We start from the raw sequence: 123,714 nt of genomic DNA on the forward strand, positions 1-123,714 counted from the left end.
TTCCGAAGGCCTCGTGACCAAAGTGACTTGTTAATTTTGCTTATTCACAAGGTTTGAATCAGGGAGAGGAAACGAAACAAAAAATGCAATGCAAACAGGACACCAGGGCAGCCTTTTGCCCGCAGGTGGGACATTCCTCCTCCCCACCTGGGACCTTTCCTCTTGTGTCCCTCCCAGGACTCTTTAGTTATGGGGAGGGAAGGAGTTGCAAGGCAGGGGGGTCTCCTGGAGGGGCTCCAAGTGTGTCAGCCAACCCGGGGGACAAGGGTGTCTGTCCCACCCCCTGGGATCCCTTTGCATTCTGCACTCACCTGCTCCTCTGCAGGGGAAAAGAAGCTGCAGGTGGGACCCAGATGCAAAACCTCCCAGGCTGCTTTCCCAAGGGTGGGGGGAGAGAAGGAAGTGACTGCATTCAATCGGCCTGGGCTCTTCACAGGCCTCTCTAGGACTCAGCACACTCGCTCTCTTTAACCCTTAGATGGAGGCAACACTTCGGAGGTCGTCTCTCTCCTCCCTCCTGTCCCCGAGGCAGTATTGTCCCTGTCAAAGCAAGCAGTACCGCTTCTCCCACTTGTGTGCACGTGAGCAAATAAGAAGAGCCCTGAGGCCGGATCAGAACAAGGGTCCGCCTAGTCCAGCGCTCTCTTCACACAGCGAATGACCAGCTGTGTATCAGGATGAATACAGCAATGCAGAAGGCAGCAGTTGGAAAAGATGAAATAGAGTAACGCTAACCAGCACACAACTGCTAGAATATTAAATGATTTCCAAAGAACTGGGGTGAACAAACATTTTATATAGCTTATTTATTGTACCGTGTCATATACCAAACATACATTGTTTCATAATAATCAACCCTAACTAAACAAGTTGTTAACAGTAACCGAGCACAAATGCAACCATTCAGTTATTACTCAGTTTTTGTAAACCACGGGTATCGGAACGTGGTTTTGGCAGAATATTTGGAGCTTATTATATTATGTTCACCTAGTATTGTGTGACGGGTGAATTTGCTTGAGTTGACACAATTGGAAGCTACCATTCCGGCCCGTTTTGTGCAATGTGGACTATGGCCAAGAACGGGTACTGGAATGTGGTTGTGGTGGAAGTTTTTGAGTTTTTTATATCTGTCCCACCTAGCTTGGAGGACAGCAACAAGAGAGAGGGCCTTTTTCTGTGGTGGCCCCCAATTGTGGAACAAGCTACCTGACAAGTTACGCCTGACCCCAAAATTGTCATTTTTTTCGGCGCCAGGTCAAGATTTTTCTCCCATGTATTTTGTTGTTGTTGTTTATTCGTTCAGTTGTTTCCGGTCTCTTCGTGACTTCATGGACCAGCCCACGCCAGAGCTTTCTGTTGGCTGTTGCCACCCCTAGCTTCCCCAAATTTCCCTAGCATCAGCCTCTTCTCCAGAGTATCCTGTCTTAATTAGCCTGCGTTTGTTTTTCTATGTTTTCATGGTTTTAAATTGTATGTTTTTGTTATTTAAAATTTTTGTATATTGTTTGTAAGTGTTTTTTTCTGATGTAAACTGCCCAGAGAGCTTCGGCTATGGGGTGGTATACAAATGTAATATTAATAATTACCTCTGCAGAGGCCACCAGTGAGGGAGGAAGCAGCAGCCAGGCACCTCTCCACCGTGCCTGGGTCCAGCTCCAGCTGAGAGCCCCCTCCCTCCTGCTGCCAACTGTCTCTGCAGAGGCCACCAGTGAGGGAGGAAGCAGCAGCCAGGCACCTCTCCATCATGCCTGGGTCCAGCTCCAGCTGAGAGCCCCCTCCCTCCTGCTGTCAACTGTAACTGCAGAGGCCACCAGTGAGGGAGGAAGCAGCAGCCAGGCACCTCTCCACCGTGCCTGGGTCCAGCTCCAGCTGAGAGCCCCCTCCCTCCTGCTACCAACTGTCTTTGCGGAGGCCACCAGTGAGGGAGGAAGCAGCAGCCAGGCACCTCTCCACCGTGCCTGGGTCCAGCTCCAGCTGAGAGCCCCCTCCCTCCTGCTGTCAACTGTCTCTGCAGAGGCCACCAGTGAGGGAGGAAGCAGCAGCCAGGCACCTCTCCACCGTGCCTGGGTCCAGCTCCAGCTGAGAGCCCCCTCCCTCCTGCTGTCAACTGTAACTGCTGAACTTTCCAACTAAGATTGTAGTGCCTGAATTTGCTTTCCTTTCCCCCCTCCTCCTCCTCCCTCCCAATCCCCTTTCCTTTTGTGTCATGTCTTTTAGATTGTAAGCCTGTGGGCAGGGACTGTCAAGAAATACTTTTGTAAGCCACCGTGAGAGCCTTTTTTGGCTGAATGGCGGCATAAAAATCCTTAAATAAATACATAAATAAATAAAATAAATAATAATAATAATAATAATAATAATAATAATAATAATGTGTGTCTGGTGGGTTTGGTTGAGTTGGTTCACTTGCAAGCTACCGTTCCGACTCAGAAGGGTTGAAAAAACTGTGCTCAGTGCGCACACCTTAAACGACATTGAAGAATGCACACGGGGAGAAGCCCTATAGATGCTTAGAATGAAAATTTACTCAGAGGGTGGAAAGTGATGCTCATGTTTACATTTTCATCAGCAAGCAAGGGGCGCTACTCAAAAACCCCTAGGAAGTGGAAGAAGCAACAGTTAAGCCTTAAGTATTGTTTAGCAGCCTTTCAAATGTTGTTGGTGCCAAAAGCATTTATTTCTATTTCAAACATTGCCCATAGAAAATTCACACAAGCATGGAGTGCTCAAAACGTGGAAGAAAAGTCCCAACAGCATGGAACTTTCCCTGGAGCCTGAGTAGTCCTGGCTTTAGCAAATTGCGTGAGGTCCTGGTTCCTCCCTATTTGTCCCTGGTTAGGCCTCATCTAGAAAATTGCATCCGGTTCTGGGCTCCACAACTCAAGACAAGCTGGAGCATGTTCAGAGGAGGGCAACCAGGATGATCAGGGGCCTGGAAACAAAGCCCTATGAAGAGAGACTGAAAGAACTGGGCATGTTTAGCCTGGAGAAGAGAAGATTGAGGAGACACGATAGCACTATCTTGTATTGAAAAGGGAATTTCAGCAGGTGTCATGGTGAAATTCCCTCTTCATCACAGCAGTCAAAGCTGCCCTCTTTTAAATCTGGTCACTCTAGTATAGCTCCTGCAGCTTTAACTGTGGTGATGAAGAGGGAATTTCACCAGGTGCTGCATGCATACCAGTGACACCTGCTGAAATTCCCTTTTCTATGCAACTGTTAAAGATACAGGAGCCCGGTCCTCCTTTTCATAGGGTCACCCTAGGAAAAGCCCCCTGTGGAAAAGCCCCCCCCCCCAGGTCCGCATCTCTGCCAGGAGCCCCCAAAGGAGCCTCTGCGGCTCTCTAGAGTTGCCTCCATCTAAGGGTTAAAGAGGAGGAGAGGGGGCTGGGTCCTAGAGAGGCCCTTGAAGAGCAAAGGCTGGATGAGGCCCCACACTTCCGCCTCCCCCCTCCCCTATGGCAAAGGAGGCTGGGATTCTCCCCCTGCCCGTGCGCATTTTGTGTGCAATTTCAGCCTCTCTTCCCCTGCAGAGAAGCAGGTGAGGGCAAAATGCAAGGTGGTCCCGGGGGAGGGGAGGGGAGGGAAAGGAAAGGAAAGAGCCCCCCAGGGCAGGAGCAGAGAAGGGAGGGAGCCAAGGGCAGGGGGGCAGATATGGGGCAGGAGGTGGGTGGGAAGAGAGAGGGGGAGCCACCCTGCGCACGCCCCAGATGACTGACCCACTTGGGGTCCCTTCCAGGAGATGCACATCTTGCACATCCTTCCCTACCCATAATCCTGGAAAGGGAGGCTGGAGAAAGGGGTGTTGGTGGACGGGACTGGGAGGGGACAGAATGCTGTCCTGTGGCCCTTCTGAAGGACACCTGATACTACATCCATGTGCCAGGGGCGCATGGCCAGTCCGATGGAGCATGCATCAAGCAGATAGGCTTAAGGTGCTAATGTGAACCAACATGATCAGTTTGGTTGCTCCCCCTCTTTCCTGTGGGGCTGCCTGTCACTGCCAAATGCTTTCCCATGGCCCTTCTGAAGGAAATGGACCGGCCATACGCAAAGAGGGGGACCTGTTCCCATGGAGCATGCATCACACTGGGACCCCTGGGATGGGAGGGGGCAGCACCTGCGTTACCTGTGAGCAGTTTGGGGGTCTCCCCGTCTCTCCGTTATCCAAATTTGGCATGTCAGTGGTCATTCGGTGTCCTTTTCCGTATGTCTCAAGCCTTCGAAAACAACCTGGGGTGCTTTTATAAGGACATTGTAAAACAAATAACAGTGTTTGCCCATAGGGATTCTATGAGTGCCCATAGAAGCCAAAAACTAGGGGTTGGGGGGAGACTGCCCACCCAATTTGTCGTTCACTAATACGGAAGGAAATGTCTACCTAAGAACTAAAAAGAAAAAAGAGAAAAGGCCAATTAGAAGGCAAGAAAGTTTAGGGGAGTCATTGAATCAGAAACAGCTTGAACCTTAAGAAAAGGACAGACCTTCGATTCAGCTCTCTTTCTGTCATTCTGGTTTTGCAGAGCTCCAAGCTGGGATAGCCTGTTTTTGCTGGTTTTGGAGCGTTTGGGCACAGTTTGCATGTTTGCCTTCTTTTTGAGAGAAAAAGGAAATTCCTGTTATTCTGCCATCGCTTCTGAACTCCTTTAGGGACGAGATGCTTATTGAATCATAGAATCATAGAATAGCAGAGTTGGAAGGGGCCTACAAGGTCATCTTGTCCAACCCCCAGCTCAATGCAGGAATCCACCCTAAAGCATCCCTGACAGATGGTTTTCCAGCTGCCTCTTGAAGGCCTCTAGTGTGGGAGAGCCCACCACCTCCCTACATAACAGATTCCATTGTTGTACTGCTCTATTATTACTATTATTATTATTATTTTATTTATTTATATAGCACCATCAATGTACATGGTGCTGTACAGAGTAAAACAATAAAATAGCAAAACCCTGCCACATAGGCTTACATTCTAACAGTCTAACACTCTAACAGTCACAAAGTTTTTCCTGATGTTTAACTGGAATCTGGCTTCCTTTAACTTGAGCCCGTTATTCTGTGTCCTGCACTCTGCGAGGATTGAGAAGAGATCCTGGCCCTCCTCTGTGTGACAACCTTTTAAGTATTTGAAGAGTGCTATCATGTCTCCCCTCCATCTTCTCTTCTCCAGGCTAAACATGCCCAGTTCTTTCAGTCTCTCTTCATAGGGCATTTTTTCCAGACCCTTGATCATCCTGGTTGCCCTCCTCTGAACACGCTCCAGCTTGTCTGCGTCCTTCTTGAATTGTGGAGCCCAGAACTGGACGCAATACTCTAGATGAGGCCTAACCAGGGCCGAATAGAGAGGAACCAGGACCTCACATGATTTGGAAGCGATACTTCTATTAATGCAGCATAGAACTAGTTTGGGCAGTTGGAAGTTTAACTAAATAGCAATTTAATTGCTGCTAGTTGGGCCGTGTAATCTTTTCACATTCTTTTCTATCAGGCCTTAGCAGGATTTAAACTGTAGTGTATTTTGCACAGTGGACACATGTATGTCTTTGTAAACATTGCATGTTTCACATTTCACTTTTACACGTGATGTCCTTTTGCATTTCTTTATAAAACATTAATCTCTTAAGGCTTTCTATGTGGCATGTTTCATTTGTTTAACAAATGGATGGGATTGCACTCACCCTGAAGGAGCAGGTTCGTAGCTTGGGGGTTCTTTTAGATCCATCATTGTCACTTGAGGTTCAGGTGATCTCGGTGGCATGGAGTGCCTTCTACAAACTCCGGTTGGTGGCCCAGCTACGCCCCTATCTGGACAGGGATAACCTGGCTTCAGTTGTCCATGCTCTGGAAACCTCCAAGTTAGATTACTGCAATGCGCTCTATGTAGGGCTGCCTTTGAAGACAGTTGGGAAGCTGCAGCTCGTGCAAAATGTAGCGGCCAGATTGATTTCGGGAACCAGAAGGTTTGACCATATAACCCCTGCTCTAGTCCACTTGCACTGGCTGCCTGTATGTTTCCGAACCCAATTCAAGGTGCTAGTTTTGACCTATAAAGCCTTACATGGCTTGGGACCACAATACCTGACGGAACGCCTCTCCCGACGTGAATATACCCAGTCACTACGTTCAACATCTAAGGTCCTCCTCCGGGTGCCTACTTTGAGAGAGGCTCAGAGTGTGGCAACAAGGGATAGGGCCTTTTCGGTGGTGGCCCCCAGACTATGGAATGATCTCCCCAACGAGGCTAGCCTGGCGCCAACGCTGCTAGGTTAAGACTTTCCTCTTTGCCCAGGCATATAGCAGCACATCTTAATTACCCACATGTTTAGTTTTTAATGGCTTTTAATGCTTTATGTGTGTATGTTCTGTGTTTTAGAATTTTAAATTTTGTATACTCGTTTTTATCTTAATTTTTTAGAATTTCTGTAAACCGCCGAGAGAGCCCTGGCTATGGGGGTGGTATATAAGTATAATAAATAAATAAAATAATAAATAAATAACAAGTTGAAAACGTGTTCACTGATATCTTGCTTAGGTTTTAAACTTTCACACATTTTCATCTTTTAATAGTCTGGTTACACTTCCTCAAAATCAGAACCTCATTTTCAATCAGGAGCCTGGTTCTTGTGCAACTGGGATTGTAGACCCCCATTGGAGACAGGTGCTGGGTATTAAGTTGGCCACTGCTGTATCTAATCCATGCAGCTCCTCCATTTTAATTCCTACAGGACAGTCCTTGCCTGAAGACAGAAGTTGGCAGCAGACGAAGGAGACCTTTAGAGTCCTGGTGGGAGCAGAGATGGAGAAGAGAGTCAAGATGGAAGAGCAAAATTTTGCTGGCCCTGAAGTAGGAAATGTCTCCTGCAACATCAAGGAAGAGAGCAGTGCAGAGCCCTGGGAAAGAAGAGTGCAGGAGAACCAGCCTGGGAGCAACACTTGCTCAGACGTGGAGCTCCAGCGGTACAGGGGATTCTGCTATCAGGAGGCTGAAGGACCCCGAGAGGTTTTCAGCCGACTCCACCACCTTTGCCGCCAGTGGCTGAAGCCAGAAAGGAACACGAAAGCTCAGATGCTGGATCTGGTAGTCCTGAAGCAGTTCCTGGCTGTCCTGCCCCCAGAGATAGAGAGTTGGGTCAGAGAATGTGGAGCAGAGACCAGTTCCCAGGCAGTGGCCCTGGCAGAAGGCTTCCTCCTGAGCCAAGTGGAGGACAAAGAGCAGGTGAGAGCATTTCATCCTGAGAACTAACAGGGACTGGATGGTTTAAAATGGGAGTTAGAACAAATTCCTGGAGGAGAAGCATATGAATGGCTACTAGCCTAGATGGCTGTATCCTACCTCCAGTATCAGAACCAGTATGTCTATGTACACCAGTTTCTGGGGAACATGGGCAGAGGGATGCTGTTGTAATCATGTCCTGCTTGTGAGTTTGTGGGCAACAGCTGATGGGCCACTGTGGGGAGAGAATGCTGGATGTCTCTTCTTAGGTCTTATGATCACAGGAGAAATGAATGGGTTTGGGAATCCTTCTTCAACCCGTGGCAGAGTCCTCCCAACAGGACAGGAGTAGCATTTGTGGACACCAAACTGCTGCATTTACAGCGAAAGATGCTGGATATCAGGGAATGTCTGGGAGGTTCTGCCTTTCCTCCTGGGTGGTTTTCTGTGGGTGTTGAACTCTTAGCCCCAGAGAACACATCCTTATGTGCTCCCCTGATAAAGACACAGCTGAGTATGTGCTCCATGGTTTGGACTGTAGATCACCTTTAGAAGGAGCCCTGAAATGCAAAACAATTTGGAAACGCTGCCCTTGGCCTTGACCTGACCCATTTCTTTCCTTCCTTAATCCCTCTTCACTCTCTGGGATCCTACCTTCTACTCCAGGTGCAATGGATGTTGGCCAAAGCACCCACAGATTTCCCTGAGGCAGAGAAGGCTCCACTGGGCATCACACAGAGGCCGTTGGACAGGTGGATCTTGCAGGAGGGTGAAGGAGGACCCTCCTCACTGGGTAAGGATTAGTGGACGTCTCTCCCCATGGTCTCCCTCCCTCAATTACGCCTGAGGTGCATGAGCTGCTTTCATGTTCTCCTTGAGCCTGATTTTACAGTTGGAGAGAGACTCTTTTTCTCTAGAGACTCAAAAAAGAAATGTTGTTTAGTAATGTGGGCAAACATCGATTGCAGTAAAGCAATAGAAATGGAAATGCTTAAGAACGTTAACTTACCTCCCCTTCTTCTTTGCCTTCTTCACAGGGGATGGACAAACCCGCAGAGAAAGTGATCTGAACCTGGGGGATCCTTCTAGGCCTCCTTCGCTTGGTGGTGGAGTAGAAACGGTTTCTGCGCAGCCTGGGCAGGTAGGGGAGTCCTGGGGGCCTCTGTCCCCTACACATCTCTTTGGTCCTGGAAGAACCTGCCCCTTTAGCCTTTGCTCCGCTCCAAGATGGTGGCTAGGAAGGCCTTGGATGTCACTCATGAAGCTCTGGCATTCAGAAGGAGGACCTCACCATCCTTGTCTTCTTGGATTGCAACATTATGAGTAAGGAGAACCTCAATTCTTCTGCTTGCAGCATCCGGTGGCCTTTGAGGAGGTGGCCGTGCATTTCTCGGAGGAGGAGTGGGCTCTGCTGGATCCAGGCCAAAGGACTCTGTACACGGAAGTCATGGAGGAGAATCGTGGGATCCTGGCCTCTCTGGGTAAGGAATGGGATTCCTCTGAGTAAGGCTCCTTCTTTGCCTTCTTGACAGATCCTGGAAGGTGGAATTTTAGCTCTTCTTTCTTTGTGACAGAACATAATACAGATGTCATTGAGGACAGCAGTGCCTGGTCCTTGTTCCTGGGATACTCTAGTCCAGATTAAGCAAAGAGTGTTCAAAGTTTATTGTACTAGCCAAAGGCCATGACAAATACATCAAAAGAAAACATTTATACATATATAGATTAATATAAATATTTCAAACAGTAGAAAATTATACAGATAACTTAGAATTTGCCATGACTAAAACTCAGCTTTCACTCCGCAGTCTGAATCTCCAGGGCAGTTTATGGCAATTTTGTCTAGTTCTCTCTGCCTAATCTTTTTTGCTGCCAGAGCAAACAAAGCCATTTTACGTGTCACATGACTGCTGGTATCACTCAGAAGAAAAAGAACCGTTTCTGCAAGGGCTTTCCAATATCCATGTGTTAATAAGGGCTTCAGGAATCTCTGTCTTGGATCCACGTACAGAGGGCAAATTAACAGGTAGTGAACAATGTCTTCCTCTTGATGTCAGCCGCAGATGCAGAGTCTGCATTCAAATGGCACCCTGGGATAGCGTCCATCCAGAACTGCAGTTGGCATCATTTGGAATCTCAGTTCAATAAAAACATTTCTTAGGGAAAGAAGCCTCAGTTTGGACCCATAGCTGGCTCTGAAGTGTTCCGTTTTCAAGAGAGGGAACCACCGGGAGAATTTAGAGTTTTTAATTAGTTGCAGATCCCTCCTGAATCTATCCAAAATAGCCAATCCCTTGGTTGCTTCTTGTCTATATCGAGGACAGGCTTTAGCTCAGGAAAGTAATAGCTATGCAGGAGCTTTTGGAGTATGGCCATCTGCGACACCACCATCTCACACACAAGGCTTTGACGCACACACCTCTCTCAGGCTAAGCACCACCACTTAAATACCTGAGGAAGGGGTAAAAAGAAAACTATATTTATTTCTTTATTGCATTTCTATACCGCCCAATAGTCGAAGCTCTCTTATAGCCTTTCCCTTATAGCAGAGGGAAAAGGTAAGGAGTTTTGGAAAAGGCTTTTCTGTGAATATAGCAGGCTGAAGGTTTAACGCAATGTGTTCATTTATCTACTAAAAGAGCACGAGACACAGCCAAGCTGACACGTGGTTTCATGGTAGCAAAATAAAGAAAATGTTTATTGTAGTTTACAGTTCTTACTTTCTTCAAATTCTATTCAACTCTTGCCTATTCTTAAGAATACTGGTAGAAACAAATCTAATAATAACAATCTTTAGTCCTTATGATCTTATTTTCACTCACTCCTCACACATCTACCCTCCAAACACCATCCGAACCCCTCAGACCACTCAGCTCCCCCATATATAGACTCCTCCCCCTTTCCACAGCATCACTAGCCACACCCACTCAGTCCAACATTCCGCACTCTCTAGACATACTCATCTCCAGACATACCTAAGGGAATAGAAATGTGGGTAATGCTACACCATCCAATAACCATTTTTGTTCATTCCCAGGTCACACATTGCTGGAAGACGTTCATTTGGCAAGGTGGCAATTCGTTTAAAATATTTCAACTGAGCACACACTACTCTTGCCCTAAATGGATGGCCATCCAGATTCTATACGCAGGCACCAAAAATTGTTCTGCACAATCTCCAGGGCGTTAATGATGGGGTTGTCTCAGCTAATCAGAGATCTTCCAGGGCAGCCAAACAGGAATCTTTCAATGTCCCCCATTTTTTTCCTTTTTGTGGGAATAGTTTGTGTTTTCACCCTCAGAACTTAAGTTTTCAGGTTCTTCCATTCCTCTTGAACTCTGTTTTCCTTCCTAATTTCTACCAATGGGATCTGCCTCAACCTTCCTCTGAAGTTGGCTTTCTTAAGGTCCAATGTCCATGAGAATGAAGCATCGTTTTCAGAGCCCTCACTGCCATGGATTCAAATATGATTTGGTCCCTTTCTCCCAAAGCTTCTGCTGTTCTTCTGTATTGGTTATGATTTAGTTCAGGACAGCAGATCCGCCTGTTGTTTATTTCATCTACCTGACAATTAGACTAGCAGAAGACGCCAGGATAGCTGGAATTCTCCATTACTAACATGAGTTGCCTATGTGAACGTTGCATCATCTCTTCCAGGAAAGCATCATCCATCTCTTCTGACTGGCTGGGTGGTCTGGACAATACTGCCACACGCATAACAGTCTTGTTTCTCACTCCACCTTTACCTAATTGTTTTCGACCCGGCTTTCTTTCTCAGAATCATGGGTTTCCCTACAGCTCTATTATACCTTCCTTTCATATAACAATTCTCACCTTCCCCTTTCAATGGCTCTATTCCTATCATCCCTTTTCTGCTCCTCTTCCACCTCCTGTGCTTCTCTTTGCTGTTGCAGTTCCACCGTACATTTGGGTTTCAAGTTCATCCAGGTTTTTCCCATGATCCGTGGGTTGGTATATGGACATCAGAGGCCACAGGTCTTATCCTTACCTGGTTTCCCTGCTCTCTTTACGTAGAAATTACAGGGCTCTACATCCAACTGTCTTTCCTTCTCCTTTGTCCCTTGTGTTCTCATCCTCAATTCGTGGCTCCATAGAAAATCCTGGACTTTGGATATTCCCTCCTCAGAAGTCATAGAATCATAGAATTGTGGAGTTGGAAGGGATCACAAGGATCATCTAGTCTGACCCTCTGCAAGGTGCAGGAAAACCCATTAAACCATCCATGAGAGGAAGCTGTCCATCCTCTTCTTAAAAATCCCCAGAGATGGAAAACCCAAAACTTCTGAAGTCAATTACAAACCCTCTCGATCAGGTTTGTAAAGCTCAACCATGAAACCAAACATTTTCTGTGATGTGATGATGCTTTGTCAATTCTGTTGTCATGAACAGATAAGTAACCTCCACAAGGCAGGAGGATCACATGGGATGACTAGGCCCTGGAGGCTAATGAATCCAGAGGGTTTCCTGCGCTTGCTGGGGGAGTTTCCTGCAGTGTCCTTTTCGGGCCTTGGGCTCTCGATATGATTGCTCCAAAATACACTTCCACATATTCAGAAGCTTTGCCACCTTCACATTTTTCTTAGGAGCTGAAGGTAATGAAACAATCTGACAAAATGGCAGATATTAAGTGCCTTTTGGATGTATAGTATTTGATGTTGTTCATTTATTGTTTGAGCTACTTTGTAAGAGTTATGACATATTATCAATGAAAATGTTGTACGTCACTCTGGTTCTCAATTCTATTGAACTGTTGGGGATATTTAATGTGTTTGGAAGGATTTGTCTCTCCTACCAAATTTTTTTTTTTTATCCTGTTAATCCAATCAGCAAACCATTTCGTTTGTTCCCTTATTTCTTCTATTATTATTATTATTATTATTATTATTATTATTATTATTATTATTATTTCAGGTGAGTGCAGGCAGAGCAAGAAAAATGGCATAGACCAGAGAATGAAAACTGAAACTGAAGAGAAGTGGGGAACCAAATCCATTACTTTTGAAGGATCAGACGTCCATGAAACTCCAGTACTAGAAGTACCAAGTAAAGGGATCATTCACAATAGGGAGACACAGAGGAAAAGCTCCCAGGTTATAAAGACTCAGAAGACATGTCTTAGCAAATATCAAAGGTTTCAATGCTTAGAGTGTGAAAAACAATTCAGTTGCAACTCACAACTTAAGTTGCATACAAGAATTCACACAGGGGAGAAGCCCTATAAATGTTTTGAATGTGGAAAGAGCTTTGCTCAGAGCACGAACCTTAAGCAGCATCAAAGAATTCACACAGGGGAGAAACCCTATGAATGCCGAGAATGTGGAAAGACCTTTGCTCACAGACCGCACCTTACACGACATCAAAGCATTCACACTGGGGAACTGCCATATAAATGCTTCGAGTGTGGAAAGAGCTTTCCTTACAGAACAGACCTTATAAAACATCAAAGAATTCATACCGGGGAGAAGCCCTATGAATGCTTAGAGTGCGGGAAGAGCTTCAGTCAGAGCGGCCACCTTAATCAACATCAAAGAAAACATACAGGGGAGAAGCCCTATGAATGCTTAGAGTGCGGAAAAGGCTTTGCTCACAGGGTAGACCTAAATCGACATCAAAGCACTCACACAGGAGAGAAGCCCTATGAATGCCTAGAGTGCGGAAAGGGCTTTATTAGGAGTGCAGAACTAAAGCAACATCAGAGAATTCACACAGGTGAAAAGCCCTATAAATGCTTAGAGTGCGGAAGGGGCTTTGCTCACAGGGTAGGCCTAAATCGACATCAAAGCACTCACACAGGTGAGAAGCCCTATGAATGCCTAGAGTGCGGAAAGTGCTTTGTTGGGAATGCAGAACTAAAGCAACATCAAAGAATTCACACTGGGGAGAAGCCATATAAATGCTTAGAGTGCGGAAAGGACTTTGCTCACAGGGTAGGCCTAATTCAACATCGAAGAATTCACACAGGGGAGAAGCCCTATGAATGCCTAGAGTGCAGAAAGGGCTTTGTTAACAGTTCAAAACTAAAGCAACATCAAAGAATTCACACAGGGGAGAAGCCCTATGAATGCTTAGAGTGTGGAAAGAGCTTTGCTTGCGGGGCACACCTTAAGCAACATCAAAGCATTCACACAGGGGAGAAGCCCTATGAATGCTTAGAGTGTGGAAAGAGATTTGCTCGCAGTGCACACCTTAAGCGACATCAAAGAATTCACATGAAGGAGAAGCCAGCTCCGCTCCTTGGCCTACTGGGGAGCTCTGTCAGTGAAATAGGCTGGATGTCACATAGAGCGCAAATAGCATAAGACTCCAAGTGAAGATGACCGAGCATGCCCTAGAGCACATGATCGTTCCTATTGTGTGGCAGTGCAGGCAGCAAAGAAGGCTTATTTTGCTGCATAGGTTGTGAGTTTGAGTAGCCGTCCAGTGGAGCTCTTCAGGGCTGTTCATGGGGTGTTTTCACCCTCCCCAGCCAATGGGGCCCTGGCCCTGTCGAGGACCTGCTGTGACCTTTTTGCATCGACTTTGAAGACAAAATTGCTTGTCTCCATAGCAAGCTTGACACTGTTGATTGATTGCAATTATATCCCACCTTTTTTCCTCCAAGGAATCCTCTGCATTTCTATCATCGTAACAGCAACAACCCTGTGAGGTGAGTTGGGCTGAGAATATGTGACCAGCCCAAAGTGAGCTTCCATGGCCAAGTGGGGAGAAGAACCTGGATCTCCTGACTCCCAGCCACTAAATCACACTGTTGTTATTCAGCTCCAGTTGCGGTGTCTGATGTGCCCAGTTTTGTGGGATCAGGTCCAGTTATTAAGGCCTGATGCCTGCAGCAATGGGGCCAACCCCTTGCCCTCTCAATCCCTGTCCCTGCTGGCTGAGAGGACCTGAGGAAAGAAGAGACCCATCCTCCAGGAGAGAAGGGGGTGCCTGCTGCTTCTGCCACCCCCACTAGCAACTCTGCCTTGGACTTCTGCCTGCTGGACTGCTGCTCCACACAGGACCAGCCCCGTTACATCTTGAGCCAGCCATTGGGAAGGGGAGATATAAGATGGCTGACTGAGCCGGACGGTCCGCCGTGAAGGGCAAGGGCCCTACCCTCTTCTCAGGCAACCTCTGTGTGTGTGTATGTGTGTGAATGAATGTGTTATGTGTATGAGCTATCGTAGGCTGAGAGCTTAGCATAGCTGGATGGCTGTGATCCAACTATCCCTCGGGTGAGAGCTGAGGGGTTGGGGGCAACAGGCTAGCAGGAGAGAGTGGCCATAGCCTGGGTGGCAACCTTGGGTGACTGTGTAGAACTCTGCTTGAGGAAGGTGGAATATTATTCATAAAAAAAATTATATCCTGCCCTATATCAATAAGATCTCAGGGTGGCGTACAGATAAAAGCATACAGTATAAAACAGTAAATATACACAGCTAAAAAGTTAAACCATAATATTAGGCCTGTTTTCATTTGAATTTCCACTTCCTTACTGGCTTATCATCCCTGCCTGACTTTACTGGCTTTGTGTGTGTATCTTGTATTTTGTTGTTGTGAGCATGGTCTTAATTGTGTTATTATAGGTAAGCATTAGAAATTTTGCTTCTTTTAAAATCTATTTTAAAATGTTTTATTCTGTTTTTATTTTATTTTATCTTGAATACCACTCCGAAATTTTCAATGGGGAGCATTATGTAAATATTTTAAGTAAATGAATAAAATAAAAATGGCAGAGCATACTGTGTAAGGGAAAGGGGGCGGCAATACGAGGGCAGGGCAGAGTGCCTTTAGAGGCAGATATTTAACACCCATCTTACCTTCCGGTCACCCTGCCACCCCGGGGATCATGGAGAATGGACCCGGCCACCCACAGACACCCTCCTTGCTCCTATGCAATGCCAGGTTGGTTAAAAATAACTCAAATATTATTTATCACCTCCTAGATGAGGAGACCGACATGGCATGCTTCACAGAGACCTGGCTGGGAGATGACAGTGGCCCGATATGGGCCCAGCCACCACCACCCAGCTGGGTACTGTGTTAGCGAGCAGGTGAGGGAAAAGGCAGGGGTGGGTGGAGTAGTTGTGGTCTACAAAAACAATCTCAAACTGACCAGAATTCCTGTCCAGGAATTGGATCACATGGAGTGTGTGTACTTGAGTCTGAAGACAGGGATACACTGGGGATTCTGTTAGTGTATCGGCTACCCTGCTGCCTATCAGACTCCCTGGCCGAGCTCACAGGACTGGTCTCAGAGTTGGTGTTGGAGTCACCCAGGCTTTTGGCCCTGGGCAACTTCAACATCCCATTCAAGACTGGTTTGTCAGGTGCTGCTCAGTTCATGGCATCCATGACAAACACGATCCTATCCCAACTGGTCTCTGGAGCCACATTCAGAAGGTCACACCCGCAATGCTGTTTTCAGTTCTGAACAGATGGATCTGTGGGCGGAGGTGATAAATACCTCTGCATTGTCACGGACAGACCAATTTCTAGTCAGGGTAAGTATCATGGCTATCATTCGCCCCTGCAGGGATGGTGGACCTATTAAGATGGCCCTCCCTCGAAGGCTGATGGATCTTCTTGGATTCCAGATAGCTTTAGAGAGTTCTATGGTGGTATTGTTGACAATCCTGTTGAAGCCCTGGTCAATAGATGGAATCAAGACCTAACTAGGGCTATCGACATGATCGCCCCCAAGTGTCTTCTCCGACCCCCTTCTAACCGGGCACCTTGGTATCCTGAAGATCTCAGGGCGTTGAAAAAGGAAGGACAATGACTGGAGAGCCAATGGCTAATAATAATAATAATAATAATAATAATAATAATAATAATAATAATTTTATTACCCACCTCTCCCTTTGACCTGTAAACCAAGCCCACATGCCAAGTGGGCGGATTGTTACAACCCACTTCAAAGAGCGGCCCCCACCTTTTCCAAAACATTCTGAAGTTCCCAGGGAACCAGTCGCTTCAAGGCTGAAGGAAAGGAGTGAACCAGCTACTCCCATGCGAACTGCTTACAGAGATAAGCTTGCAAAGAACATCAGACATTCTCAAACCATTTCCTAATAAATCTAACCACTAGGTACAAGGCCTATGCCTGACACCCTCAAATCACACACAGAAAGCTACAGCCGTCCCCCCCCACTACAAACATGCACACACATCCATTCATAGTCAAACAACCAGGTATCCCATTTAGACATCAATACACTCACTGCCAGCACACGCACGCGCACACACACACACACTCGGGATCACCCACTCCAAAACACACACACGCATGCACACATCCATTCAGTCAAACACCCCATGCACCCATACAATCTACCTCTCTCACACACATTAGTCTTACCTTCTACTTGCTGCTGCTGCTTCCTCATTCTCCTGCTGCTGCTTCTTCCTCCTCCTTCTCTGGGAATGACTATTGCGCCAGCTTAGGAGAAGGCAAGATCAGTGCTAGGGTGGGGACACATTCCCAGAAGTGTGGGAACGCTTCCTCTAGCCCCTCCCACTTGGCGCTCCAGGGCTTATTCTGGGCTGGGGCCATTGCGCCAGCCCAGAACAACCCCTGGATGGCACTGGGAAGGGCTGGGGACGCGTTCCCAGAAGAGCAGGAATGCGTGCTCCAGCCCCTCCCACTTGGCCCGCCCACACTTTCATCTGGGACTCTCCTTGGTCGCAGCTCTGATGACCACGGAGACCCCTGGATGGAAGGCTAGAGGGCCTTAAACCATTTGTTTTTACTGCGTTTTGCCCGGACAAAACACGGAAAATGGGGATTTCCCCCCGGACCCGGATTGGGCCTCCTGTTTCTGGACATGTCCAGGCAAAACCAGACATATGGTCACCCTAAGCAACGTCCAACCATTCACTCAGGTGAGAAGCCCTGTAAGCACTCAGAGTGTGGAAAGCAACTCTCGGTTTCACATTTTCATCAGCAAACAAGGCACTACTCAAAAAGCCACAAGGAGTGGAGGAAGCCACAGTTAGGCCTTCTGGATAGTTTAGTAGCCATTCAAATTACCTCGGTTCCAAAGCAGATTTCTATTTCTAACAGCCAATTTGGATCACGAAACAGCCTCTACAATATTGCCAGAAAGGACAGGTTGATCACCTGTAAGTGTGGTACCTCGAGTGGTCATTGGTGCATTTACATGTCTGGGCGGAGCCTCACATTTGGAAACTTTCTATATCTGCAGCAAACAAATTTGGCAGGAACCCCTCCCCCACCCTCTCCACATACCTCTGGCTGTTCCCCCTATTCCCTCAGTTGGGAATGCTTTTAGGATGTTTTAATAATATATACTATGTTTTTAATCAGCATTTTATGTATTTTATATTTACTGTTGTTCCCCACATCGATCCAAATGGAGAGGCATGTAAGAAATAGAATCATAGAATAGCAGAGTTGGAAGGGGCCTACAAGGCCATTGAGTCCAACCCCCTGCTCAATGCAGGAATCCACCCTAAAACATATCTGACTGATGGTTGTCCAGCTGCCTCGTGAATGCCTCTAGTGTGGGAGAGCCCACAACTTCCTTAGGTAACTGATTCCACTGTCGTACTGCTCTAACAGTCAGGAAGTTTTTCCTGATGTCCAGCCGGAATCTGGCTTCCTGTAACTTGAGCCCGTTATTCCGTGTCCTGCACTCTGGGAGGATCAAGTAGAGATCCTGTCCCTCCTCTGTGTGATGACCTTTTAAGTGTTTGAAGAGTGCTATCATGTCTCCCCTCAATCTTCTCTTCTCATGCCCAGTTCTTTCAATCTCTCTTCATAGGGTTTTGTTTCCAGACCCCTGATCATCCTGGTTGCCCTCCTCTGAACAAATAAATTTATTATTATTATTATTATTATTATTATTATTATTATTATTATTATTTCTCTGAGACCACCGTTGTGAAGCGAGACTGAGGGAAAGTGGAAAGCTTGGTGCAGAGTGGGACGGTGGGTGGGTTGTGTGAATCACAGGTGACCGCTCAAAGAACCAGTTACAGGTAAGCAACCTGTCCTCGTCCTTTGAGGTCTCTGTGCATCCCACGTATGGGCAAGTAGCAAGCTGATTTGCCGGTGGTGGGTCAGTGTTCATTGAAGGAGTGAGGACAACAATGTCCTGCCAAAGGACAACAATGTCCTTCCTTTTTCGGACATCCAGTTTATAGTGTCTAACAAAGGCTGATGGTTGCAATCATCTTGCTACTTTGCAGACGTCTTGCAACGGAATGCCCCTATTATTACTATTATTTATTTATTTATATAGCACCATCAATGTACATGGTGCTGTACAGAGTAAAACAGTAAATAGTAAATAGCCCCTGTTGAAAGCAATTGATTGTGCCACACCTCTGACAAAATGGGCTAGTATTGGGCCCGAAGGCTCTAAGTTCGAAAGCTGATACAGTTGTTCTTACAACCCACGTCGCCAGACGCTGAGACGATACAGGTTGACCTTTCCTCTGCCCTCCAAATAGTTGTCTGAAGGATTCAGTTCTGTTTTTATTGAATGTCCATGCCCTTCGCACATCCAAGGAAGGCATTGCTCTTTCTATTGGGGGGTGGGGAGAGGGAGGGAAAGGAGGCCGGGAGGATAATCTCTGGGTTTATATGGAAGGCTGATACAGTCACCCCCCCAGGTGACTGACTCAGAGAGCTCTGGCTATTGGGCGGTATAAAAATGTAATAAATAAATAAATAAATAAAACCTTCGGTTGTATGCCCTCCTCTGAACACGCTCCAGCTTGTCTGCGTCCTTCTTGAATTGTGGAGCCCAGAACTAGACGTAATACTCTAGATGAGGCCTAACCAGGGCCGAATAGAGAGGAACCAGGACCTCATGCGATTTGGAAGCTATACTTCTATTAATGCAGCCCAAAATAGCATTTGCCGTTCTTGCAGACATATCGCACTGTTGGCTCCTATTCAGCTTGTGATCTACAACAATTCCAAGATCCTTCTCGTTTGCAGTATTGCTGAGCCAAGTATCCCCCATCTTGTAACTGTGCATTTGGTTTCTATTTCCTAGATTTAGAACTTGGCATTTATCCCTATTAAATTTCATTCTGTTGTTTTCAGCCCAGCACTCCAGCCTATCAAGATCACTTTGAAGTTTGTTTCTGTCTTCCAGGGCATCTCTCTCTCTCCCCCTTCCAAGATTCCAGGCTGTTTTTCAAAGGCTACAATCCTCTCTACACACCGACCTAGGAGTAAGACCATTGCACTCAGAGGAGCTGACTCCTGAGAAGACACTGATTCTTCCCAGAGGAGCCTTTGCCGCTCTTTTGATCTCTTGGGTTGACTCAGTGGCTGACTTCCCACGACAGGCTAATCAAAGGGGCCTGGAAGGGGGGGTGGTAATAGGAACAGACTGGGAACCAATCATTGATTAGCGTGTCATCTGAACTCAGCCAATTTAAGGGTTAAAGAGAGCGAGTGTGATGGGTCCTAGAGAGGCTTGTGAAGAGCCTAGGCTGTTTGAATGCACTCGCTTCCGCCTTCCCCCCACCCTTGGGAAAGCAGCCTGGGAGGTTTGAATGGTGTTTGCAACCTCAGCCTCTCTTCCCTTGCAGAGGAGCCGGTGAGTGCAACATGCAAGGGGGTCCCAGGGGGGAGGGGAGGGGTGGAAAGAGCAAAATGCAGGTGATTGCAACATGCAAAGGGGTCCCAGGGGGGAGGGGAGGGGTGGAAAGAGCAAAATGCAGGTGATTGCAACATGCAAGGGGGTCCCAGGGGAGAGGGGAGGGGTGGAAAGAGCAAAATGCAGGTGATTGCAAAATGCAAAGGGGGTCCCAGGGGGGAGGGGAGGGGTGGAAAGAGCAAAATACAGGTGATTGCAAAATGCAAGGGGGTCCCAGGGGGGAGGGGAGGGGTGGAAAGAGCAAAATGCAGGTGATTGCAAAATGCAAAGGGGATCCCAGGGGGGAGGGGAGGGGTGGAAAGAGTCCCCCCAGGGCAGGAGCAGAGAAGGGGGGAGCTAAGTGCAGGAGGGCAGGTTTGGGGCAGGGGGTGGGTAGGAAGAGAGAGCACCTCACTGCCCCCCAGGTGATTGATTCACTTGGGGTCCCTCCAGGAGACCCCCGCCTTGCTTTGGCGGGGACGGGGACGGGGAGGGACAGAATGCTGTCCTGTGGCCCTTCTGAAGGACGCCTGATACTACATCCCTGTGCGAGGGGCGCATGGCCAGTCCGATGGAGCATGCATCAAGCAGATAGGCTTAGGGTGCTAGTGTGAACCCCCATGAGCAGTTTGGTTGCTCCCCCTCTTTCCTGTGGGGCTGCCTGCCTCTGCCCAATGCTTTCCCATGGCCATTCTGAAGGAAATGCATTGGCCGTGCGCAAGGAGGGGACCGTTCCCATGGAGCATGCATCACACTGGGACTCCTGGGATGGGAGGGGGCAGCACCTGCGTTACCCATGAGCAGTTTGGGGGGGGTGTCTCCCCGTCTCTCCGTTATCCAAAACTGGCATTTCAATGGTCATTCGGTGTCCTTTTCGGTATGTCTCAAGCCTTCGAAATCAACTTGGGGTGTTTTTATAAGGACACATTAAAACAAATGACTTGCCCGTAGGGAAAATATACTTGCCCACAGGGATACCATGAGTGGCCGTAGAAGCCAAAAACTACGGGGGGGGGGGGGGGAGGAAGAGACTGCCCACCCAATATGTCGTTCACTAATACGGAACCACATGTCTACCAGAGAACTAAAAAGAAAGAAAAAGGCCAATTAGAAGGCAAGGAAGTTTAGGGGAGTTGTTGAATCAGAAAGAGCTTGAACCATAAGGGAAGGACGATCCTTCGATTCAGCCCTCTTTTTGTCATTCTGGTTTGCAGACCTCCAAGCTGGGCTAGCATGTTTTTGCTAGTTTTGGAGTCTTTGGGGCACAGTTTGAATGTTTGCCTTCTTTTTGAGAGAAAAAGGAAATTCCTAGTTTGACCATGTCTCTTCTTCTGCCATCGCTTCTGAACTAACTTTGGGGACGAGATGCTTAGGCCTTGAGCTGCTTGATTCAGGTTTCTCCAGTGATTTTATTTTACTCACTATTGGAGCTCACACTTCACTAGCCTTTTCCATTTTAACACACCCTCCCTACTTTCTACCTGGATTCATTATTCCTAACTAGACTTTGCCAAGTTCTACACCTTGGATTCTAAGAGGCGTCTCTTCCAACTTTCCTCTGGGTCTGCAACATCATGTTCTTCAGATCTTGGCCTGGGATTGGGAAACAGACCTTCCTTTTAATTCCACGCCATCCCTGCTCTCTTTCCTTCCTGTAAAGGTTTAATTATACTTTTTACATTGCATTGAATGAGTTTGGATTGGGGGACATTTAAGTTGAGCTACATAACAATTCAAATGCTGCTAGTTGTCCGACTACGCTTTTCACATTGTTTTCTGTCACGCCTCAGCAGGAGTTAAACTGTAGTGTATTTTGCACACACATGTATTTCTTTGTAATCATTGCATGTTTCACATTTCATTGTTACATGTGATGTCCTTCTGCATTTACTTTCTTTATAAACCATTCATTTCTATGTGGCATGTTTCATTTGTTTAACAAGTTGAAAACGTGTTCACTGATATCTTTCTTAGGTTTTAAAATAAACTTTCACACATTTTGATATTCAGCTCTGGTTACGCTTTCTCTCCCATTAGGGCAGAATCAGAACCTCATTTTCATTCAGGAGCCTGGTTCCTGTGGGTTGTAGAGACCCATTGGAGACAAGTCCTGGGTATTAAGCTGGCCACAGCTGTATCTAATTCATGCAGCTCCTCCATTTTAATTCCTACAGGACAGTCCTTGCCTGAAGAGAGAAATTGGCAGCCAAGGAAGGAGACCTTTTGAGTCCTGGTGGGAGCAGAGATGGAGAAGAGGGTGAAGATGGAAAATCAAAACTTTGCTGGCCCTGAGGCAGAAAACATCCAAGAAGGGAGCAGTGCAGAGCCCTGGGAAGGAAGAGTGCAGGAGGACCAGCCTGGGAGCAGCACCTGCTCAGACGTAGAGTGCCAGAGCTTCAGGGGGTTCCGCTACCAGGAGGCTGAAGGGCCCTGAAAGGTTTGCAGCCGATTCCACCACCTTTGCTGCCAGTGGCTGAAGCCAGAAAGGAACACAAAAGCTGAGATGGTGGACCTGGTGGTCCTGGAGAAGTTCCTGGCTGTCCTGCCCCTGGAGATGGAGAGCTGGGTCAGAGAATGCGGAGTGCAGACCACTTCCCAGGCAGTAGCCCTGGCAGAAGGCTTCCTCCTGAGCCAGGCAGGGGACAAAGAGCAGGTGAGCACCTTAATACTTAACTCAACTTGTTTTGCTTGTCCTCTAAGAAAGGGATGCCCTGATTACTAGACTTCTCCCCCCTAATGTGTAGAACAGGCCCTCCTCTGAGGATAATTAAACAAAAAGTGTGTAGTTAAAATGTAAAATTCCCTACCACAAGATGCAGTGATGGCCTCCCATTTGGACGGTTTAAAATGGGGGTTAGACAAATTCCTGAAGGAAAAGTCTATGAATGGCTACAAGTCCTGATGGCTATATCCTACCTCCAGTATCAGAACCAGGATGACTTTGTACACCAGTTTCTGGGGAACATGGGCAGGAGGGTGCACATCTTTATGTGCTCCCCTGAGAAAGACAGAGCCGGGTATGTGCTCCGTGGTTTGGACTATAGATCATTTCTAGAAGGTGCCGTGAAATGCAAACATATTGGGAAACGCTGCCCTTGGCCTTGACCTGACCCATTTCTTTCCTTCCCTAATCCCTCTTCTCTCTCTGGGATCCTCCCTCCTGCTCCAGGTGCAAGACATGTTTGCCAAAGCGCCCACAGATTTCCCTGAGGCAGAGAAGGCTCCACTGGGCACCATACGAAGGCCGTTGGACAGGTGGATCTTGCAGGAGGGTGACGGAGGACCCTCTTCACTGGGTAAGGATTAGTGGGACATATTTCCCCATGGTCTCCCTCCCTCAATTCCACCTGAGGTGCATGGGCTGCTTTCATGTTCTCCTTGAGCCTGATTTTACAGGTGGAGAGAGACTCTTTTTCTCTAGATACTCAAAAAAGGAAATGTTGTTTAGTAACGTGGACAAACATTGATTGCAGTAAAACAATAGAAATGGAAAGGCTTAAAAATGTTAACTTACCTCCCCTCCTTCTTTGCTTTCCTCACAGGGAGTGGAAAAACCTGCAGAGAAAGTGAACTTATAATGGGGGATTCTTCTAGGGCTCCTTCGCTTTGTGGTGGAGTGGAAGCGGTTACTTCGCAGCCTGGGCAGGTAGGGGAGTCTTGGGGTCCTCTGTCCCCTGAACATCTCTTTGGTCCTGCAAGAACCTGCCCCTTTAGCCTTTGCTCCTCTCCAAGATGGCGGCTAGGAAGGTCTTGAATGTCACTCATGAAGCTCTGGCATTCAGAAGGAGGACCTCACCATCCTTGTCTTCAGGGATTGCAACGTTATGTGTAAGGACAACCTCAATTCTTCTGCTGCTTTTAGGGTCAGGTGACCTTTGAAGAGGTGGCCGTGCATTTCTCGGAGGAGGAGTGGGCTCTGCTGGATCCCAGCCAGAGGGTTCTGCACAAGGAAGTCATGGAGGAGAATCATGGAATTCTGGCGTCTCTGGGTAAGGAATGGGATTCCTCTGAGTAAGGCTCCCTCTTTGCCTTCTGTGTCAGTGCATTATACGGATGTCATTGAGGACAACAATGCCTGGGCCTTGTTCCTGGGATACTCTAGTCCAGATTAAGCAAAGCTTGTTCAAAATTTATAGTACTAGCCAAAGGCCATGACAAATACATCAAAAGAAAATATTTATACATATATACAGTAATATAAATATTTCGAACCGTAGAAAATTATACAGATAACTTAGAATTTGCCATAACTAAAACTCAACTTCCACTCCACAGTCTGAATCTCTATGGCAGTTTCTGGCAATTTTGTCTAGTTCTCTCTGCCTAATCTTTTTTGCTGCCAGAGCAAACAAAGCTACTTTATGTGTCACATAACTGTTGGTATCACTCAGATGAAAAAGAACCATTTCTGCAAGGGCTTTCCAATATTCATGTGTTAACAAGGGCTACAGGAATCTCTCTCTTGGGTTCCCGTACAGAGGGCAAATCAACAGGTAGTGAACAATCTCCTCCACTTGATGTCGGCCGCAGATGCAGAGTCTGCATTCAAATGGCACCTTGGGATAGCGTCCATCCAGAACTGCAGTTGGCATCACTTGGAATCTCAGTTCAATAAAAGCATTTCTTAGGGAAAGAGGCCTCAGTGTGGACACATAGCTGGCTCTGAAGTATTCCACTTTCAAGAGAGGGATCCACCAGGAGAATTTAGAGTTTTTAATTAGTTGCAGATCCCTCCTGAATCTATCCAAAATAGCCAATCCCTTGGTTGCTTCTGAGAACTACAAGTTCACTCGCAGCTTTTAAAGCTCAGCTAAAAACTTTTCTCTTTCCTAAGGCTTTTAAAACTTGATTTTGTTCTGACTTTTATATTGTTAGTTTTACTCTACCCTGTGCCTGTTTGGTGCATTCTCTTCCCCTCCTTATTGTTTTATTATGATTTTATTGGATTGTAAGCCTATGCGGCAGGGTCTTGCTATTTTATTGTTTTACTCTGTACAGCACCATGTACATTGATGGCGCTATATAAATAAATAATAATAATAATAATAATAATATCCATATCAAGAATGGGCATCAGCTCAGGAAAGTAATAAATATGTAGGAGCTTTTCGAGTATGGCCAAACAATAGGAGTTTTTGTTCATTCCAGGTCACACATAGCAGGAAGACGTTCATTTGGCAAATTGGCAATTTGTTTTAAATAATTCAACTGGGCACACTCTACTCTTGTCCTAATGGATGGCCATCCAGATTCTGTACGCAAAGAAGGTGGGAGAGAAAGCAGTTTTCGGAGAAAATTGTTCTGCACAATCTCCAGGGCGTTCATGATGGGGTTGTCAGCTAATCAGAGATCTCCCAGGGCAGCAAAACCCCATTTTTTGCTTTTCCAGGGAATAGTTTTTGCTTTTGCTCTCAGAACTTAAGTTTTCGGGATCTCCCATCCCTCTTGTTTTCCTTCCTAATTTCTAGCGATGGGATCTGACTCAACCTTCCTCTGAGCTTTCTTAAGGTCCAATGTCCATGCCAGTGAAGCTTCATTTTCAGAGCTTCCACTGCCATGGATTCAAAGATGATATGGTCTCTTTCTCCCAAAGTTTCTACCAATCATCCTTATTGTTTATGATTAACTCCAGGACAGCAGATCTGCCTGTTGTTTCTTTGACCTACCTGAGAGTTAGACTAGCAGAAGAGGCTGGGATAGCTGGAATTCTCCATTACTACCACGACTTGCCTATGTGAACATTGTATCGTCTCTTCCAGGAAAGCACCATCCATGTCTTCTGACAGCCTGGGTGGTCTGGACAATACTGCCACACCCATAACAGTCTTGTTTCTCACTCCATCTTTCCCTGCTTGATTTCGACAGGGCGTCCATTCTCAGAATTTCCCTACAGGTCTATACCTTCCCGACATATAACAATACTCACCTTCCCCTTTCAATGGCTATATTCCTATCGTGAGTCTTATCCCTTATCTGTTCCTCTTCCACCTCCTGTGCTTCTCTTTGCTGTTGCAGTTCCACTGTATATTCGGATTTCAAGTTCATCTTGTTTTTCCCCATGATCAGTGGTTTCGTAGATGGACATTGGAGGCCACAGGTATTATCCTTACCCAGTTTCCCTGCTCTCTTTATGTAGATATTACAGGGCTCTACATCCAACTGTCTTTCCTTCTCCTTTGACCCTTGTGTTCTCATCCCCAATACGTGGCTCCATAGGTAATCCTGGACTTGATATCCCTTCTGCAGAAATCATAGGACCATAGAATTGTGGAGTTGGAAAGGATCACATCAAGTCTGACCCTCTGCAATGTGGAAGGAAACCCATTAAACCCTCCATGAGAGGAAACTGTCCAGACGCTTCTTAAAAACCTGCAGAGATAGAGAACCCACAACCTGGCCACCAATCCGGATGGCTTCAAAAGGGGTTGAATGAATTCCTGGAGGCAAAGGCTATCCATGGCTACTAGCCCTGATTGTCGTGTGCTATCTCCAGTATTTGAGGCAATAAGCCTGTGTGCACCAGTTGCTGGGGAACATGGGTGGGAGGGTGCTGTTGCACTGTATCCTGCTTGTTCATCCCTGGCCAATGGCTGCTTGGCCACTGTGTAAACAGAGTTCTGGAGTAGATGGAACCTTGGCCTGATCCAGTATGGCACTTCTCATGTTCTTATGTTCTAACCTCTGAAGTAAATTTCAAGCCCTCTTGATCAGGTTTGTGAAACTCAATCATGAAAGCAAACATTTTCTGTGGTGTGATGATGCTTTGTCAATTCTGTTGTCATGAAGGGATAAGTACCAGATCACGTCCTGTAACCTCAAAAAGGGAGGCGGATCACATGGGATGACCAGGCCCTGGAGGCTAATGAATGCAGAGGGTTCCCTGCGCTTGCTGGGGGAGTTTCCCACAGTGTCCTTTTTGGGCCTTGGGCTCGTGATATGATTACTCCAAAATACATTTCCACAAATTGAAAAGCTTTTCCACCTTCAGATTTTTCTTAGGAGCTGAAAGCAATGAAACAATTGGTTTGACTGCCAAATTACACCTGGAGGAAAACACTCTGAAGACCTGACAAAACACTGATAATAGTCCATTGATGGACTTATTCTGTGGCAGTGATGGCTGCCAACCCATCTTACTTGGCTGCCATAATTGCATCTGCATAATGTTGAAGACACTACAGATGGTCTTAATGGTCTCCATGGAGGAGAGGAGATTAAGGCATATTCAGAAGACAGCTCTGGACAGCTTGCTTTCCATTTTAAGATAAAACTAGACATTGAAAATAATCATTAGGGTTGAATTCCCACTTTCCACTTCAATGATGAGCTAGGACAAAATGGCAGATTTTAAGTGTATTTTGTTTTTACAGTTTTTTGTTGTTCATTTATTGTTTGAGTTACTTTGTAAGAGTTATGACATATGTCACTCTAGTTCTCAATCCTATTGAACATCAGTGGATATTTAATGTGTTTGGAAGGATCTGCCGCTCCTACCAAAAATTTTTTTATCCCGTTAATCTAATCAGCAAACCATTTTGTTTGTTCCCTGATTTCAGGAAGATGTTTTGCTTTTTTATTCTTTCAGGTGAGTGCAGGCAGAGCAAGAAAAATGGCATCGACCAGAGAAGGAAAACGGAAACTGAAGAGAAGTGGGGAATCAAATCCATTTCTTTTGAAGGGTCAGACGTCCGTGAAACTCCAATACTAGAAGCACCAAGTAAAAGGAACATTCACAATAGAGAGACACAGAGGAAAAGCTCACAGTTTATAAAGTCCCAGAAGATATGGCTTAGCAAATATCAAAGGTTTCAATGCTTAGAGTGTGAAAAACAATTCAGTTGCAACTCAAAACTTAAGTTGCATCAAAGAATTCACACTGGGGAGAAGCCCTATAAATGCTTAGAGTGTGGAAAGCGCTTTCGTCACATGGCACACCTTAAGCAGCATCAAAGAATTCACACTGGGGCGAAGCCCTATAAATGCTTAGAATGTGGAAAGAGCTTTGCTCAGAGCACGAACTTTAAGCAGCATCAAATAATTCACACTGGGGAGAAGCCCTATAAATGCTTAGGGTGCGGAAAGAGCTTCAGTCAGAGCACAAGCCTTAAGCTACACCAAAGAATTCACACTGGGGAGAAGCCCTATAAATGCTTAGAGTGTGGAAAGAGCTTTTCTCAGAGCAAACACCTTAAGAAACATCAAAGAATTCACACTGGGGAGAAACCCTATAAATGCTTAGAGTGTGGAAAGAGCTTTGCTGAAAGCACACAATTTAAGCATCATCAAAGAATTCACACTGGGTGGAAGCCCTATAAATGCTTAGAGTGCGGAAAGAGCTTTGCTCACAGCACACACTTGAAAGAGTATCAAAGAATTCACACTGGGGAGAAGCCGTATGAATGTTTAGAATGCGGAAAGAGCTTTGCTCGCAGCACACACTTGAAACAGCATCAAATAATTCATACTGGGAAGAAGCCCTATGTATGCTTAGAGTGTGGAAAGAGCTTTGCTCAGAATAAATACCTTAAGGAACATCAAAGAATTCACACTGGGGAGAAGCCTTATAAATGCTTAGAGTGCAAAAAGAGCTTTGCTTGCAGCACAAGCCTTAAGTATCATCAAAGAGTTCACACTGGGGAGAACCCCTATAAATTCTCAGAGGGCTGAAAGAGCTTCTGTCAGAGCAGCCACCTCAATCAACATCAAAAAAATCATATAGGGGAGAAGCCCTATAAATGCTTAGAGTGCGGAAAAGTCTTAGCTCACAGGGTAGACCTTAATCAACATCAAAGCAGTCACACTGGGGAGAAGCCCTATAAATGCCTAGAATGTTGAAAGGGCTTCAGTCAGAGCAGTCATCTTCAGACACATCAAACAAATCACACAGAAGAGAAGCCCTATGAATGCTTAGAGTGTGGAAAGGGCTTTGCTCAGAGCACACAGCTTCAGCAACATCAAAGAATGCACACAAAGAAGAACCCATAAAAGTGCTCACTGTTTGGCACACAATTCAACCTTGAGGTTGCACCTTGCCTCACATCAAATGATCCATTCAGATCAGAAATGCTTTGAACGGGTTTGGGTTTTTTTTGTGGAAAACACTTTTGCTGGAACACACACTGTAACTTGTATCCAAGAATTGCCACAGGAGACAAGGCCTTCCCTGGTGAGATTTGAACTCACTGCATTTCTTTCCTCATGTAGGGGTGGGGACCCATTCAGGTGGTCCGCCCCACTAGACTGATGGGATGCAATGGATTTCTGATTGCTCTTGGGGATTTTCCAGGGGATGACCCATCCGAGGCTCTAGCCTTACTGTGGAACCGTGAGATGCAGAGGGCCAAAGATGTGATTGCCCCTGAGGGCCAGCTCCAGCCCTGAAGAGCCAGCTCCACTTCTTGGCATACTGTGGAGCTGCAGTCAGTGAAATAGGCTGGATGTCGGTTAGAGCGCAAATGGTGTAAGACTGCAAGCGAAGCTGACCAAGCATGCCCTAGAGCCCATGATCCTGCCTACTGCATGGCAGTGTGGAAAGAGTTCTTTTTTTGCTGCCTCCTTTGTGTCTTTTTCTTTTTTGGTGTTGAGTTTTCTTTGGAATTAATCTTTTTATTGTTTCCAAACACCAATAATTAAAAGACACTACAGAGCAAACTATAATGCATATAGGCACACACACACAAAACCCAAACAATGCAAAACGAAAACACCCCACAAATATAAAACATTCTTCCAATATGCTGGAAAACTGCTGCATTTTGTGCTAGACTCGCTACATAAAGAAAACAGCTCCTTGTCATTTAAAAACCACCCCATTAGTTGGGACATGAGGGCTTATTCAAAAGCCATAAGCTTGATAACAGCTAAAGCCATATTGAGCCGCTACAAGGCAACAAACTAGAGTGAGAAGTGGCTACGACAATTCCAAAATAACTCTCTACACTTCATGTTTATGTATATTTCATTAGACCACTGACAAAGACCTTGCATGGTCGAAACGTGTTTGGGTTTTTTTTTTTATTGCTTTTTGGTTCTTCATTGTCTCTTTTGATGTTTTATGTAATACCATAGAGTTTTTATAGATACTTGAACTATACAGAGTAGCTATCTTGCTCAGTATATTAAAAGTTTTTTAAATACTTCAGTCACCTCCATATTACATGTGACTATTGACAGTGATACGGTCACCAATATATCCACACCTTTCTCCCATGCTGTGGACGTCATATATCTTGACTTCAGCAAAGCTTTTGACAAAGTGCCCCATGATATTCTGATTAACAAACTAACTAAAAGTGGGCTAGATGGAAAAACTATTAGGTGGATTCACAGTTAGCTACAGAATCAGACTCAAAGAGTACTTATCAATGGAACCTTCTCAAACTGGGGAGAGGCAACGAGTGGGGTACTGCAGGGCTCAGTCCTGGGTCCAGTGCTCTTCAACATTTTTATTAATGATTTGGATGAGGAGTTGCAGGGAACACTTACCAGATTTGCAGATGACACAAAATTGGGTGGGATAGCTAATACCCTGGAAGACAGAAACAAACTTCAAAGTGATTTTGATAGACTGGAGTGCTGGGCTGAAAATAACAGAATGAAATTTAATAGGGATAAATGCCAAGTTCTACATTTAGGAAATAGAAACCAGATGCACAGTTACAAGATGGGGGATACTTGGCTCAGCAATACTACAAATGAGAAGGATCTTGGAATTGTTGTAGATCGCAAGCTGAATATGAGGCAACAGTGTGATATGGCTACAAGAAAGGCAAATGCTATAATAGAAGTATAGCTTCCAAAACACGTGAGGTACTGGTTCCTCTCTATTCGGCCCTGGTTAGGCCTCATCTAGAGTATTGCACCCAGTTCTGGGCTCCACAATTCAAGAAGGACTCAGACAAGCTGGAGCGTGTTCAGAGGAGGGCAACCAGGATGATCAGGGGTCTGGAAACAAAGCCCTATGAAGAGAGACTGAAAGAACTGGGCCTGTTTAGCGTGGAGAAGAGAATATTGAGGGGAGACATGAGAGCACTCTTCAAATACTTAAAAGGTTGTCACACAGAGGAGGGCCAGGATCTCTTCTCAATCTTCCCAGAGTGCAGGACACGGAATAACGGGCTCAAGTTAAAGGAAGCCAGATTCCGGCTGGACATCAGGAAAAACTTCCTGACTGTTAGAGCAGTATGACAATGGAATCAGTTGCCTGGTGAGGTTGTGGGCTCTCCCACACTAGAGGCCTTCAAGAGGCAGCTGGGCAATCATCTGTCAGGGATGCTTTAGGGTGGATTCCTGCATTGAGCAGGGAGTTGGACTTGATAGCCTTGTAGGCCCCTTCCAATTCTGCTATTCTATGATTCTAAGATCTCATCGTCTTTACTGCAAGGGATCAGGATAAGTTTTCTTACTTATTTGTGGAAAAAGTTATCACCCGCACATGGTCAGCCCCCAAGCGGGAAGGACAATGACTAGAGTGCTGATGGTGGAAAACAATAATAATAAAAATATTTACTTATTACCCGCCTCTCCTCTGGATCGAGGCATGGAACAACACTAAATAAAATATAATACATAAAATTAGTTAAAAGAGCATATAAAAGAATACAACATTAAAATAACAATGACAGCATCTTAACATTCTTAGGTTTAAAATTCATCTGTGTAGACTTATAGCCAACAAGACACTTCATAGAAAAAATCTTCGTTCCTATGGGGTGGCAAGATGTGCAGCAAAGAAAGATTTCTGCGAATTCACATCCAGCAGAACCGTTCAGGGTGGTGAGGGTGTCTAACTATGACACCTCCCCACTTGAACCCTGTTTTAAAGCCTTCAGTAGTTCACTCTGACGCCTTTAACGAACATTTGATTGATAAAATCTTTTGGAAAAGAGCCAACTTAGGTTCCGTTGTTATAGCTGAAGCTGACAATGGAAAGTCCAGCAACTCCGCGAGTAAGATTACACTGGATCAGTTTCAGTTGGTGAGTACTGAGGATGTGGACAAGCTGCTTGGATGAATGAGGAGGATGACTTCCCCTCTCAATCCCTGCCCTTCGTGGCTGGTTTATTTATTTATTTATTACATTTTTATACCACCCAAAAGCCGGAGCTCTCTGGGCGGTTCACAAAAATGAAAACCATAACAAAACAACCAACAGGTTAAAAGCACAAATACAAAATACAGTCTAAAAAGCACAACCAGGATAAAAACACGCAGCAAAATGTATATAAGATTAAAATACAGAGTCAGAACGGTTAAATTTAAATTTAAGTTAAAATTAAGTGTTAAAATACTGAGAGAATAAAAAGGTCTTCAACTGGCGACGAAAGGAGTACAGTGTAGGCGCCAGGCGGACCTCTCTGGGGAACTCATTCCACAGCCAGGGTGCCACAGCGGAGAAAGCCCTCCTCCTAGTAGCCACCTGCCTCACTTCCTTTGGCAGGGGCTCACGGAGAAGAGCCCCTGTAGATGATCTTAAGGTCCGGGCAGGTACATATGGGAGGAGGCGTTCCTTCAAATAACCTGGCCCCAAACCGCTTAGGGCTTTGAATGCCACAGACTTGACCTTGGGGGAGCTAGGGGTGGCGACAGCCGACAGAAAGCTCTGGCGTGGGCTGGTCCATGAAGTCACGAAGAGTCGGAAAAAACAACAACCATTTGACTGTAATAGGGCCTGCAATCCCAAAGTGTTAACATAAACATAATTAGAAACACAAAACAGGATCATTGACAAAGAAGGGGGAAGTTGTTAAGAGGGGGCGCTTTCAGCAGTTGTGGAGCAAGTTGTCAGTTACGCACAAGTTGAAGATGGTTTGTGAGTCTCCAAGGTGCCACATGACAAAAGAACACAAAAGTACAAGGGGTGCCTCTGCTTTTTAGAATCATAGAATCATAGAGTCTGGGCTTGTTAAGCCTGGAGAAGAGAAGATTGAGGGGAGACATGAGAGCACTCTTCAAATACTTAAAAGGTTGTCACACAGAGGAGGGCCAGGATCTCTTCTCGATCCTCCCAGAGTGCAGGACACGAAGTAACCGGCTCAAGTTGAAGCTAGACATCAGGAAAAACTTCCTGGCTGTTAGAGCAGTACGACAATGGAACCAGTTACCTAGGGAGGTTGTGGGCTCTCCCAAACTAGAGGCCTTCAAGAGGCAGCTGGACAACCATCTGTCAGGGATGCTTTAGGATGGATTCCTGCACTGAGCAGGGGGTTGGACTTGATGGCCTTATGGACCCCTTCCAACTCTACTATTCTATGATTGTATGCAACTACACTGTATTCTTTCAGACGCCAGCTGAAGACGTCTGAAGACGTTTTTATTCTCCCAGTCTTTTAACAGTCTATACATTTAATTTTAAATTTGCTGATTTATTTATTTATTTACTACATTTATATTCCGCCCCATAGCCGAAGCTCTCTGGGCGTTTTACAAAAGTTAAATTTGTTTTTATTAATTTGTATTTCTGCACTGCTGCTGATTTTATCCTGGTTGTGCTTTTACATTGTATTTTACACTATGGTTTTATACTGCTTGTTTTATACTTTGAGTGGTCTTGATTTTTGTGAACCGCCCAGAGAGCTTCGGCTATTGGGCAGTATAAAAATGCAATAAATAAATTTTGCAAAGCGCACCCTCTGCAAACCATAGAGATAGGAATGAAACGCACGCAACCTTTCTTCCCCGCTCCCTTTGAACCCCAGGCAAGGTATTTGCACAGCAGCAGGAGCTGCTCTAAGAGCCTCGTGTGGTGCAGAGTGGTAAGCGGCAGTTACTGCAGCCGAAACTCCCCACGGCCTGAGTTCGATCCCAGCAGAAGCTGGTTCTCAGGCAGTCGGCTCAGGTCGACTCAGCCTTCCATCCTTCTGAGGTCGGTAAAAGGAGTACCCAGCAGGCAACCGCGACTGAGGCAGGCAATGGTAAACCATCCCGCTACAAAGTCTGACAAGAAAACAACAGTGAAAGCAGGCGTCCCTCTAGGAGTCAGCAATGACTCAAGTGCTTGCCTGAGAGAGGAGCTGCTCTATCAGCCATAGCTCTATAGTGCCCCACTCCCCATCCCTTGGCATTGGGCGCTCAACAAGGAGGCGCTCAGGAGCCGGAAGTATCGACGCAGTTCCGTAGAGTTCTGAGAATTGCAACTTTGCAGACAAGGCAGGTGGGAAAAGGTCGGAGGTGGGAGGGGGATTCTGCCACTCAGCCACGCAATGGTTAATGAACTGGGGTTGGTGGGTTTTTTAAGGAAGGGGGGTTGATTTATTTTTAAAGGGAAAAGGTAGATAGTACTGAGCCCAGCCCATGCCATCTTCCAGGAAGGCAAGACCACATGGCTTGCAGCACGGCAGGACAGACCAAGAGAGAAACACTGGCGTGGGGTGGGGGGTAGCGGGAGGTTGGGGTTTACCTTTTTTTTGGGGGGGGGGAGGTTTGGGAGAAGAGAAGGAAAAGCCTCCCCAGCTCCTCCTCCCCTGGGAAAAGTAGGTAGGAGGCTGGAAGCTGGTGGCTCCGGTTTCAGTGGGGCTGTGCGTCCATTCTGGGTTTGGGTCAGAAACAGCCAGAACTCTCAAGCACCTCTCTAAGGCGCCGAACCTATTTTGGGTTTCCGACTGAATCTCCGAAAGGATTCACGGCCCCGTCGGAATCGGAGTCACCAGCCTCCACCCCTCCCTCTGTGCACATAGTGGCCACCCAGCTGGATATTGTGCAACCGCACCCTCCCGCCCATGTTCCCCAGCAACTGGTGCACGTAGGCTCACTGCCTCGGATACTGGAAGTAACACCCAACCATCAGGGCTAGTAGCCACTGATAGCCTCCTCTTCCTCCAGGAAGTCATCCAACCCGCTTTGAAAACCATCCCAGGTAGGACGACCCATCGCTGACCAAAACGAACAGCCTATAACCCCGTTTGGCATTTGGGGAGGGTGGGGGTCGCTCCTGGCACTGTGCCCCCCTCCCCACCCCCATGCAGCATGCTGGAACGGTTAATGCATGAGCTGGGTCCGTTTTCAGCTCGCACGTCTGGCTTTCATAGCATCCCCTGTCCTTCGTTAGCAAGAACACGGCACTTTTTCCTCTAAATTTGCAGTGCCGATATTGTAGGGCTGAGGCAGATCTGGGTTTTCTGAAGGCAGCACACTGCCTGTGGGATCACGGGTCCGACCCCCCCCCCCCCCTGCCATTGCTTAACACATTCCTCTCTTATCACGTTCCTTTGTTCCTTTCTTATCACGCAGGAACAAACGTCTTGTTTACCCCTAGCAAACGTCTTGTTTACCTCTGGCCTCACACAGGAGCAAGGTGATAAAGAAAATGGCTCCACATAAGAGATGGGGGGAGAGAAAAGGGGAGAAAAGATCTATATAACTACACTACATATACAATAAATCAGATTCTGCCCTCATACATCGGCGTACGAGTCTCCTTAGAATCATAGAATCATAGAATAGCAGAGTTGGAAGGGGCCTACAAGGCCATCGAGTCCAACCCCCTGCTCAGTGCAAGAATCCACCCTAAAGCATCCCCGACAGATGCTTGTCCAGCTGCCTCTTGAAGGCCTCTAGTGTGGGAGAGCCCACAACCTCCCTAGGTAACTGATTCCATTGTTGTACTGCTCTAACAGTCAGGAAGTTTTTCCTGATGTCCAGCTGGAATCTGGCTTCCTTTAACTTGAGCCCGTTATTCCGTGTCCTGCACTCTGGGAGGATCATACTGCTTTTATACAAATCTACGGTGAGAACACACCTGGAATGTTGTGTACCATTTTGGCCACCGCACTTCAAAAATAAAATAAAATTGGAGAGCTGCTAAAAGTGCAGCTGAAATGATCAAGGGGCTGGAGCGTCTCCCCTAAGAGGGAAGGGATTGTTTCACTTGGAAGAAAGTGAAACAATGGGTTTCCCTCTCTCATAATACTAGAACCCAAAGGGGTCATTATCCCATGAAGCTGTATTGGTGAGAGATCCAGGACAAATAAAAGGAAGGACTTCTTCACATAGTGCATAGTTAAATTATGGAACTCACTGCCACAAGATGTAGTGATGGCCTCCCATTTGGATGGCTTTAAAAGGGGCTTGGATAAATTCCTGGAGGCGAAGGCTATCCATGGCTACTAGCCCTGATGGTTGTGTTCTGTCTACAGTATTTGAGGCAGTAAGCCTGTGTGCACCAGTTGCTGGGGAACATGGGTTGGTGGGAGGGTGCTGTTGCACTTGTGTGCTTCTTTTCATTGTTTTATTTATTACTGCATTTGTATCCCACCTTTTTTCCTCCAAAGAACCCAAAGCGGCATGCATAATTCTCTTCCTCCTCTCCAATTTAGCCTTAGAACAGCAACCCTGTGAGGCAGGCTGGGCTGAGAGTCTGTGACTGGCCCCAAGTCACCCAGTGGGTTTCCATGGCCGAGTGGGGACTAGAACCCAGATCTCCCGACTCCCATTCTGACACTTTAGCCACCACACCACACCGGCTGTCTTATAGGTTCCTGGTCAACAGCTGGTTGGCCATGGTGTGAACAGAGTGCTGGACTAGGTGGTCTGATCCAGCATGGCTCTTCTTTCTCTATTCTGTATTTTTTTTCTAGTGCTATCAAATGCCGGCTGTTGCAACTCTGGGTGTGTTTGTGTGAGTTTTTATGGGCGTGGACCAAGATACCTGCATTCACAGTAAAGGGGAGGCAAGAGAACAGACTAGAAGAAATTAGGGAGAGGGTTGGAGAGATATTTTGAGCCTAGACATTATGTGATTTTGAGCTTGAGCACCTCAGGCCAAATGGAACTTGAAGAAAAATCACAGGGGAAAGTGAATGAAATATATTTATGCAATCCATTTTATCATTCCTGAAAAACTGAGGCAGTTTATAATAGTGAAAGCCATGAAAGCCAAATATGACAACTAAGGGAGCAATCCTATGTTCCCTAGACAGCATCATGAGGGGACATAGGATTTTTCCATTAACTAGCCCGAAGCTTGTGTGTCTGTCTCTGAACTGCTAGCCAGGACACCGCGCTCCCCGCCCTCTCTCCCTTGTAGTTGGTGCAGAGAGAACCGTGGTGGCTACCTCTCTGGGCTCACAAAACAGAACGGGGGAGGGATTTTGGGGGAAAGGAGGCGTTCCTGGGGGCAGGGAGGGGGAGAGAATACTGGGGATGTGGGACTAGGAGCAATCCTCAGCATTCCCCAGTCTCCTTCCTTCCTCCTCCCTGAAGCCTCTGGACTGGCAAAATCGCCCATCTAGCGAAAATCACCCAACTAGCGAAAATCGCCCATCTAGCTAAAATTCAGAGTGTTCTGGAGATTGGAGGCTAAGATCGCCTCCACGCTGCAGCCCCCCTGCATTGGATGATTGTCAGCTGCTGAGTTGCGCCCTAAACATACAGTGGCAATATCCGCACAAAGTCGAAGCTGTGTCATAGTTTACACCCCCTTTTGTCTTCCCAACAGGCATTGCAATGGCCTCAGAGGAAAGAGCTTTTGTGCTGCCGTTTCAGGTAAGGGAGGGGACATTGAGGTTGTGTGTGTGCGCGCGCACCAATGTAGGCGGTGGTCTGAGAGTATATGCTTCTTTACTTTTGATGCCGCAGGATGTGTAGGTGTTTAGGCATTAAATAAAGCAAATTTAACTTGGTGTTTTAAATTTGTAATTTTGCATTGCTCCTGTTTTTATCTGGTTGAGCTTTTATATTGTATTTTATATTATGGTTTTATATTGTTGTTTTATACTTTGGATGTTTTTAATTTTTGTGAACCACCCAGAGAGCTCCGGCTATTGGGCGGTATAGAAATGTAATAAATAAATAAATAAATAAATAAGTTAAGATTTCACTTAGTTTTAAAACACACACCGATGATGATGATGATGATGATGATGGTGATGAAGATGATAATTCTAAGTTGTAGAGGAAGAGATACAAAAGTATACACCACTGGCCATGGAAGTTAATTATTCTGTTAGACAAATCAGTCACTGGCATCACATCAAAAAACTATACCAAAAACCTTCAGAAACTGGGCCTACCAAACTACATCCACACCAACGTCCAGAAAGCAGTCAGACTTAAAACATGCTTAATTGTCAGGAAAATCAGTTAAGACAGCATGACCTGGCAAAGCCCCTTATGTCTGTCTAGAAAAACCACCACAAGCAAGAAAAAAGACATTATTGTTGTTGTTGTTGTTGTTGTTGTTGTTATTGTTATTGTTATTAAAAAGACTCGCTCCTTGCAAACCACATCCTTCCCAAATCAACAACCCATTGAGGAGACTGTCTGCCTTGATTAGTCCTCTGCCCTCAATAGGCATCACCATGGTCAACAGGTGGTCGGCCCCTGTGTGCACAGCGTGCTGGACTAGTTGGACCGTTGGTCTCATCCAGCCTCCGGGCTCTTCTGATGTTCTTGAGGTGATCGAGTAAGAAAGTTATGAACTCTACTCTCTTACACTTGAAAGGAAATATGTTAGTGAAAACTCATTTCAATCCCATTCATTTCAATGGGTCTACTCTAAGTAGGACTAATACTGGATGCTATCCAAAGTCTTGAATCCTGCAAAAATGAGAAATAAGCACACTCAAACCTACCTGTTACCAGTACGACAATAGAACCAGTGACCTAGGGAGGTTGTGGGCTCTCCCACAGTAGAGGCCTTCAAGAGGCAGCCGGACAACCATCTGTCAGGGATGCTTTAGGGTGGATTCCTGCATTGAGCAGGAGGTTGGACTCGATGGCCTTGAAGGCCCCTTCCAACTCTGCTATTCTATGATTCTATGATACTCTTTCAAACTGGGAGCAACTGTGAATGTGGAGGAAGTGTGTACGGAAAATGGTTTCTGAGCAGGGATTTCCCTCCCTTCTCCTTTCAGGATCTGGTGAACTTTGAGGAGGTGGCTGTGTATTTCACCTACAGGGAGTGGGTTCTCCTGGATCAAGGCCAAAGAGCTCTGTACGAGGAGGTCATGTTGGAAAATTACCAGAATTTGGCTTTTCTAGGTAAGGACTTTCTCGATGCTGGACCAGATGGACCCACGGTCTGGACCAGCAGGGCTCTTCTTATGTTCCGAGGTTGCTGTATCAGTTGTAAGAATGCTATTTTGAAAAGTGCAAGGTTTGGAAACATGGTGCTTGCAAAGGGTGTCGCTTTGATCGTAATCCCTTCATGGTTTTCCTCCTGTAGCCCCAGTTCTCTTTAAAAGCAGATGATGTAATAAGGACATAAATAAATCCTTTTCTTATTTATGTAATAAACTTACACACTTAATAGCACTTTCTGGCTAACAAGTGCTCAGGGATGATAAAAGCACAAGGTCTGGACAATGTGCAAATTTTACATGTGGATAAGAAGGATAAAATCGCAAGGTGAATCATGAAACATAGCTTAAAATTGCACACCTGAAGGTCCAGGGGAAAGGTATTGCTACAGAGATAATGTCTGAAGAATGTCCAAAATTCAGAGATCACCTTTGTAATCAGAGACTTCAAACGGGATAGACACTCAATCTGCCTGTCTGAATAAATGTTGTATATTATTAATTAGTTGAGGTACACATTGATTCTATTTGTACCTATTGTTTTCCCGTTAGGTTTTATTTGTTTTTCAATTCTCTCTAAACTCGTTCAAATCTTGTGTCACCACAAGGCCTAGGAGATTGGGAAAGATGGGATGAAAAATAGGTCTGCTCTTGTTCCTTTTAAAAAGACCATTTACCGTTTCCTGAAGTTTGAGGTCAAAAACATGTGATGTAAGATTTCTCTCTCTCTCTCTTCTTGTTCTGGTGGCCTTTCAGCTCTGTTTCCTCTACTTCTCTTCCTCTGATTCTTCCCGACTGACTTTTCTTCATCAACATTTTCATCACTCTGTGCCTGGCCCTTCACTGGCCCAGCACACTAAGAGCTCACAGGAGTAAAGATTCTTACATGTGCATCGACACACACTGGCCCAGCTCAGACAACAATTTTCTCTATGGTGGCTTTAGAACTCCACGGTGGAGTTTTTACACCACCATTGAGAAATGTGTTGCCTGGTGGGAAAACTCCACCCAACGGTGGATTTTGTTTTAGAAAACACTCCACGCTGAATGCCCACGCTGTGCATAATGCACAACTATTATGTTGTGTATTGTGTGGTGGGCTCTGTAGAGTTTCTCGTTGCACTGAGTGGACTTTTCCCACTGGCTACAGAGTTCTCTGGCAAGAGCAGCAAAAGGAGGGTATGCCGCTCTAGGAGAGCTGTGTGTCACATGTTACATTACATGCAGGGTTGCCGTATTCTGAATCCACTAAACCGGGACAATTTGGGTGGGTGGGGTGTGTGTGTATTATTATTATTATTTTTTAAAAACGAGCAATATGTAAAGGTCTAGGGAAAGCCCAATTTTTGCAAAGCCCAATTTTTCAATTAAAACATCAACAACTGTAAAACCAGACATCTTAAATTCACTGCAACTTAATTCCAAGTAACAGATTTGAGGCTTGCAACCCAAATCCAGAGGTGGATTTTTGAAGAGCAATTTTTTCAGGGAGTGACTTTTCGTTCCTTTCTCCCCTCTCTCTTTTCCTCTCCTTCACTCCCTCGTCCCCCACTCGCTCCCTCCCTCCTGTCCCCCACAAAACTCCCTTCCCCCATAAATAACCCGGCAGCTCTGCCCCACGCTTACCCAGAGAGCCGCCCAGAGAGCTTCGGCTATTGGGCGGTATAAAAATGTAATAAATAAATAAATAAATAAATAAATAAATAAATACCCTAAAGGTCTGACCACAACCAGCCAAGCTCACCAAACTCCTTTGCATTGCCTGGGACTCAGGGAGCCTGAGGAGAGCACGTGCGCCATTCCTTCGCTGTTGTTCCTCCTCTATGCAGCCACAGGTGCAATAAGGTGAGTCTCGGTGAGTGACTCAGATGACCCTGTGGAGGAGCAGTGATGCTCTGGAAAAAGCACCGGGTTGGTTGTCTTTTTCTTTGCTGCTGCCACTCCTCTAAGCAGGCTCAAGACACCATTTTGGAGGTCAGAATTTCTCCGGCCAGCTGGACCAGGAATCCAGGATTCTTGCCCAGCCGGTTGGGACATTTCAGAATCTCCTGGAAATCGGGACATTCCCGGTTTTCCGGGAAGTACAGCAACTCTAATTACATGCATAGTGTGGGGGTATATGCATTCACCTCCCTTTTGTCTCAACCCTTCCCATTTCCCTTCCTGAGATACCCAAAGCTCAAGCTTTGAACCTTTTTGATGTTACAATTTTTTCTGCACATCCACATAGCTCAAGCTTCAGTTTAAAACAAAAATGAGCAAAATCAGTGTGGTAGATCTCTAGTAATAAGCCGTACACTACTGTATTCTCATACATTTTGTAGCCTTTTAAGCATATCTGTTGCTTTCATCTTTTGGCGTGCAATTTTACACTGTGTTTTATAAATTTGCATATACACCTTGTCGTTTCATCATTGTTATTCATGTGTAATATTTGCAGACTGTCCTCATCTTGTGTTTATATTTGGTTTTTATTGGTCGGGATATTATCCTCTTTGTTCAACATTAGGTGCCCAGGGGTGAGTAATAATACCATAAAACACAGGCGTGCGACCACAAATCAAATCAAATCAAATCCCAAGAATACAGTTTAAATTAAAAATATAGAGTGAGATAAAACCTCAAGCAGCAGCAAAAAGACTAATGGAACAGGACACGGTTGGCTCCCCATGTAAAACACAGTAACAAGAGAACCAAACCTCACATGGAGTTCCATAATCCTGGTGCTGCTACCCAAAAGGCCCTGTCCCTAAAACCTGCTAAACTAGCCTCTCTACTCTGATGATGATGATAAATTTCAGTCAGGTTTTTATGGGAGGAGGGGGTCCTTCAGCTGAACTGTCCCTAAGTTGTTTAAGGATTTGTAAATCAAAACCAGCCCTTTGAATTGTGCCCAGAAACAAATCGGAAGCCAGAGTGTGCTTCTTAAAGTCTAGCCGCCATGTGAGCCCCTGTTCAGAAGACCCAAATGTAGATCTTATTGAGTCTTCCTGTTACTTGGCAGGAAATGTAAGTCCTTGCCTTTCACTGTTCGTGGCTTTGGGGAGGGGGCGTTATTTATGGGTGGATTTGGAAGGCCGGAATATTTTGCAGTGAGAAGTAACTCTCCTGCCTCCTTCCTTTGAAAGAAATGCCCAAACCTGACCTCATCTCCCGGCTGGAAGATGGAGAAGATCCATTTGTCCGTGGTTCTGAGGAAGAGGAGACATCAACAGGTATCTGCTTAAATGTGTGTGATGGGACTGTTTCTTGTCTGAGAATTGAGTGGGTGCCTAGGAGAGGACATTTGCCTTACTCAGCATAAAAAATAGACACCTAAGTGAAGAAATACACGCACGGATTCTAATAATCCAGGCAACGTGTCTATACAGTCTGTTTACCTCATCATAGTTGCACAGTGGTGCTGCGTGGTTTATATGATGCAGTCACCAACTCGCAGCTACGGCAGGCTTTTACCCCTGAAACTGCGCTTTTTCACGGTGTGGTTTTACTGCGTTTTTTGCTCTTGCTCCGAGGTTGCCATGTAGTTCCTGCGTCTGGCAGCGATGGCCTCAGTTTAGGTTATGCCCAGTGGGCTCTGCTTGGGGACGGATCCAAGCCCAGTTGTGTTTTTCCCCCGATCCATGGTAAGCAGATGAACACAGGGCAGAGACCGGGCTTGATGGCTGCATGTCGCTGTGTTTTTCCAACCAGACGGCCTGTGCTCCCTCCTGTTGTCTGTATTTATCGGTTCTGCTTTGCAGTAGCAATGCTACGGCTCTTTGAAGGAATCGGCTACAAAGTTGCGTCTTATAGACGCACCCACGCGCATGGCCCTTTTGGCCTAAAAGATCCTGTGTCCACGGGCGGCGGCATGCACGAACATGTCCACATTTATTTATTTATTGCATTTCTATACCGCCCAATAGCCGAAGCTCTCTGGACGGTTTACAAAATCTGTCCTTGGTTTATCCCATGAAGTCCTAATGGAAACATCTCGTTTTTTGGTGTGTTCCCTCAAAGCAGGTGCTGCACAAGACAATGAGAATTATGGGAAGCCACCTGAGATATCATTGCAAGCAAGCACACACAAAGGGCAAAAAGGGAGGCGTGGAAGTCGAAGGGGACCCCGAGGGGGCATGAGAAGTAAGTCAAAGAAGAGGAACAGAAAAGCCTCCTCTTCTCATGGGGCTGATGGCCACCATCTCCTGATCCCACATGAAGGCTTCAAAGGAAAGGAAAAGGAAGAGTGTCCAGACTGTGGGAAAATATTAAGTAAATCAGCCTTAAAGAGACACAGTAGGATCCACGCAGGGGAGAAACCGTACGAATGCCTGGTGTGTGGAAAAGCCTTTGGCCGAATGCATCACCTTGCACGACATCAAAGTAGCCACGCAGAGAATAAACCGTATAAATGCACACAGTGTGGGAACAGCTTCAGTGATCGGTGGGCCCTTAACATACATCAAAGAACTCACTCGGGGGAAAAACCGTATAAATGCATAGAGTGCGGAAAGGGTTTCTGCAATAGTAGTAACCTTAATGTCCATCAAAGAATTCACACAAAAGAGAGACCATATAAATGTTTTGAGTGTGGAAAAGGCTTCTGTGACAGTAGAACTCTCTTCACACATGAAAGAACCCACACAGGAGAGAAGCCATATAAATGCATGGAATGTGGGGAAAGCTTCGGCCGTAGTGGGACCTTGAGTAGACATCAAAGAACCCACACAGGGGAGAAACCATACAAATGTGTGGTGTGTGGGAAAAGCTTCGGTCGTATGTTCACCCTTACTATACATCAAAGAATCCACAGAGGTGAAAAACCAATTCTGTGTACGGAGTGTGGAAAAAGCTTCTGTCAAAAGCCTCACCTTTATCAACATAAATGTATTCCCAGAAGGCAGACACCACAGCAATGAATTTTAATACTGTTGTTTTTATGCTTTTTATATTTTTACATTTCTTATATTTGTTTTTAATGTTTACTGTTTTTAACTTTTGTAAACCGACCAGAGAGGTTCGGCTATGGGGCGGTATACAAAAATACTATAAAATACATAAAACTGATTAAAATCATATAAAATAAATAAATAATGTATAGATGCACCTTTTAAGTACAGGTGAAAAGGAAAACATCAATGCCAAAGCACAGGTTCAAGGTTGAGAACTTCCTCCCAAAGTATGCAAAGCAGAATTCCTGCTGCACCCAGCAATTTTGCAAGAACTTCAAATATCAGCTTCCCTACTTACTTCTTTTGTATTTTCTTTATTCTTAAAAGAGAAGCCATGGTTAGTTTTCAGTTCAGTTCCTTCCTGGGCTGCTCTGCTCCATCACATTTGACTCGAGCTGCCCTGCTCCATTCTCCTCTGCTCAGCCTGGCTGTGGTTTGCATGTCGCGTTCCTTCATTCCCCCTTAGGTCTCCTCTCTCAGCTCTGTTTTATTATTTGGCCTTGGTTGAGCTTGGGATGTAAAGGGATGCAGCACGTCGTGTTCTTTCTCTAAGCTTCTACCTAAGAAAGCTTCATAGCATATAAGGTTTGTTGGTGGGGAAAGGGGTGTGTCTATATTAAAAGGAAATCACGTTGCTTACCCGGAACGTTTGTTCTTCCTGCTTTTTGGTGCAATTGTTATAGGCTGCATTACATGGGCGGAAGGGTTCACCACATGGTTTGAATTGGATACTTCCCCTCTAAGCATGCTCCATTCACTTCCACTGTGACAGCGCCATCTAGAGGTGGAAGTTCTCACTCTTTTCAGGATGTTACTACTTGAACAGTGGTTCTTTTCATGGCTGAATTTGGAAGGGAGATGTCGTGAGATGTCCTGGCCGGAGATGTCCTGGCCATTTGTGATGTCGTGTAAAAGACCTGCAAATATTCGTGAGTGGCCAGTCATGAGAGTACAATAAATCACTTGTTTGTTTTTAAATAATATTTTATTGGCAGTATACATGAAATACAATGAAAATGACCAAGAAAATATATACACGTGCAAAGAGAGAAACAAAAGAAAAGCAAAAGTAGGAGAGAAAAAACCCAAAACCATATTCCGCAGTAATTCAAACAACAAATGGAGATTTAGTACAAAACATGATCATGAAAGATATAAGAAAAATCTTAAGGGGATCTAACACATGCCAATATAAGCATGGGCACTGTGTTTAAAGGAATGATGATATCTTAAGAGAATCAAATATTCCTTAAGGCTTTTTGTGACTAGATGTGTATTACTATCTGTATTCATATATGTAATAAAAGTCCCCCACTGAGCAGCAAACGTATCTGAGTGTTTTTGTCCTTTTGCTATACGTAACTTTTGAGTCAGTTTTTTCTGCTAGTGCTACTTCCCATATGTTTTTATCAATGTTCAAGCAACCCCTAAATCTTCTGCCAAAATCAAAATAGTGTGAAAATGGGTAGGAGTATTAAAAGGGGGCATAGGGTAGGAAAAAGAACAATGAAAGCACGGGAAATTGGAATCGGCAGAAATTACAATAAACCTGTCACAGCACAATCACGCTGAAGTTGAGTACGGGGAATGTAGGAGAAGTTGTTGATTGGGAATATGGCACTTGTGGGAGATGTGATCCCACTAATGAGGTAGTCTCCGGATCAGTAATAATGAAATGGGTCACATCAATCGTTTGCTAAATTCAGGGGGCATTTTGCCATCAGCACCCCACAGATGGCATGGGGAAGAAGCAACAGCAGCATCACAAGTTGGATATAGAATCATAGAATAGCTGAGTTGGAAGGGCCCTATAAGGCCATCGAGGCCAACCCCCTGCTCAATGCAGGAATCCAGCCTAAAGCATCCCTGACAGATGGCTGTCCAGCTGCCTCTTGAAGGCCTCTAGTGTGGGAGAGCCCACCACCTCCCTAGGTCACTGGTTCCATTGCCATACTGCTCTAACAGTCAGAAGGTTTTTCGTGATGTCCAGTCGGAATCTGGCTTCCTGCAACTTGAGCCCGTTATTCCATGTCCTGCACTCTGGGATGATCGAGAAGAGATCCTGGCCCTCCTTCTATCATCTCTCCCCTCAATTCTACATTCCCATAGTGTGCCCTGTGATGATCAAAACCGAAACAGACAGCAACGTTACAAATGCACAGCAACAACGTTATAAGACTAGGGTAGCTCCGCCCTTAGAGGATATGAAATCAGAATCGGCAAGATTCACAATAAATCCATCACTACGTAACTACTTACAAGAAAAGTCTAGTAGAGGGAGGCTCAGAGAACTTGTTGGGTAGGAATATGGCACTTGTGGTCGATACCATCCCGCTAATGAGATAGTCTCCTGATTGGTAAAAATTAAATGGGTCAGATTGATCGCTTGCTAAATTCAGGGGGCATTTTGCCATCAGCACCCCACAGACTGCACGGGGAAGAAGTAACAGCAGCGTCACAAGTTGGATATGCCTGGTACAGTCACCTCCTTTGTAACTGCTCTCCATGACATATCCAGTTACCAAACCCTCTGGCAAGACGAGGGCTGCAGGGACTTTACTCACACCAGGAATCCATCCATTGCTACAGATTCACCTGGGATGATATTAAATCTCTCACTGACAAAGTTCCATCCCCCCACCTATCTACGGCTTCCCAGTCGCACAGGAAGTATTAATTCACTAATACTTTTAGGCTTGTTACAAGACATTACATCATGTTGCTCTTGATTCTGATGTTCATATTATTGGTCCCAGAAGTGGTCTTCAGGAAATCCCCTTGAGCTTTAGAAGGAAAGGAAAGGAACCTCTCGTGCAAGCACTGAGTCATTACTGACTCTTGGAGGGACGCCAGCTTTCGCTGACGTTTTCTTGGCAGGCCTTATAGCGGGGTGGTTTGCCGTTACCTTCCCCAGCCATTATTACCTTTCCCCCAGCTAACTGGGTACTCATTTTACCGACCTCGGGAGGATGGAAGGCTGAGTCGACCCGAGCCGGCTGCCTGAGACCAGCTTCCGCTGGGATCAAACTCAGGCCTTGGGGAGAGTTTCAGCTGCAGAAACTGCTGCTTTACCGCTCTGCGCCACATGAGGCTACTGAGCTTTAGAAAGAAGATGAATCAGTCGCCACACTTTCAATAATTATAAGGGGAAGAATGATCTCATTTCCTAACCCTCTGTGTGATTCTGGCTACAAGTGCAAATCTGGAGAAAAAACATGTTTGTGTGACACTCTGCAAAGTAGCTGAGTGTCACACAAATTGGTCAGTGATGGGTTTGATCAGAAAGGTTGAATTCACTGTTAGTCCAGAGACCCCCTCTGGATAAAATCCAGGTGGAACCTATTCCATGAAGATGTAAATGAAGGGTTATGCACACAAATAGATAGAAGGCAGTAGTTTTTAAATGACTAATATATAAGGTGCCTGAAAGCATGCAACTATCCAACACACTAGTGAAGAGATGATCAACAAAAAACCCATTTATTTACAATTATAAAAAAGTTATAAAAAGGCTGATGTATCCCATAGTTGTTTAACAATAGTGGTGTTGGGTACTATAATACAATAACACAATAATTGGAATGATATTCCTACTTAAAGACTATGCAAGTCTATAATATAGCCCAACAAAATCACACTAAGACACTTTAGTATATTTGACACATTTGGCAATAACATTAGTACATAGCATATATTCACAGATATAATGAAAATAAGGTTTGTCCTTATTATATTTTGTTCTTTCCAGCGTTGTAAGTTGATATTGACAGGATTTTGCAATATATTTCCCGTTTTCGCTGCTCAAGCTTCATCGGAATAAACGCCACATCAGGTTAAACCATCAATTTTGGAATGTTCAACATCCTCAAAGACTTTATCACGGGGGGAGAAAAACCCTCCAATTGAAGGCGGCCTGTCTGTTTGTGGCCTGAAGAAGAACGCGGAAAGCAGCAAACCTGGTGAAATTCCCTCTTCATCACTACAGTTAAAGGTGCAGGAGCTGTACTAGAGTGACCAGATTTAAAAGAGGGCAGGGCTCCTGCAGCATTAACTGTTGTGATGAAGAGGAAATTTCACCAGGTTCTCCATATATACAAATGACACCTGCTGAAATTTCCTTTTCAATACAAATGTTAAAGATACAGGAGCCCTGTCCTCCTTTTCATAGGGTCACCCTACTATATACACCAGTTGCTGGGGAACATGGGTGAGAGTGTGCTGTTGCAGCTGTGTCCTGCTTGTGGGTTCCTGGTCAACAGCTGGTTGGCCCCTGTGTTGACAGAGTGCTGGATTAGATGGACCCCTGGTCTGATCCAGCAGGGCTCACCTTATGTTCTTTGGATGCAAAGTTTGGTTGGAATCAATCAGCTGGAACTACAAGCAGTAAATCTATTAAAACATAAATTGATTGGCCACCATTTTGTTCTAAAATGGTAGTCAAAATGTCCATGATGCCTAAAACAACCCCCTGGTTTAACTCAATAGAAAAGTGCAAGCATTGATTCTGTAGGATTGTTGACATCATCACTGAAGCTCAGCCAATCCCTAAGGCTTAAGCATCTGAGTCATTGTGACATCACAGACCCATCTTAGCCCAGTGGCTCACTTGGGTAGGTGCCACTTCAGAGGAAACAAATGCAGCAGATGGCAACTGATCCCAACGTGGCAGAAAACAGGAGTGGTGGGTAAAATTATGTTGAAGAATGGAATGGTGAAATAAGGAAGAGGAAATCAAGAAAAATATCAGCTCACCACAAGGTGGTGACATATTTCTTCCCAGGAAGATTGATGAATGTGGCAGCTGTGGACTGTCCAAGGGGGTACCAGGCCATGATGGCAGCAAATGGCAGCTTTACATCTCGGTGGGGTCTGACCTCGGCAAGGCAGTTGCTACTCTGTCTTGGTGCCTGGCTGAGATCTGTAACTGGATGTCTAAAAGTAAACTAAAGCTTAACCCGGAGAAGACTGAGCTGATGGTGATTGGCCGAGGTCAGCGGCTAGCAGATTTGAGGCAGGAGCTCGTAGATCTGCCTATTTCAGGAATCCGACCAAGGATTGTGACTGAGGCGCGGGACCTGGGTGTTATTCTTGACCAGTCCCTAACTATGTCATCACAGGTGGGGGCCGTGGTTCGGAGTTGCTTTTATCAACTCCATGTGCTCCGCCAAGTTCGCCCCTTTCTGTCAGAGGCTGATCTTACCACCGCAGTCCAGGCCCTGGTTCTTTCCAGACTGGACTATTGCAACCTGTTGTATACAGGGCTTCCCTTGAAGCAAATCCAACGCCTACAGGCTGTACAAAATGCAGCAGCCAGGTTGGTCAAGGGGCTCCCGAAGTGGTCTTCTATCACTTTGGTGCTTCAAGAGCTCCATTGGCTGCCGGTGGCTGCTAGGGCGCACTACAAGGTCTTGTTCATCATGTATAAAGCCCTGCATTGCTTGGTGTGGGGTTTATTGTTGTTCCTCTCTGGCACACATTCAGTATTGGCAGACCATACTGAATGTGCTGGAACAAGGACAACAATGATAAGATAGGCCTTGCTAAGGAACTTCTTGGCACTGGCTAACCATGCCGAGAATGTGCTGACGCAAGAGCCATAGAGAAAACAATACAGTATTGAAGGCACCATGATCACGCGTTTCCTTAACCCTTATATGGTATATTCATGCTGAACACACACTAGCAAGCACCTTCTGTGCACGAGGTAATCATGTATTCAACAACCAATCATAGGTTGTGAACAAGGAATGTAACCATTTAGCTCTTAATAAAATCAGGACAGGGTGACCTGTTTGGGATGCCTCATCTTCATGCAGTTGGACTCCTTGCCAGTTATTTACCACACTTGGGTCCTGGATACCTGAGCACTCGCGTTTCTCCTGTGTCTCACCATTGGCAGACTCGCTCTCAGGAGCAGGGTGCCCTGATGGTCCCCCGCTACAAATTGGAATGTGCCGGGGCCGGGGCTTTTTCAGTGGCTGGTCCTCGGTTATGGAACAATGTGCCCCTGGAGATTCGACAGGCTCCCACTTTCAATTGCTTCAAACGCCTTTGTAAGGTGTTTTTATTTTCACAACAGTCTGGGGAGGGGGTGGTTTAAATGGGGGTTGAGGGCTTTTAATGGTTTGAGGGTGAGGGTTTTAATGGAATTGTTGTAATGTGGGTTGAGGGTTTTAATGGAATTGTTTTATGTGTTATTGTAAAGCGCCTCGATGCCAGAAATGGTGAGGCAGCGCTATAAAAATGCTTCAAATAAATAAATAAATAAATAATAAACAAATGATGTTCTAGTCTGGGGGTGTCTATGGAACAGTGGGTGCAGAGCCAGAAAGAGACAGTTCCCTTCCTCCTTCCCTACCTCTAGGGCCCCTTTTGCTCTTGCCCACACAATGGCTGGGGTCTTCAGCTTCACTTTTCGTCTTCTTCCAAGCCATGGGCTTTTAAGAACAAGCGTGTCATAGGAATTTCTCCATTCTGGGTGTGTCACCACTGGATTGGGAGAGAACTGCCTGACTCCAGAGGTCTGACAAGATCTGGGCACCTCGTAAATGTAAATGGAATATATACAGGGGCGGGCTGTAACTGAGCAGGAGGATCATCCACAGATGCTTATGCCAGAACACATTAGTTAGGCTTTAAGGTCCCACAAGATTCTTCTTTGCTTCTGCTGCAGCAGACTGACATAGCCACCTCTCTTGCTACACGATTGACTACCGGTGACCTTTAGTCTTCCTCTCATGGTAGAATCATAGAATAGTAGAGTTGGAAGGGGCCTACAAGGCCATCAAGTCCAACCCCCTGCTCAATGCAGGAATCCACCCTAAAGCATCCCTGACAGATGGTTGTCCAGCTGCCTCTTGAAGGCCTCTAGTGTGGGAGAGTCCACAACCTCCCTAGGTCACTGGTTCCATTGTCGTACTGCTCTAACAGTCAGGAAGTTTTTCCTGATGTCCAGCCGGAATCTGGCTTCCTTTCACTTGAGCCCGTTATTCCGTGTCCTGCACTCTGGGAGGATCGAGAAGAGATCCTGGCCCTCCTCTGTGTGACAACCTTTCAAGTATTTGAAGAGTGCTACCATGTCTCCCCTCAATCTTCTCTTCTCCAGGCTAAACAAGCCCAGACTCTATGATTCTATGATTCTAAAAAGCAGAGGCACCCCTTGTACTTTTGTGTTCTTTTGTCATGTGGCACCTTGGAGACTCACAAACCATCTTCAACAGTAAGAGAGAATGAGAGGTGAGGAGAAGGTTTAGGAGGGAAAACAAGCAGTTCAGTTTTTGCCATATTAAGTTTCAAACGACAATGAAGCAGCCAGGCTGAGATATCTGAAAGACATGCTGAGATACGATCGTGAACATCAGGAGAGAGTTCCGGAGATGAGAGATATAATTGTGTATCATCGGCATACAGGTGATATTGGAGGCCATGAGATTGAATAAGCTTACCCAGGGGCAGCATGTATAAAGAAAACAACAACGGGCCAAGCACTGAGCCTTGCGGAACCCCTACTGAAAGGGGAAAAGAGGAGGATGAGCTGCCATTAGCTGACACGTTGAAAGAGCGACCCTCTAGATAGGAGGCGAACCAGTTATAGACAGAGCCACAGAGTCCAAGGTCATGGAGGGAATCTAAGAGAAGATCGTGATCAACCATGTCAAAGGCTGCAGTTAGATCAAGAAGAATAAGAACGGAATAATGGCCTTTAGACTTGGCAGTAAGAAGATCATTGGTGATCTTGGTAAGGGCTGTTTCAGTGGAATGCAAAGGACGGAATCCAGATTGAAAGGGATCCAGAGCAGAGTTACTAGAGAGAAAGTCAAGACAACGAGAGTAGACCACACGTTCCAGAATCTTTGAGACAAGGGGCAACAGAGAGACAGGTCGGTAGTTAGACAGAGATAGTCGATCAAGAGTGGGTTTTTTGAGAATGGGAGAGACAGTAGCGTGTTTAAAAGCAGAGGGAAATGAGCCAGAGGACAGAGAAGAATTAATGATGTGAAGTAAGGACGGGAGGATAGCGGGGATAAGATTAATAAAGACGCGAGAGGGAATCGGATCACAGGAACAAGTGGAAGCCTTCGACGAGCGCAGTATTTTAGACAGTTCATCAGCTGAGACCGAAGGGAACGCCGAGAGAGTTGCAGGAGGAACTGACAGGTGAGGAACAGGAGCTGGAAGCGGAGCAGAGCTGGCCAGATCGGAGCGAATAGTTTGGATTTTAGCATTGAAGAAAGAGGCAAAGTCATTGGCAGACAGAGAGGCGGGGAGAGATGGTGGATTAGGCTTCAGAAGAGAATTGAAGGACGCAAAGAGCCGCTGAGGGTGCCTAGCATTTGACTGGATCAACGTTGAGTAGTGCTGTTGTTTGGCCAGTGAAATGGCAGAAGAGAAAGAGGAGAGAACAAATTTGTAATGGACAAAGTCCGCCCAGTCCTTGGTCTTACGCCACAGGCGTTCGGCTGCCCGGGAACAAGAGCGAAGGTAGCGGAGGAAAGAAGTGAGCCACGGTTGGGGTTGAGAGGGGCGAACTATCCGAGTTGTAGATGGAGCAAGATTATCAAGAGTTGAAGATAAGGAGGAGTTAAAGGAGGAGACGGCTGAGTCCAAGGAGACGGCTGTGAAGACAGAAGGAAGTGAGGAGGCTAGAGACTGAGAGAAAGCCTCATAGTTGATAGAATGCAGGTCACGACAAGGGCGTGAAGCGGGACGTGAAGGAGGGGGATTGTGAGTAATATTGAAAGAGACTAGATGATGATCTGACAGAGGAAAGTCAGCAATAGAAAAGTCCAGGACAGAGCAGTTCCGAGTGAGGACAAGATCCAGACAGTGTCCAAGGGAATGTGTGGGTGCTTCAGACCAGAGCTTAAGATCGTAAGAGGAAGATAATGAGCGAAATCGTAGAGCTGCAGCATCGTGAGGGTCATCTACATGGATATTGAAGTCACCCAAGATCAGAGTAGGAGAGTTGTCAGAGAGGAGAAAGGACAGCCACGAGTCGAGATCAGAGAGAAATTTAAAGGATGAGCCAGGGGGGCGGTACAGAACTGCAACCCGCAGACGCAGCGGAGCGAAGGGTCTCACCACATGTGCCTCAAAGGAGGAGAAACAGTGTGAAGGTGGAATGGAAAGAGGCTGGAACTGGCACAAACTCGATAATAAAAGACCCACACCACCACCTCGACCCTCTGGGCGACTCGAGTGAGAGAAAGAGAGTCCTCCAAGAGAGAGGGCAGCTGAGATGGCGGTATCATGGGCAGGAAGCCAGGTTTCAGTTAGAGCAAGGAGGTGGAGAGATCTAGAGAAGAACAAGTCCTGGATGACAGGGGCCTTGGAAGCAACAGAGCGACAGTGAACCGCCCAGAGAGCTCCGGCTATTGGGTGGTATAAAAATGTAATAAATAAATAAATAAACCAGCCACGAAGGGCAGGGATTGAGAGGGTTAGTCATCCTCCTCATTCATCCAAGCAGCTTGTCCACATCCTCAGTACTCACCAACTGAAACTGATCCAGTGTAATCTTACTCGCGGAGTTGCTGGACTTTCCATTGTCAGCTTCAGCTATAACAACGGAACCTAAGTTGGCTCTTTTCCAAAAGATTTTATCAATCAAATGTTCGTTAAAGGCGTCAGAGTGAACTACTGAAGGCTTTAAAACAGGGTTCAAGTGGGGAGGTGTCATAGTTAGACCCCCTCACCACCCTGAACGGTTCTGCTGGATGTGAATTCGCAGAAATCTTTCTTTGCTGCACGTCTTGCCACCCCATAGGAACGAAGACTTTCTCTATGAAGTGTCTTGTTGGCTATAAGTCTACACAGATGAATTTTAAACCTAAGAATGTTAAGATGCTGTCATTGTTATTTTAATGTTGTACTCGTTTTATATGCTCTTTTAACTAATTTTATGTATTATATTTTATTTGGTGTTGTTCCATGCCTCGATCCAGAGGAGAGGCGGGTAATAAGTAAATATTTTTATTATTATTGTTTTCCACCATCAGCACTCTAGTCATTGTTCTTCCCGCTTGGGGGCTGACCATGTGCGGGTGATAACTTTTTCCACAAATAAGTAAGAAAACTTATCCTGATCCCTTGCAGTAAAGACGATGAGATCTTAGAATCATAGAATAGCAGAGTTGGAAGGGGCCTACAAGGCCATCAAGTCCAACTCCCTGCTCAATGCAGGAATCCACCCTAAAGCATCCCTGGAGCTGGACCCAGGCACGGTGGAGAGGTGCCTGGCTGCGATCTTGATGAGAAAAGTGAAAGAATTTGGGGCAGTAGCAGATTTCAAAGTAAATAAACAAAAGACAAAGATGCTAACAAAGAATATGAAACCCCAAGAACAATTAAAACTGATAGTAAAGACAGAGCAAAGGTCAATGTGGACTTTAATAATCACTTTGTTAGAAGGTCAATTTTGAATGTATGGAAGAAATACAAATCGAGATTATGTCAGAAGATTCCAATGTGGGTGTCAGCTCAAGAAGTTTCTTTCAGAAGAGAACTATTGAGTTGACACAAATGCTTAAAATATAGGGATGTCCTGGAGACAACCCAAGGAGAGACCAAATTAAAAATGAGAGAAGAGTTGGTAAAAGAAGGACATATATGTCAATGGTTTTCGTATCTACAGATCCAGGAGAAGTTTAAGAGTGATTTAAAAGAGGGGGGATTTGAGGGGTCAAAGTCATTGTTCGAAGAAGTATTATGTACTAATGATGAACATCTTATTGGTAAAGTCTATAAACTGTTATTACAGCTGGAGGGGCAGAAAGAACAAATGAAGGACTGTATGCTCAGATGGGAAAACAATGTGGTTTATAAGATTCCAATTGAATTATGGAAAAATATGTGGACAAAAGGTTTAAAGTACACATTAAGTACCAGACTAAAGGAAAATATTTATGAGATGATGTATAGGTGGTATATGTCTCCATCAAAGTTAGCAAAAATGTACAGTGTATGTCTGGAGGATTGTTGGAAATGTGAAGAACAAGGAACCTTTTATCATATGTGGTGGTCTTGTAAAAGAGCAAAAGCATACTGGGTTAAAATACATGGATTAATGCAAAAGAATGTAAAGATAAACATAGAAATGAAACCAGAATTGTTTTTGCTTGGACTCGGGGATGATCAATTTAAAGAAAAAAGATTGTTACTTCAGCATATGGTGACAGTGGCAAGACTACTATATGCGCAATATTGGGGAAAAACACAAGTACCAACAATGGAAGAATGGCTCCTCAAGGTGATGGAATTGGTGGAGATGGAGAAATTAATGGCGCTAGTACGCGAAAGAACAATAGCCTCATATTTATTGGACTGGAAACCTTTTATTGAGTATATACAAGAACAGCAAAAGGATGACTTATTTGTTTGTGGGTTTTATATATAACCTGTACCTTTGCCTTTGACATATATACATTAGCTTGTTATGAAATTCGTACCTTGCAATATAGAAACAACGGAGTCTGACATGAAGATCGCTTTAAATGAAATATAGCCTTATATATTGTGTTTATTTTATTAGATGGATGTGTGGTGTAGTAGTTTGTATAGTTTGTAGTGTTTCTTTGTTGTTTGTACCTTCCTTGTGTGTCTTTTTTTTGTGGGAAATAAATAAAACTATTAATTAAAAAAAATTTGCAAAGGTAAAATACTTGGGAATTGTTTTGAGAAATAGGGACTGTATGCTATTTCACAATAATTATGTTAAGGTTTGGAATGAAGTCAAAAAAGATTTATCAAGATGGGAAAAGGTTAAGCTTTCTTTCTGGGGGAGAATTGCAACAATTAAAAAGAATGTCTTGCCAAGAATGTTAGTTTTGTTCCAAACAATACCCATTGAAACATCGGATTTATCATTTGAGCAGTGGCAGAGAGAGAGAGATCTAAGTTTATATGGCAAGCCAAAAAAACCAAGAGTTAAAATTAAAATATTGCAGGATGCAAAAGAAAGAGGAGGGCTGGGCCTGCCACACCTCAAAGTGCATTTCTCTGCCTGCTGCTTAATGTGGATGAAAGATTGGGTGTTGCTGAAAAATAGGAGACTGTTGGAACTGGAAGGACACGAATTGAGATATGGATGGCATGGCTACTTGTGGTATGACAAAGTTAAAGTTAATGTACAATTTAATGATCATTATGTGAGACGTGCTGTCCTAAGAGTGGTCAGAAAATACCACTTTGGGTGTCTGTCCAGGAGGCTATTCATAGGAGGGAATTGTCATCTATGCATAAATGGTTAACATACAATGATGTAGAAGGGGACAACCTTACTTTTATACCTTGCAATGTTGCAAAAATAGCTCGTTCCCTGGTGTACCAAGTCCAATTCAGCACGCAAAGAGAGAGCAGATGAAGTATGGGACAAACAACATTTATTCTGCAGAATAAAGAGACACAAAAGCTAATTGCTCCCAAAACATGTGCCTACCTCGCAAGGGAGGTAGCTAGGTTTCATACACTATCTTCTCTGGTGTCACATACGTTGGCACCATCTAACAGGAAATTTCTAGCTGAAAAGAGAATACATGGCCTGTTCTTTGAGCAAGCATCTACTAAAAGATCTAGGTACTCACTGTTCTTTAAGAGAACATTCACTTGATTTTGCTTATCTGAAGAACGGCTTCTCTTAGACATTTTGCAACATTTCATTAGCAACTACCGTAGCAACTCTGGGTCGGAGCTGGGCACTTTCCCAACATTCCCCACACAATATAAAAAAAGAAAAGGCTTTCTTCACTTTAAATTCCATATCTTTGCCTATTTAGCAAGGTGATCAAGGAAGGAATGCATTGCAAACAGCAAGAAGCGCAGATACAAAAGCAGAAAATAGCAAGTATTATTCCTAGACTTTTCCGTTCAGAGCTTGGCACTTCTCCAACAAAAATGGCAGCGAGACTATTATATGCACAGAAGTGGAAAAATGAAGCAATGCCAACAATGGAGGAATGCCTATTGAAGATATTGGAGCTGGCAGAGATATCAAAACCTACAGCGATAAGGAGAGATAAATCAACAGCCACATTCATATCTGAATGGAAACCTCTGATAGAATTTTTGGAAGAAACAGAGAAAAATGATGTATTTGTCTGTGGATTCAGTGTATGAGATATAGTTAACTTAGAAGAAAGAAAAGAATTTCATTATTGCGTTGAATGTATCAAACAAGGAGAGAACATAACTCACATTTGGGATATGTAGAGAGCTGAAAATACACCTTAACCTTTGTGTGTGTATATTATTTTTCTTTTTCCTTTTCTTCATCTTTGGATGTAATGTCTTTATGTAATGCTTTTATGTCATGTATGTTTGCAAAACAATAAAAACATTTTAAAAAAAATCATTTCTGTGGTGTCTCCCTTCTGTGAATACATTTATGTTGAGAAATGTTAGACTTGTGAGGGAAGCTTTTTCCACACTCGGTACACAGAAATGGTTTTTCACCTCTGTGAATTCTTTGATGTAAAGTAAGGGTGAACATACGACCGAAGCTTTTCCCACACTCCACACATTTGTATGGTCTCTCCCCTGTATGGGTTCTTTGATGTCTATTCAAGGTCCCACTACGGCCGAAGCTTTCCCCACATTCCATACATTTATATGGCTTCTCTCCTGTGTGGATTCTTTTATGTGCAAAAAGCGTTCCTTTGTCCTTGAAGCTTTTTCCACACTCAAAACATTTATAAGGTCTTTCTTTTGTGTGAATTCTTTGATGGGCATTAAGGTTACTACTATTACAGAAACTCTTTCCGCACTCTATGCATTTATACGGTTTCTCCCCCGAGTGAGTTCTTTGATGTATGTTAAGGATCCCCTGATCACTGAAGCTGTTCCCACACTGTGTGCATTTATACGGTTTATTCTCTGCGTGGCTACTTTGATGTCGTGCAAGGTGATGTATTCGGCTGAAGGCTTTTCCACACACCAGGCATTCGTACGGTTTCTCCCCTGTGTGGATCCTACTGTGTCTCTTTAAGGCTGATTTACTTAACATTTTCCCACAGTCTGGACACTCTTCCTTTTCCTTTCCTTTGAAGCCTTCATATGGGATCAGGAGATGGTGGTCATCAGCACCATGAGAAGAGGAGGCTCTCCTGTTCCTCTTCTTTGACTTACTTCTCATGCCCCCTCGGGGTCCCTTTCGACTTCCACGCCTCCCTTTTTGCCGTTTGTGTGTGCTTGCTTGCAATGATATCTCAGGTGGCTTCCCATAATTCTCATTGTCTTGCACAGCACCTGCTTTGAGGGAACACGAAAAAAAAGCGAGATGTTTCCATTAGGACTTCATGGGAGAAACCAAGGACAGATGTGGACACATCCGTGCATGCAGCCCCTCGCGGACACAGGATCTTTTAGGCCAAAAGGGCCATGCGTGTGGGTGCGTCTATACGATGCAACTTTGTAGCCGATTCCTTCAAAGAGCCGTAGCATTGCTACTGCGAAGCAGAACCGTTAAAAACAGACAACCGGAGGGAGCACTGGCCATCTGGCTGCAAAAACACAGCGCCATGCAGCCATCAAGCCCGGTCTCTGCCCTGCGTTCATGTGCTTACCATGGATCGGGAGAAAAACACAACTTGGCTTGGATCCGCCCCCAAGCAGAGCCCACGGGGTGTAACCCAAACTGAGGCCATCACTGTCAGACACAGGAAATACATGGCAACCTCGGAGCAACAACAAAAATTGCAGTAAAACCACACTGCGAAAAAGCGCAGTTTTAGGGGTAAAAGCCTGCCGTAGCTGCGAGTTGGTGACTGCATCATATAAACCACGCAGCACCACTGTGTACCACACGTTGCCTGGATTATTAGAATCCGTGCGTGTATTTCTTCACTTAGGTGTCTATTTTTTATGCTGAGTAAGGCAAATGTCCTCTCCTAGGCACCCACTCAATTCTCAGACAAGAAACAGTCCCATCACACACATTTAAGCAGATACCTGTTGATGTCTCCTCTTCCTCAGAACCACGGACAAATGGATCTTCTCCATCTTCCAGCCGGGAGATGAGGTCAGGTTTGGGCATTTCTTTCAAAGGAAAGAGGCAGGAGAGTTACTTCTCAATGCAAAATATTCCGGCCTTCCAAATCCACCCATAAATAACGCCCCCTCCCCAAAGCCACGAACAGTGAAAGGCAAGGACTTACATCTCCTGCCAAGTAACAGGAAGACTCAACGAGATCTACATTTGGGTCTTCTGAACAGCAGCTCACATGGCAGCTAGACTTTGAGAAGCACGCTCTGGCTTCTGGTTTGTTTCTGGGTACAATTCAAAGGGCTGGTTTTGATTTACAAATTCCTAAACAACTTAGGGACAGTTCAGCTGAAGGACCCCCTCCTCCCATAAAAACCTGACTGAAATTTATCATCATCATCAGAGTAGAGAGGCAAGTTTAGCAGGTTCTATGGACAGGGCCTTTTGGGTAGCAGCACCCGGATTATGTGGAACTCCATCTCCAGGGATGTGAGGTTGGTTTGACATGGGGAGCCAACCCTGTCCTGTTCCATTAGTCTTCTTGCTGCTTGAGGTTTTATCTCACTCTATATTTTTAATTTAAACTGTATTCTTGGGATTTGATTTGATTTGATTTGTGGTCGCACGCCTGTGTTTTATGGTATTATTACTCACCCCTGGGCACCTAATGTTGAACAAAGAGGATAATATCCCGACCAATAAAAACCAAATATAAACACAAGATGAGGACAGTCTGCAAATATTACTCATGAATAACAATGATGAAACGACAAGGTGTATATGCAAATTTATAAAACACAGTGTAAAATTGCACGCCAAAAGATGAAAGCAACAGATATGCTTAAAAGGCTACAAAATGTATGAGAATACAGTAGTGTACGGCTTATTACTAGAGATCTACCACACTGATTTTGCTCATTTTTGTTTTAAACTGAAGCTTGAGCTATGTGGATGTGCAGAAAAAATTGTAACATCAAAAAGGTTCAAAGCTTGAGCTTTGGGCATCTCAGGAAGGAAAATGGGAAGGGTTGAGACAAAAGGGAGGTGAATGCATATACCCCCACACTATGCATGTAATTAGAGTTGCTGTACTTCCCGGAAAACCGGGAATGTCCCGATTTCCAGGAGATTCTGAAATGTCCCAACCGGCTGGGCAAGAATCCTGGATTCCTGGTCCAGCTGGCCGGAGAAATCCTGACCTCCAAAATGGTGCCTTGAGCCTGCTTAGAGGAGTGGCAGCAGCAAAGAAAAAGACAACCAACCCGGTGCTTTTTCCAGAGAATCACTGCTCCTCCACAGGCTCATCTGAGTCACTCACCGAGACTCACCTTATTGCACCTGTGGCTGCATAGAGGAGGAACAACAGCGAAGGAACGGCGCACGTGCTCTCCTCAGGCTCCCTGAGTCCCAGGCAATGCAAAGGAGTTTGGTGAGCTTGGCTGGTTGTGGTCAGACCTTTAGGGTATTTATTTATTTATTTATTTATTTATTTATTACATTTTTATACCGCCCAATAGCCGAAGCTCTCTGGGCGGCTCTCTGGGTAAGTGTGGGGCGGAGCTGCCGGGTTATTTGTGGGGGAAGAGAGTTTTGTAGGGGACAGGAGGGAGGGAGCGAGTGGGGGACGAGGGAGTGAAGGAGAGGAAAAGAGAGAGGGGAGAAAGGAAGGAAAAGTCACTCCCTGAAAAAATTGCTCTTCAAAAATCCACCTCTGGATTTGGGTTGCAAGCCTCAAATCTGTTACTTGGAATTAAGTTGCAGTGAATTTAAGATGTCTGGTTTTACAGTTGTTGATGTTTTAATTGAAAAATTGGGCTTTGCAAAAATTGGGCTTTCCCTAGACCTTTACATATTGCTCATTTTTTAAAAATAATAATAATAATACACCCCACCCACCCACCCAAATTGTCCCGGTTTAGTGGATTCAGAATACGGCAACCCTACATGTAATGTAACATGTGACACACAGCTCTCCTAGAGCGGCATACCCTCCTTTTGCTGCTCTTGCCAGAGAACTCTGTAGCCAGTGGGAAAAGTCCACTCAGTGCAACGAGAAACTCCACAGAGCCCACCACACAATGCACAACATAATAGTTGTGCATTATGCACAGCGTGGGCATTCAGCGTGGAGTGTTTTCTAAAACAAAATCCACCGTTGGGTGGAGTTTTCCCACCAGGCAACACATTTCTCAATGGTGGTGTAAAAACTCCACCGTGGAGTTCGAAAGCCACCATAGAGATAATTGTTGTCTGAGCTGGGCCAGTGTGTGTCGATGCACATGTGAGAATCTTTACTCCTGTGAGCTCTTAGTGTGCTGGGCCAGTGAAGGGCCAGGCACAGAGTGATGAAAATGTTGATGAAGAAAAGTCAGTCGGGAAGAGTCAGAGGAAGAGAAGTAGAGGAAACAGAGCTGAAAGGACACCAGAACAAGAAGAGAGAGAGAGAGAAATCTTACATCACATGTTTTTGACCTCAAACTTCAGGAAACGGTAAACGGCCTTTTTAAAAGGAACAAGAGCAGACCTATTTTTCATCCCATCTTTCCCAAACTCCTAGGCCTTGTGGTGACACACGGGAAAACAATAGGTACAAATAGAATCAATGTGTACCTCAACTACTTAATAATATACAACATTTATTCAGACAGGCAGATTGAGTGTCTATCCCATTTGAAGTCTCTGATTACAAAGGTGATCTCTGAATTTTGGACATTCTTCAGACATTAGCAATACCTTTCCCCTGGACCTTCAGGTGTGCAATTTTAAGCTATGTTTCATGATTCACCTTGCGATTTTATCCTTCTTATCCGCATGTAAAATTTGCACATTGTCCAGACCTTGTGCTTTTATCATCCCTGAGCACTTGTTAGCCAGAAAGTGCTATTAAGTGTGTAAGTTTATTACAAAAATAAGAAAAGGATTTATTTATATCCTTATTACATCATCTGCTTTTAAAGAGAACTGGGGCTACAGGAGGAAAACCATGAAGGGATTACAATCAAAGCGACACCCTTTGCAAGCACCATGTTTCCAAACCTTGCACTTTTCAAAATAGCATTCTTACAACTGATACGGCAACCTCGGAACATAAGAAGAGCCCTGCTGGTCCAGACTGAGAGTCCATCTAGTCCAGCATCGAGAAAGTCCTTACCTAGAAAAGCCAAATTCTGGAAATTTTCCAACATGACCTCCTCGTACAGAGCTCTTTGGCCTGGATCCAGGAGAACCCACTCCCTGTAGGTGAAATACACAGCCACCTCCTCAAAGTTCACCAGATCCTGAAAGGAGAAGGGAGGGAAATCCCTGCTCAGAAACCATTTTCTGTACACACTTCCTCCACATTCACAGTTGCTCCCAGTTTGAAAGAGTATCATAGAATCATAGAATAGCAGAGTTGGAAGGGGCCTACAAGGCCATCGAGTCCAACCCCCTGCTCAATGCAGGAATCCACCCTAAAGCATCCCTGACAGGGGGTTGTCCAGCTGCCTCTTGAAGGCCTCTAGTGTGGGAGAGCCCACAACCTCCCTAGGTAACTGATTCCATTGTCGTACTGCTCTAACCGTCAGTGGTAACAGGTATTTCTAATTTTTGCAGGATTCAAGCATCCAGTATTAGTCCTACTTAGAGTAGACCCATTGAAATGAATGGGATTGAAATGAGTTTTCACTAACATATTTCCTTTCAAGTGTAAGAGAGCAGAGTTCATAACTTTCTTACTCGATCACCTCAAGAACATCAGAAGAGCCCCGAGGCTGGATGAGACCAACGGTCCATGTTTCTCACCTGCCCAAGGGTCTCCATTTCCCTTGCTCGGCTTCGTCCATTTTCTTCTGCTGCCCCTTACGCCTGGAACGCTCTTCCAGAACATTTGAGATCTATAAGCTCAATCACAGCTTTTAAAGCTCAGCTAAAAACCTTTCTCTTTCCTAAAGCTTTTATAACTTGATGTTGTTTGGACTTTATACTGTTAGTTTTACCCTACCCAGTGCCTGTTTACCCTACCCTGTGCCTGTCTGCATTCTCTTCCCCTCCTTATTGTTTTATTATGATTTTATTAGAATGTAAGCCTATGCGGCAGGGTCTTGCTATTTACTGTTTTACTCTGTACAGCACCATGTACATTGATGGTGCTATATAAATAAATAAATAAATAAATAAATAAATAATAATAATAATAATAATAATAATAATAATAGTCCAGCACGCTGTGCATACAGGGGCCGACCACCTGTCGACCATGGTGATGCCTATTGAGGGCAGAGGACTAATCAAGGCAGACAGTCTCCTCAATGGGTTGTTGATTTGGGAAGGATGTGGTTTGCATGAGCAAGTCTTAATAATAATAATAATAATAATAATAATAATAATAATAATGTCTTTTTTCTTGCTTGTGGTGGTTTTTCTAGACAGACATAAGGGGCTTTGCCAGGTCATGCTGTCTTAACTGATTTTCCTGACAATTAAGCATGTTTTAAGTCTCATTGCTTTCTGGATGTTGGTGTGGATGTAGTTTGGTAGGCCCAGTTTCGGAAGGCTTTCATTATTATTATTATTTCTCTTTCTCGTTCACGGCGGTTTTTCAAGACGGACATAACGGGCTTTGCCAGGTCATGCTGTCTTTTACAGATTCAGGAATTTCTTGACAATTGAGCATGTTTTAAGTCTAACTGCTTTCTGGACGTTGGTGTGGATGTAGTTTGGTAGGCCCAGTTTCTGAAGGTTTTTGGTATAGTTTTTTGATGTGATGCCAGTGACTGATTTGTCTAACAGAATAATTAACTTCCATGGCCAGTGGTGTATACTTTTGTATCTCTTCCTCTACAACTTAGAATTATCATCTTCATCACCATCATCATCATCATCATCATCGGTGTGTGTTTTAAAACTAATGAAATCTTAATTTATTTATTTATTTATTTATTTATTACATTTCTATACTGCCCAATAGCCGGAGCTCTCTGGGTGGTTCACAAAAAGTAAAAACATTCAAAGTATAAAACAACAATATAAAACCATAATATAAAATACAATATAAAAGCTCAACCAGATAAAAACAGGAGCAATGCAAAATCACAAATTTAAAACACCAAGTTAAATTTGCTTTATTTAATGCCTAAACACCTACACATCCTGTGGCATCGAAAGTAAAGAAGCATGTACTCTCAGACCACCGCCTACATTGGTGCGCGTGCACACACACAACCTCAATGTTCCCTCCCTTACCTGAAAAGACAGCACAAAAGCTCTTTCCTCTGAGGCCATTGCAATGCCTGTTGGGAAGACAAAAGGGGGTGTAAACTATGACACAGCTTCAACTTTGTGCGGATATTGCCACTGTATGTTTAGGGCGCAACTCAGCAGCTGACGATCATCCAATGCAGGGGGGCTGCAGCGTGGAGGCGATCTTAGCCTCCACTCTCCAGCCACTCTGAATTTTCGCTAGATGGGCAATTTTAGCTAGTTGGGTGATTTTCGCTAGATGGGCAATTTTGCCAGTCCAGAGGCTTCAGGGAGGAGGAAGGAAGGAGACTGGGGAATGCTGAGGATTGCTCATAGTCCCACATCCGCAGTATTCTCTCCCCCTCCCTGCCCCCAGGAACGCCTCCTTTCCCCCAAAATCCCCCCCCCCGTTCTGTTTTGTGAGCCCAGAGAGGTAGCCACCATGGTTCTCTCTGCACCAACTACAAGGGAGAGAGGGCGGGGAGCGCGGTGTCCTGGCTAGCAGTTCAGAGACAGACACACAAGCTTGGGGCTAGTTAATGGAAAAATCCTATGTCCCCTCATGATGCTGTCTAGGGTACACAGGATACGCCTCTATCATGTCTCCCCTTGGCCTACTTTCTTCCAAGTGAAACAATCCCTTCCCTCTTAGGGGAGACGCTCCAGCCCTTTGATCATTTCAGCTGCACTTTTAGCAGCTCTCCAATTTTATTTTATTTTTGAAGTGCGGTGGCCAAAATGGTACACAACATTCCAGGTGTGTTCTCACCGTATATTTGTATAAAAGCAGTATGATCCTCCCAGAGTGCAGGACACGGAATAACGGGCTCAAGTTAAAGAAAGCCAGATTCCAGCTGGACATCAGGAAAAACTTCCTGACTGTTAGAGCAGTGCGACGGTGGAATCAGTTACCTAGGGAGGTTGTGGGCTCTCCCACACTAGAGGCATTCAAGAGGCAGCTGGGCAACCATCTGTCAGGGATGCTTTAGGGTGGATTCCTGCATTGAGCAGGGGGTTGGACTAGATGGCCTTGTAGGCCCCTTCTAACTCTGCTATTCTATGATTCTAAGGAGACTCGTACGCCGATGTATGAGGGCAGAATCTGATTTATTGTATATGCAGTGTAGTTATATAGATCTTTTCTCCCCTTTTCTCTCCCCCCATCTCTTATGTGGAGCCATTTTCATTATCACCTTGCTCCTGTGTGAGGCCAGAGGTAAACAAGACGTTTGTTCGGGGTAAACAAGACGTTTGTTCCTGCGTGATAAGAAAGGAACAAAGGAACGTGATAAGAGAGGAATGTGTTAAGCAATGGCAGGGGGGGTCAGACCCGTGATCCCACAGGCAGTGAGCTGCCTTCAGAAAACCCAGATCTGCCTCAGCCCTCCAATATCGGCACTGCAAATTTAGAGGGAAAAGTGCCGTGTCCTTGCTAACGAAGAACAGGGGATGCTATGAAAGCCAGACGTGCGAGCTGAAAACGGACCCAGCTCATGCATTAACCGTTCCAGCATGCTGCATGGGGGTGGGGAGGGGGGCACAGTGCCAGGACCGACCCCCACCCTCCCCAAATGCCAAACGGGGTTATAGGCTGTTCGTTTTGGTCAGCGATGGGTCGTCCTACCTGGGATGGTTTTCAAAGCGGGTTGGATGACTTCCTGGAGGAAGAGAAGGCTATCAGTGGCTACTAGCCCTGATGGTTGGGTGTTACTTCCAGTATCCGAGGCAGTGAGCCTATGTGCACCAGTTGCTGGGGAACATGGGCGGGAGGGTGCGGTTGCACAATATCCCGCTTTGTGGGTTCCTGTTCGGCAACTGGGTGGCCACTATGTGTGTGCATAGAGTATGGAGGTTTTCCAGGGAGAAGTCAGGGGAGGGGTGGAGGCTGGTGACTCCGATTCCGACGGGGCCGTGAATCCTTTCGGCGTTTCAGTCGGAAACCCAAAATAGGTTCGGCGCCTTAGAGAGGTGCTTGAGAGTTCTGGCTGTTTCTGACCCAAACCCAGAATGGACGCACAGCCCCACTGAAAACGGAGCCACCAGCTTCCAGCTTCCTACCTACTTTTCCCAGGGGAGGGGGAGCTGGGGAGGCTTTTCCTTCTCTTCTCCCAAACCTCCCCCCCCCAAAAAAAAGGTAAACCTCAACCTCCCGTCACCCCCCACCCCACGCCAGTGTTTCCCTCTTGGTCTGTCCTGCCGTGCTGCAAGCCATGTGGTCTTGCCTTCCTGGAAGATGGCATGGGCTGGGCTCAGTACTAGCTACCTTTTCCCTTTAAAAATAAATCAACCCCCCTTCCTTAAAAAACCCACCAACCCCAGTTCATTAACCATTGCATGGCTGAGTGGCAGAATCCCCCCCACCTCCGACCTTTTCCCACCTGCCTTGTCTGCAAAGTTGCAATTCTCAGAACTCTTCTGAACTGACTCGATACTTCCGGCTCCTGAGCGAACGTGGACCCCCCCTTCCTTAAAAAAAGCCAGAAAACCCATCAAACCCCAGTTCATTAACCATTGCGTGGCTGAGTGGCAGAATCCCCCTCCGACCTTTTCCTACTTGCCTTGTCTGCAAAGTTGCAATTCTCAGAACTCTACGGAACTGCGTCGATACTTCCGGCTCCTGAGCGCCTCCTTGTTGAGCGCCCAATGCCAAGGGATGGGGAGTGAGGCACCATAGAGCTATGAGCTCCTCTCTCAGGCAAGCACTTGAGTCATTGCTGACTCCTAGAGGGACGCCTGCTTTCACTGTTGTTTTCTTGTCAGACTTTGTAGCGGGGTGGTTTACCATTGCCTGCCTCAGTCGCGGTTGCCTCCTCCTTTTACCGACCTCAGAAGGATGGAAGGCTGAGTCGACCTGAGCCGACTGCCTGAGAACCAGCTTCTGCTGGGATCGAACTCAGGCCGTGGGGAGTTTCGGCTGCAGTAACTGCCGCTTACCACTCTGCACCACACGAGGCTCTTAGAGCAGCTCCTGCTGCTGTGCAAATACCTTGCCTGGGGTTCAAAGGGAGCCGGGCAGAAAGGTTGCGTGCGTTTCATTCCTATCTCTATGGTTTGCAGAGGGTGCGCTTTGCAAAATTTATTTATTGCATTTTTATACTGCCCAATAGCCGAAGCTCTCTGGGTGGTTCACAAAAATCAAGACCACTCAAAGTATAAAACAAGCAGTATAAAACCATAGTGTAAAATACAATGTAAAAGCACAACTAGGATAAAATCAGCAGCAGTGCAGAAATACAAATTAATAAAAACAAATTTAACTTTTGTAAAACGCCCAGAGAGCTTCGGCTATGGGGCGGTATATAAATGTAGTAAATAAATAAATAAGTCAGCAAATTTAAAATTAAATGTATAGACTGTTAAAAGACTGGGAGAATAAAGAGGTCTTCACCTGGCGTCTGAAAGAATAGTGTAGTTGCATACAATCATAGAATAGTAGAGTTGGAAGGGGCCTATAAGGCCATCAAGTCCAACCCCCTGCTCAGTGCAGGAATCCATCCTAAAGCATCCCTGACAGATGGTTGTCCAGCTGCCTCTTGAAAGCCTCTAGTGTGGGAGAGCCCACAACCTCCCTAGGTAACTGGTTCCATTGTCGTACTGCTCTAACAGTCAGGAAGTTTTTCCTGATTCCCAACTGGAATCTGGCTACCTTTAACTTGAGCCAGTTATTCCGTGTCCTGCACTCTGGGAGGATCGAGAAGAGATCCTGGCCCTCCTCTGTATGACAACCTTTCAAGTATTTGAAGAGCGGTATCTTGTCGATGGCCTTATAGGCCCCTTCCAACTCTACTATTCTATGATTCTAAAGTGGTGTACATAATTATCCTCTTCATTGGAGGTCAGCTGGGCTAAGAGTCTGTGACTGGCCCAATGCCACCCAGTGGGTTTCCATGGGCGAGTGGAAGATTTATATGATCTGGAGAGAAAACAGAGTATGGGTGAAATCTGTTTACACATCTCAGAAAGCGCAAAATAATTATTAATGGAGATGTGTCCGAACCATGTGAAATACAAAGGGGGACGAGTCAGGGCTCTCCATGGTCACCATTACGCTTAATCTTGGTGTTAGAACTGCTGAATTGAGGTACAAGACAAGGTGAACAAATTAGAGGAATAAAGATTTAAAAAATAGTCATACAAGTTGAGGGCATTTGTGGATGATTTTGGTCTTTACTCTGGAAGACACTTTGAAGGGTATTTTATTTATTTATTTATTACATTTTTATACCGCCCAATAGCCGATACCGCCCACCGGCCTCATCAAGATCGTATTGCGATCTTGATGAGAAAACTGAAAGAATTTGGGGTAGTAGCAGATTTCAAAGTAAATAAACAAAAGACAAAGATGCTAACAAAGAATATGAAACCCCAAGAACAATTAAAACTGATAGTAAAGACAGAGCAAAGGTCAATGTGGACTTTAATAATCACTTTGTTAGAAGGTCAATTTTGAATGTATGGAAGAAATACAAATCGAGATTATGTCAGAAGATTCCAATGTGGGTGTCAGCTCAAGAAGTTTCTTTCAGAAGAGAACTATTGAGTTGACACAAATGCTTAAAATATAGAGATGTCCTGGAGACAACCCAAGGAGAGACTAAATTAAAAATGAGAGAAGAGTTGGTAAAAGAAGGACATATATGTCAATGGTTTTCGTATCTACAGATCCAGGAGAAGTTTAAGAGTGATTTAAAAGAGGGGGGATTTGAGGGGTCAAAGTCATTGTTCGAAGAAGTATTATGTACTAATGATGAACATCTTATTGGTAAAGTCTATAAACTGTTATTACAGCTGGAGGGGGAGAAAGAACAAATGAAGGACTGTATGCTCAGATGGGAAAACAATGTGGTTTATAAGATTCCAATTGAATTATGGAAAAATATGTGGACAAAAGGTTTAAAGTACACATTAAGTACCAGACTAAAGGAAAATATTTATGAGAAGATGTATAGGTGGTATATGTCTCCATCAAAGTTAGAGAAAATGTATGGTGGTTGCTTGGGGGACTGTTGGAAATGTGAAGAACAAGAAGGAACCTTTTATCATATGTGGTGGTCTTGTAAAAGAGCAAAAGCATACTGGGTTAAAATACATGTATTAATGCAAAAGAATGTAAAGATAAACATAGAAATGAAACCAGAATTGTTTTTGCTTGGACTCGGGGATGATCAATTTAAAGAAAAAAGATTGTTACTTCAGCATATGGTGACAGTGGCAAGACTACTATATGCGCAATATTGGGGAAAAACACAAGTACCAACAATGGAATAATGGCTCCTCAAGGTGATGGAATTGGTGGAGATGGAGAAATTAATGGCGCTAGTACGCGAAAGAACAATAGCCTCATATTTATTGGACTGGAAACCTTTTATTGAGTATATACAAGAACAGCAAAAGGATGACTTATTTGTTTGTGGGTTTTATATTTTCCTCCTAAACCTTCTCCTCACCTCTCATTCTCTCTTACTGTCAACGATGTCACGCTTACTCCAGTCACGGAAGCTCGTAGTCTTGGCTTTATATTTGACTCCTCGCTCTCCTTTACTCCTCACATCGAGGCAGTAGCTAAATCCTGTCGTTTCTTCCTGTATAATATTGCCAGGATTCGACCATTTTTGTCTGTCTCTTCTGCCAAGACTCTCGTTCACGCACTGGTTATCTCTCGGTTGGACTACTGCAACCTTCTTCTCTCTGGCCTTCCTTCGTCTCACATCAGTCCGCTGGTCTCTGTCCACCACTCTGCCGCTAAGATCATCTTCTTGGCCCGCCGCTCTGACCATGTCACTCCACTTCTGAAATCTCTTCATTGGCTTCCAATTCACTCCAGAATCCAATATAAACTTCTCCTGCTGACCTTCAAAGCTCTTCACGGTCTAGCTCCTGCCTATCTCTCCTCTCTCATCTCACACTATTGCCCCGCTCGTGCTCTCCGCTCCTCTGATGCCATGCTTCTCGCCTGCCCAAGGACCTCCACTTCCCTTACTCGGCTTCGTCCTTTTTCTTCTGCTGCCCCTTACGCCTAGAACGCTCTTCCAGAACACTTGAGAACTACAAACTCAATCACTGCTTTTAAAACTCAGCTAAAAACTTTTCTTTTCCCTATAGCCTTCAAATACTGAGTTTGTTCTGACTCTATACTGTTTAGCTTCACCCTACCCGGTGCCTGTTTACACTTCCCTGTGCCTGTTTGCATTCTCCTTCCCTCTTTATTGTTTACTACAACTTATTAGATTGTAAGCCTGTGAGGGAACTGGCTGTCATTTCCGGTTATGACCTTAATGAAGGCCGTGCTCTTTGTGCATGCCTGAAGTCCGAGGCAGACATTCCTACCGAACAGGTTTGAACCGGTTGTGCTATGCTGCCAAGATGCGCACGCAATTCCTTTGTGTAAAAGTGTGGGCGTTTCCTCTGCATGAGGGGCGTGTATAAAAAGCCCCTCCTCCCAGTCCCCAGGGCGGCTGCCCGTGGACTCATCCCGGGCTGCTGTTTCGCTAGCGAATAAAGCTATCTGTTTGGACAAGAACTTTGGTGTGGACTCCAGTTTCTCCGTGTGGGCTCCAGTTTTTCCGTAACATTCCTGGCGCCCAACGTGGGGCCGCTTCCTTCAACAAGGAAACCTCACGGAGTACTGGACAGCCTGCCAGGGAGATTTCCCCCACCAGCTTGCCTCCTTGCAACCCCCCCGCAGGCGTACGTCGACACTCATTGGGAGCGCGCCGTCAGCTTGCCTTCGGCTTCGCTGATGCCTGGTGATGTGGGGACGGACCGACCTGAGGGGGCGGCGTGGACGCAGCTGAACCTCTGTGGAAGTTTTGCTACAGATACCTTTCTAACCGGCGCCGGAACTTCAAACAGGCAAGTAACAATGAGCTCTCTGTAATCTGTTTCTGTTCTGTTCAGCCAGCTCCCAGGAGCTGAAGGAGGGGCTGGATCAACCCCTCAGAAGCCGGAATGTTTCTCTCTGTAATCTGTTTCTGTTCTGTTCAGCCGGCTCCCAGGAGCTGAAGGAGGGGCTGGATCAACCCCTCAGAAGCCGGAAGGTTTCTCTGTTTTCTGTTTCTCTGCTGGGCTGGATTTGGGAAAGAGGGTGTTGTCTGTGTAATTGGTGTGTGAATGGCAGCCTGATTTCCATAGTTGGCCGTTGGATCCATCAGTCCTCTGGTGCCATTTGGTGCCTGGAAATTCCGGCAACGTGGGCTGGCAGCGTGTGATTGTGAACCTATTGTTTCACCAACTGACTCCCCCACTACCGATAGCCAGTTGGTTCCCCGTCTACCCACCTGATTTGTCTGTCTGTCTGGTGAATTTAGAAAGTTAGGATGGGGGGAGGTTCTTCCACTCCATTAGATCTCATGGTAGAGCATTTTGCACAAGTTTTTGATACTTCGCAGTGTAATGTTCAAACCATGACTTATAAGTGCCATTGGACTTGGCCGAGCCAAGGCCCCCTTGTGGCCTGGCCGCCACAAGGCACCTTTTCTGAATCCTATATTACCAGAATATATAATTTAGCTATAGTAGAAGGGGGGCCTCTGACTCCAGAAGATATCCCATACATTGAAGGGTGGCTGAAAGTGGCTAAGCTCCCCCCACCATGGGCAAAAAAGATGGTTGAAAAGGCAGCCCTAATAATGATGAACCAGGCGAAGAAAGATAAAAGAATCCAACTCCACCGCCTGAAGCAGCTCACTTACACTGCTTCAAAGGACAAACCAATCATACCTTGTCCTCAGGAAGAACTGCCGCCGCCTTATGTTTCGCCTACGGCGCCCCAGATGAGGCCCCCACCAACAATGCCCACTGTTCAGTTCCGCTACTACAGAAAAGTTGGTGTTGTGTTAAAGTGAAAAAAAAAAATTGTCAGTTTATGTTTTCCACCCGGCCCAAGTGAAAAGAGAATGTTTTTTTGTTTCCCTCCTACACATCCCCCTTGCAGCCTCCTCCTCCCTAGTGTTTTTTTTTTTTTTTTGCTTCTCCTATGCTTAGCAGCTAGAGATAAGCAGTTTTGTTTCAGTAAAAGTTTTGTTCTCAGTAGAAGTAGTCCAAAGATTTTGAAGACTTTCTGTATTTTGTCTTTCACTAACCTCAGATAATTAGAAAATGTAGAACCCCATTTTCACGGAAGAAATGTCTTCCATAGCTTTGAAGATTCACTGCCTGAGTTAAAAAGCTCCTTGTAAGCACAAATAGTTTGCCAACCATTGTGCCAAGATGGGAGAAAAGAAAGTATGTTGCTGAATGTCAGAGGTATGTAAAGTATATGAATAGAAGTAGTGAAGAAGATAAGAAGTTGAAACATAGGGGAGGAAGAAAAAGAGAAGAAAAAAAAAAGTGTTTGAAGGTTAGTGTACGTGGCATGGTTTTTGACCAGAAGGAGAAGGGGGGTAAAAGACCCCTGCCTTGAAAAAGTCAGTGAATGGACAATCTTGCGTCCTCTGCTGACGAAGATTGGAAATACTGAATTGCTATATTTTTGTGTGTTTTGAACGTTGTGTTCTGAAAATTGCCCAGCCCTAAATGCAACTACAATTGAAATCTAAAAGCACCCCTGTGTTCTTGCATCAGTATCCTTTGAAATTAGAAGCCAGAAGAAGAATACAGCTATTGCTTTTTAAAAATGGACTTGTGAAATGATTAAAGCAATTAAAAACTCCAGCTTGCATTACTGTGTTTGCAATACCAGCCTCAAGCGTGCTGTGCCAACAACGTGGCACAGACCAGTGGAGTACAGTGGAAGAAGCTGACACCTGAACCCTGCCTGCCAGTCCAGATATGAGATCAACCTCCTTGTGGACCCAAGGCTTGCCTCATTGAATCCTGCCACGTTGATACCTGAACTACAAAGAAGAAGTTCCAGAGCATGACTTGAAGTCTTGCAACTTGGCACCAAACCTCGCCCAGACCTATACGATGACCTCGAGTTGTTTACTGATGGATCCAGCTACAATTGTACAACAAGCAGCTGAACTCGTAGTATGCACAGAAGCCCTGATGCTTGTTTCAGGCAAAAGACTATATTTACTGATTCAAAATATCACATGGACAGATTTGGAAAGAAAGAAGATTTGTGACTGCCTATAGAGCAGTGACCCATGGAGAATTAACAGTTGATCTGTTAGAAGCCCTGATGTTGCCAAAAGAATTGGCTAATTTGTCTACAAACAGCTGCCATAATTGGAGCTAGCCCATTTCTCAGTATTTGAATCCACCTTATGCAAAAGAAGACTTGGAATTAGCACAATAACTCAAAGTTTTCAAGAACCCAGAAAGATGGGATTTGTTACCCCTGATGTGCCAAGAATCATCATGACCTCCCTGTTTAAAGACCAGGTGTTTAAAGACCTCACAAGATGGACATTGATCAGACTCTTCAATGACTGAAAGACTTTTTTTTGAGAACCATGATCAGCCAAGGAATATAAATGCTCAGTGAATTGTTTTTACTGGCTTCATTTGTAAATGCATCAAAAGAAAAGCCCCTGCAGACATGGACTTGTTATCTTTTTTTTCTTTTTTTTTAAGAATCCAGAACACCATCGCCCTGCTCAGACATCTGGAGACTGCAGGTTACCGTGCTAGTCAAGCCAAAGCCCAAATCTGCAAACAAGAAGTGACATATCTGGGCTTTATCATCAAGAAGAACACTCGACTTTTAGCTGCCAGCAGGACCCAGGCAATCAATTGTATACCCCAGCCCCGGAACAAAAAGAATTATGAGTTTTCCTGGGCATGGCAGGGTACTGCCAGATCTGGATCCTGAACTACGCCGCCCTGACACAGTCCCTCTATGAACTCTTGAAACAGAAAGTCCCTGAATCCGGGACCCTAGACTGGACATCTAAAGCAAAAGAGAGCCTCCGGAATCTTAAATCAGCCCTTACCAGTCCACCCGCTCTAGGACTACCTGATATCAGCAAGCCCTTCCACCTCTATGTAGACGAAAGAAGGGCACAGCCGTGGGCGTTCTGACCCAGAGAGTGGGTTCGTGGAATCGGCCTGTAGCATACCTAAGCAAGAATACTGATCCTGTGAGCAGAGGTTGGCCAGGATGTCTCCGATGTATCGCCGCCGCATGCCTGCCCTTAACTGAAGCCATTAAACTTACCTATGGGCAGCACATAGAAATCACTGCCTCACACTCCATGAAAGCTCTGCTAGAAACCCACGGACCAAAGTGGATGACCAACTCCCGACTTGTCAAATACCGAGCACTGCTGTGTGAGAACCCTAACGTGCAAGTGAATGACTGCGTAGCCCTGAACCCTGCGACTCTGATGCGCTTGCCTGAGCCAGTTATACATGATTGAAATAATGGACACCGTCCATTCTAGCAGACCCGACCTAAAAGACAGTCCTGTGCCTGGCAGCATCGTCCTTTTCACTGATGGAAGCAGTTTTGTCCAGCATGGTGTCAAAAAGGCGGGTTTCGCCGTAGTGACAGAAGATGATGTCCTAATTGCTGAAGCTCTTCCACCTGGCACATCCGCTCAGAAAGCTGAACTCTTAGCTTTAATCGCTGCACTAGAATGGGGAAGAGAAAAGAAGATCACGGTCTATGCAGAGTTACAAAGAAAGCCTGTTAGGGAAGACGTGGGACGGGCCATACACCATTATACTGACTACGCCTACTGCTTTAAAGGTCCAAGGGAATTCCAGTTGGATTCATTGGAGCCGAGCCAAATTAGCCGCACCCGAGAGATGGCAGGCCACGAAAGGTGCGGGCCTAAAGCTCACCCTGAGGAAACAGCCCTCACCGCTGGACGCGACGGGAGAAGACTCCTCGGGACCGGCAACCGAGGGAGCGAAATAACTGGGGGCGCTGCATCCCCTCTCAACCTGGAAAGAAGAGGTGGACACCGCCCGAAGCACGTTTTGCCTATTTTGCTCTTCCTGCTGACCCTGAGCATATCATCCCAGAAGTCAAAACTTGATCTCTGCTCCTCTTGTATACAAACAGTGAAACTGCATAACCAAATCAAACAGACTATTATATATCAGAGTAAATTGCAGTGTACTGAGACCAAAACGTCTTGCACTTTCCGTAATGTTTCTTTCTCAGCATGTTCTCTTAATGACAAAGTCACATGTTTTGATCCCAGAGAAAAATGCTGTTAAATGGCACCTAGAGGTCAGAGATGCTAACCAGCAAGGTACACTATTGTAGAAAATACCCCTTAGAACCCCAAATTCTCCAGCTTCTGTGATCATAGACCCTTGCAAGATCTCCCACTGGCCAGATCAGTGTGGGGATCTCAGCTGGGAGAAGACATACATGCACGAAGACAAATATATATATGCCCCTCCACAGACCCGATGCGGTCTACCATCCCAAACAAGCCAATTGCGATAACAGCTGTCCTTATTGGAACTGTGTATGGTGGGCCACTTATCCAACAACACCCCCCTTTAGTAAAATCCACGCCTCTTTAACCAAAGTGCCAGTCCTCAGTAACTGCAAAGCACAACAGTGCAACTTAGTGAATTTTACCGTTTTTAACCCACAACAGTTCGTGACCACTTTTGGGAACCAATTCGGGCTCCGCATTCATGGACGGGGAGCAGATCCCCTGGGGCGGATTTATCTGAAGCTCACCCAGTTTGTAGAAACAGGCCACACCATACAAGAGCACTTCTTCCAAGACTTTTGGAAAGAAGTCGAACAGCCTTTTGAAGTGCCAGAGATAGCGCGCAACCTTTTTGTCACTTTTGCAGAAACTGTCGCTGCGACTCTGAATGTATCTAATTGTTATGTATGCGGAGGAACCAACCTAGGAGACCAATGGCCTTAGGAAGCCCAAGAATACAATGTCAGCCAGCCGTATAATGAGACCACTGACCCCAATCCCCATAGTCAGTGGATGCTGACAAACACCCTAATTGGAAGGCGGTGCATCCAAAGAATATCTTCCGGGGGTCCCAAGATCGGAGAAACCCCGTGTCAGACCATTACCACGCTGAACCAAACTATCTTGTCCTATTGACCAAATCAAACCGTCATACCTCCTAATCGCCCATGGCCAAGCTCACTTCAGGCCAGGGCTTAGGCTCATGGTTCAATTAGTTTGGTGGGCTAAAAGAGATGATCAGTATTGTTGTTATAAGAATTATGTTATGCTTGCTGTTACCCTGTCTTATGCCAATGATTATACAAAGTTTGAAGGACATGATAGAGCAAATTGCAGATAAACGTACTGCAGTGCATCTAATGGCCTTGCAGGATTACAGGCCAGTCCCTGTCAATGATGACAATCTGGGATAATGATAGCACTCTGTGCCTTCGCTAAGAGTGTATCAAAGGGGGGAATGTGAGGGAACTGGCTGTCATTTCCGGTTATGACCTTAATGAAGGCCGTGCTCTTTGTGCATGCCTGAAGTCCGAGGCAGACATTCCTACCGAACAGGTTTGAACCGGTTGTGCTATGCTGCCAAGATGCGCACGCAATTCCTTTGTGTAAAAGTGTGGGCGTTTCCTCTGCATGAGGGGCGTGTATAAAAAGCCCCTCCTCCCAGTCCCCAGGGCAGCTGCCCGTGGACTCATCCCGGGCTGCTGTTTCGCTAGCGAATAAAGCTATCTGTTTGGACAAGAACTTTGGTGTGGACTCCAGTTTCTCCGTGTGGGCTCCAGTTTTTCCGTAACAAGCCTACGCGGCAGGGTCCTGCTATTTACTGTGTTATCTGTACAGCACCATGTACATTGATGGTGCTATATAAATTAATAATAATAATAATAATAATAATAATAATATACATTAGCTTGTTATGAAATTCGTACCTGGCAATATAGAAACAACGGATGTTTGCCGTCTGACATGAAGATTGCTTTAAATGAAATATAGCCTTATGTGTTTATTTTACTAGATGTATGTGTGGTGTAGTAGTTTGTATAGTTTGTAGTGTTTCTTTGTTGTTTGTACCTTCCTTGTGTGTCTGTTTTTTGTGGGAAATAAATAAAACTATTAATTAAAAAAAAATTGCAAAGGTAAAATACTTGGGAATTGTTTTGAGAAATAGGGACTGTATGCTATTTCACAATAATTATGTTAAGGTTTGGAATGAAGTTAAAAAAGATTTATCAAGATGGGAAAAGGTTAAGCTTTCTTTCTGGGGGAGTATTGCAACAATTAAAAAGAATGTCTTGCCAAGAATGTTAGTTTTGTTCCCAACAATACCCACTGAAGCATCGGATTTACCATTTGAGCAGTGGCAGAGAGAGAGAGATCTAAGTTTATACGGCAAGCCAAAAAAACCAAGAGTTAAAATGAAAATATTGCAGGATGCAAAAGAAAGAGGAGGGCTGGGCCTGGCAGACCTCAAAGTGCATTTCTCTGCCTGCTGCTTAATGTGGATGAAAGATTGGGTGTTGCTGAAAAATAGGAGACTGTTGGAACTGGAAGGACACGACTTGAGATATGGATGGCATGGCTACTTGTGGTATGACAAAGTTAAAGTTAATGTACAATTTAATGATCATTATGTGAGACGTGCTGTCCTAAGAGTGGTCAGAAAATACCACTTTGGGTGTCTGTCCAGGAGGCTATTCATAGGAGGGAATTGTCATCTATGCATAAATGGTTAACATACAATGATGTAGAAGGGGACAACCTTATTTTTATACCTTGCAATGTTGCAAAAATAGCTCGTTCCCTGGTGTACCAAGTCCAATTCAGCACGCAAAGAGAGCGCAGACGAAGTATGGGACAAACAACATTTATTCTGCAGAATAAAGAGACACAAAAGCTAATTGCTCCCAAAACATGTGCCTACCTCGCAAGGGAGGTAGCTAGGTTTTATACACTATCTTCTTTGGTGTCACCATCTAACAGGAAATTTCTAGCTGAAAAGAGAATACATGGCCTGTTCTTTGAGCAAGCATCTACTAAAAGATCTAGGTACTCACTGTTCTTTAAGAGAACATTCACTTGATTTTGCTTATCTGAAGAACGGCTTCTCTTAGACATTTTGCAACATTTCATTAGCAACTACCGTAGCAACTCTGGGTCGGAGCTGGGCACTTTTCCAACATTCCCCACACAATATAAAAAAAGAAAAGGCTTTCTTCACTTTAAATTCCATATCTTTGCCTATTTAGCAAGGTGATCAAGGAAGGAATGCATTGCAAACAGCAATAAGCGCAGATACAAAAGCAGAAAATAGCAAGTATTATTCCTAGACTTTTCCGTTCAGAGCTTGGCACTTCTCCAACAAAAATGGCAGCGAGACTATTATATGCACAGAAGTGGAAAAATGAAGCAATGCCAACAATGGAGGAATGCCTATTGAAGATATTGGAGCTGGCAGAGATATCAAAACCTACAGCGATAAGGAGAGATAAATCAACAGCCACATTCATATCTGAATGGAAACCTCTGATAGAATTTTTGGAAGAAACAGAGAAAAATGATGTATTTGTCTGTGGATTCAGTGTATGAGATATAGTTAACTTAGAAGAAAGAAAAGAATTTCATTACTGCCTTAAATGTATCAAACAAGGAGAGAACATAACTCACATTTGGGATATGTAGAGCCGAAAATACACCTTAACCTTTGTGTGTGTATATTATTTTTCTTTTTCCTTTTCTTCTTTATCTTTGGATGTAATGTCTTTATGTAATGCTTTTATGTCATGTATGTTTGCGAAACAATAAAAACATTTTTTTTAAATAAATAAATAAATCATTTCTGTGGTGTCTCCCTTCTGTGAATACATTTATGTTGAGAAATGTTAGACTTGTGACGGAAGCTTTTTCCACACTTGGTACACAGAAATGGTTTTTCACCTCTGTGAATTCTTTGATGTAAAGTAAGGGTGAACATACGACCGAAGCTTTTCCCACACTCCACACATTTGTATGGTCTCTCCCCTGTGTGGGTTCTTTGATGTCTACTCAAGGTCCCACTACGGCCGAAGCTTTCCCCACATTCCATACATTTATATGGCTTCTCTCCTGTGTGGATTCTTTCATGTGCAAAAAGCGTTCCTTTGTCCCTGAAGCTTTTTCCACACTCAAAACATTTATAAGGTCTCTCTTTTGTATGAATTCTTTGATGGGCGTTAAGGGTACTACTATTACAGAAACTCTTTCCGCACTCTATGCATTTATACGGTTTCTCCCCCATGTGAGTTCTTTGATGTCTGTTAAGGATCCCCTGATCGCTCAAGCCTTTTCCACACTGTGTGCATTTATATGGTTTATGCTCCGTGTGGCTACTTCGATGTCGTGCAAGGTGATGTATTCGGCCAAAAGTTTTTCCACACACCAGGCATTCGTACGGTTTCTCCCCTGTGTGGATTCTGCTATGTATCTTTAAGGCTGATTTACCTGAGAATATTTTCCCACACTCTGGACACTCTTCCTTTTCCTTTCCTTTGAAGCCTTCATGTGGGATCAGGAGATGGTGGCCATCAGCACCACGAGAAGAGGAGGCTCTCCTGTTCCTCTTCTTTGACTTACTTCTCATGCCCCCTCGGGGTCCCTTTCGACTTCCATGCCTCACTTTTTGCCCTTTGTGTGTGCTTGCTTGCAATGATATCTCAGGTGGCTTCCCATAATTCTCATTGCCTTGCACAGCACCTGCTTTGAGGGAACACGAAAAAAAAGCGAGATGTTTCCATTAGGACTTCATGGGATAAACCAAGGACAGATTTTGTAAACCGTCCAGAGAGCTTCGGCTATTGGGCGGTATAGAAATGCAATAAATAAATAAATGTGGACACGTTCGTGCATGCCGCCGCCCGTGGACACAGGATCTTTTAGGCCAAAAGGGCCATGCGCGTGGGTGCGTCTATAAGACGCAACTTTGTAGCCGATTCCTTCAAAGAGCCGTAGCATTGCTACTGCAAAGCAGAACCGATAAATACAGACAACAGGAGGGAGCACAGGCCGTCTGGTTGGAAAAACACAGCGCCATGCAGCCATCAAGCCCGGCCTCTGTCCTGCGTTCATGTGCTTACCATGGATCAGGAGGAAAACACAACTGGGCTTGGATCCGCCCCCCAGCAGAGCCCACTGGGCATAACCTAAACTGAGGCCATCGCTGCCAGACGCAGGAACTACATGGCAACCTCGGAGCAAGAACAAAAAACGCAGTAAAACCACACCGTGAAAAAGCGCAGTTTCAGGGGTAAAAGCCTGCCGTAGCTGCGAGTTGGTGACTGCATCATATAAACCACGCAGCACCACTGTGCAACTATGATGAGGTAAACAGACTGTATAGACACGTTGCCTGGATTATTAGAATCCGTGCATGTATTTCTTCACTTAGGTGTCTATTTTTTATGCTGGGTAAGGCAAATGTCCTCTCCTAGGCACCCACTCAATTCTCAGACAAGAAACAGTCCCATCACACACATTTAAGCAGATACCTGTTGATGTCTCCTCTTCCTCAGAACCACGGACAAACGGATCTTCTCCATCTTCCAGCCGGGAGATGAGGTCAGGTTTGGGCATTTCTTTCAAAGGAAGGAGGCAGGCGAGTTACTTCTCACTGCAAAATATTCCGGCCTTCCAAATCCACCCATAAATAACGCCCCCTCCCCAAAGCCACGAACAATGAAAGGCAAGGACTTACATTTCCTGCCAAGTAACAGGAGGACTCAACAAGATCTACATTTGGGTCTTCTGAACAGGGGCTCACATGGCAGCTAGACTTTGAGAAGCACGCTCTGGCTTCTGGTCTGTTTCTGGGCACAATTCAAAGGGTTGGTTTTGATTTACAAATCCCTAAACAACTTAGGGACAGTTCAGCTGAAGGACCCCCTCCTCCCATAAAAACCTGACTGAAATTTATCATCATCATCATCATCAGAGTAGAGAGGCTAGTTTAGGAGGTTATAGAGACAGGGCCTTTTTGGTAGCAGCACCAGGATTATGGAACTCCATGTGAGGTTTGGTTCTCTTGTTACTGTGTTTTACATGGGGAGCCAACCGTGTTCTATTCCATTAGTCTTTTTGCTGCTGCCTGAGGTTTTATCTCACTCTATATTTTTAAGTTAAACTGTTCTCTTGGGATTTTATTTTATTTGTGGTCACGCACCTGTGTCTTATGGTGTGAAGGTTTTTTTTAATGGTATTATTAGTCACCCCTGGACACCTAATGTTGAACAAAGAAGATAATATCCTGACCAATAAAAAACAAATAAAAGTGCAATATCAAGACAGTCTGCAATTGTTACCCATGAATAACAAGGATAAAACGAAAAGGTGTATAAAATCCTATGCACAATTATAAAACGTAGTGTAAAATTGCTCTCCAAAATATGAAAATAACAGATACATGTTTGAAAAGCTACAAAATGTATAAGAATACAGTAGTATACGGCTTATTTCTAGAGATCTACCAGGTAGATTTTGCTCATTTTTTTGTTTTAAACTGAAGTTTGAGCTGTGCAGACATGCTGAAAAATTTGAAACATCGAAAAGGGTTTTTAAAATGTCCTTATCACCTAATCTTCTCTTAGAGAGAACTGGGCTACAGGAGGAAAACCATGAAGGGATTACAACCAAATAAGTTACAAGGGACATACTTTGCAAATATCACATTTCCAAACCTTGCACTTTTCAAAATAGCATCCATCCAATTGATGTGGCAACCTCAGAACATAAGAAGAGCCCTGCTGGTCCAGACCGGGGGTCCATCTGGTCCAGCATCGAGAAAGTCCTTACCTAGAAAAGCCAAATTCTGGTAATTCTCCAACATGACCTCCTTGTACAGAGCTCTTTGGCCTGGATCCAGGAGAACCCACTCCCCATAGGTGAAATACACAGCCACCTCCTCAAAGGTCACCAGATCCTGAAAGGAGAAGGGGGAAAAATCCCTGCTCAGAAACCATTTTCCGTACACCTTCACAGTTGCTCCCAGTTGGAAAGAGTAAGTGGTAACAGGTAGGTTTGTCTGCACGTAATTCTCATTTTTGCAGGATTCAAGACTTTGGATAGTATCCAGTATTAGTCCTACTTAGAGTAGACCCATTGAAATGGATGGGACTGAAATTCGTTGTCATTAACCTAGGATATTACCTTGTGAGAGAGTAGAGTTCATAGCTTTCTCACTCGATCATCTCAAGAACATGAGAAGGGCCCTGCTGGATCAGACCAAGGGTCCATCTAATCCAGCACTCTGTTCACACAGGGGCCAACCAGCTGTCGACAAAGGTGACTCCTATTTTGGACAGATCCTCTACTCTGTTTGTAGATGCGGTTTGCGTGTTCTGCTGCCTGCAACTTTGGTCTGTTACAAAATGTCTGAATAGGGCAGTTACCTGCCGTCTGGCACATGTGTTGGTGGGGGGCAGGGGGTTGAACCCTACATCAAGGGCCTGGCTTAAAGCCCCACCAAACCTGGCCTACCCAAAGTGAACACTGAGTCTTAAAATAGTCCTGATGGTTGTCTTCTTCCACCCACACTGGAAGTTGACATGGCTTGGGGATGTTTACTGTATCTTGAGTGCAATAAAATATCCCCCCCCTCCACAAAATTTCTTCTACCTTCTTATGCTGTCTCATTTCGCAGCCACAGTGGAGGATAGCAACTAGTTTTGCTGGTAAGCCACTGGACAAGGAAGGAATTGAGGCAAAGCTTTCTTCTCGTAAGAACGGAAGTGCCCTGATGCTGGATCAGACCAAGGGTCCATCTAATCCAGCACTGTTTACACAGTGGCCAAGCAGCTGTCAACCAGAGACCAACAAAGCAGGACATGGTGCAACAGCACCCTCCCACCCATGTTCCCCAGCAACTGGTGCACACAGGCTCGTTGCCTCAAATACTGGAAATAGCACAGTATGAGTTCCATAGAATCATAGAATAGCAGAGTTGGAAGGGGCCTACAAGGCCATCGAGTCCAACCCCCTGCTCAATGCAGGAATCCACCCTAAAGCATCCCTGACAGGTGGTTGTCCAGCTGCCTCTTGAAGGCCTCTAGTGTGGGAGAGCCCACAACCTCCCTAGGTAACTGGTTCCATTGTCGTACTGCTCTAACAGTCAGGAAGTTTTTCCTGATGTCCAGCCGGAATCTGGCTTCCTTTAAATTGAGCCCGTTATTTCGTGTCCCACACTCTGGGAGGATCGAGAAGAGATCCTGGCCCTCCTCTGTGTGACAACCTTTGAAGTATTTGAAGTGTGCTACCATGTCTCCCCTCAACCTTCTCTTCTCCAGGCTAAACATGCTGGGTGAAGAAGTCCTTCCTTTTATTTGTCCTGGATCTCCCACCCATCAGTTTCTTTGGAAGACCCCACTGGGTTCTAGTATTTTGAGAGACGGAGAGAAATGTCTCCTGGTCCACATTTTCCACACCATGCATAATTTTGTACACCTCTATTATGTCTCCCCTCAGCTTCCTTTTCTCCAAGGTAAACAGTCCCAGCTGTTGTAACCTTCCTTCCTAGGGGAGATGCTCCAGCCCCTTCATCATTTTAGTTGCCCTTTTCTGCACTTTTTCCAGCTCTATAAATCTTTTTCTCTTCTCTTCCCACACACTGAAAGTAGCCTGGGCCTAGAGTTCAGTTGCCATAGTCAGGGCACTAGTAATTATTATTAATTATTTTCATTATTATTATTATTTCTTACCCACCTCTCCATTTTGATCAAGGCAGGGAACAACAGTAAATATAAAATACATAAAACTGAATTAAGAACATAATATACATTGTTAAAACATCCTAAAAACATCCTAAAAGCATCCTAAAATCCCCCTGGATAGGCTTTATGCTGCTTCTCTGAGTGGGCAAGAGGTGTGTGACGGATGCTCGAACAGCCCCTATTTATATCTACAACAAGCTGAATCTGAGCCAACCCGTTTTGTATGGGGCTTTTCAGTTGGGAAGGAGGAAGCCAGGAGTTTCATTTCCTGTATCTGCTTAGTTGGACCCACCCCAAGTCAAGACACAGATCTTCGCTGCAGCTTACTGACACCACTGCTGGGTTTTGGCAATGTCCCATTTCAGCTTCCTTGTGTACGATTATTTCTTCATTTGAAATTTTACTAGATATGCGTCAGATTGGGGTTATAAAAGTTTGTTGGCATAGCACAGAGAAAGAAGCTTTTGGGGGGCATAGAATGGGTTTGAGTGGGTGTAGAAGTGATGGGGTAATGCTTTAGTATTAAAGGGGGAAAGTAGGCGTACCCCCATAAACACTGTATCAGGGTTAGATCATAGAATCACAGAATAGTAGAGTAGGAAGGGGCCTATAAGGCCATCAAGTCCAACCCCCCGCTCAATGCAGGAATGATTTGGTTTGGATGAGGCCTGATAGAAAATGATTTGGAAATATGATTTAATATTGTTCAAAGGCATTACTCATGGGGACTTGCAACTTGGTATTGCTCGAAAGACATTAGTGATATGAACTTGTGACTTGCACTTTTACGGATTCCGGAATTTCCTGACAACTGAGTATGTTTTAAGTATAACTGCTTTCTGGATGGTGGTGTTGATGTATTTTGGTTAGCTCAGTTTCAGAAGACTTTCATCATTATTATTATTATTATTATTATTATTATTATTATTTCTCGCTTGTGGCGGGCTTTGCCAGGTCATGCTGTCTTTTACAGATTAAGGAATTTTCTGACAATTGAGCATGTTTTAAGTCTGTCTGCTTTCTGGAAGTTGGTGTGGATGTAGTTTGGTACACCCAGTTTCTGAAGGTTTTCAGTATAGTTTTTTGATGTGATGCCTAAAACGTAAGCCTAAACTGAAGCTTGCAAAGAGTGTGTCTTTTTCATTTAATTCTTTTCTGTGTGTGTGTGTGTGTCTCTCTCTCTCTGTGTATGTGTGTGTGTTAAAACTGGGTGATAAGCTGAATTCTTAACCTTGCTTTATTTAATGCCTAAACACCAACACATCCTGCAGCATCCAAAGTGAAGAGACATGTACTTTCAGACCACCGCATGCATTTGTGCGCACGCACACACACAATCTCAATGTTCCCTCCCTTACCTGAAATGGCTGCATGGAAGGTCTTTCCTCTGAGGCCATTGCAATGTCTGTTGGGGAGACAAAAGGGGGTGTAAACTATGACACAGCTTGGATTTTGTGCAGATACTGCCATTGTATGTTTAGGGCACAACTCAGAGGTTGACAAGCATCCAATGCAGGGGGGTTGCAGCGCAGAGGTGATCTTTGCCTCCACTCTCCAACCACTCTGTATTTTTGCTAGATGGGCGATTTTAGCTAGATGGGCGATTTTGCCAGCCCAGCAGAGGCTTTAGGGAGGGGGAAGGAAGGAGACTGGATAATGCTGAGGATAGCTCGTAGCCCCATGTCCCCAGTATCCTCTCCTTACCCCCAGGAACACCTCCTTCCCCCCCACCATCACCCCGTTCTGTTTTGTGAGCCCAGAGAGGTAGCTACCATGGTTCTCTTCACCAGCTACAAGGGGGAGAGGGCGGGGAGCGTGGTGTCCTGTCTCACACATCAGAGACCAATCTACAAGCTTGGAGCCAGGAAAAGGAACAATCTTATGTGTCCCCACCCCAAATGCTGTCTAGGGTACACAGGATTACTCCCTTAGTTGACGTATTTGGATTTTATGGCTTTCATTATAATACGCTGCCTTTTGCTTTGGGGCATGATAAATGGAATGCATAAATACATTTCATTCACTTTCCCCTGTGATTTTTCTTCATGTTCCATTTGACCTGAGGTACTCAAGCCTACAATCACATAATGTCTAGGCTCAAAATATCTTTCTGACCCTCTCCCTAAATTCTTCTAGCCTGTTCTCTGGCTTCTCCTTTACTGTGAATGCAGGTAACTTGGTCCACGCCCATAGAAACTCACACAAACACACCCAGAGTTGCAACAGCCGGCATTTGATAGCACTAGAAAAAAAAATACAGAAGAGAGTAAGAAGAGCCATGCTGGATCAGACCACCTAGTCCAGCACTCTGTTCACACCATGGCCAACCAGCTGTTGACTGTCGAGGAAATGTGTGAATGGGCTGTTTTGGCTGTGCCCACCCTGTTTTGATGTAAGCCCTTTCTATTAGAAATTAAGTTCTACAGCAATTTGACCCAACTGTAGCTGAAAATATATTGAGCAACACTTGCTCAACTAACAAGAAGTGTTGACACATTAGTTAGAGTGTGAACCTCCCAGCGAGGACAGGAAGAGTAGTAACCACAAAGGAACAGATGTTCCAGGATTGCAATAGCCATCTACGTATTGTTTTTCTAGTCTTAGAATTATCTGTACTCTGCACATAAATAAATGCCTTGCCTATCGTTGGTTATTGTACTGCAAAAATGTATTATGATTGGTTTATTATATGAGGAAGTTCTGTTGTTGCTTCTGAGCATGTTACCCTATAAGTATCTTAGTGTTGCCTGCAACTAGTGGGCAGTCCTTCAGATCCTCTAGGGTTTGCCACCTTGCAGCACTGCAGGCTGCTCGTAATAAAACTTTTTCAAGATGAGAGAAATTGTGTCTTGAGAGTCTTTGACCGCCACTCAGCGAACCACGGGAACCTGCCCTTTCGAGTTCCTCCACATGACCAGGGACCTACAAGAGAGCTGGTGTAGTGGTTAAAGTGTCGGACTGGGAGTCGGGAGATCTGGGTTCTAGTCCCCACTCGGCCATGGAAACGCACTGGGTGACTTTGGGCCAGTCACAGACTCTCAGCTCAGCCTACCTCACAGGATTGCTGTTCTGAGGATAAAATGGAGAGGAGACGGATTATGTACACCACCTTGGATTCCTTGGAGGAAAAAAGGCAGGATACAAATGCAATAATAAATAAAATAATGAAAAGAAGCCCACAAGTGCAACAGCACCCTCCCACCCATGTTCCCCAGCAACTGGTGCACACAGGCTTACTACCTCAAATACTGGAGATAGCACATAACCATCAGGGCTACTAGCCATGGATAGCCTTTGCCTCCAGGAAATAATCCAACCCCCTTTTAAAGCCATCCTAATTGGTGACCATCACTACATCCTGTGGTAGTGGGTTCCTTAATTTAACTATCGGTATTGCAAATGTAAACAAAAAAGTGCCATGTTCTTGTTTCTGTCAGTGATGGGTCGTCGTACCTGTTGTATCCTGCCTTTTATCAGCTGTTCTCGCCTCCTGCCACACGTCACTTGTTCCGCTGCTCCAACCAGCTCCAGCTCTTTGCTATGCCGAAACAGAGAGGCGATTGCAACAGTCAAGCAGATGGAGTGACAGACACCAACTGGGATGGTTTTCAAAGCAGGTTGGATGAATTCCTGGAGGAATTCATGTACATAGATGGTGCTATATAAATAAATAATAATAATAATAATAATAATAGGAAGAGAAGGCTATCAGTGGCTACTAGCCCTGATCATAGAATCATAGAATAGCAGAGTTGGAAGGAGCCTACAAGGCCATCGAGTCCAACCCCCTGCTCAATGCAGGAATCCACCCTAAAGCATCCCTGAGAGATGGTTGTCCAGCTGCCTCTTGAATGACTCTAGACTCTAGTGTGGTTGGGTGTTACTTCCAGTATCCGAGGCAGTGAGCCTATGTGCACCAGTTGCTGGGGAACATGGGCGGGAGGGTGCTGTTGCACAATATCCCACTTTGTGGGTTCCTGTTCGGCAACTGGGTGGCCACTGTGTGCACAGAGCATGGAGGTTTCCCAGAGAGAAGTCAGGGGCGGGGCGGAGGCTGGTGACTCCGATTCCGACGGTGCCGTGAATCCTTTCAGAGTTTCGGTCGGAAACCCAAAATAGGTTCGGCATCTTAGAGAGGTGCTTGAGAGTTCTGGCTGTTTCTGACCCAAACCTAGAATGGACGCACAGCCCCACTGAAAACGGAGCCACCAGCCTCCAGACCCCTTACATGCTTTTCACTGGGGAGGGGGAGCTGGGGAGGCTTTTCCTTCTCTTCTCCCACACTTCCCCCCCAAAAAGGTAAACCCCAACCTCCTGTCACCCCCACCCCACCCCACCCCAGTGTTTCCTTCTTGGTCTGTCCTGCCCTGCTGCAAGCCATGTGGTCTTGCCTTCCTGGAAGATGGCATGGGCTGGGCTCAGTACTAGCTACCTTTTCCCTTTAAAAATCCATCAATCCCCCTTCCTTAAAAAAACCAGAAAAGCCACAAACCCCAGTTCATTAACCATTGCGTGGCTGAGTGGCAGAATCCCCCCCACCTCCGACCTTTTCCTACCTGCCTTGTCTGCAAAGTTGCAATTCTCAGAACTCTACGGAACTGACTCGATACTTCCGGCTCCTGAGCGAACGTGGCGCCTCCTTGGTGAGCGCCGGGGAGGGGGGCACCATAGAGCTATGGCTGATTGAGCAGCTCCTGCTGCTGTGCAAATACCTTGTCTGGAGTTCAAAGGGAGTTGGGAGGGAAGGCTGCGTGCGTTTCATTCCTATCTCTATGGTTTGCAGAGGGTGCGCTTTGCAAATTGGCCTCCTCGTGAGTTTCCCAGAGAAAGAGGCGAAGCCCACAGAGAAACCATACTTGCCCGTAGGGATCCATAGGAAAGTTCTTACCCATAGGGAAACATAGCACAGTCCTTGTCTATAGAGAAACCATACTTGCCCATAGGGATCCATTGCAAAGCACTTGTCCATAGGGAAACATAGCACAGTCCTTGTCTATAGAGAAACCATACTTGCCCATAGGGATCCATAGGAAAGCTCTTACCCATAGGGAAACATAGGACTGAACTGATCCATAAAGAAACCATACTTGCCCATAGGGATCCATTGCAAAGCACTTGTCCATAGGGAAACATAGCACAGTCCTTGTCTATAGAGAAACCACACTTGCCCATAGGGATCCATAGGAAAGCTCTTACCCATAGGGAAACATAGTACAGTCCTTGTCTATAGAGAAACCATACTTGCCCATAGGGATCCATTGAAAAGCCCTTGCCCATAGAGATCCATATGACAGAATTGCCCATAGGGAAACCATACTTGCCCACAGGGATCCATTGCAACGTGCTTGTCCATAGGGAAACATAGAACAGAATTGTCCATAGGGAAACATAGCACAGTCCTTGTCTATAGAGAAACCATACTTGCCCATAGGAATCCATTGCAAAGCGCTTGTCCATAGGGAAACATAGCACAGTCCTTGTCTATAGAGAAACCATACTTGCCCATAGGGATCCATAGGAAAGCTCTTACCCATAGGGAAACATAGTACAGTCCTTGTCTATAGAGAAACCATACTTGCCCATAGGGATCCATAGGAAAGCTCTTACCCATAGGGAAACATAGGATTGAACTGATCCATAAAGAAACCATACTTGCCCATAGGAATCCATTGCAAAGCGCTTGTCCATAGGGAAACATAGCACAGTCCTTGTCTATAGAGAAACCATACTTGTCCATAGGGATCCATAGGAAAGCTCTTACCCATAGGGAAACATAGTACAGTCCTTGTCTATAGAGAAACCATACTTGCCCATAGGGATCCATTGAAAAGCCCTTGCCCATAGAGATCCATATGACAGAATTGCCCATAGGGAAACCATACTTGCCCACAGGGATCCATTGCAACGTGCTTGTCCATAGGGAAACATAGAACAGAATTGTCCATAGGGAAACATAGCACAGTCCTTGTCTATAGAGAAACCATACTTGCCCATAGGAATCCATTGCAAAGCGCTTGTCCATAGGGAAACATAGCACAGTCCTTGTCTATAGAGAAACCATACTTGCCCATAGGGATCCATAGGAAAGCTCTTACCCATAGGGAAACATAGGACTGAACTGATCCATAAAGAAACCATACTTGCCCATAGGAATCCATTGCAAAGCGCTTGTCCATAGGGAAACATAGCACAGTCCTTGTCTATAGAGAAACCATACTTGCCCATAGGGATCCATAGGAAAGCTCTTACCCATAGGGAAACATAGTACAGTCCTTGTCTATAGAGAAACCATACTTGCCCATAGGGATCCATTGAAAAGCCCTTGCCCATAGAGATCCATATGACAGAATTGTCCATAGAGAAACCATACTTGTCCATAGGGATCCATTGCAACGTGCTTGCCCATAGGGAAACATAGAACAGAATTGTCCATAGCGAAACCATACTTGTCCATAGGGATCCATAGGAAAGCTCTTACCCATAGGGAAACATAGGACTGAACTGATTCATAGAGAAACCATACTTGCCCATAGGGAAACATTTAACAGTACTTGCTCATAGGGAAAGCATCCTTGCCTACAGGGAAACATAGGACAGTGTTTGCCCATAGGGAAACATAGGGTAATACCTGCCCATAGGAAAAATAAACCACCCCATTGGGAAAATACTTGCGCTTAGGAAAAATATATTTGCCTATAGGGAAACATATGACAGCATCTCCCTATAGGGGAAACAGGCCTAATATTCTACACTCTTCAAGCGGAGTTCTACACGGTCACCCAAGGATGCCACCCAGGCTATGGGCACTCTCTCCCAGTAGCCCATTGCCCCGCATCCCTCAGATCTCACCCGAGGAATGGTTGGATCTAAGCCATACCAGCTATGCTATGCTCTCACCCTACAATAGCTCATACACACACACACACACACACACACACACACACACACACACACCCCATAGCTAGACCTCAGGTTTATCCCTGGATCGTCCAGGGGTCAAACCTGTTCATCTAGGTGACACACAGGGGATCCAGTGCTCAGGCAGGGGCGAACCCTGGATGTTCCCAGGATAAACCTTAGGTCTAGCTGTGGCCTGGGTGTGATGATGGGGCAGCCTGGAATGGTCGGAGGGGCTCATGTGACTGGAGTTAGATAGGTGGGGTCTGAAGTCCACCAGGAAAGGGACTCACAGGGTCTCTTCTCTGTTCTCTACAGGGTGCTAAACACAGATCACAGCACTGGGGATATTCTAGGATGAAAAAGCCTCGTTGTTTGTGTATCAAGTGAAAGCTGTACGGATCTAGGATTATAGTTTGGAACAGAAATGCTGGTGCAAGGGATTATCTAATGACTGTATAGAGAAGCAAGCAATTCTGTTTCAATAATTAGAAATATGGAGGCCACAGTGGCAAATTCCTGGCCTTGTTCCATGGTTCAACAGCCTTTCTCACACTGTATAAGCCGAGCTGGCTCAAGGTATTTGATTGCCTAATACCCCACTCAAATTTCTCACTCCCGCACACTAAACATTATGGCCATAGCTAGACCTCAGGTTTATCTCTGGATCGTCCAGGGGTCAAACCTGTTCATCTAGGTGACACACAGGGGATCCAGTGCTTAGGCAGGGGCGAACCCTGGATGATCCCAGGATAAACCTTAGGTCTAGCTGTGGCCACAGTGATGCCTGAGAAGAGGTTAGAGTCTTGCCCTTCACGGCGGACGCTCTGCCTCCGTCAGCCACCTTATATCTCTCCTTCCCAATGGCTGGCTCAAGACGTAGCAGGGCTGGTCCTGTGGGGAGCAGCAGTCTAGCAGGCAGAAGTCCAAGGCAGAGTTGCTAGTGGGGGTGGCAGCAGCGGCAGGCACCCCCTTCTCTCTTGGAGGATGGGTCTCTTTTTTCATCAGGTACGCTCAGCCAGGAAGGACAGGGATCAAGAGGGCAAGGGGTGGGCCCCATTGCTGCTAGCATCAGGCTGCAATGGACCTGATCCCAGAAAACCGGGCACATGGGGGCATCAGACACCTCAACTGGAGCTGAACAACAACAGTGTGGCACAGTGGCTAGAGTGTTGGGCTGGGAGTCGGAAGATCCGGCTTTAAGTCCCCGCTTTGCCATGGAAACCCACTGGGTGACTTTGGGCCAGTCAGACTCTCAGCCCAACCCAACCCACCTCACAGGGTTGTTGTTGTTACACAGAAAGATTTCCCCTTCTCTGTTCCGTTTCTCTAGCATCCTGAGAGCCAGGCCATATATGGCTCTCCTAGTTCTCAGATGGAAGGACTACCTGATTTACAGCATTCTTCCTCTCCAGCTAGACAAAGGAATTGTTAGTGCGCAGATGTAAAAACTCTACCCAGGAGTATATATAGCCCCCAGCTCCATTTTGGGTGGGCAACGTGAGTTTATGGAACGTGAGTTCACTCGTTGTCTCTTTCTATGGAAATAAAGCTGTTTTGTCCCTCACCTCTTAAGTTCCTCTTGTTCTTGGTGGAAAATTGGGCACTCACCAGGAGTTGAACCCACATTTTTGCAACATTGTGAGGATAGAAATGCAGAGGAGGATTATATACACCGCCTTGGGTTCCTTGGAGGAAAAAAAGGCGGGATATAAATGTAATAAAATAAATAAATTGAAAATCAAGCAGCAGCAATGATCAAAGGGAGAATAAAAGAACACACAGAGAGCAGGCAAGCAAGTTGTGAATCGTGGGATCATTGTGGTCGGGAAGGAGAGGAAATATCCTCAACAGCGTCTCTCTCTTTCTCTCTCCCCCTTCCAAGGTTCCATGCAGTTTTTCAAAGGCTACAATCCTCTCTACACAGTGACCCAGGAGTAAGACCATTGCACTCAGTGGAGCTTACTCCTGAGAAGACACTGATTCCTCTCGGAGGAGCCTCTGCGGCTCTTTTGCTCTCCTGGGTTGACTCAGTGGTTGAGTTCCCACGACAGGCTAATGAACGGGGGGGCTGGAGAGGGGGTTAATAGGAACAGCCTGGGAAACAACCCTGGATTAGCGTGTCGTCTGAACTCACCCAATCTAAGGGTTAAAGAGAGCGAGCGTGCTGAGTCCTAGAGAGGCTGGTGAAGAGCAAAGGCTGTTTTACAGCGCCCACTTCCTTCTCCCCCCCCCCCTTGGGAAAGCAGCCTGGGAGGTTTTGCATCGTGGGTCCCACCTGCAGCCTCTCTTCCCTTGCAGAGGAGCAGGTGAGTGCAAGATGCAAGGGGGTCCCGGGGGGGGGGGAGAGGAGGGAAAGAGCCTGCCCCCTGCAGCAGCAGAGAAGGGAGGGAGCCAAAGGTAGGGGGGAAAGTTTGGGGCAGGGGGTGGGTGGGAAGAGAGAGAGACCCCCCCTGCCCCCCAGATGATTGACTCACTTGGGGTCCCCTCCAAGGAGACCCCCGCCTTGCACCTCCTTCCCTCCCCATAGTTAGGGAATCCTGGAAGGGAAGGCTGGAGAAGGGGGCATTATTGGGGAATTGGGAGGGTCAGAATGCTTTCCTATGGCCATTCTGAAGGATACCTAATACTATATCCATGTGCCAGGGGCGCATGGCCAGTCCGATGGAGCATGCATCAAGCAGATAGGCTTAGGGTGCTAATGTGAACCAACATGAGCAGTTTGGGGGCTCCCCCTCTTTCCTGTGGGGCTGCCCTCTTTTAGATCTGGTCACTCTAGCATAGCTCCTGCAGCTTTAACTGTTGTGATGAAGAGAGGATTTCACCAGGTTCTCCGTAAATGCAAATGGCACCTGCTGAAATTCTCTTTTCTATGCAACTGTTAAAGATACAGGAGCCCTGTCCTCTTTTTCATAGGGTCACCCTAACTTATTACATTTATATACTGCCCCATAGCCGAAGATCTCTGGGCGGTTTACAAGCATGCAAATTTTTACAAGTTTTTAAAGCTCAGCTAAAAACTTTTCTTTTTTCTAAAGCTTTTAAAACTTGATTTTGATCTGACTTTTATACTGTTCGTTTTACTCTACCCTGTGCCTGTTTGGTGCATTCTCTTCCCCTTCTTATTGTTTTATTGTGATTTTATTAGAATGTAAGCCTATGCGGCAGGGTTTTGCTATTTTATTGTTTTACTCTGTACAGCACCATGTACACTGATGGTGCTATATAAATAATAATAATAATAATAATAATAATAATAATAATAATAATGATGCAAGCAATCATGGGATCAAGGAGAGGAAATATCCTCAACAGCGTCTCTCCCTCCCCCCCCCTCTTCCAAGGTTCCAGGCAGTTTTTCAAAGGCTACAATCCTCTCTACACACCGACCCAGGAGTAAGACCATTGCACTCAGAGGAGCTGACTCCTGGGAAGACACTCCTTCTTCCCAGAGGAGCCTTTGCCTCTCTTTTGCTCTCCTGGGTAGACTCAGTGGCTGAGTTCCCACGACAGGCTAATCAATGGGGGCTGGAGAGGGGGTAATAGGAACAGCCTGGGAAACAACCCTGGATTAGCGTGTCGTCTGAACTCATCCAATCTAAGGGTTAAAGAGAGTGAGGGTGCTGTGTCCTAGAGAGGCCGGGGAAGAGCCAAGGCTGGGTGAGGCCCCTCCCTTCCCACCCCACAGTTCTGCCTCCCCCCCTGGAAAAGCAGCCTGGGAGGTTTTGCATCGTGACCCCCACCTGCAGCCTTTCTTCCCTTGCAGAGGAACCTGTGAGTGCAAAATGCAAGGGGGAGTGGAGGGAAAGAGGCCCCCCCCCCCAGGTTTGGGGTAGGGGGTGGGTGGGAAGAGAGGGAGACCCACCTCCTGCCCCCCAGGTGACTGAACTACTTGGGGCCCCTCCAGGAGACCCCTGCCTTGCACCTCCTTCCCTCCCCATAGTTAGGGAATCCTGGAAGGGAAGGCTGGAGAAAAGGGCGTTGGGGGGGGGAATTGGGAGGGTCAGAATGCTTTCCTATGGCCATTCTGAAGGATACCTAATACTACATCCATGTGCCAGGGGCGCATGGCCAGTCTGATGGAGCATGCATCAAGCAGATAGGCTTAGGGTGCTAGTGTGAACCCCCATGAGCAGTTTGGTTGCTCCCCCTCTTTCCTGTGGGGCTGCCTGCCTCTGCCCAATGCTTTCCCATGGCCATTCTGAAGGAAATGCATTGGCCGTGCGCAAGGAGGGGACCGTTCCCATGGAGCATGCATCACACTGGGACTCCTGGGATGGGAGGGGGCAGCACCTGCGTTATCCATGAGTTGTTTGGGGGTCTCCCCGCATCTCCATTATCCCAAACTGGCATTTCAATGGTCATTCAGTGTCCTTTTCCGTATGTCTCAAGCCTTCGAAATCAACCTGGGGTGCTTTTATAAGGACATATTAAAACTAATGACAGTACTTGTCCACAGGGATACCATGAGTGGCCTTAGAAGCCAAAAACTATGGGGGGAAAAGAGACTGCCTACCCAATATGTCGTTCACTAATAGGGAACCAAATGTCTACCGGAGAACTAAAAAGAAAGGAAAAAGGCCAATTAGAAGGCAAGAAAGTTTAGGGGAGTCGGTGAATCAGAAAGAGGTTGAATCTTAAGGGAAGGGCGGTCCTTCGATTCAGCTCTCTTTCTGTCATTTTGGTTTGCAGAGCTCCAAGCTGGGCTAGCCTGTTTTTGCTGGTTTTGGAGCCTTTTGGGCACAGTTTGCATGTTTGCCCCTTTTTTGACATAAAAAGGAAATTCCTAGTTTGACCCTGTCTCTTCTTCTGCCATCGCTTCTGAACTAGGTTTGGGGACGAGATGCTTAGGCCTTGAGCTGCTTGATTCTCCAGCGATTTTATTTTACTTGATAGACTGGAGTGCTGGGCTGAAAACAACAGGATGAAATTTAATAGGGATAAATGCCAAGTCCTGCATTTAGGAAATAGAAACCAAAGGCACAGTTACAAGATGGGGGATACTTGGCTCAGCAATACTACAAAGGAGAAGGACCTTGGAATTGTTGTAGATTGCAAGCTGAATAGGAGCCAACAGTGCGATATGGCTGCAAGAAAGGCAAATGCTATTTTGGGCTGCATTAATAGAAGTATAGCTTCCAAATCACGTGAGGTACTGGTTCCTCTATGTATTGTGTCCAGTTCTGGGCTCCACAATTCAAAAAGGACGCAGACAAGCTGGAGCGTGTTCAGAGGAGGGCAACCAGGATTCCTGATCAGGGTTCTGGAAACAAAGCCCTATGAAGAGAGACTGAAAGAACTGGGCATGTTTAGCCTGGAGAAGAGAAGATTGAGAGGAGACATGATAGCACTCTTCAAATACTTAAAAGGTTGTCACACAGAGGAGGGCCAGGATCTCTTCTTGATCCTCCCAGAGTGCAGAACATGGAATAACGGGCTCAAGTTAAAGGAAGCCAGAATCCGGCTGGACATCAGGAAAAACTTCCTGACTGTTAGAGCAGTATGACAATGGAATCAGTTAACTAGGGAGGTTGTGGGCTCTCCCACACTAGAGACCTTCAAGAGGCAGCTGGACAACCCTCTGTCAGGGATGCTTTAGGGTGGATTCCTGCATTGAGCAGGGGGCTGGACTCGATGGCCTTGTAGGCCCCTTCCAACTCTGCTATTCTATGATTCTATGATTCTACTCACTGGTTGAACTCAGGGTTCACTAGCCTTTTCAGTTTTAAAACACCCTCTCTACTCTCTACCTGCATTCCTTTTTCCAAACTAGGCTTTGCCGCGTTCTACACCTTGGGTTCTAAGAGGCTGGGGTGACCATATGAAAAGGAGTACAGGGCTCCTGTATCTTTAACAGTTGTATTGAAAAGGAAATTTCAGCAAGTGTCCTTTGTATATATGAGGAACCAGGTGAAATTTGCTCTTCATCACAACAGTTAAAGCTGCAGGTGCCCTGCCCTCTTTTAAATATGGTCACTCTAGTATCACTCCTGCAGCTTTAACTGTTGTGATGACGGGGGAATTTCACCAGGTTCTCCATATATACAAATAACCCTTGCTGAAATTCCCTTTTCTATGCAACTGCTGATGATACAGGAGCGCTGTCCTCCTTTTCATATGGTCACCCTATAAGAAGATCTTCTTCCGACTTTCCCCTGGGTCTGCAACATCCTGATCTTCAGATCCCTGCCTGGGATGGGGAGAAAGACCTTCCTTTTAATTCCACGCCATCCCTGCTCTCTTTCCTTCCTGTAAAAGTTTAATTATACGTTTTATATTGCATTGAATGAGTTTGGATTGGGGGACATTTAAGTTGAGCTACATAACAATTCAAATGCTGCTAGTTGGGCTTAGTATGCTTTTCACATTTTTTTCTATCAGGCCTTAGCAGGAGTTAAACTGTAGTGTATTTTGCACAGTGCACACCTGTATTTCTTTGTAAACATTGCATGTTTCACATTTCATTGTTACACGTGATGTTCTTTTGCATTTATATTCTTTATAAACCATTCATCTCTTAAGGCTTTCTATGCGGCATGTTTCATTTGTTTAACAAGTGGAAAAAGTGTTCACTAATTTTTAAAATAAACTTTCACGCATTTTCAATACCCTTAAGTCAGCTCTGGTTACACTTCCTCTCCCATTGGGGCAGAGTCAGAACCTCATTTTCAATCAGGAGCCTGGTTCCTGTGGGTCCAGGTTTGTAGGGACCCATCGGAGACAGGTCCTGGGTATTAAGTTGGCCACAGCTGTATCCAATTCATGCAGCTCCTCCTTTTCAATTCCTACAGGACAGTCCTTGCCTGAAGAGAGAAATTGGCAGCCAAGAAGGAGACCTTTTGAGTCCTGGTGGGAGCGGAGATGGAGAAGAGAGTGAAGATGGAAGAGCAAAGCTTTGCTGGCCCTGAAGCAGGAAACATCCAGGAAGGGAGCAGTGCAGAGCCCTGGGAAGGAAGAGTGCAGGAGGACCAGCCTGGGAGCAACACCTGCTCAGACGTGGAGCGCCAGCGCTTCAGGGACTTCTGCTACCAGGAGGCCGAAGGGCCCCGAGAGGTTTGCAGCCAACTCCACCACCTTTGCCGCCAGTGGCTGAAGCCAGAAAAGCACATGAAAGCTCAGATGCTGGACCTGGTGGTTCTGGAGCAGTTCCTGGCTGTCCTGCCCCCAGAGATGGAGAACTGGGTCAGAGAGTGTGGAGCGGAGACCAGTTCCCAGGCGGTGGCCCTGGCAGAAGGCTTCCTCCTGAGCCAGGCAGGGGGCAAAGAGCAGGTGAGAGCATTTCATCCTGGTGACTAACAGGGACTGTGTTCTTAAAACTTCCTTCTACTTGTTTTGCATGTACTCTAAGGAAGGGATGCCCCAATTTCCAAAGACCCTTCCCCACTAATGTGTAGACCAGACCCTTCTCAGAGAATAATTAAACAAACAGTGTGTAGTTAAAATGTGCAATTCCCTACCACAAGATGCAGTGATGGCCACCCATTTGCATGGTTTAAAATGGGTTAGACAAATTCCCAGAGATGAAGGCTATGAATGGCTACTAGTCCAGATGGCTGTGTCCTATCTCCAGTATCATAACCAGTATATCTTTGTATACCAGTTGCTGGGGAATATGGGTGCTGTTGCACTCATGTCCCGCTTGTGGGTTTGTGGTCAACAGCTGATGGGCCACTGTTGGGGGAGGGGAGAATGCTGGACTAGATGGACTCTTGTTCTGATCAAGAACAGCTCTTCTTAGGTTCTCATGATCGCAGGAGAAGTGAATGGATTTGAGAATCCTTCTTCAACCTGTGGCAGAGTCCCCCCAACAGGTCAGGAATCGCATTTGTGGACACCAAACTGCTGGGTTATCAGGGAATTTCTGGGAGGTTCTGTCTTTCCTCCTGGCTGGGTTTTGGAGGGTGTTCAAGTGCTTTGCTTATGCCAGGGTTGAACTCTTAGCCCCAGAGAACACATCTTTATGTGCTCCCCTGATAAAGACACCACTGAGGATGTGCTCCGTGGTTTGGACTATAGATCATCTTTAGAAGGAGTCCCGAAATTCAAAGCTATTTGGAACCGCTGCCCTTGGCCTTGACCTGACCCATTTCTTTCCTTCCCTAATCCCACTTCACTCTCTGGGATCCTACCTTTTGCTCCAGGTGCAGCGGATGTTGGCCAAAGCGTCCACAGATTTCCCCGAGGCAGAGAAGGCTCCACTGGGCACCACACAGAGGCCGCTGGATGGGTGGATCTTGCAGGAGGGTGATGGAGGACCCTCCTCTCTTGGTAAGGAATAGTGGGACAAATTTCCCAATGGTCTCCCTCCTTCGATTCCACCTGAGGTGCATGAGCTGCTTTAATGTTCTCCTTGAGCCTGATTTTACAGTTAGAGAGAGACTCCTTTTCTCTAGATACTCAAAAAGGAAATGTTGTTTAGTAATGTGGACAAACATTGATTCCAGTAAAACAATAGAAACGGAAATGTTTAAGAACGTTGACTTACCTCCCCTCCTTCTTTGCTTTCCTCGCAGGGAGCGGAAAAATCTGCAGAGAAAGTGAACTGATCCTGGGGGATCCTTCTAGGCCTCCTTCGCTTGGTGGTGGAGTGGAAGCAGTTTCTACACAGCCTGGGCAGGTAGAGGGGTCCTGGGGGCCTCTGTCCGCTGCACATCTCTTTGGTGCTAGAAGAACCTGCCCCTTTAGCCTTTGCTCTTCTCCAAGATGGCGGCTAGGAAGGCCTTGAATGTCACTCACGAAGCTCTGGCATTCAGAAGGAGGACCTCACCATCCTGGTCTTCATGGATCGCAACTTCATGGATTTTTGTGAACCACCCAGAGAGCTTCAGCTATTGGGCGGTATAAAAATGTAATAAATAAATAAATAAATAAACCTTATGTGTAAGGAGAACCTCAATTCTTCTTCTGCTTTCAGGGTCTGGTGACTTTTGAGGAGGTGTCTATTCATTTCTCGGAGGAGGAGTGGGCTCTGCTGGATCCAGGCCAGAGGACTCTGCACAAAGAAGTCATGGAGGAGAATCGTGGGATCCTGGACTCTCTGGGTAAGGAATGGGATTCCTTTGAGTAAGGCTCCCTCTTTGCCTTCTGTGTCAGTGCATTATAAGGATGTCATTGAGGACAACTGTGCCTGGTCCTTGTTCCTGGGTTACTCTAGTCCAGATTAAGCAGAGAGTGTTCAAACTTTATTGTACTAGCCAAAGGCCATGACAAATACATCAAAAGAAAATATTGATACATATATACAGTAATATAAATATTTCAAACAGTAGAAAATTATACAGATAACTTCGAATTTGCCATGACTAAAACTGAGCTTTCACTCAGCAGTGTGAATCTCCAGGGCAGTTTATGGCAATTTTGTCTAGTTCTCTCTGCCTAATCTTTTTTGCTGCCAGAGCAAACAAAGCCACTTTATGTGTCACAAAACTGCTGGTACAAATAAGGGGAGGAGCCCTCACTGGAGGAAAAAACAAGGAATGGATCCTGTAGGTATACACTAGGTCTGTACTATCCAGTCTGTGCTAACAGGGCTGTATCGGACATTTTCTATTGTGGAATGTGCTAGACAATATGGGGCAGATCAAAACAAAAATATCGTATTTTCCGGCGTATAAGACGACTGGGCGTATAAGACGACCCCCAACTTTTGAGAAGATTTTCCTGGGTTAAAAAGTCATCTTATACTGGGCGTATAAGACGACCCCCAACTTTTGAGAAGATTTTCCTGGGTTAAAAAGTAGTCTTATATGCCAGAAAATACAGTAGTCCTTTAATAAATCAGTGTGAGTTATAATAACATTCAATTCCACCTCAGACAATAATCATCTGCTTGTATATCTGATGTTTACATAACGTTAGGACTTTTTACACAGTGTAGTGCCACAAGTTAAATATGTGTGCAGTTGGAAAGAACCTTTACCGATTCACTTCGTTGTGAATCGAAGTAAAACTTTCATTTATTATAACAAGAATAGAGCGCACACATATGAGTTCATAGAATAGCAGAGTTGGAAGGGGCCTACAAGGCCATCGAGTCCAACCCCCTGCTCAATTGAGGAATCCACCCTAAAGCATCCCTGACAGGTGGTTGTCCAGCTGCCTCTTGAAAAAACCTTAACAATTGTAACCAAAGAAAACAGAAGGCTTTCATAAATTATGACTCTGCAATTGTAGACAGGAGAAAACGTAGAAAGTTTCCATTAATTATAACTTGGTGGTAATTCTGGATAATATGCGGTTTCCAAACTTCATCAGTAATCAAAATTGCAACATACTTAAAAGGTTGTCACACAGCGGAGGGCCAGGATCTCTTCTCGGTCCTCCCAGAGTGCAGGACACGGAATAACGGGCTCAAGTTAAAGGAAGCCAGATTCCAGCTGGACATCAGGAAAAACTTCCTGACTGTTAGAGCAGTACGACATTGGAACCAGTTACCTAGGGAGGTTGTGGGCTCTCCCACACTAGAGGCCTTCAAGAGGCAGCTGGACAACCATCTGTCAGGGATGCTTTAGGGTGGATTCCTACATTGAGCAGGGGTTGGACTCGATGGCCTTGTAGGCCCCTTCCAACTCTGCTATTCTATGATTCTATGATTTTCTGAAAAGCAGTTTCGTCGGGTATAGGTCACAGGCTCGTTATAAATTTTAGAGACACTGACTCCCATGGTAGACAAAACACTGTGGCAGGTAGAAAACAATACATGTTGATAACTTTGTAAGACAAATACAGAAAGTTAATTCATAATAGTGGCCAAATGCTATGGATAATGACCTTCCTGAATCAAAGTTATCTATCTCTGAGTATTCCTGAATAGAATCTCATCTGTAATAACAAGAATACTTGAGTAAGCATTTCTGTTTTATATTTAGTTAGAATTCTAAAGTAATACAATTATAAAGATATATATATACAGGAAGGAGATGTGTAAATACCTTCTGGTACTGCCTTATAATGATAGCGAAAGTCTGTAGTTGTGAACTGCCCAGAGAGCTTTGGCTATTGGGTGGTACTAAAATTAAATAAATAAATAAATAAATAAATTAAACCTCTGGGAAGGAGACACAAGTAATGTGAGAAACTCCCTCATTATATAGTGTGTTTATAAGCGATAATCGCCCATTAGAAGGTAATAATGATAGGAGGATAGATAACATAAGGATAATTAAGGCCTTAATCAAAACAGAGTTGAAAACACGGTGAAGGAACTACCATATTTCTTAGATTCTAAGACACAGTTTTCCCCCCATATAAACATCTCTAAACACGGGGTGCGTCTTAGAATCACGGGTGCGATTATTATTCTTAGAATCAAAGCTTTTTTTTTTCTGTTGGTGGTACTGAAAGTGTGCGTCTTACAATCGATGGCGTCTTACAATCGAAGAAATACGGTAGATTAAAGTGACAGAGCTACAGGAACCCAGAAAGATTTTTTTTTCCATTCAGTCCTGTAGGAATAAGGGACTTCAACTTATAGGTCCAAAAAGCCCGTCTCTTTAGCAAAGCCTCATTGACATTAATGCATTGAAGTGGTCTGCTTGTAACATGTTCCACAGCGAAAAAGTCGAAAGATTCTACTGGTTGAGAAAACTGTAAGAAGTGAGGAGTTAAAGGTGCCTCTAAGACTTTGTTTTGAATATGACTCTTGTCGTAGAGAAGCCACCTTAACTGTCGGCATCACTCAGGCGAAAAAGAACCATTTCTGCAAGGGCATTCCTATATCCATGTGTTAACAAGGGTTTCTGGAATCTCTCTCTTGGGTCCCCACACAGAGGGCAAATTAACATGTCATGAACAATCTCCTCCACCTGATGTTGGCCGCAGATGCAGAGTCTGCATTCAAATGGCACCTTGGGATAGCGTCCATCCAGAACTGCAGTTGGCATCACTTGGAATCTCAGTTCAATAAAAGCATTTCTTAGGGAAAGAGGCCTCAGTTTGGACAAATAGCTGGCTCTGAAGTGTTCCACTTTCAAAAGAGGGAACCACTGGGAGAATTTAGAGGTTTTAATTAGTTGCAGATCCCTCCTGAATCTATCCAAAATAGCCAATCCCTTGGTTGCTTCTTATCCATGTCTAGGACGGGCTTCAGCTCAGGAAAGTAATAGCTATGCAGGAGCTTTTGGAGTATGGCCGTCCAATAACAATTTTTGTTCATTCCCAGGAAACACATAGCTGCAAGATGTTCATTTGGCAAGGTGACAATTTGTTTACAATATTTCAATTGAGCACACTCTACTCTTGTCCTAATGGATGGCCATCCAGATTCAGTAAACAAAAAAGTGGCAGGGGTTCTAGGTGGGAGACAGTGGAGTTTTCGGAGAAAATTGTTCTGCACAATCTCCAGGGCGTTCATGATGGGGTTGTCCCAGCTAATCAGAGATCTCCCAGGGCAGCCAAACAGGAATCTTTCAATGTCCCCCATTTTTAGCTTTTCCTGGGAAGAGTTTGTGCTTTCGCTCTCAAAACTAAAGTCTTCGGAATATCCCATCCTTCTTGAACTCTGTTTTTTTTCCTATTTCCTACCTATGGGATATGCCTCAAGCTTCCTCTGAAGTTGGCTTTCTTAAGGTCCAGTGTCAATGCCAATGAAGCTTCATTTTCAGAGCCTCCGCTGCCATGGATTCAAAGATGATATGGTCTCTTTCTCCCAAAGTTTCTACCATTCTTCCTTATTATTCATGATTAACTCCAGGACAGCAGATCCGCCTGTTGTTTCTTTGACCTACCTGAGAGTTAGACTAGCAGAAGACGCCGGGATAGCTGGAATTCTCCATAACTACCATGACGCCTATGTGAACTTTGTATCGTCTTTTCCAGGAAAGCACCATCCATGTCTTCTGACTGTCTGGGTGGTTTGGACAAGACTCCCACACCCATAACAGTCTTGTTTCTCACTCCATCTTTACCTGCTTGATTTCGACAGGGCGTCCATTCTCAGAATTTCCCTACAGGTCTATACCTTCCCGACATATAACAATACTCACCTTCCCCTTTCAATGGCTGTATTCCTATCGTGAGTCTTATCCCTTATCTGTTCCTCTTCCGCCTCTTGTGCTTCTCTTTGCTGTTGCAGTTCTACTGTATATTCGGATTTCAAGTTTATCCTGTTTTCTCCCATGATCCGTGGGTTCTTATATCAGCTTAGGTTGATATACCAACTACGCCCTTATCTGGACAGAGATAGCCTAGCTACAGTTATCCATGCTCTGATAACCTCTCGTTTGGATTACTGCAATGCGTTATACGTGGGGCTGCCTTTGAAAATGGTCTGGAAGCTTCAGCTGGTACAAAACAGGGCAGCCTGTTTACTAACAGGGACTGGCCAGCGAGATCACATTACGCCAGTCCTTTTACAACTTCATTGGCTGCCAGTCCAGGTTCAGGCCCGATCCAAAGTGCTGGTACTAACATACAAAACCCTAAACCAGTAGTTCCCAAAGTGGGCGGTATTGCCCCCTTGGGGGCGGTGGGAATGCATAGGGGGGCATTAAGAGGCAAAAGGACGGCAGGGGGGCGCTGGCAGGGGGCGCTAACAGGCAAAGGGGCGGCAGGGGGGCACTCGAGGTGGTCTCTCCAGAAGGTCCTAAAACCCAGGGACCGAGCAGGAAAGAGCGGCAAATTCAGCTGCTCTCCCCACACCGCTCCTGCTCAGGAAGGACTTTCTCACTCACGCGGCCTCTCTCTCCTCCTATTTCAAGCCCACAGTGGCCCCACCAGAAGTAGGGGAAGCGCTCACAGGAGGCAGCAGAGCAGGAAACAGCGGCGAATTCAGCTGCTCTGCCCACTCTTCTCCTGCCTAGGAGGGCCCAGGGCTTCTTTCCTGCTGGAGCCACTGCCACCACCACCCGCCCGCTCCCTCCCTCGGCCAGAGCTGCTCCCTCCTACAAGCTGCCCCGGCAGACCTCTCGCGATAGTTGCTGCACAAGGCGGGAGCAGCAGCCATGTGGCGGAGAGGAAGGAGCATGTGGAGGACGACGGGCGGCAGAGCAACTGCCAAGAACAGCAGTCAGACGGCAGGCTGGGTGGGGAGCAGGACTGCTTGTGCTGCTGCAAGGTATCACCAGGCTCCCTTCCCCTGTCAGGAGTTGCAGATTGGGGCCATCTCCCCTCTGAGCTGCTGCCCTCCTGTCGTAATCAGCCCGGCAGCTATTGTGAGGCTTGGGGGGAGAGGGGGTTGGAGAGAGAGAGAGAGAGAGAGAGAGAGAGATGCTGTGTGTCTGTGTGTGTGCTCCCACCCCCCAAAAAATCTGGACTACAACAGGATTGGGAGAGAAAAGAAAAGGGGGAGGGAGAGAGAATTGCAATTCCCCAGGTCCTTCCTGGCTAAAGAAGATTCAGCAGCACCTTTTTCCAGAATGCTTGCTGAAACCATTCCTATCTGCCCTTGCTTATTTCAGGGTGTCCAACCCCCTTTTTTCAAGCGTTCTTTTGGTAAACATGGTATGTGTGTATCTTGTGTCACCATAAAAACAGAGCTGCAGCACAATCCTAAGTATGTCTACTCAGAAGTAAGTCCCACTGAGATCAATAGAACTTACTCTGAGGTAAATGTGCATAGGATTCAGCCTGAAAACGAAGAGAGGGTGAAGAAAAGACAGGAGAAAATGAATTATAGAAATAGAATAGCAAGGTAACTGTGGGATATTTAACCATATTTAAAGACAATAAGTACAGTAAAATTAGTGCCCCTCTACTTCAGTCCCAGCCAGATTTTCCATAGGAAAACTCTGTACCAGGTGGCAGATAATTATTTTAAAATTTTAATTAAAATACATTATCCTTTCCTATAACAAAATGGTGCTTACTCCTAAGTGTGTTCCACTGAAAAAGGAAATCCTATTTGATTCCTGTGTTCATGCTAGTTAAAGGGACAATTTTATGCATGTTTAGACAGAAAAAAGTCCTTCAACTCATAGAATCCCCTCTAAATGAGAAGCAACCGCCCCAGGCTTGCCGAGGGAGGGAGGGAAAAGAGAGCAAATGCCTCTGTTTGCAGCCAGCATGGCAGGGCACACCAATTGGATTTTGAATAAAGTATTCAATTAATTGTTACTGTTTTGTATTTTATTGTTATTATCTTCCTTGGTGGGTTGTTGAAAACCACTATTCTGAATAATGATTTTTATAGTGTAGGGTAGGGGGGCGCTGGGCATGAGTTTGTGGAACCAAGGGAGCGGTGACCTGAAAAAGTTTGGGAACCACTGCCCTAAACGGTTTGGGGCCAGGTTATTTGAAGGAACGCCACCTCCCATATGTACCTGCCCAGGCCTTAAGATCATCTACAGGGGCCCTTCTCCATGAGCCCCTGCCAAAGGAAGTGAGGCAGGTGGCTACTAGGTGGAGGGCTTTCTCCACTGTGGCACCCCGGTTGTGGAATGAGCTCCCCAGAGAGGTCCGCCTGGCGCCTACACTGTACTCTTTTCGTCGCCAGCTGAAGACCTTTTTTTCTCTCAGTATTTTAACACTGAATTTTAACTTAAATTTAAATTTTACTGTTTTAACTCTGTATTTTAATTTTATATCAATTTTGCTGCATGGTTTTTATCGTGGTTGTGCTTTTTATACTGTATTTTGTATTTGTGCTTTTAACCTGTTGGTTGTTTTATTATGGTTTTAATTTTTGTGAATCGCCCAGAGCGCTTTGGCTATTGGGCGGTATAAAAATGTAATAAATAAATATGTGGACATCGGAGGCCACAGGTGTTATCCTTACTCGTTTTCCCTGCTCTCTTCACTTAGAAATTACAGGGCTCTACCTCCAACTCTCTTTCCTTCTCCTTTGACCCTTGTGTTCTCGTCCCCAATATGTGGCTCCATAGGTAATCCTGGACTTTGGATATCCCTTCCTCATAAGTCATAGTATTGGAGAGTTGGTAGGTATCACAAGGATCATCTAGTCTGACCCTCTGAAATGTGTAGGGAAATCCATTAACCCCCCCCCCCCCCGCCATGAGAGGAAGCTGTTGAGACTCTTCTTAAAAACCTCCAGAGATGGAGAACCCACAACCTCTGAAGTCAATTTCAAGCCCTCTTGATCAGGTTTGCGAAGCTCAACCATGAAAACAAACATTTTCCGTGGTGTGATGATCAAGTCCTGTAACCTCCACAAGGCAGGAGGATCACATGGGATGACCAGGCCCTGGAGGCTAATGAATCCAGAGGGTTCCCTGCGCTTGCTGGGGGAGTTTCCTGCAGTGTCCTTTTCAGGCCTTGGGCTCTCGATTTCATTGCTCCAAAATACACTTCCACGAATTGAAAAGCTTTGCCATCTTCACATTTTTCTTAAGAGCTGAAGGGAATGAAACAATTGGTTTGACGGCTAAAATACACCTGGAGGAAAACACTCCGAAGACCTGACAAAACACTGATAAAAGGCGATTGATGGACTTATTCTGTGGGAGTGATGGCTGCCAACCAATCTTACTTGGCTGCCATAATTGCACCTGTATAATGTCGAAGACGGTACGGATATTATCATGGAGGAGAGGAGAGTAATGCATATTCAGAAGACAGCTGTGGACTGCTTGCTTTTCACTTTAAGATATAACTGGACATTGAAAATAACTATTAGGGTTGAATTCCCACATTCCAGTTCCCAGTTAAATAACCAGCTAGGACAAAACGGCAGATTTTAAGTGCCTTTTGCATTTACAGTATTTTATGTTGTTCATTTATTGTTTGAGCTACTTTGTAAGTGCTATGACATATTATCAATGAAAATGTTGTATGTCACTCTCAATTCTGTTGAACATCAGGGGATATTTAATGTGTTTGGAAGGTTCTGACTATCCTACCAAATATTTTTTTATCCTGTTAATCCAATCAGAAAACTATTTCGTTTGTTCCCTCATTTCAGGAAGATTTCTTTTTTTTATATTCTTTCAGGTGAGTGCAGGCAGAGCAAGGAAAATGGCGCAGACCAGAGAAGGAAAATGGAAATCAAATCCATTTCTTTTGAAGGGTCAGACTTCCGTGAAACTCCAATACTAGAAGCACCAAGGAAAAGGAACATTCACAATAGAGAGACACAGAGGAGAAGCTCCCAGATTATAAAGACCCAGAAGATAAGTCTTAGCAAATATCAAAGGGTTCAATGCTTAGAGTGTGAAAAACAATTCAGTTACAACTCAAAACTTAAGTTGCATAAAAGAATTCACACCGGGGCGAAGCCCTATAAATGTTTTGAATGTGGGAAAGATTTCACCTACAGCTTAAGCCTTAAGCAGCATGAAAGAATTCACACTGGGGAGAAGCCCTATAAATGCGTAGTGTGCGGAAAGAGCTTTGCTTACAGCTCAGTCCTTAAAGAACATCAAAGAATTTACTCCAGGGAGAAGTCCTATAAATGCTTAGAGTGCGGAAGGAGCTTTGCTCACAGCACACAGCTTAAGTGGCATCAAAGAATTCACACTGGGGAAAAGCCCTATAAATGCTTAGAGTGTGGAAAAAGCTTTGCTCAGAGCACAAACCTTAAGCAGCATCAAATAGTTCACACTGGGGAGAAGTACTACAAATGCTCTGAGTGTGGGAAAGATTTCAGCTGGAACTTAAGCCTTAAATTGCATCAAAGAATTCACACTGGGGAGAAGCCCTATAAATGCTTAGAATGCGGGAAGAGCTTTGCTCACAGCGCGACCTTTAAGCAACATAAAAGTATTCACACAGGGGAGAAGCCCTATAAATGTTATGAATGTGGAAAGAGCTTTGCTCACAGCACAACCCTTAAGCAACACCAAAGAATTCACACAGGGGAGAAGCCCTATAAATGTTATGAATGTGGGAAGAGCTTTGCTCGCAGCACGACCCTTAAGCAACATCAAAGGAATCACACAGGGGAGAAACCCTATGAATGCCTACAGTGCGGAAAGAGGTTTGTTAACTGTGCAAAACTAAAGTACCATCAAAGAATTCACGCTGGGGAGAGGCCCTACAAATGCTCTGATTGTGGGGAAAATTTCACCTATAGCTCAAGCCTTAAACGGCATCAAAGAAGTCACAGTGGGGAGAAACCCTATGAATGCCTAGACTGCAGAAAGGGCTTTGTTAACAGTGCAAAACTAAAGCAACATCAAAGAATTCACACAGGGGAGAAACCCTATGAATGCCTAGAGTGTGGAAAGAGCTTTTCTCAGAGTACACACCTTAAGGAACATCAAAGAATTCATACAGGCGAGAAGCCCTATAAATGCTTAGAGTGTGGAAAGAGCTTCTATCAGAGCAGTCATCTTAAGATACATCAAAGAATTCACACGGGCGAGAAGCCCTATGAATGCTTAGAGTGCGGAAAAAGCTTTGCTCGCAGTGTAGACCAAAATCGACATCGAAGCACTCACACAGGCAAGAAGCCCTATGAATGCCTGGAGTGTGGAAAGAGGTTTGTTAGGAGTGGAGAACTAAAGCAACATCAAAGAATTCACACTGGCGAGAAGCCCTATGAATGCCTAGAGTGCGGGAAGAGCTTCTGTCAGAGCAGCCAGCTTAAGCAACATCAAATAATTCACACTGGGGAGAAGCCCTATGAATGCTTAGAGTGCGGAAAGGGCTTTGCTCGCAGGATAAACCGAAATCGACATCAAAGCACTCACACAGGCGAGAAGCCCTATAAATGCTTCGAGTGCGGGAAGACCTTCAGTCGGAGCGATCATTATCAGACACATAAAAGAATTCACATGGGAGAGAAGCATTATTAATGCCTAGAGTGTCAAAAGGGCTTTGCTCGCAGCGCACACCTTCAGCAACATCAAAGAATTCACACAAAGAAGCCATGAAAGTATTTACAGGATTACAATTCAATCTTGAGTTTGCACCTTGCCTCACATCAAATGATCCGTTCAGGAGAGAGCTGGTGATCCATCTGAGGCCTCTCTGTGGGACAGTGAGATGTGGCGGGCCACCGACGTAATTGCCCCTGAGGGCTGTCTCCAGCCCTGTAGAGCCAGCTCTGCTCCTTGGCATACTGGGGAGCTGCAGTCAGTGAAATAGGCTGGATGTTGGCTAGAGTGCAAATGGCGTAAGACTCCAAGCAAAGGTGACCGAGCACACCCTAGAGCGCATGACCGCGCCTATTGCGTGGCAGTGCGGGCAGCAAAGAAGGCTTATTTTGCTGCCTAGGTTGTGAGTTTGAGTAACTGTCCAGTGGGGTCCATGGGGTGTTTTCACCCTCCGCAGCCAATGGGGCCCTGGCCCTGTTGAGGACCTGCTGTGACCTGTTTGCATCAACTTTGAGGACAAAATTGCTTATCCCCACAGCAAGCTTGACGCTGTTGATTGATTGATTGCATTTATACCCCACCTTTTTTCCTCAAAGGAAACGAAGGTGGTGTATATAATCGTCCTCTTCTTTCTATCCTCACAACAACAACCCTGTGAGGTGGGTTGGGCTGAGAGCCTGTGACTGGCCCAAAGTCAGCCTGTGGGTTTCCATGGCCAAGTGGGGACTAGAACCCGGATCTCCCGACTCCCAGCCCAACACTCTAGTCACTGTGCCACACTGTTGTTATTCAGCTCCAGCTGAGGGGTCTGATGCTCCCATGTGCCCGGTTTTGTGGGATCAGGTCCAGTTATTGCGGCCTGATGCCTGCAGCAATGGGGCTCACCCCTTGCCCTCTCGATCCCTCTCCCTCCTGGCTGAGAGTACCTGAGGAAAGAAGAGGCCCATCCTCCAGGAGAGAAGGGGGTGCCTGCCGCTGCTGCTGCTGCCCCCACTAGCAACTCTGCCTTGGACTTCTGCCTGCTGGACTGCTGTCCCCACAGGACCATCCTCGCTACGTCCTGAGCCAGCCATTGGGAATCATAGAATCATGGAATAGTAGAGTTGGAAGGCGCGTACAAGGCCATTGAGTTCAACCCCCTGCTCAATGCAGGAATCCACCCCTTAAGCATCCCTGACAGATGGTTGTCTAGCTGCCTCTTGAAGGCCTCTAGTGTGGGAGAGCCCACAACCTCACCAGGCAACTGATTCCATTGTTGTACTGCTCTTAACAGTCAGGAAGTTTTTCCTGATGTCCAGCTGGAATCTGGCTTCCTTTTACTCGAGCCCGTTATTCCGTGTCCTGCACTCTGGGAGGACACTCTGTACTCTGGGGAGATATAATATGGCTGACTGAGGCAGAGCGTCTGCCATGAAGGGCAAGGGCCCTACCCTCTTCTCAGGCAACACTGTGTGTGTGTGAATGAGCTACCGTAGGTTGAGAGTGTAGCATATCTGGATGGCTGTAATCCAACCATCCCTCGGGAGAGATCTGTGGGGTGGGGGCAACGGGCTAGCGGGAGAGAGTGGCCATAGCCTGGGTGGCAACCTTGGGTGCCCATGTAGAACTCTGCTTGAAGAAGGTAGAATATTGGGCCTGTTTTCATTTGAATTTCGACTTCCTTACTGCATAATCATCCCTGCCTGACTTTACCGGCTTTGTGTGTGAATCCTTTATTTTGGTGTTGTGAGTATGGTCTTAATTGTGTTATAGACAAGCATTAGACGTTTTGCTTCTTTTAAAATCTATTTTAAAGTGTTTTGTTCTGTTTTTATTTTATTTTATATTATACACCACTCTGAAATTTTAAACGGAGCGGTACGTATATATTAGAATGTAAGCCTATGCTGCAGGCTTTTGCTATTTTATTGTTTTACTCTGTACAGCACCATGTACACTGATGGTGCTATATAAATAAATAAATAGATAAATAATAAATACTGTAAGTAAATAAAATAAAAATGATAGAGCATACTGTGTAAGGGAAAGGGGGCGGCAGTACGAGGGCAGGGCGGAGTGCCTTTAGAGGTAGATAGAATCGTACAATAGTAAAGTTGGAAGGGGCCTATAAGGCCATCGAGTCCAACCCCCTGCTCAATGCAGGAATCCACCCTAAAGCATCCCTGACAGATGGTTGTCAAGCTGCCTCTTGAATGACTTTAGTGTGGGAGAGCCCACAACCTCCCTAGGTAACTGATTCCATTGTCGTACTGCTCTAACAGTCAGGAAGTTTTTCCTGATGTCCAGCTGGAATCTGGCTTCCTTTAACTTGAGCCCGTTATTCCGTGTCCTGCACTCTGGGAGGATCGAGATACTTAACAGCCATCTTACCTTCTGGTTACCCTGCACCCCAGGATCATGGAGAATGGCTGCAGACACCCACAGACACCCTCCTAGCTCCTATGCAATGCCAGATTGGTTAAAAACAAAACAAATATCATCTATGACCTCCTCCTAGATGAGGAAGGCCAACCTGGGATGCTTCACAGAGACCTAGCTGGGAGATGACAGTGGCCCGATATGGGCCCAGCACACACACACCCCCAGCTGGGTACTGTGTTAGCGAGCAGGTGAGGGAAAGGGTGGGCGGTGGGTGGAGTAGCTGTGGTCTACAAGGACAACCTTGATTTGAGGTTGAGGTTAGATTACTTCAATGCACTCTACGTAGGGCTGCCTTTGAAGATGGTTCGGAAGCTGCCGCTCGTGCAAAACGCAGCGGCCAGATTGATTTTGGGAACCAGAAGGTTCGACCATATAACACCTGCTCTGGTTCGCTTACACTGGTTGTCTGTATGTTTCCGAGCCCAATTCAAGGTGCTGGTTTTGACTTATAAAGCCTTACGTGGCTTGGGACTACAATACCTGATGGAACGCCTCTCCTGATGTGAATATACCCGGTCACTACGTTCAACATCTAAGGTCCTCCTCTGGGTGCCTACTCCGAGAGAGGCTCGGAGTGTGGCAATGAGGGACAGGGCCTTTTCGGTGGTGGTCCCAAGACTATGGAATGATCTCCCTGACGAGGCTCGCCTGGCACCAATGCTGCTATCTTTCCGGCGCCAGGTTAACACCTGTTTGGCCAGGCATATGGCGGCACATCTTAATCACCCACATGTTTAGTTTTTAACGGTTTTTAATGCTTTATGTGTGTATGTTCTATGTTTTAGAATTTTAAATTTTGCATACTCATTTTTATCTTAATTTTAGAATTTCTGTAAACTGCCCAGAGAGCCCTGGCTATGAGAGCGTTATATAAGTGCAATAAATAAATAAAATTATCTTTTTGTTTTCTTCCTCTTTGCAATTGTAATTTCTGTGTCAATTTTTCACTAATTGCAATTTCCCAAATTTTCCTTTTCCAAATAGCTACTGTCAACATGTTTGCAGTTTTCCAATTACTTGCTATTAATGGTCTTGCAGCTGTTTGCATATATCCTATTAAAGGTTTTTCTTTTATCTCTTTATTTTCTTTGACAAAAATATTCAATAGTGCCAATTCTGGCTTTATACATATATATATTGAACAGTATTTTTTCCCCATTTCTCTGAAGACCCTGTCCCAAAAGTCCTTATCTTTAAAGCTTATGCAGATGTAAGCTTTTGTTTAATTCATATCAAATCCTGCTCCTGAGCCCCAGTGGCCGCTCGGAAAACACACTTGGAAACTAGTAGCAAAATAGGGCAGATCTTTTCCCTTTATAGTACAATTAAAGTAGGATGCATGGGAGTACTTCACAATAAAAGCAGATTATAAGATGGAAAACTTTGGAGTCCTTTGCACGCAATTCACAGTGATTGCACAGTATAACGCTGGTGTGCTAAAGCTCACAGACAAACACAAAGACAAACACAGACTCTGTGAAGGAGCTCTTCTCCACAGAGGGACTTCCATCTCTCCCAGGCAAGACCAAACTGCCTGAGGGAAAGGGAAGGTCTCTTATCTCTCTGTGCTCAGCTTTAAATGCTCGATTTGACATCATCAACTCCTTCTAAACTCCTAAACCCATTGGACCACCTCTTAATGTAGACCATCCTCTCCTAAAACCTCCTGCCCTTTCTCAATTAGTTCTTTATGACAACAAAAGGTCAAGTTCCTTGTTCTTGTGGTTGTATGGCTCTTATGGACATGAAGATTTTTCCAACCACAACCTCACCTGTCCTACACCCTGGATGCTTCCCCTAGTTACAGTTAGTACATGTCACAGGTTCTTATGACTAATGTCTTTTGAGCAATACCAAATCATATTTCCAAATCATTTTCTATCAGGCCTTATCCAAACCCTGATACAGTATTCTATGTGGGGATGCCTACTTGCCCCTTTAATATTAAAGCATTACCCTATCACTTCTACATGCATTGAGCAGGGGGTTGGACTCGATGGCCTTATAGGCCCCTTTCAACTCTACTATTATATGATTCAAACCAATTCTATGCTCCCCAGAGTTTCTTTCTGTATGCTCTGCCAACAAACTTTTATAACTTCCATTAAAACAATTAATGGAATTGTTTTAATGTGGGTTGAGGGTTTTAATGGAATTGTTTTATATGTTATTGTAAAGCACGTCGATGCCAGAAATGGTGAGGCGGCGCTATAAAAATGCTTTAAATAAATAAATAAATAAATAACCCCAATCTTACACATATCTATTAAAATTTCAGCAGATGTCATTTGTATGCATGCAGCACCTCGTAGAATTCCCTCTTCATCACAACAGTTAAAACTGCAGGAGTCCTACCTAGCATGACCAGATACAAAAGAGGGCAAGGCTCCTGCAGCTTTAACTGTTGTGATGAAGAGGGAATTTCTCCAGATGCTGCATGCTAGAGGAAACCAGGTGGAATATAAATTTAGTAATACAATAACAAGGCAGAAATAGTCATTGGCCTCTATGAAACATTACCTCAGCATGTGTTTTTATAAATGGTTTTATTTAGGGGTGTGATCCGCTTCTCCTCGGATCGGAGAAGCAGAAGCAGATCAGGGTGATCTGCCTCTGCTACAGGTGGAGGAGAAGCAGATTGGGGGGGGGGGCTGGAGAAGCATGGCGAAGAGAAGCAACCATAAGCGGATCGCTTCTCTTTTCGTGGAGCGCTCCGCCCGCCATTTTGGATTTTTTCGCCCATAGGATTGCATTGCAGAAAAGATTAGTGGATAACTTTTTTGTTTTTCAAGCTATCTATTTGAAACTCGCTGTGCTTAGAGAGTCGTGGGTGGGGGTCATTTTGAGCCTATTCTCAGCACTTTGCGTGCTGCAGTTTGCTTGCTATTTTTTTTAAAAAAAAAAGGGTAAAAAAAGCGGGAGAGGTACCTTTTTGAAGTGCTGAGAGGCAGATTCAACTCCCAATCATGATCACCTGATAAAGCATCCTCCAATCCCAAAGTTGGAGGAAGGGATAGGCAAAACAGGATACTTAGTAACTTGGGATACTGGGAAACTTTTCTTTCTTAGTCTCTGAACGGACTTTTCCCAGTGTTTTTTTAAACAGTAGCCCCACCAAACACCCAAACACAACCTGAAATCATATACTAAGCAAATAAATAACACATAGGAAACACAGCATTGCTACCCACCCTAACCTTGGTGAACAACTGAATAGATGTGGTGCAAGGTGATGAAGTCCCCTAGGGCATGTGGACATGCCCAGTGCATACACTCCTGTCCTTGGAGGGTCATCAGAACCCTCCAAAGATTAACCAGTGGAGAAGCTATGCCTGTCATGAGTTGAAGTGTCAGGTCTCTTCTTAAAGACTGGTACTTACTTAGGGCCAGTCAAATTGGCATAATTTCCCCTCCCCCTGGGCACATCCACTTTCCTCTTACTGGTAAAAGACAGACATAGCCTTTTAAAAAAAATTCTTCTTGTTGTTTATTCAGCAACACTGACGCTTTTAATTCCACCCCATTGTTTATTTGTTTATTACATTTTATATTTATATGCCCCATAGCCCAAGCTCTCCTGGCTTTTCCTCTTCAGTGAAGTCAGGCAGGCTTTCATTGTGGTTTAACTCCTTATTGTTGTTGTTATTATTATTGCTATTAATATTAATTAATACTGCTATTATTAATGTTATTATTTTGTTGTTGTTTAATAATGGCTGTGATCACAGTGCAGTCAATCAACTCTGAAGCAAGGATCACAAAGCTTTACTCTTATCCTCCTAGCCTCCTAGTTATGGGATGCAAAAGAAAAGGCATCTCTCTGTGCTGCTACCGCCTCACAGAGATGGTTTGCATTACTGGCTTTGAAACAATCCTTGGCTCACTTTGTTGTGCCCCCAGAAATGTCTGCTTCCTGCCTGCCTTCCCTCCTCCGCCTGGGTGCTGTTGTGGTGGGGCATCTGCTGGGACTGACTTTCCCGTAGATCTATGGCATCTCTGCCTGCCTCTCTGCCCACCTGGTGCCTGGGAGCTGTACTACATGATGGGCTTTGTGGTTCAACCCCACAAGCCTCCGGCATGCTTGCTCCCAGTGCTGCCTGTCCTCCTCCTCTGTTCCCACCTCGCAGGGATGGTTTGTGTGTGTCTTGCTTTGACTCAGGGGATAAGTCCTTCCTGCGCTCACTTAGACTTTTTGAAGTTCCAAATAATTTTTTCAATTGTGGAAGAAGATTCATATTTAGGTTTATCTACTCCCCAATTCATGGCATGTTGGGATTTCCTTTGAAATGACCATGAATAAAGCCCATTGAGCTGTCTGCAGCTTTAAAAATCCCTGAGATACTGGGGTGTCAGATTTTCAAAAATCCCCCAATGATGAGGGGAGGCTTGGATTTGCTTGAGGCTTGGCATGCATGTGTATACATGCATCAGGTGTCATGGTGTCTAATTTGTCATTTCTAACATGAAAATTGACAGAGTTCTAGCATGGGACTTGAATTGGAGTGAGTTAAAAGGGAACCCCCCCCACCAAAAATCAGGGGATGATGGGATTTGCTTGAAACTTGCCATGAATGTGGATCTAGATGGCATCTGTGAGGGTGCATGCTTCCAAGTTTTTATCTGTCAAAATGTCAGAGTAAATCCAATTTCTGAAAATGGGATGTCCGATTTCCAAAAATCCTCCAATAATCAGGGGAGACTTGGATTTACTTGAGGCTCAGCATGCATATGTATACCTGCATCAGGTGTCATGGTGCCTAATTTGAGGTTTCTAACATGAAAATTGACAGAGTTCTAGCATGGGACTTGAATTGGGGTGAGTTAAAAGGGAAAAACCCTGCCAAAGATCAGGGGATGATGGGATTTGCTTGAAACTTGCCATGAATGTGGGTTTAGATGGCATCTGTGAGGGTGCCCTCTTCGAAGTTTTTATCTGTCAAAATGTCAGAGTAAATCCCATTTCTGAAAATGGGGTGTCTGGTTTTCGAAAATCCCCCCAAAATCAGGGGATGCTTGAATTGATTTGAGGCTTGGCATGCATGTGTATACATGGATAAGCTATCATGGTGCTGAGTTTGAGGTTTCTGACATTAACAGAAAAAAGTTGTAGGCATTTTTGGATTTCAATGCAAGTCTATGGGGGGGGGGAAGCGGAGCTGCGATATGGATCCAGAGCTCCACAGCGAAGCAGAGCGGACCATAGGTGGATCAGAGCAGAGCGGACCCAATCTGGAAGTTGCGAATGTGGAAAAGAAGTGGATCGGGGGCGTCCGTGCACACCCCTAGTTTTATTGTATATGCTTTCATTATGCATGAGAGAGTTGTAAACAGAATGAATGAATGATAGCTTCATCACACCAGCGTTATACTGTGCAATCACTGCAAATAGTGTGCAAAGGACTCTGAAGTTTTCCAGTTTATAATCTGCTTTGACTCTGAAGTACTCCCATGCATCCTGCCTTAATTGTGCTTCTTAGGCAAAAGAATCAACCTATTTAACTACATCTGTAGGAGCAAATCTTTTGTTGTTCTCTGAGCAGCAGAGAATGAGAATGATTTGATATGTTTAAAGTACAAATTGAACAAATGCTTACATCTGTGTAAGTTTTAAAGATAAAGACATCAAAATTGGCACAGTAATAGATATTAAGGAGGGTTTTAAGCATACCAAATTTGAATCAAATTGGGTCCTGTTGATTTTTTAATGATTTTTTACATCCCCCCCCCCCCTAAACCCTTTTCTGGTACGCAAAGGATCTTAGGAGCGCTGCCACCTGGGGTGTGATTTAGCTAACAACAACAATGACACCTTTATGCTATGAGGATAATTCAAGGGAAATGGGTATATGGGATGAAGCCCTGAATCAATCAATCAATATATCGTACCTCCCTGACAGTGCCAGCCAGCCTGTATTTCTGGCTCAGTTAACAATCCAACCAAAAGCAGCAGGCTTGAAATTATTCCAGAAATAAATTTAAAAAATCCATGAGCCTTTACAAGAAGCTGTGATCCAAGTCCAGATTCTGGTGGGAGAGGAATTCTTCCCAATACCAAGTAAGAAGAATCAGATGTCATCTTTAATTTTCATCATTAAATGTTCTTTTGTATTTAGATCAGGCCTCAATATAATAATGTAGCACTTGGGGAGAAAGATGCAGCCCAGGAGCCAGCACTGGAGGCCAAGATGGAGAAGACCTGCACGGCCACCATGTATTTCCCCTTGGTGCTCAGGTAGGTGGGCACAAAGGACACCCAGACGCTGCAGAAGACCAGCATGCTGAAGGTGATCAGCTTGGCTTCGTTGAAGGACCCAGGCAGCTTCCTGGCTAGGAAAGCCACCGTGAAGCAGATGGCAGCCAGGAAGCCCATGTAGCCAAGGGCAGCATAGAACATGGAGGCAGACCCTTCCTTGCATTGCAGGATGATCTGTCCAGGATGAGAGTACATGTCAGAGTCTGGGAATGGAGGAGAGGTCCCCAGCCAGATGGTGCAAAGTCCAACTTGGACACTGGAGCAAGAAAGGACAATAACATTTGCCAAGCTCTTCCCTAAGCATTTCCTCATGCTGTTCCCTGGCTTTGTGGCCAAGAAGGCCAACACCACAGTGATTGTTTTGGCCAAGAGAGAAGAGACAGCAACTGAGAAGATGATGCTGAAGGCCGTTTGTCGGAGGAGGCAGGTCCCTTTCCTTGGCTGGCCAATGAAGAGGAAGGAGGTCAAGAAGGAAAGCAGGAGGGAGACGAGGAGAATGTAGGAGAGGTCCCGGTTGTTGGCTTTGACTATGGGAGTTTCTAGGTATTTAATGAATATACCTAAGACCATGCCTGTAGTTAAGGACAGAAATAGTGCAAAGGAAGCCAGGGTGATCCCCAAATATTCTTCATAGGACAGGAAGGTTATAAACTTAGGGATACATCGATCTTGGAGTTTGTTTGGATGCTGATCTTCTGAACACCTCATGCAGTGATCTGCATCTGAAAAGAAAAAGAAAGACTTCCGTACAATTGCCTTACAGTCATAATAATCTGAGTTTAATTACATTGCACGAAAGATAGGTTTTGCGGTGATTGCATATTTCCCATAGCCAGACAAGTCAGGAATGGGGATGAGATCATAGAATCATAGAATCATAGAATAGCAGAGTTGGAAGGGGCCTCTAAGGCCATCAAGTCCAAACCCCCCTCCTCAATGTAGGAATCCACCCTAAAGCATGCCTGACAGATGGTTGTCCAGCTGCCCCTTGAATGCCTCTAGTTTGGGAGAGTCCACAACCTCCCTTGGTAACGGGTTCCATTGTCATACTGAAGTGACAATGTATAGTAAGGATAGGTTTGGACACAAGAACAGGACCACCACCTCCTCTTGTCCAGGGATTTGAAGACACTGATAATGGGTTCCATGAGCACCCTCAGAAGTCAGCCAGCAAGAGAACATCAACACTAGAAATGCCTACTGGGGAGAATCCTCACAGGGCAGTGAGGAGGTCCCCTTGCCCCTGTACCCTAATCTTAAGGATCTTCCCCAGAACATCCTGCCCTACAGGAGGGAACTTCTTCCCTCCCAGGATAAGTCTATGAGCAGAAAGAGGCATCTCCTCACCAACACCATATTGGGCTTCAGAAGTGCTGGTATGGACCTTTAAAGTTCTCAACAAGTCCCATTCAGGCATAGGTGGGCAACCAGAAAAGGTGGCATGGCCCTTACTTCACCCTCCACAGGCTGAATGATGTCATTTGGTCTCTGTTGGGACAACCTCCTCATTCATCCATGGGGAACACAATCTTCTTGGTATCTACAATCTTCAATCAGAGATCTGTGTCCTATTTGTGGGTCCCCCATGTGTGGTTGGGTGGCCACTGTGTGAACAGAATACTGGATGAAATGGATCCTTGGTCTGATCCAGCATAGCTCTTCATTTATTTTTTGTTTCTATGATAATATGCTGCATTCCATTGTGAGTACATTTGATGCAGAAGAACTGAGTGATAAAAAAGGAATGAACAAAACAGGGGGTGGACCCTTTAATTTTGAACAGAGTTCAATAAATATGTTTCCATAATTATCTGAATAACCAAAGAGGTCCAAACACTCAGCTTTCTATATTTTGTAGGGTTTTCAATGTTGTGTCTAGCTAAATCCCCCTAATGGTGAAACGTGTCGTGACTAGGCCTGTTCCCCTTTGGATGGAAGAAGGAGTTGCAGGCTTTCAATCAGAATGAGATTCTGAAGCAGAAGATACAGCGCCAAAAATGTTCCAGCCTACACAGGAAGTGTGTGTGTGTGTGTGATTGTCCCAGGCTCTTCACCAGCTGGCGATGAACCTTCTCCAGATCTTACCAGTGAAAATGTTAACAACTCACAGTCTGTGGGAAATCAGCAACCTTCAGAAGGAAAGGAACTTCAGAGTGGGCTGATCCTAGAGTCCACCACAGGCTCAAACGGGTGGAGGTAAAATAAGGCAAGAGGCAATCCGCTTGGCTAGCGTCTTGCCAAAGACATCTTTCAGAGGAATCCTCCTTGAAGTTAAAGGGGCTCAGGGAAAAGGCTTTCCCTTTTGTTGAAAGGACAATGATCTCGCTTAGTTTAGCCAAGTGTTAGCCTAGAGGAAAGTTCCTAGGGTTTAAACTCTCTTGAGGTGCAAAGAGACGTTTATTTGTTGAATAAAGCTTTGTGGATTACTTGGCAAACCTCTTTAGTGTCTCACACTTCAGCAGGAGGGCAGCATGACAAAACTCATGGTACTTAACTTTTGCTGTTTAATAGTGCATTTGCCCCACTTTTTGTTTGAGCAGAACAATCCCCCTCTCCTCATTAGTTTTCCCAGGGAGCCAAAAGATGTTTAAAGGAACTCAGGAAGCTGCCTTACACTGAGTCAGACCCTTGGTCCATCACACCTAGCATTGTCAACCCTGGCGGGCAGCAATGGCTCTCCAGGGTTTCAGGTAAGAGTTTCTTGTGCCCTACCTGGAGATGCCAGGGATTGAACTCGAGACCTTCTGCATGTGAAACACATGGTCCATCACTGAGCTATGGCTCCCTACCTTCCCGATTGGAGATGGTCCCTTCTGTACACTGTGCGCAGCCGTAGCAGCAAAATGGCTTTCCTTCCTCAATCACCTTGGCGAATCCAGGGCGACAGCTTTTAGTACACCTCGAATGTGGCAGTGTCTGTACACAATGAGGAAAGTCAAAGGAAGTGTTAGGGATGGGGTGACCATATGGAAAGGAGGACCGGGCTCTGGTATCTTTAACAGTTCAATAGAAAAGGGAATTTTAGCTGGTGTCATTTGTATGCATGCAGCACTAGGTGAAATCCCCTCTTCATCACAACAGCCAAAGCATATTCTATGATTCTATGAGTTACTTATCCAATACCACAATGGCTTCCCAGCCCCAGTATATCGCTGGAGCCTAAGTTGGCCACTGTAGATGGGATGAAAGCAGAGGAGCACTGAAAGCCTTGAGACAGAACAGCCCTAGGCCCGAAAATGGGAGGGGAGACTGGAATGGACATTTAAACAAGGAAGCCTAGACTGGTCTACCATGAGAGGAAGACTAAAGCTCACCGGTAGTCAATCGTGTAGCAATTTCAAGAGAGGTGGCTATGTTAGTCTGCTGCAGCAGAAGCAAAGAAGAATCTTGTGGGACCTTAAAGCCTAACTAATGTGTTCTGGCATAAGCATCTGTGGACACTGTCTACTTCACCAGATGATCCTCCTGCTCAGTTACAGCCCACCCCTGTATATATTCCCTTTACATTTACAAGGTGCCCAGATCTTGTCAGACCTCTGGAGTCAGGCAGTTCTCTCTCAATCCAGTGGTGACACACCCAGAATGGAGAAATTCCTATGACACGCTTGTTCTTAAAAGCCCATGGCTTGGAAGAAGACGAAGAGTGAAGCTGAAGACCCCAGCCATTGTGTGGGCAAGAGCAAAAGGGGCCCTAGAGGTGGGGAACGAGGAAGGGAACTGTGTCTCTTTCTGGCACTTCACCCACTGCTGCCATCTTGGCCTGGTACCGCTCGGACAGTCCCCTGAACTTTCACAGCTGCCATATTCATCAATCTTCCTTGTGGTGAGCTGATATTTTTCTTGATTTCCTCTTCCTTTTTGCACCATTCCATTCTTCAACATCATTTTACCCACCACTCCTGTTTTCTCTGCCACGTTGGGATTAGTTGCCATCTGCTGCATTTGTTTCCTCTGAAGTGGCACCTACCCAAGTGAGCCATCCCTCTTCAGCCACTGGGCTAAGATGGGTCTGTGATGTCACAATGACTCAGTAGCCTGAGCCTTAGGGATTGGCTAAGCTTCAGTGATGATGTCAACAATCCTACAGAATCAATGCTTGCACTTTTCTATTGAGGGGTTGTTTTAGGCATCATGAACATTTTGACTAGCATCTTGGAACAAAATGGTGGCCAATCAATTTATGTTTTTTATCGATTTACTGCTTGTAGTCCCAGTTGATTGATTCCAACCAAACTTTGCATCCTAAGAACTTAAGAGGTGTCCTGATGCTGGATCAGACCAGGGCTCCATCTAGTCCAGCACTCTGTTCACACAGTAGCCAACCAGCTGTTGGCCAGGGACCCACAAGCAGGACACAGATGCAACAGCACACTCCCACCCATGTTCCCCAGCAACTGGTATATAGGCTTACTGCCTCTGATATTGGAGGTAGCACATAACCATTTAGGCTAGTAGCCATTGATAGCCTTTTAAAGATACCGGAGGAGTGTCCTCCTTTGAATAGGGTCACCCTAGTTAGGGTCGTCTCCATGATTAGCCAGTTAGTATCCAAATCTGACTTCCTGGTGCAGAGGCACAAGTCTCAGTAAAACCATTTATTGTCATAATTCCAGCATTTAGCTATACGCCTTTATGGTCCCAACAAAGACGCCCAGAATTCCTTGACCAAAATCGTCAAGGAGCATCCCATGAACATCACAACAACACATCCTGAGTGAAACCAGGTTGGGAACATCTGATAGTTATTGGAATATAAGAGATGTCAAAAGGAATACAATGAAACAAACGTCTTTCCCTACCTGGTTGAACCACCTGGGCCACTTGATGGCATCCTGGTCGAGGGTGAGCATTATTCCTTGGGATGCCTGTCTCTTGATGCTCCCCACTTTCTCTTCAGCAACTGTCATATTATTGGAAAATACTAACAAGTTCACAATGTCGAAGTTGGCTGCCAAGTCTCCTTTCTCATCCAAATACATTCCGCCCATGGAATTGTTGTAAAAGTGAGCATTTCCCAGGAAAGGATGAAGCTAGAATAGCAGAGAAAACACCAGCATTGTGAGTTCAAAAAAACTAAGATGGATAAATTCAGGACCACCTTTTTGGAGCTCTAATCTGCAAGAGCTCACAATGGGTGGACTGAAGACATTTTCCAGAATCATCATGGCTGTATAAATTTCTCCCACATTCTCCCCCATGTCACTTTTTCTGCATGAGCATATGGAGAGAGAATAAAGGTGTAGTCATATATTTTAAAACTGTTTATGCTGTCATTGGAGGTGTGTCAACCAGTTCTGGATGGGGTTACACTCCCCCTGAAAGACTATGTTTGCAGCTTGGGGGTGCTTCTGGATCCGTTGCTCCAAATGACAGCCCAGATAGATGCGATAACCAGGAGTGCCTACTATCAGCTTCGGCTGATATGCCAGCTGCGCCCCTTCCTAGAATCGGAGGACCTAAAGACGGTAGTGCACGCGCTGGAAACTTCGAGGCTCGACTTCTGCAATGCGCTCTACATAGGGCTGCCTTTGTGCCTAGTCTGGAAACTTCAACTAGTTCAAAATAGGGCAGCCAGGTTGGACACTGGTAGGGGTGATCACATTGCACCAGTCTTAAAATCTCTTCACTGGCTGCCAATCAGTTTCCAGGCGAAGTATAAAGGGTTGGTTTTCACCTTTAAAGCCCTACATGGTTTGGGTCCAGGCTACCTGTGGGATCACCTTCTCCCGTACAATCCGCCCCGCACACTCAGGTCCTCTGGGAAGAATCTACTTCAGTCAGCAAAGACTAGGCTGACAACCATTACCCAGAGGACCTTCTCTTCTGCTGCTCCCAGACTGTGGAATGGCCGGCCGGAGGAGACTTGTCAGCTTGACAATCTT

At 45.4% G+C, this 123,714-nt stretch overlaps 3 protein-coding genes and 1 pseudogene across 5 annotated transcripts; 2 read left to right on the forward strand and 2 right to left on the reverse strand.

Moving 5' to 3' along the window:
- The first annotated feature begins 3,477 nt into the window (after positions 1-3,477).
- LOC134396312 (zinc finger protein 420-like) lies at positions 3,478-109,531 on the forward strand (annotated as a pseudogene).
- On the forward strand, positions 33,960-44,976 carry LOC134396424 (zinc finger protein 239-like). Of its 2 annotated transcripts, none has more exons than XM_063122925.1 (5): positions 33,960-33,983; positions 37,266-37,312; positions 38,683-38,809; positions 41,976-42,062; positions 42,850-44,976. In XM_063122925.1, the coding sequence occupies exons 2-5, from the start codon at positions 37,274-37,276 to the stop codon at positions 43,746-43,748; spliced, it is 1,152 nt and encodes a 383-aa protein (XP_062978995.1). In that variant the 5' UTR covers positions 33,960-33,983; positions 37,266-37,273; the 3' UTR covers positions 43,749-44,976. The 2 variants fall into 2 exon arrangements, with proteins under 2 accessions (XP_062978995.1, XP_062978996.1); XM_063122926.1 differs by lacking the exon at positions 33,960-33,983 and adding an exon at positions 34,019-34,035.
- LOC134396418 (zinc finger protein 239-like) lies at positions 56,145-66,547 on the reverse strand. Of its 2 annotated transcripts, none has more exons than XM_063122916.1 (5): positions 66,474-66,547; positions 63,982-64,028; positions 61,910-62,036; positions 58,725-58,811; positions 56,145-58,025 (listed from the first exon to the last, which is right to left on the reverse strand). In XM_063122916.1, the coding sequence occupies exons 1-5, from the start codon at positions 66,481-66,483 to the stop codon at positions 57,127-57,129; spliced, it is 1,170 nt and encodes a 389-aa protein (XP_062978986.1). In that variant the 5' UTR covers positions 66,484-66,547; the 3' UTR covers positions 56,145-57,126. The 2 variants fall into 2 exon arrangements, with proteins under 2 accessions (XP_062978986.1, XP_062978987.1); XM_063122917.1 differs by having other exon boundaries at positions 56,145-58,022; positions 66,474-66,546.
- Positions 77,667-80,502, reverse strand: LOC134396446 (zinc finger protein 239-like). The gene is made up of 2 exons (XM_063122947.1): positions 80,339-80,502; positions 77,667-79,550 (listed from the first exon to the last, which is right to left on the reverse strand). Exons 1-2 carry the CDS (start codon positions 80,421-80,423, stop codon positions 78,649-78,651), a joined length of 987 nt encoding a protein of 328 aa, XP_062979017.1. The 5' UTR covers positions 80,424-80,502; the 3' UTR covers positions 77,667-78,648.
- Positions 109,532-123,714: the final 14,183 nt, after the last annotated feature.

This window comes from Elgaria multicarinata, chromosome 3 (assembly GCF_023053635.1).
Source record: "Elgaria multicarinata webbii isolate HBS135686 ecotype San Diego chromosome 3, rElgMul1.1.pri, whole genome shotgun sequence".
Taxonomy (NCBI): Eukaryota; Metazoa; Chordata; class Lepidosauria; order Squamata; family Anguidae; genus Elgaria; species Elgaria multicarinata.

Bases quoted from the DNA above. Each gene is read 5' to 3' on its own strand.
- LOC134396418 (XM_063122916.1), bottom strand. The intron at 62,037-63,981 runs GTAAGGGAGGGA...TTCTCCTTTCAG, and splicing joins CTTTTGTGCTGTCTTTTCAG to GATCTGGTGAACTTTGAGGA. The intron at 58,812-61,909 runs GTAAGGACTTTC...TTCCTTTGAAAG, and splicing joins CCAGAATTTGGCTTTTCTAG to AAATGCCCAAACCTGACCTC.
- LOC134396424 (XM_063122925.1), top strand. From the start codon at position 37,274: ATGGCCTCAGAGGAAAGAGCTTTTGTGCTGCCGTTTCAG. The intron at 37,313-38,682 runs GTAAGGGAGGGG...TTCTCCTTTCAG, and splicing joins CTTTTGTGCTGCCGTTTCAG to GATCTGGTGAACTTTGAGGA. The intron at 38,810-41,975 runs GTAAGGACTTTC...TTCCTTTGAAAG, and splicing joins CCAGAATTTGGCTTTTCTAG to AAATGCCCAAACCTGACCTC.
- LOC134396446 (XM_063122947.1), bottom strand. From the start codon at position 80,423: ATGCCCAAACCTGACCTCATCTCCCGGCTGGAAGATGGAGAAGATCCG. The intron at 79,551-80,338 runs GTATCTGCTTAA...GTTCCCTCAAAG, and splicing joins GGAAGAGGAGACATCAACAG to CAGGTGCTGTGCAAGGCAAT.